Source organism: Bubalus bubalis, chromosome 11 (genome assembly GCF_019923935.1).
Source record: "Bubalus bubalis isolate 160015118507 breed Murrah chromosome 11, NDDB_SH_1, whole genome shotgun sequence".
In the NCBI taxonomy this organism is placed as follows: domain Eukaryota; kingdom Metazoa; phylum Chordata; class Mammalia; order Artiodactyla; family Bovidae; genus Bubalus; species Bubalus bubalis.
In genome coordinates, this window is record NC_059167.1 from 37,572,346 (window position 1) to 37,716,524 (window position 144,179).

The following is a 144,179-nucleotide window of genomic DNA, read 5'->3' on the forward strand; positions in this document are numbered from 1 at the left end:
TGGTCTGGTATTCCCATCTCTTTCAAAATTTTCCACAGTTGATTGTGATCCACACAGTCAAAGGCTTTGGCATAGTCAATAAAGCAGAAATCGATGTTTTTCTGGAACTCTCTTGCTTTTTTGATGATCCACCGATATTGGCAACTTGATCTCTGGTTCCTCTACCTTTTCTAAAATCAGCTTGAACATCTGGAAGTTCACAGTTCACGTATTGCTGAAGCCTGGCTTGGAAAATTTTGAGCATTACTTTGTTAGAGAGTGAGATGAATGCAATTGTGCAGTAGTTTCAGCGTTCTTTGGCATTGCTTTTCTTGCAGCTCTCAGAGTTTAGCCTGTAGCAGAATACCCTGGAGAGCTTGTTAAAAAATAGATTGCTAGGCTCCACCCCAGAGTCTCTGATTCAGCAGGTCCCAGTAGGGTCCGAAATTTTACATTTCTAGCTTGTTCCCAAGCAACATGGACTCTAGGTTATTAGTTCAGAAACAAACTTTGAGAACCATGGAAGAAAAATTCTCAAAGAGGCAATGTTTGGAGTCAGATGTTTTTGCCCCTGAGAGGTTGTCAATTTGGGGAATTGTTGTAACAGACATTTCAGAGCCTCCATGTTGGTTTTCACTTGACCTTCATCTTTCCTGTTTTTAGCTTTCCTTGTGGCTCAGCTGGTAAAGAATCTGCCCCCAGTGTGGGAGACCTGGGTTCGATCCTTGGGTTGGGAAGATCCCCTGGAGAAGGTAAAGGCTAACCACTCCAGTATTCTGTCCTAGAGAATTCCATGGACTATACAGTTGCAAAGAATCAGATACAACTGAGCAACTTTCACTTCACTTCATCTTCCCTATTTTTAGCTTTCCTAGAGAGATAGGGAGCTTCTCTTAAGAGCTTTCTAAAGCATTAGGTATATCTCCTGTCAAAGTCCCATGACATGACATTCCTGAAGCATCTGCCTGATTGATATGTAATGTGAGAATAGTTCCTTAATGAAACTGGTACATTCAAGCCTTACATGAATATTTTATGCTGTATCCTTTATCAAGGGTGACTTATCTTAGAGATGCAATTTTCTGGTACTCGATGAGTGCCTAATATGCACAAAGTACCAGATTAAGGGCTATGAATGCATGCCTACATGTACTGGCCACAATGTACTTATCATGGCTCTGTAGAACTCAGGGTACAAAGTAGAAGATGGCCTGTGGCATTAAGAGGGCCTGGGCAAAATTCTATCAAGCTCTAGAAGTGATCTCAACTGGTTTTGGTTTGGTTTTTCTTAAGGTTGTGAGCTTCTGGAAATTTGTCACTCCGTCACTTTAGTGCTTTTATGTCTAGTGCTTTTGTGGTACTATGAGGGCTTCCCAGGTGGCTCAGTGGGTGATGAATCCACCTGCAATGTAGGAGGCATGAATTCAATCCCTGGGTTGGGACGATCCCCTAGAGGAGGGCATGGCAACCCACTCCAGTATTCTTGCCTGGAGAATCCCATGGACAGAGGAGCCTGGTGGTCTACAGTCATAAGGTCGCAAAGAGTTGGACCCAACTGAAGCAACTGAGCACACACGTACATGGTACTATGAATGATTACTCTAACATTAGTGGTATAACATTGTCTCTCTAAAAAATATAAAGAGAGAGAGCAGCATAGGACCAAAGAAAACAAAGGGCCACTTATGGAATAAGAACCAGGTGACTGGCCACCCTTAATGGTTCAGTGGAACTCCCTTCCCTAACTTTGTCTCTTCTTCTTCCATCTCTCTCTCACACACCTCCAACCACACTGTCCCTTTTCAGCCTACCCATGGGCTAACCAAGCTGGACAATTTGCAGTTTTAGAAAGGACAGAGAAAAAGAGCATGAAAATAGCTCGCTCACCTTATCATTTGCAGCTGTTGGAACAAACATCCTTGAAATTCCACTGGGATCTGCGTTTATTTTTAGTCTTAGAATCAGGTGGTCTGGTATTCCCATCTCTTTCAGAATTTTCCACAGTTTATTATGATCCACACAGTCAAAGGCTTTGGCATAGTCAATAAAGCAGAAATAGATGTTTTTCTGGAACTCTCTTGCTTTTTTGATGATCCAGCAGATGCTGGCAATTTGATCTCTGGTTCCTCTTCCTTTTCTAAATTCAGCTTGAATATCTGGGAGTTCACGGTTCACATATTGCTGAAGCCTGGCTTGGAGAATTTTGAGCATTACTTTACTAGCGTGTGAGAGGAGTGCAATTGTGTGGTAGTTTGAGCATTTTTGGCATTGCCTTTCTTTGGGATTGGAATGAAAACTGACCTTTTCCAGTCCTGTGGCCACTGCTGAGTTTTCCAAATTTGCTGACATATGTGGATCACAATAAACTGTGGAAAATTCTGAAAGAGATAGGAATACCAGACCACCTGACCTGCCTCTTGAGAAGCCTGTATGGAGGTCAGGAAGCAACAGTTAGAACTGGACATGGAACAACAGACTGGTTCCAAATAGGAAAAGGAGTACATCAAGGCTGTATATTGTCACCCTGCTTATTTAACTTATATGCAGAGTACATCATGAGAAATGCTGGGCTGGAAGAAGCACAAGCGGAAATCAAGATTGCCGGGAGAAATACCAATAACCTCAGATATGCAGATGACACCACCCTTATGGCAGAAAGTGAAGAAGAACTAAAGAGCCTCTTGATGAAAGTGAAAGAGGAGAGTGAAAAAGTTGGCTTAAAGCTCAACATTCAGAAAACGAAGATCATGGCATCTGCTCCCGTCATTTCATGGCAAATAGGTGGGGAAACAGGGGAAACAGTGGCTGACTTTATTTTTCTGGGCTCCAAAATCACTGCAGATGGTGACTGCAGCCATGAAATTAAAAGACGCTTAGTCCTTGGAAGGAAAGATATGACCAACCTAAACAGCATATTATATAGCAGAGACATCACTTTGTCAACAAAAGTCCATCTAATCAAGGCTATGGTTTTTCCAGTGGTCATGTATGGATGTGAGAGTTGGACTATAAAGAAAGCTGAGTACCAAAGAATTGATACTTTTAAACTGTGGTGTTGGAGAAGACTCTTGAGAGTCCCTTGGACTACAAGGAGATCCAACCAGTCTATCCTAAAGGAGATCAGTCCTGGGTGTTCCTTGGAAGGACTGATGTTGAAGCTGAAACTCCAATACTTTGGCCACCTGATGCGAAGAGCTGACTCATTTGAAAAGACCCTGATGCTGGGAAAGATTGAGGGCAGGAGGAGAAGGGGATGACAGAGGATGAGATGATTGGATGGCATCACCAACTCAATGGACATGGGTTTGGGTGGACCCCAGGAGTTGGTGATGGACAGGGAGGCCTGGCATGCTGCAGTTCATAGGGTTGCAAAGAGTCGGACACAACTGAGCGACTGAACTTAACTGAACTGAAATAACTTTATGCAAAGCAATCTCTAGAGTATTTCAAAACATATAAATGAGAATGTGTGTGAAATCCAAACTGTGACATAACTTTCTACTCAACATGTATTTAGTTAGGTTAGATACAAGTTTCTGCTCATACTTAAAATTGAGCTGGAAGATATCTTAAACTTTTAAAATTAAGATATAACTGACATAAAATTATCTTAGTTTCAGGTATACAAATAATGATTCAATGTAGGTATATATTGCAAAATGATCATGGCAGTAAGTCTAGTTAATACACATCACCACACATCTTTTTTCTTGTGTTGAGAACTTTAAAGACTTTCTTAGCTACTTTCAAATATACCATACAGCATTATTAACTATAGTCACCATGCTATACATTATGTCCCCAGCATTTACTTATTTTGTAACTGGAATTTTATACCTTTGACCCTCTTCACCTCTTTTGCCCATCCCCCACTCCTACCTCCAGAAACCAATCTGTCCTCTATAATCTAAGAGTTAGTTGGGTTTTTTTGTTTTTTCAGATTCCACATAAAAGTAAGATCATATGGAATTTGTCTTTCTTTTTCTGACTTACCTCATGAAAAGTATCTTAAATTTTTAGCAGTAAGTGGGGAACAAAATGTACCTATATCCAAATTATTATAATAATAAAGAAAAATTTAAATGTACTCTCAATACATGTGCATGCATGCTCAGTCATGTCCAACTCTTTGTGACCCCCTGAACTGTAGCCCACCAGGTTCCTCTGTCCATGGGAGTTTCCAGGTAAGAATGCTGGAGTGCGTTACCATTTCCTTCTCCACTCAATACACAAGGCTATGATTTTTTTTTCTAAAAAAGATCTATTCTAAGTATATTTCTTTTCAAAAGTCAGAGCAAAAGAGACTGTGGTAAATACTGTTAGTCTTTTTTTTCCAGCCATGCCTGCAGCTGGTGGGATCTTTGTTCCTAGATTAGGGATTGAACCCAGGTCCCAGAAGTGAAAGTGCCAAGTCCTAATGACTGGACTGTCAGAGAATTCTCTATTTTATTTTTTAAACCAAGTGAATGATCTTTCAGTTTCCTTTTAATTCTAAATCCTGAGAGACTGCACCAATGTACCCCTAACCTTTTATCTAAATGATTTTTTGAGGCATTTATGATCTTACCTCCTAACTGTTACTGTTGATTAGGCATACTGTTCCATTCAGAGCTAAGCTTCCCTCTTATACAAGATCTAAGAAAAAATATTTTGAAATTATTTATAGAGCTGTGTCAATGGATTTGAGGCTATAGTAACATTAGCTGAAATATGTGTGATATAATAGAAAGCACAATAGTAAGTTCTGGCATTAACTAGCTGTAAGACTTTGAATAGCTAGCTTACTTCAAATCTCTGGGTTTTAGTCTCTTCATCTATGAAATAGAGTGACTGAACTTGATAGCTCTGAAATAGAATCACCTAGGAGCTTCTCAAAAGTGTCCATGCCAACCCCCATGCCTAAGCTCTTATACTCCAGACCACCCCAGCCAAAGCCCAGCAGGTATGTTCTGAAAAAGCTTTCAAGGTCATTCGGGATGGTCTTCTGGATCCTCCCTCTTCTAAAGATTCTCCAAGGATATAAAATATATCTTTATTTTTTATCACTTTATCTCTAAGGGAAGCCAAGTAAGAGAAACACTTAAAGCCCCTCAATAAAAATTTGCATATTTATTAATATTTTTAAAAGATGACTTCCTGTCTTACTTTGATTGAAATCTTAGAATTTCAAGCTCCCAGAAACCATTATAAATGTAGCTACCCCCATAGCTTTAAAAATGAGACTGGATTCTATATTGTTCTAAAACTGCCCAAACTTTATTGGCCTCAACATTTGGCTTATTTTCATACTGGAAAGTCCTCTCTCCCTCTTTTTTTTCTTAACTTTATTAGGAAAAAGGGAAAAAAGAAGTATCCTTTCTAGCTTAGAATCATTTAATCATAATCAAAACATTTGTTAAGTACCTTTTATGTCTGATATAATGCTAGAATATACATGCTGCTGCTGCTGCTGCTAAGTCGCTTCAGTCATGTCTGACTCTGTGCGACCCCATAGATGGCAGCCCACCAGGCTCCCCCGTCCCTGGGTCTCCAGGCAAGAACACTGGAGTGGGTTGCCATTTCCTTCTCCAATGCATGAAGGTGAAAAGTGAAAGTAAAGTCGCTCAGTCGTGCCCGACTCTTGGCGACCCTATGACTGCAGCCTACCAGACTCCTCCATCCATGGGATTTTCCAGGCAAGAGTACTGGAGTGGGGTGCCATTGTATTCTCCGAGAAGATACATAAAGCAAGTTAAAAAGAAATCATTGCTGCTCTCTGAAAATACATTCCAAAATCAGTAGCATTAAAAGCAAACTGTTAAGGTTTATGGTTTCATGACTCGAGGTATAGAATATTCTCTTGATCCATCACGTACTTCTTATTTTCTAAAATACATGTGTCTTTTTTGCCACATACTCAGAATGCATTTTCATTCTGATTCAATAAATAAACTAAAAAACAGACTGGATCCCTTGTCTTCTGAAGCACCTTGAGTTCAGGAAATGTGGATAATCATTGTAGCTTCAGTGCCTAGTACCCTGCCAAGCACAAAGTAGGTGCCCAATAAATGCTGGACTACATGAATAAATGGATGTGTTACCTCCTTCCTTGGGCCAATTCTCCAAGGCAAAGGTAGAAAAAGCAACTGAGATGGCAGGTTGCCTCGACTACTCTGAATCTTCACACAGGGCACTGGGAGAGTGAGCGGCCGTCTTTCCTGGATCTAAGTTTCTCATTTCTGAAGTTTCCTTCCTAAGAGTCATGCGGTGCAAAGACCCTGTGAGACACTGTGGCTACACAACCACATGATTGATTATTTTCATTGACTTTGTCTTTTAATTCTTTAATTAATTGCCTCCTGATTTTTGAGGCTGCCTAAACCTTGTTTGTTTTGTTTTTTAAATATTGATGTTTATTTATTATTATGAGAATTAAAAAAAAAATAATTCTAGGGGTTACTTTACAATGTTGTGTTAGTTTCTGCTATCAGATCAGATCAGATCAGGTCAGTTGCTCAGTCATGTGCGACTCTTTGTGACCCCATGAATCGTAGCACGCCAGGCCTCCCTGTCCATCACCAACTCCCAGAGTTCACTCAGACTCAAGTCCATTGAGTCAGTGATGCCATCCAGCCATCTCATCCTCTGTCGTCCCCTTCTCCTCTTGCCCCCAATCCCTCCCAGCATCAGAGTCTTTTCCAATGAGTCAACTCTTCCCATGAGGTGGCCAAAGTACTGGAGTTTCGGCTTCAGCATCATTCCTTCCAAAGAAATCCCAGGGCTGATCTCCTTCAGAATGGACTGGTTGGATCTCCTTGCAGTCCAAGGGACTCTCAAGAGTCTTCTCCAACACCACAGTTCAAAAGCATCATTTCCTCGGCATTCAGCCTTCTTCACAGTCCAACTCTCACATCCATACATGACTACTAGAAAAACCATAGCCTTGACTAGACGAACCGTTGTTGGCAAAGTAATGTCTCTGCTTTTGAATATGCTATCTAGGTTGGACATAACTTTCCTTCCAAGGAGTAAGTGTCTTTTAATTTCATGGCTGCAGTCACCATCTGCAGTGATTTTGGAGCCCACAAAAATAAAGTCTGACACTGTTTCCACTGTTTCACCATCTATTTCCCATGAAGTGATGGGACCAGATGCCATGATATTCATTTTCTGAACGTTGAGCTTTAAGCCAACTTTTTCACTCTCCACTTTCACTTTCATCAAGAGGGTTTTGAGTTCCTCTTCACTTTCTGCCATAAGGGTGGTTTCATCTGCATATCTGAGGTTATTGATATTTCTCCCGGCATTCTTGATTCCAGCTTGTGCTTCTTCCAGCCCAGCATTTCTCATGATGTACTCTGCATAGAAGTTAAATAAACAGGGTGACAATATACAGCCTTGACGTACTCCATTTCCTATTTGGAACCAGTCTGTTGTTCCATGTCCAGTTCTAACTGTTGCTTCCTGATCTGCATACAGGTTTCTCAAGAGGCAGATCAGGTGGTCTGGTATTCCCAGCTCTTTCAGAATTTTCCACAGTTGATTGTGATCCACACAGTCAAAGGCTTTGGCATAGTCAATAAAGCAGAAATAGGTGTTTTTCTGGAACTCTCTTGCTTTTTCCATGATCCAGTGGATGTTGGCAATTTGATTACTCAGCCATAAAAAAGAATGAAAATTGAGTCATTTGTAGAGACATGGATAGACCTAGAATTCATCCTATGGAGTGAAGTAAATCAGAAAAACAATTAATCATATATTAATACATATGTGCTATATATATGAAATCTAGAAAAATGGTGTTGATGAATGTATTTTCAAGGCAGGAATAGAAACATGGACATAGAGACCAGAGTGTGGACACAAGGGTGGGGAAAGGGCAATGAATGGGGAGATTGGGATTGACATATATACACTACCATGTGTAAAATAGATAGCTAGTGGGAACTTGCTATATAGCACAGGGAGCTCAGCCTGGTGCTCTGTGGTAAACATGCTTAGTTTTATAGCAACTGCAGTGGTGACAGCTTCCAAACAGTTCATCGCTGCTAACTGCTGTTCACACTTACTCAGCTTTGTGTACCTGGCATCTCACAGAACACCTGGATTGAGGAACAGTAGGGTTCATTGCAGAGGCTGCTGTATCTAAAAAATACACATGCTTGGGTCCCAGCTAAATCAGGTTCTGATTTAATTGGTCTTGAGAGCCACCTCACATCAGAATGTCTAAAATTTTGACAGTTGATTGGAAGGTGCAGCCAAGCACCTATGGGACAGACTCCACACACTTATTCACTGCCCCTTATTAAGAGGGAGATGAGTTGTTCATCAGAAGCCATGAGGTGGCTAGAATTTTTCTTAGCTTCCTTCTAGGATCTTTCCCTTTGATGGAGTCAGAATTCAAAGTGTAGAAATAGGGGTTGCTACAGAGAGAAATGGGCTTTTCTTGTGGCCCAGATGGTAAAGAATCTGCCGGGATTGTGGGAGACCTGGGTTCGATCCTTGGGTCAGGAAGATCCCCTGGAGAAGGGAATGGCAACCCACTCCAGTATTCTTGCCTGGAGAATTCCATGGACAGAGGAGCCTGGCTGGCTACAGTCCATGGGGTCGCAAAGTGTCAGACACGACTGAGTGACTGACACAAAGAGAAATGGGCACCCTTGTCACCCCTTTATGCACACCACTCAATGGCTCACGTTGATCCTGAAGTAAGACTCAAAATTCTTATACTGTCATGCAAACCCCCTACCAGGACCCCACCCTGGCTTTCTCACCTCAACTGGTGCTCCCTCACCTTCTCTAGAGCAGCCTTCTTTCAGCTCTCAACTGCCATGCCTCTCCTCACTTCAGACCGTCCCAGCTGTTGTACCCTCTTCCTGGAATACTGCCCACTCCTCATCCTGACTCCCAGCCAACCCATTCACTCATCCATTTGCCTCAATAACTCATATGCAGTGTTGAGGCTCACGATTAAATGTTCCTTGGTCAGGGAGAATGTTTTCTTTGACCTTCAGATTAGGGGTTATTCTCAGCACATAGGGTGACACTCTTAAGGCTATCATCAATTATTTATTTGGTTAATTGTTCAATTTCTGTCTTCTCTCTGCAGGGATGGGATGGAATCTGGCTGGCTCACCCTTCAGGGGGCTCTGTGGTCAAATCATTCTGTAACCCTTGGCATATTATTTAACCTCGCCAAGCTTCAAGTTTCTAATTAGTGAAGTGTTTGTGTCAATAGCGCCCATGTCATAGGACTGTGTAGGAATTAAACGAGGTCATTCATGCAGAGGCTAGTGATCTGATGCCAATCACATAATAAATGATAAGAAAAATGTTAAGTATGTTTATTTTGTGGTGAAGATGTAGGGCTTCCCTGGTGACTCAGATGGTAAAGAATCTGCCTGCAATGAGAGAGACCCAGGTTCGATCCCTGGGTTGGGACGATCCCCTGGAAAGGGAATGGCTACCCACTTCAGTATTCTTGCCTGGAGAATTCCATGGAGAGAGGAGCCTGGCCGGCAGGAGCCTGACAGGCTGCAGTCTATGGGGTCGCAAAGAGTCAGACACAACTGAGTGACTTTCATACTTTTTAGCTTAGATATGGTTCCACGTGACCTCTTAGGGTTCTTTCCAAATCTCCTCTTACAATTGTGTGATATCACACAGTTTTGGAGTTTGTGCTGTGCTGTGCTAAGTTGATTCAGTCATGTCCAACTCTGTTGTACTCTTTGGACTGTAGCCCGCCAGGCTCCTCTATGGGATTCTCCAGGTAAGAATACTGGAGTGGGTTGCCATTCCCTACTCCAGGGGATCTTCCTGACCCAGGGATAGAACCCACATCTCTTATGTCTCCTGCATTGGCAGGCAGGTTCTTTACCACTAGTGCCACCTGGGAAGCCCCGTTGGCATTTAGGGACTAAATAAACAACAGCTCTTTTCCTCCTTTCCAAAATATGCAACCAAATAAGAAAGAAAACATGAGATAGAAAAATAAACACCTGTTAACTTTATAACAGGCAAAGCAGATGGGACAAGGTGATTTTAGCTGTAAAGCCAAAGGAGTTTATAAGACCCTTCCCAAAATCCATTCATGCCAACTCTGAAATAGCAGACCTCATCTTAGGTGCAGAGCTGCCTCAGTGAGCAGACCACAGAGAACAGCAGAAGATATGGGTGTCCCAGAGACAGACTGGCCCAGAAAGATAAAACCCCAAAGGGCCAGAGCCAAGCCCAGTCACCAATCAGGTTAAGTTATCCAGTCTCCCTGGGAGAGGGGAGGATGGGGGACAAAGATAAAAGGAGTCCTGACGTGCCTATTCCTCCTGACGAGGAAATGGACCAACCATCCCTGTTTGGAAACATGAGGCATGGGAAATAAATACTGTCTCTTTCACAACATAGAATTTTTTAAAGCTCGTTTTTTAAAATAATATTTATTTTTATTTACTTATTTATTTGGCTGCTCTAGGTCTTAGTTGTGGTGTGCAGAATCTTTTTTTTTTTTTTTTCGGTAACTTTAAATGTTTTCTTTTGTATTGGGTTATAGCCAATTAACAATGTCGTGGTAGTTTTAGGTGAACAGTGAATGGACTCAGCCATACATACACATGTATCCATTCCCCCAAACCCCTTCCCAAGGAATTTTTTTTTTCACTTCCAGTGTGAAAATTCTTAGTTGTAGCATGGAGGCTATAGTTCCTTGACCAGGGATAGAACCTAGGCCTCCTGCGTTAGCAGCACAAAGTATTAAACCACTGAACTACCAGGGAGGTCCTCAGTGCTAGTTGAATGACATTTTCCACAAAATAATTGGAAACTTTACTTTGAAAAAAGTCAGTTCCTAGTGCACTACAGGAGGCATGTAAAAAGAAGTTTGGTGAATAACTGGTTTTGGTTGTCTTTTAACTAAGTTGGTGTTTCTTTGTATCTATACATATAACATTATTTGAAGACAGCATCAAAACTCTAAAGTTGAGGCCTTTCATGAAGTTCAAGCTCAAGCAGATGCTGCACCCTTACTCTTGCCCCTTCTTTGAGAGAGAACCTGATTTTCAGATGAATGCAGGTCTGTGACAAGGTTTTCACCTGTTAATATCAAAATAAGAAAAATAAGTTACATAACTTTTTTTTTCACTAAAATTAAATGCTTGTGAGACCTTATCAAGACTTATCACACAGTTTTGAAAATCATGGACTGTAAAGAAATGAATTCAAACTGTACCCTTACTGTGTTACTTTGGATACATTACCTCTTTGTACCTCAATATCCTCATCCATAAAATGGGAATAATAATAGTATCTATCTAACAAGGTTGTATGAACAAAATAGTACATTCAAATGGCTTAAAACAGTACCTTGCACATAATATGTTCAATAGTTTCATTGACCGTTATTCACTTTGAAAGATCAGTCTTTATTCTGAAATTATATCCACTCTTTTATTTTGGTATTCAAATGTCTTTATTCATGAAATGATAGCAATAGTTTGTAGTCAATCTCTTTTTCAATTTCCTTACTTGACAAATTTGCAAAAAAGTTGGCAATCTTATATTAGTCCTTCCAATCTTGTTTTAAAATTTAACTGACTCATGAAAAAATATCTAGAAATCACTAAACTATAGTACCCTGACTCCACTTTCCTTTTTTGAAGTCCTTAGAAAGCATCACTACAAACAAAGCTAGTGGAGCTGATGGAATTCCAGTTGAGCTATTTCAAATCCTGGAAGATGATGCTGTGAAAGTGCTGCACTCAATATGCCAGCAAATTTGGAAAACTCAGCAGTGGCCACAGGACTGGAAAAGGTCAGTTTTCATTCCAATCCCAAAGAAAGGCAATGCCAAAGAATACTCAAACTACCGCACAATTGCACTCATCTCACATGCTAGTAAAGTAATGCTCAAAATTCTCCAAGCCAGGCTTCAGCAATACGTGAACCGTGTTGTTCAAGCTGGTTTTAGAAAAGGCAGAGGAACCAGAGATCAAATTGCTAACATCTGCTGGATCATGGAAAAAGCAAGAGAGTTCCAGAAAAACATCTATTTCTGCTTTATTGATTATGCCAAAGCCTTTGACTGTGTGGATCACAATCAACTGTGGGAAATTCTCAAAGAGCTGGGAATACCAGACCACCTGACCTGCCTCTTGAGAAACCTATATGCAGGTCAGGAAGCAACAGTTAGAACTGGACATGGAACAACAGACTGGTTCCAAATAGGAAAAGAAGTATGTCAAGGCTGTATATTGTCACCCTGCTTATTTAACTTATATGCAGAGTACATCATGAGAAATGCTGGGCTGGAAGAAGCACAAGCTGGAATCAAGATTGCCGGGAGAAATATCAATAACCCCAGATATGCAGATGACACCACCCTTATGGCAGAAAGTGAAGAGGAACTCAAAAGCCTCTTGATGAAAGTGAAAGAGGAGAGTGAAAAAGTTGGCTTAAAGCTCAACATTTAGAAAACGAAGATCATGGCATCCGGTCCCATCACTTCATGGGAAATAGATGGGGAAACAGTGGAAATAGTGTCAGACTTTATTTTTGTGGGCTCCAAAATCACTGCAGATGGTGACTGCAGCCATGAAATTAAAAGATGCTTACTCCTTGGAAGGAAAGTTATGTCCAACCTAGATAGCATATTCAAAAGCAGAGACATTACTTTGCCAACAAAGGTTCGTCTAGTCAAGGCTATGGTTTTTCCAGTGGTCATGTATGGATGTGAGAGTTGGACTATGAAGAAGGCTGAGCGCCGAAGAATTGATGCTTTTGAACTGTGGTGTTGGAGACGACTCTTGAGAGTCCCTTGGACTGCAAGGAGATCCAACCGGTCCATTCTGAAGGAGATCAGCCCCGGGTGTTCTTTGGAAGGAATGATGCTGAAGCTGAAACTCCAGTACTTTGGCCACCTCATGCAAAAAGTTGACTCATTGGAAAAGACTCTGATGCTGGGAGGGATTGGGGGCAAGAGGAGAAGGGGACGACAGAGGATGAGATGGCTGGATGGCATCACTGACTCAATGGACGTGAGTCTGGGTGAACTCTGGGAGTTGGTGATGGACAGGGAGGCCTGGAGTGCTGCGATTCATGGGGTTGCAAAGAGTCGGACACGAGTGAGCGACTGAACTGAAGGTAAAAGGATAGAGAAATATATTTTTAAATTAAATAACAGAATATTACCAACTCTCCTGCCCCTTTATCTACATAACTTATCTTTGTTGCAAATTACCAAAGACCCATTGGGTATTACCCAAAGGTCTGTGAAATTGTCTGTGTGTTTAACAGGCTTAACTCATGGACAATTATTTTGCCTATCTGTCTTGCTTGGCAACACGCAGAGGTGAATTTATGATAAATACTACTCAGTGTTGATGATGTCTGTGGAAACAGTGATTCTCAAGTTTTCTGTCACCCAATTTGAGGCAGTGGAGGCACTGAATGAACAAACTACTCATAAGCAAATTGACTGAAAGACAGCAGAAGATACCAAGTGAAAACAAACCTCATTTCTCTCCCGGCCTGACTTTATGAAACTGCCACCATCCTAATGCTCACTGCTGCTGCTAAGTCGCTTCAGTCGTGTCCGACTCTGTGCGACCCTAGTGGGAGGTAAACTCTTTTTTTGTTTGTTTTTCCTCCAGTATTATTGAGATATAATTGACATACAACACTGTATAAATTTAATAGGTACAGCATAATGATTTGATTTCCATACATCATGAAGTGATTATCCCAGTAAGGTTAATGAACATCTATCATCTCATGTCCCTAGCTCAGTTGGTAAAGAATCTGCCTGCAATGCAGGAGACCCGAGTTCGATTCCTGGGTTGGGAAGATCCCCAGGAGAAGGAAATGGCAACCCATTCCAGTATTCTTGCCTGGAGAATCCCATGGACAGAGGAGCCTGGGAGGCTATAGTCCATGGGGTCGCAAAGAGTCGGCCACAACTTAGTGACTAAACCACCAACCATCATCTCATATGGATAGCTTAGCCATCCTCTCTTAAATTTTGCCTCTGATGCATTCTTTTTCTCTTCTAAGGGATTGTTATTGTTCAATCACTAAGTTGTGTCTGATTACTTCCAACCCCATAGACTACAGCATGCCAGACTTCTCTGTCCTTCACTATCTCTTGCAGTTTGCTCAAACTCATGTCCATTGAGTTGGTAATGCCATCCAACCATCTCCACCTCTGTCCCCCTTCTCCTCCTGCCCTCAATCCGTCGCAGCATCAAGGTCTTTTCAAGTGAGTTGGCTCTTCACATCAGGTGGACAAAGTATTAGAGCTTCAGCATCAGTACATTCAATGAGTATTCAGCGTTGATTTCCTTTAGATTTGGCTGGCTTGCTCTCCTTGCTGTCCAAGTGACTCTCAAGAGTCTTCTCCAGCACCACAATTCAAAAGCATCAATTCTTTGGGACTCAGCCTTCTTTACGGTCCAACTGTCACATCATACATGACTACTGGAAAAACCATAGCTTTAGGGAAAACCCCATCAAAAATTTAGATCTTCTCACACAAAAACACAAATATTGTATGATTCCACAATGTGCATGCATGCACGCTAAGTTGCTTCAGTTGTGCCCAACTCTTTGCGACTCTATGGACTGTAGCCTGCCAGGCTCATCTGTCCATGGGATTCTCTGGGCAAGAATACTGGAGTGGGTTACCATGTCCTCCTCCAGGGGATCTTTCCAACCCTAGGATCGAACCCGTGTCTCTTACATCTCCTGCATTGGCAGGTGTGTTCTTTACCACTGCTGCCATCTGGAAGCCCATGATTCCACAATAGAGGTAGTCAAGTTCATAGAAACTAAACTCTTATTTTGAAATAAGTTGGTAATTAAATAAGGGAATGAGAACCTATTTAGTATGGAAGTGAGAATCCATGTCAGCAATAACACCCAGAAGTTCTATGAATTCTCTTGAGATAAATTTGCAAAGTTCAGGACACTTTCCCAAGACCCTCTATTTGCTTACACTGCAGCACTACAGCTTAAAACTGTGATTGATCCTAGCCATAACCACACTTAAGGGGTAATGTTTATTACAAACATAGAAGCCTTTCCTCAAAACCAATGTGTGAAAGTTTCCATTTGTATGAAAATAAGCTGGTTTCCTCCAGCGAACTCTGGGCATCTGGCACATCTTCACCAGTGGGCAGAGGATGATGCCAAAGCAGCAGCCTCTTGTCGGAACTCTTGATCTGCCTCCCCAGATGGCCTTCTTGGAGAGGAAAAGAGAGATAAGGGAGATGCCTGACTTCTGAGAATGTGACAAGTGACAGTTTCTATCAGTATTTATTGCTACTTGGCAAAATAAGGGAAGTCTAAATGCAGGCTTCTGTGAAACATGTTGGCAATCATAGACCATCCTGAGCTGTGCCTTTGAATCCAGGAAAGTAAACATTTCATCTCTCATAGCCAGATAACAAGCCTTATGAGCTACGGGAATTTGAACCTTCCTTCCCCGAAATAAGGGCTTCCCTGCTGGCTCAGTCAGTAAAGAATTTGCCTGCAATGTGGGAGACCCGGGTTTGATCCCTGGGTGGGGAAGATCCCCTGGAGAAGGGAATGGCAACCCACTCCAGTATTCTTGCCTGGAGAATTCCACGGACAGAGGAGCCTGGTAGGCTACAGTCCATGGGGTCTCAAAGAGCTGGACATGACTGAGTGACTAACACTTCACTGAAATAAAAGCTATCATTTATTGACCAAAAGATTTATATGCATTGTCTTTAATTGTTACAATTACCTTTCAGATGAGTATTGCTACCCCTGTTTTCTGTCTGAAGGAAACCAAAGCTGAGGAAGATTTGGTCGTCTTGCATAAGAGCACACAGCTGGTAAACCAAGGGCTCAAAACTTCAACTCAGGCGTGTCTGGCTCCAAGGCTCAGGCTCTGGCCGCTGAGCTAATGGACTGCTTGCTCTCTTAGCAAGTCTGGGTAAAGTAAGGTTGCTCTCTTCAAGACTGGACATGGACCATGTTTGTAAACCTTTCTAATTAACCTCTGTTCTGAAATGTTTCTCAGAAAGGACAACACCATTCTTAAGCATTTGGCCAGCTTGTTTCATCCTGTCATTTTCCCCAAATCTAAAGCTTGGAATGATGTGTTTTTATTTCCATTTCCTCTTTGGTCTGAAGTTGATTCATCTTCAGTTCAGTTCAGTTCAGTTCAGTCACTCAGTCATGTCCGACTCTTTGCAACCCCATGAATCGCAGCACGCCAGACCTCCCTGTCCATCACCAACTCCCAGAGTTCACCCAGACTCATGTCCATCGAGTCAGTGATGCCACCCAACCATCTCATCCTCTGTCATCCGCTTTTCCTCCTGCCCCCAATCCCTCCCAGCATCAGAGTCTTTTCCAATGAGTCAATTCTTCGCATGAGGTGGCCAAAGTACTGGAGTTTCAGCTTTAGCATCATTCCTTCCAAAGAACACCCAGGGATGATCTCCTTTAGAATGGACTGGTTGGGTCTCCTTGCAGTCCAAGGGACTCTCAAGAGTCTTCTCCAACACCACAGTTCAAAAGCATCATTTCTTCAGTGCTCAGCTTTCTTCACAGTCCAACTCTCACATCCATACATGACTACTAGAAAAACCATAGCCTTGACTAGACGGACCTTTGTTGGCAAAGTAATGTCTCTGCTTTTGAATATGCTATCTAGGTTGGACATAACTTTCCTTCCAAGGAGTAAGCGTCTTTTAATTTCATGGCTGCAGTCACCATCTGCAGTGATTTTGGAGCCCACAAAAATAAAGTCTGACACTATTTCCACTGTTTCCCCATCTATTTCCCATGAAGTGATGGGACCAGATGCCATGATCTTCGTTTTCTGAATGTTGAGCTTTAAGCCAACTTTTTCACTCTCCTCTTTCACTTTCATCAAGGGGGTTTTTAGTTCCACTTCACTTTCTCTCACTAAAGTGAGTGATAGAGTGACTTACTTGGGAGAGCCTTCCAAGCAAGTTTTGTCAGTTTTCAGTCAATAATCATTTTTGCTAATAATTCTTAAGAAGCACCTGATTCTAAATGTGTGTTCTTCTGACAATCACCTGGAAAAATGGAGATGAAAAAAATTGTTTTATTTCAATGAACTAACCATCTGTGATGGTGTGTTCTCAGTCATGTCCTAATCTTTGCGACCCCGTGGACTGGAGCCTGCCAGGCTCCTCTGTCCATGAGACTTCCCAGGCAAGAATAACTGGAGTGGGTTGCCATTTTCTACTCCAAGGGATCTTCCTGGCCCAGGAATTTAATGTGTGTCTCCTGCATTTCCTGCATTGGCAGGCAGATTCTTTACCACAGCACCACCTGGGAAGCCCAACCATCACTGATGACATGACTACAAATAAACTATTGAAAAGAGGTTTTTATAGAATTACAATTAGTACCCCAAATATAGCATCTTTTTCAATATATAAAGACAAGTAGAGGAAATTCAATTAGCTTAAATGTCTTTATTTGGTTTCTGCTCTCAATCCTGACCTCCATCACTGTAACAAACTCAGTCAAGGTCCTTGTGTCTGGACAACAATATATCAAAGGGAGGTCCTAGGGAACAGCACATGCATCCAGAATCTGACCAAGGGTAAATACCTGAGATCAGGAAAGCTAGAGATTAGTGCCAAAGTTCAGAATAATAGCCAATCAGCTGAGGGTTGACTAAGCCAATGCAGAGGCGTTGGGACAAGCTAAGTCACATAAGGAGACACTAATCAGGTGTAGGCAGATCAGGCAAAACAGTGGGAGCCTGAGAACATTCTAGGTGTGTACTGAGAACATTCCCTGTGTACTGACCCTGACCCAAGAAACTGGGCCAAAGGTTGAAGGGAAGGATCCAACTACGATGGAAGATCTTAGAGGTAAGACTGTGTTCTGGACTGAATGTTTATGTCCCCCTAAAATTCATATGTTGAGATTCTGACCCCTAAAGTGATCATATTAGGAGATGGTGGTGCGTGATTAGGTCATGAAGGTAGAGCCCTAGTGAACAGGATTAGTGCCCTTATAAAAGAGGCCCAAGAGGGACTTCCCTGGTGGTCCAATGCAATGCACAAGATGCAGGTTCAATCCTTGATTAGGGAACTAAGACTCCACAGGCCTCAGAGCAACTAAGCCCATGAGCTGCAGCTAGAGAGTCTGTGCACCACAATGAAAGCTCCCACATGATGCAAGAGTTCCCTCATGTCTCAACTAAGACTTGACACAGCCAAATGAATTAATTAATTACTTCTTAAAAAAAGAAACAAGAAAATAGGGCAAAAGTTTCAGAAGGATAGAAGCAAAAATTGAGAGCCTCTGTCTCATGACACATAAGTCACATGGGCTTGGATGCCATGTAGAAGAACCGTCTTTCGGGACCCCAGTACCCGGAACTCCTGCTGGGGCAGTGCCCCCTACCCTTATCCTCCAGAGGCTTTGCCAATGTGAACTGATGCATGAAGTTGGCCAGGATTGTATTTCATTTAGCAAAAGCTACAATATGACATTTCTTTCAGACTCTTAAATTCTGAAAATTCCTTTTCAAGAACACTAAAGCCTGAACACCGGAAAGGAAAGAGTCAGAGCAGCTGGAAGTGTAATATAAAACACAGTAAGATAAGAGAAGAATGAAAAAATGAGAGAAGCATAGAGATAATAATTAAGATCATGTAAGCAGTCACTAAGCCATATCCAAATATCTCCCTAACCCTCAGGACACTCTCACTGTTTCAATAGCTTTAGTTCCCTCTGGGTTAACATAACAGATCAGTTTAATTGCTTACATCGTGGTTAGTGCTAACAATGGCTGGCCAGATGCCCTCCATTTGGCAAAAGAGTCAAAAATCTTACATAGTCACAGATATCAAATTTGGGAATAGGTAAATTAATCACAGAGGATCATAGCTAGACACCACCTTAGCTCATTTTCCTCCTATTGCAGATGAGAAAAGTCAGACCCTGTGAGGCTGAAAGGGTTGCCAGAGGTCACAGGTCTAGTTAGTGGCAGATCTGAGTCTAAAATCCCAGTTTTCTAATTTCTTGTCCCATACTTATTCCACTCTTTCATTCCCACAAGCTACCATTCACTCCACATCTTGGAATACACATGCTTTCCCTGATCTCTGTCAGTAGTACCAACTTTTATCCTTCCATTTCTGTGAAGGACCCTCCTAAGGACTGCTGGGATCCACAAGGCCGACCGCACCCACCTACAAAAAGAAAGAGGAAGTTGCTATAGCCCAAATACTACTTTGCACACCTAGTGCTCTGCCTGGAAAAGTTCTGAAAAATACTTCCATGTAATAGTAATAAACAATAATAATAAAACAGTCAATTAGCTCTCCAGTCATTTGAGTACAGCTGACGGGCCAGATGACAGCAGGGTAAAGGGTAAGCCATCATTGCATAACCACGTCCATGGTAAGCTATAGAGAACATGGTTAAAGCATAGGAAGTAAACAGAAGAAATCTGAGCAGGAAAATGGGCTTTGCTCAATATTATTGCCAATCAAATTGAATTGCTTTTCAGTTATTTCTGTGAAAGAAGGAATAATATTTATGTTCATTTGGGGAAAGTCATCTAAGAGGTTGCAATATCTTTTAAAATATGTATCTGAAAACTCTTTATTCTTGGAGTAAAGCCAAACTTCAGGAACGCTCATTAAGGTAGGCTATCTTTGCAATGAAGCAGGACCATTAAAAATGGATAGCATTGACATTTTCAGGAGGCTGAGAAAAATTGTTCCTCGTGGGTCATAAACATTGAGAAAAAAAAAATGCAAAGCACTTTCTGAAAATGGAAATGCCCTAATTCTTGATGCTGGTGCCTCCTAGCTTTTGTGGAAAGACAACATTTCTTTAGAAGGACACCTCTGCTCAATTTGAGAAATGTGTTTGGGGCTGGTCTCTTGTGATATCCACTTACACAGAGCCTCATGATACATTAGCATCACTGATCAAGCAACAAGGTCTACTGAGAGGCGGTATAATGAATGAAAGCAGTCGGTACATAATTCAGTCCTTCCTCATGGGTTTTTCCAAAGTTAGATTTCCAACAACATGCCTGCACACACCATCTTTGGAACTGTTCCCTTGTCTTTACAATTGTTGTAGACAATCTCATCTTCTTTAATCCATCCTTTTCCCCATTTTTATTTTTTTTTATGCAAAATCTAATTTTATTTTATTTTTAAACTTTACAGTACTGTATTGGTTTTGCCAAATATCAAAATGAATCCGCCACAGGTATACATGTGTTCCCCATCAAGGAGCGGGCTGAAATGATGTTACTCTTCTGCTGAAAAAAATATTCTATTAGCATGTTCCTAGTATTACAGAATAAATTCTAGCCACACAAGGACAGTACTTGAGAGCCTCTATGATCTAGCACAAACAAACTTTGCTTGGCACAAAGTGGAAAGTAGTTATTGTTTTACCTTATATTTGGTTTTGTTAATGTGCCAAATGAAACTTTTATCCAATTCTTTTAACCATTTTTAAGTTTTCATTCCCCCTTCAGCTAATTTTCTGTTCGTAGATTTTGCTCAGTTTTTTGATGGGAGCTTATTAGCTTTTCCAATCTACAAATAGGAACTCTTTATATGATTTATAATCTCATGTCAGTCATCTTTATGACAACTTTTCCAGTTTGTTGATGATATTAACTTATGGGTGAATTTAGAGAGTCAAAGCATTTACTGCTTAATTGATAGGGCCAGAGTTTGTCTTCCACACAACTCATGTCTAGAATCTCTTTTTGGAAACTTCCTCTCTCACCTTCTGTCCTTTCTGTTTTCTACCAGATTCATATGGAACTACTATGGAGTATTTTCTGGCTCCAGACCTTTCATACACTGACATTGATTGGTCTTATGAGTGTCAGCTCATTGTGCCTTTACCAATTTGATAAACTATTGTAAATTTATAGAGTTAATGGGGGAAAAGTTATCTTTTTTCCTTCTGGATGGTAGAGCTTCCTCTGTGCCCACAATGCCCTAGCTGGGCCTGGGTCCTACTATTTTTCAACCCTAGATTATTAGTGTGATATAGTAGAAAATATGGTCTCTGCCCACTCTCCCCCTTGCCCCCTGCCTCAGTTCCTGGCACTGAGCTCCTGAAACCCTTGTAATCTCCTGGGTGATAGAAGTGCCTTTTGCTTTAATAAAGAGATTGTGATTCAGCTCCTGGGTGTCTTATGGATAAGGCCTGGCTTCCCTAAAAACTGAGTCTTAATTAGAAGCTTAGTGTTTTCAGACCTGCCCCTACCCCTTCATTCTCTTGAGAAGGGAGAAGGAATGAAAATGGAGTTAGTGATTGATCTTGCCTCTGTGGTGATGTCTCCATAAAATCCCAAATGTACAGGATTAAGAGAGCTTCCCAGTTGGTGAACACATGGAGATGCAGGGAGAGGGCGGGGAGCTCCAGGCCCGTTGCCACATCCCTTGCCCTTTGTATCTCTTCATCTGACTGTTCGCTTGTATCCTTTGTCATATCCTTTAATAAACTGGTAAACTTTTCCTTGAGTTCTATGAGCCATTCGAGCAAATCAATCAAAATCAAGGGGGAACTTCCCTGGTGGTCCAGTAGTGAAGAATTCACCTTGCAGTGCAGAAGACTCAGGTTCATTCCTTGGTCAGGGAACTAAGATCTCACATGTTGCAGAGCAACTAAGCCCATGCACCGTGACAACTGAGTCTGCAAGCTCCAGATCCCATGCCACAACTAGAGAGTCTGTGCACCGCAAGGAAAAATCCTGCATAATGCAAGGAAGATCCTGTGTGCCGCAACTAAGACCCAACAAGACCAAAATAAAATAAATAAATATATCTTTAAAAAAAAAACAAACAAGGAGCAACTGTAAGAATCTCAGATTTGAAGCCAAATTAGACAGAAGTGGTGAATGCCCTGGAGACCTGCTTTTTGCAGTCTGCATCTGAAGTGTGGGGGGTGGGACATCTTGTGGGATGGAGCTCTTGCAGGATCTGACACCATCTCCAGGTAGAGAGTGTCAGAACTGAGTTAAAGTGTCACCCAACTGGTGTCATGGAGAATTTCTTGGTGTGGGGGAAAACCTCCATACGTTCAGGGGCCAGAAGTGCCTAAAGTGAAGTTTCTGTGTGAAGATAAAGGGGACACAGTGGGGAGAAAGGCAGTAGGGAAGAACTGGGTTTTTCCCTACATAAGAGGAAGGGGCAAGTTGAGGGCTTTCCTATGTGGTGAGAAAGTTGTCATTTAAGAGTTGCAGTTTCTTTTGTACCCAGAAGTGAGACTTCTTTCTTTGCCTTTGTAGGAGACTATTCCTTTGTTCTTGGGAGAAACCATTAAGATACTTGACCTTTTTAGTATATTAACTTGACCACAGATGCTAGATGTTCTGATCACATACTGTTCTGTGCTAGTGGATTTCAAGCTTTATCTTCCTCTTTTATGTTGGGAAGGGGAAAGACAGGGAGAAGAGGGGAGCTGACAGTTGTCCTTGGGGACTGGAAATTAAAAGGAGAGGATGAAGGGGAAGTTTTGTGACTCTAGGCAGAGTCTTTAAGTTGCAGGTGGAAGGTGTGGCTCAGAGCCCGGAAGAGGGCTGATATCTCCTCCCCCTAATTCAGCCCTGCGCTGTTCTCGGACCTGAATGGTGGAGGCTCTGGAAGAGTCCAAAGACAATGACTTGGTAAAGCTACCACCAATAATCAGGAAGGGACAGAACATTAGCAAGGCAACAATAAGGTCCCTTCAAGATTCCTGGAGGCCAGTAAGGGCATGTGGGTAGACAGTGTTACCAGAGCAGTTGAAATGGAACGTGGTGGGCGAGGATGATTATTGCAGTGGACAGAACAAATTGTAAGCAGATGTAAGCCATCCTTCTGGGGGTAACAGGAAACACTGGAGAAATGACTGACTAGCAGTTAAGTAAGTAGGAGCTCAAGTTATAATTTGGGCATTAAAAACTTAATATGACCTCATTTATGCTTTAGTCAAAAGCCTGGCCATACCAGTTGTATACATTTTAAGGATACATATACAAGAATAATACTCCTACCTTTATTATATAACTCAAGAAAGTGCTTCAAATTATGGGCATATATCAGACAAGATAGGAAAGGAGAACCCACCACAGCAGGCTATTGAAGAAATATTTTGAATTAGCTTGAGCTTTGCAATGTCCTTCCCATCAAAACTGAACAAAGAGGATAAGCCCCTGGTGGGACATTATGAGAAAGACGATAATATCTGTAGAGTATTTTTAAATTATGCAGGTAACATACAAATGTATGCTTATATAAAGTTCAATTAATATAGAACTTAAGGTCCAATTTCATTTTCTCTCCACCACAGAAGTAACAATATGGGTAATTTACAGCTTATCCTTTTAAACTTTACCGATTATTTACACATATGTAGGTGAATATATGGTTTCCCAGGTGGCCCAGTGGTAAAGAATCTGACTGCCAATGCAGGAGACAAGAGTTTGATCCCTGGGTTGGGAAGAACCCCTGGAGGAGGAAGTGGCAACCCACTCCGATATTCTTGCCTGGGAAATCCTATGGACAGAGAAGCTTGGTGGGCTACAATGCATGGGGTCGCAAAAGTGTCAGACACAACTTAGCAATAAAACAACAACAAAGGTGAATATACACAAACATGTATCTATACACATATATAGAGTGTGGGTTTATTTGTGTTTTTAATGTAAAAATGCAATCAAACCATAGGTCATTCTTCTGTAACTCATTATTTTCACTTAGTGATATGACTTAGAGATCTTTCTGTGCAGTACCTTCTTTGTAATTGCTCTTTGCATAGTATTCTATAGTTTCACAGGTGTAGAATAGATTATTTAACCATTCTTCTACTTTTATTTCAATACCAAAATACTTCCTATTCTTGGTTGCTTTTTTGTTTTGTTTGCTCTTACTGTGTTGTTTTCAAAACAGAGATAATATACTATGTCTTTGTTTGTAAGCATTTAGAAAAGATAATCTCTCTTCCATCTCTCCCACCCCCCCAAAAAAGTTCTGTAGAAAACCTGTGACTTCTCTGAGAAATTTCAGAAAAGACTATCCAAGTAAAGTATTACAAAAATATATTTATCATCTAAAATTCTAAAGATGAAAATAAGTAATTCCCTTTGCTAAATAATGTTCTATTTCCTTGTTTACATATAAAGAAACTTATCAATAACTGTTTCATTTTACCAAGACCACAGACCATGTAACTAATCTACTGGAAAGTTCAGAACCAAATTGTGGTCCATCTCTGTTTCACAAATATATCAGACTTAATCTACTTTTAGTGTCTGACTTCTTATTTTTCTAAACTCACTTTTCCCCTTTATCCAATTTTTTCACTTATACTCGTTGTTTTGAATGCACTTTTAGAAATCAGTTTAAATTCTTTTTGAATAGGTGAGAGGGTGAACAGATAATTGGAAGGGTAGAGAATGGAAACAGTTGAATGAGCTCACTTTTTTTAGCTGCATCTGCAGATATAATTTTTGTTTTCTAACAAATAACTGCCCTTACTGTAGTAAACATTTTGCAAAGTCTCCTTTGTACCATATGCTTTTCAGTCTTTGGAATGTTGAATTCCTGAATCTGTATTTATGATTTTACATTTACCATTTTCACTTACATATACAAGAGTTGTCCAAGTAAAAATTAATCTAGACATTGTTTATATATATATATGTTCAACAAAGTTGTTTAAACACTTGATTGCATACTCACTGTCTGTAGTGGGTTGAATAGTGTCTCCCCTAAAATTCTTGTCCACCTGGAACATTAGAATGTGACCTTTTTTGGAAATAGAGTCTTTGCAGATACAATGATTTAAGATGAGGTCATACTGGATTAGAGTGGGACCTAAATCCAAAGACTAGTGTCTTATAAAAAGAGGAGAGGACACACAGCAACAGACACACACAAGGGAGAAGCCCACATGAAGATGGAGTGATTGGATTGATGCAGCTATAAACCCAAAGACTGCCAGCAACGGGTGGGAGCTAGGAGAGGCATGGAACAGTTTCTCCCTTAGAGCTTCCAGAAGGAAGCTGCCCTGACGAGACCCTGTCTTTGAACTTCTAGCATTCAAAATTAGGAGAGAATAAGTTTCTACTGTTTCAAGCCACACAGTTTGTGAAATCAATTACAGCAGCCCTAGGAAATGAATTGGAGAAGGGAATGGCAACCCACTCCAGCATTCTTGCCTGGAGAATTCCATGGACAGAGGAGCAACTAACACAACACTTTAGGAAATGAACACACAATCCTTCTATACCTTCATTAAAATTATCTCAAGAGCACCTGTGGATTATAGTTTCTAACCTGGAACTACAGTAATATGAGTGCCAAGGTTTACAATTTCCAATTTGAGAAGTGTGGTGATACGAATAACCTGATGAAGAACTCTTTGTTCACCATCACTGCCAATTATTAGGTTGAATCCGAACTGCCAAACATAAGAAGCGAAGAAAGAAAGAACATAATGACAAGGCCACTGTCACGCATTTCTTTTTTTTTTTTTTTCTCTTTGCACTAGGTCTTTGTTGCTGTGCATGGGCTTTCTCTAGCTGCCTCAAGCGGGGGCTCCTCTTCCTTGTGGCATGTGGGCTTCTCTACTGAGCAGCACACAGGCTCAGTAGTTGAAGTTCCTGGGCTCTAGAACCCACAGGCTTCAGTAACTGCAGCAGACAGGCTCTGTAGTTGTGGCTTGAAGGCTCTACAGCACAGAGCTCAGACGCTATGGCACAGGAGCTTAGTTGCTCTGCAGCATATGGGATCTTCCTGGACCAGGGATTGAATCTGTGTCCCCTGCATTGGCAGACAGATTCTTATCCACTGCACCGTGAGAGAAGTTCTATACTCATTTCTTGTATTTAAAATAGAGGTTGTTAATCTTGAAGTTTATATTTCTGAAGAAATTTGCTTTCCTACCATCCTATTTTAATTTATTAATGACCTCACACTAGCAACTGTTTAGCGTGTTTCAAAAAGCCAATAGGAAAGCTGTGAAAGAGCTAGTGAATCTAGAATTACCTATTGTTCAAACTGAAACCTTATATGTTAAATGCTGATTTGTGATATAAGGATAAATATACTTTCTTAAGCAGCAGTTGCAAAAACAGTGAATTGATTCTGCCATTCAGTCCTTTAAAAACTCAGCAAATCACCCAGAGTTACTCTAATGGAAATCTCTATTGAAACATAGCTTCTTTCTTCTCTGCTTTTTCTCTTGTCCTATGAAAACCAGAATAAACTACACACATACAAGATTCTGCTTTAAGATTAGGCTGATTCTTTCTCAGCCTAATATTATGCCTATTAATTATTTTGCATTGAAGACCCATATGAGTTATATACTATATACTTTGTGAATAAATAAGTAAGTACTTTCACTTTATCCTCAGGGTGAGCTAGGAAAGAATCCTAAAGCACCAAAGTCATCAAATGCATCTCTAATGGATACATAATGTGGACCTCACAGCAGCCTATGGTTATAGCCCAACTCACTTTTATATAATGAAAGATCAGGGAGACAGCCAATCTCCTCTTTCTGATATAAGTAAGTTGATGATGATTTTGTGGCTGCCACTATTAAGTATGCAATACTGTATTGATCTACCTTTTCTTTCATTTGGATACATACCTTCAATATAAACTTTTTCATTTTAACATATACCTTCAATACTGTTGACCTTTATGTCCAGAAGAAATATTTTAAAAATTTATGAGGTTTTGGTAAGTGTAGTTTTGCGGGTAGATCTCTTACAAATCGTTAAGTAAATGGATTTATTAATTCTACATCTTAAGTGTGACTTCAATTAAACATAAAAACAACCATCAGTAAAATAGCTCTAGATAATAAATATTTGTTGAATGAATAAACAAAAGGATGAATGACTTTATTCATTATGTATTTTTGTTATTTCTGCTTGCCTAGCTGCCTTTTGATTGTAACTCAGCTTCCTGTATTGATTTGCCTTTAAGGAAATAGTGACTCTTGTGGTCATTCTGGAATTACAGTTATTTTTCTCACAGGAACTAAAGAGTTGGCATTCTGGGTTTATCTAAAGATACCTCTAGATGTTGCAATGTGGCTGCAGTCTGAATCTGCCTGCAATGTGGGAGACCCAGGTTCAGTCCCTGGATTGGGAAGATCCCCTGGAGAAGGGAATGGCAACCCACTCCAGTATCCTTGCCTGGAGAATCCCATGGACAGAGAAACCTGGCGGGATGAAGTCCATGGGGTCGTAGAGTCGGACACGACTGAGCGACTAACACTTTCTAGATGTTGACTTCTTCACTGTAGGGTCTAGCATAGTGCCTGAAACTCTATAGACATCTTACACAGGTTCAAATGAATATTTCCTGCTTCAGGCTAGTTATCGTTGCATTTAGTCTGTGACCAAAGACACTCTGTGCTATGGTCTGAATGTTTGTGTCTCTCCAAAATTCATGTGTTGAAATCCTAATCCCCAAGGTGATGATGTTAGGATGTGGGATCTTTGAAAGGTGACTAGGTCATGAAAACCCTTATAAAGAAGGCTCACAGAGCTCCTCAGCCTCTTCCAAAAGTGAAGACCCGGTGAAAAGATAACCATCTATGAACCAGGAAACTCTCACCAGACACAGAATCTGTCAGCATCATGATCTTGAACTTACCAGCCTCCTGATCTATAAGAAATAAATGTTATTTATAAGCCACTAGTTTATTATATTTTGTCATAGCACCCTGACTGGACCAAGACATGCACATTTTAAGAAATGAAATAAATTTTAATTCTAAAAATAAAAAAATAAAATATAAATTTTAATGTACCAGATGGCTTATCAAATAGGAAATGCAGAAGTTGAAGGGTACGGTTATATCACTTTCTTCACTCTAAATATTCTGTCATATACTTTGGACAAAGTTATTTCAAGTGGAAGTGTGGGTTGTTGACTCAATAAATTATATGGCATAAGTCTAACTCTAATAATTTTACACAGATGAAAATGAATTAAAATGGACAGTAGGGACAACCTTTAAGAGAGAAGAAAAGGAAACATGGCCACGAAATTGCACCATGTAACTTTTGAGAGGTGGAGAGGGGCAGATGGCTGTTATTGCGAGATAGCCCCTGCCCTGTGGCCCACAGTGAAGGGAGGGTGGCAGGATGTGCAGAGGAGATGCTACAGTCTCTTATACTACAAACCAGCTGGCTCTTCCTCTTTTTCTTTCCCCTACCAACAAGAACTTTCCAGACTTGGCTCCACATCTGCCCGGTTACTGTGGTACCAGAGATCCACAAATGCCAGAAGTCTGAATCGATCATACTTATTTGGCTTATGTGAAGAAGCTTTGGTCTTGGGTAATTATTAAAATAAAATAGAATGTTTTACATAGAACCATGGAAGTTCAGATACTGCTGTGCGAATCACATACACTAATAAGGTAGAATGGTAGGGAGTCACCTGACACCTGTTTCAACAGGTGGGGACTGGAATAGAGGAACACTTCCCCCTCAAGATTATATGATCTGAAAAGATGGTCTAGAAAGCAAAGGTAGGATAGTGGTAGCAGGTAGAATCAGATAAAAGATGACTTCTTAAAGCAGAAAACGTTGAATAGAGCAGCTTTGTGGCTTTGGCCTCAATATGGCTAAGGAATAACAATGAAATAAACACATACAGTTATGTGAAATTAGATATTACACTTTCAAATATCTTTTACTCACTGTCAGCCTGAAGTTGACTACATGTTCTTTCCTAGAACCAGCTCATTTCCAAAGGGCAGAGGCAATCTCAACTCCCACAAATACTGGTTGACATGTGCCTTCACCAAAGTCTAAATCAAAATAGAAAGGTCAGGAAATAACCTGAGGTTCCCTGTTCCTCCTGCCAACTGGATTGTGATTTTTTTCATCATCTCTGAGGATCAACATCTTTAAGAAATATCATGCAACCTAAAAGAGTGTGGCCTTATGCAATGATCCCCAACAAGATAATCTTCTCAATATAACCTAAAAAGCATAACACTGAAACAATAGAAACATTCATTCAATACAGAGGAGGGAACAATTTTCTCTCTTTTTTTCCCAGAGGATAATACTCACTAGTGGGAACTGTGCTGTCCTCAAGAGTTAGACTTTGATACTCTGATCAGAGTGCTGTACAGGTAGTCCATCAAGAAATCTAAAGATGGGGTGGGCTTCTGGTGGTCCATTGGTTAAGAATCCACCTGCCAATGCAGGGAACATAGGTTTGATCCCTGCTCTGGGAAGATCCCAATGCTGCATGTCAACTAAGCCTGTGTGCCACAGCTACTGAACCCCAAATGCCTAGAGTCCATGCTCCATAAAAGAATCCAAGAGAAACCTGTGCACAGTAGCTCTCACTCACTGCAACTAGAGAAAGCCCATGCACAGCAACAAAGAACCAGAGCAACCAACATTAAATAAATAAAAGCATAAATAAGTCCTTTTTTAAAAAAGAAAAGAAACCTAAGGGGATAGGGATATTTTAAATGTTGTGATATGCCTTATATTAAACGAGCTTTATAGTACTTTGCTCAAACAAACCTGTCCACACCAGGACCCAGAGACCATACAGAGACTGAGACAGAACTGTGTTTGAATGTCTCCTGCCGAGGTGCAGATCAGCAGCGGACTGCTGCAGGGGCAGGGGCTCTGGGTGCAGTAGACCTGGGTATGGCATAAGCCCTCATGGAGGAGGTTGCCATTAACCCCACCATAGAACCACCAGAATTTACACAGGACTGTGGAAACAGACTCCAGGAGGGCACAAACAAAATCTTGTGTGCACCAGGACCCAGGAGAAAGGAGCAGTGACCCCACAAGAGACTGACCCAGACTTGCTTGTGAGTGTACAGGAGTCTCCAGCAGAGGCATGGGTCGGCAGTGGCCTGCTGCAGGGTTGGGGCCACTGAGAACACAGCCCTGCCCAAGAACAGAAAGCTGGACTAAAGATTTACTGAGCATGCCCCCCGCCCGCATCAGAATAAGACCCAGTTTCCCCCTCAGTCTCTCCAATCAGGAAGCTTCCATAAGCCTCTTATCCTCCTCCATCAGAGGGCAGACAGAATGAAAACCACAATCACAGAAAACTAACCAATCTCACATGGACCACAGCCTTGTCTAACTCAATAAAACCATTAAAGCCATGAAGCCATGCCATGTAAGGCCATCCAAGACGGACAGGTCATGGTGGAAAGTTCTAACAAAACGTGGTCCACTGGAGAAGGGAATGGCAAACCACTTCAGTATCCTTGCCTTGAGAACCCCATAACAGTATGAAAGGCAAAAAGATATGACACTGAAAGATGAACTCCTCAGGTCGATAGGTGCCCAATATGCTATTGGAGATCAGTGGAGAAATAACTCCAGAAAGAATGAAGAGACAGAGCCAAAGCAGAAACAATACCCATGTGTGGACATGACTGGTGATGGAAGGAAAGTCCAATGCTGTAAAGAACAATATTGCATAGGAACCTGGAATGTTAGGTCCATGAATCAAGGCAAATTAGAAGTGGTCAAACAGGAGATGGCAAGAGTGAACATCAACATTTTAGGAATCAGGGAACTAAAATGGACTGGAATGGGTGAATTTAACTCAGATGACAACTATAGCTACTACTGTGGGCAAGAATCCCTTTGAAGAAATGGAGTAGCCATCATAGTCAACAAGAGTCAAAAATGCAGTACTTGGATGCAATCTCAAAAACCATAGAATGATCTCTGTTCATTTCCAAAGCAAACCATTCAGTATCACAGTAATGCAAGTCTATGCCCCAACCAATAATGCTGAAGAAGCTTAAGTTGAATGGTTCTATGAAGACCTCCAAGACCTTCTAGAACGAACACCCAAAAAAGATGTCCTTTTCATTATAGGGGACTGGAATGCAAAAGTAGGAAGTCAAGAAATTCTTGGAGTAACAGACAAATTTGGCTTTGGAGTACAGAATGAAGCAGGGCAAAGGCTAATAAGAGTTTTGCCAAGAGAAGGCACTGGTCATAGCAAACACCCTCTTCCAACAACACAAGAGAAGACTCTACACATGAACATGACCAGATGGTCAATACCGAAATCAGACTGATTATATTCTTTGCAGCCAAAGATGGAGAAGCTCTATACAATCAGCAAAAGCAAGACCGGGAGCTGACTGTGGCTCAGATCATGAACTACTTATTGCCAAATTCAGACTTGAAGAAAGTCGGGAAAACCATTAGATCATTCAGGTATGACCTAAATCAAATCCCTTACAATTATACAATTAGTAGAAGTGACAAATAGATTCAAGGAATTAGATCTAATAGAGTGCCTGAAGAACTATGGACGGAGGTTCATAACATTGTACAGAAGACAGGGATCAAGACCATCCCCAAGAAAAAGAAATGCAAAAAGGCAAAATGGTTGTCTGAGGAGGCCTTACAAATAGCTGAGAAAAGAAGAGAAGTGAAAGGCAAAGGAGAAAAGGAAAGATATACCCATTTGAATGCAGAGTTCCAAAGAATAGCAAGGAGAGATAAGAAAGCCTTCCTGCAAGATCAATGCAAAGAAATAGAAAAAAGCAATAGAATGGGAAACACTAGAGATCTCTTCAAGAAAATTAGAGATATCAAAGGAATATTTCATGCAAAGATGGGCTCAATAAAGGACAGAAATGGTATGGACCTAACAGAAGCAGAAGATATTAAGAAGAGGTGGCAAGAATACACAGAAGAATTATACAAAAAAGATCTTCATGACCCAGATAAACCACAATGATGTGATCACTCACCTAGAGCCAGACATCCTGGAAATCAAAGTCAAGTGGGCCTTAGGAAGCATCACTATGAACAAAGCTAATGGAGGTAATGGAATTCCACCTGAGCTATTTCAAATCCTAAAAGATGACATTGTGAAAGTGCTGCACTCAATATGCCAGAAACTTTGGAAAACTCAGCAGTGACCACAGTGCTGGAAAAGGTCAGTTTTCATTCCAATCCCTAAGAAAAGCAATGCCAAAGAATGCTCAAACTACTGCACAATTGCACTCATCTCACATGCTAGCAAAGTAATGCTCAAAATTCTCCAAGCCAGCCTTCAACAGTAAGTGAACCATAAACATCCAGATGTTCAAGCTGGATTTAGAAAAGGCAGAGGAACCAGAGATCAAATTGCAAACATCGCTGGATCATCGAAAAAGCAAGAGAGTTCCAGAAAAACATCTACTACTGCTTTATTGACTATGTCAAAGCCTTTGACTGTGTGGATCATAAAAAACTGTGGAAAATTCTGAAAGAGATGGAAATACCAGACCACCTGACCTGCCTCCTGAGAAATCTGTATGCAAGTCAGGAAGCAACAGTTAGAACTGGACATGGAACAGACTGGTTCCAAATAGGAAAAGGAGTGTATATTGTCACCCTGCTTATTTAACTTATACGCAGAGTACATCATGAGAAATGCTGGACTGGATTAAGTACAAGCTGGAATCAAGATTTCCGGGAGAAATATCAATAACCTCAGATATGCAGATGACACCACTCTTATGGCAGAAAGTGAGGAAGAACTAAAGAGCCTCTTGATGAAAGTGAAAGAGGAGAGTGAAAAAGTTGGCTTAAAACTCAACATCTAGAAAACTAAGATCAAAGCATCTGGTCCCATCACTTCATGGCAAATAGATGGGAAAACAATGGAAACAGTGAGAGACTTTATTTTGGGGGGCTCCAAAATCACTGCAGATGGTGACTGCAGCCATTAAATTAAAAGACACTTACTCCTTGGAAGAAAAGTTATGACCAACCTAGACAGCATATTAAAAAGCAGAGACATTACTTTGCCCACAAAGGTTCATCTAGTCAAAACTATGGTTTTTCCATTAGTCCTGTGTGGATGTGAGGGTTGGACTGTAAAGAAAGCTGAGCACAGAAGAATTGGTACTTTTGAACTGTGGTGTTGGAAAAGACTCTTGAGAGTCCCTTGGATTACAAGGAGATCAAACCAGTCCATCCTGAAGAAAATCAGTCCTGAATATTCATTGGAAGGACTGATGTTGAAGCTGAAACTCCAATACTTTGGCCACCTGATACAAAGAAGTGACTCACTAGAAAAGATCCTAATGCTGGGAAAGACTGAAGGCGGGAGGAGAATGGGACAACAGAGGATGAGATGGTTGGATGGCATCACTGACTCAAATCGACATGAGTTTGAGTAAGCTGTGGAAGTTGGTGATGGACAGGGAGGCCTGGTGTGCTTCAGTCCAATGGGTTACAAAGAGTTGGACACAACTGAGTGACTGAACTGAACTTATAGCACTTTGCTCAGGCTTCCCCAGGTGGCACAAGCAGTAAAGAGACCACCTGCCAGTGCAGGAGATGTAACAGACTTGTATTCAATCCCTGGATCAGGAAGATCCCCTGGAGGAGGGCATGGCAACCCACTCCAGTATTCTTGCCTGGAGAACCCCTTGGACAGAGGAGCTTGGTGGGCTGCAGTCCACTGGGTGGCAAAAAGTCAGACACAACTGAAGCGACTTAGCACACACACACATAGTACTTTGTACCCTGTACTATACCACATATGTTTCCTTGTATGTATCTCCTACTAGGCAGTAAGATCCTTGAAGGAACTGAGTCTCTCCCATTATCTTTGAATTAGAATCTAGCACATCTAGATTCTGGTGCATAGGTGACATCAAAATACTGTAGAATTAATGCTATAATGGATAACAAATAGATCAAAGCTCAGACCTTATTTCAGATTCTGAAAACTGTCCATAGAAAAGACTGGGGAAGAAATTGACACACAGGGGTACTCAGAAAGCAACAGAAACAGAAACAAATGCTCTGATCTTACATGCTCTGAGTCAGGGCTGCAATGTCCAGCTGGTTTTTCATTGTGCAAGATTATCCAGCCAAGGGCCCAAATTGGAGCAGATACCGTACCTATGTTCCATTTACCAAGCCATGAACCCCAACAGTACTTTGTATCTGCCCATGGGAAACAATGCCATTTTTTAAAGAGAATTTAAATTAACTTTTAAATAATTAAAATGTCCTTTAAATAATGACAGGTTAGATCTCAAGAGCAAGAAAAAATTCTCTATCAGTCTGATTCCACCACAGATGGAGGTGGGGGTGGGGGGAAGAAATTGAATATTGGGACTTCCCTGGCAATCCAGTGGTTAGGACTTCAACTTCCAATGCAGGGGGTGCAGGTTCAATTCCTGGTCAGGGAACTAAGACCCCACATGCCTCAAGGCCAAAAAAACCAAAACATAAAATAGGAGCAATGAGTAACAAATTCCATAAATGGTGCACACCAAAAAATCTTAAAACAAAAAGCTGAATATTTGAGTCTGATCTTGAGAATACTGATGTTGGAGATTGTTTTTCTCTGGATTCTCAACACAGGGTGATTGGCTTTATAAGCATTTTTTTTTTTTTTTGTAGTGTCAAAGAATCACATAGGGGAGCTTCAGCATTCAGCCTGTTCCAGAAAATGAGCCACAGAATCAGAGATGCATAGAGAACAGGAAGAAAACATGAAGGTTACAGAATCACATTGCTATGAGACTTTTTTCAAGAGATCACCTAGTCCAATAATTACTTAATCTTACAGATGAGGAAACCAGAAAAATGGAGGTTAAGTAACTAGCCGTAGCTAGTTATCAAAACTAATTCTAGAACCTGACTTTCTGGTTTTCGATTTAGTAATCTATCGTAACTGGCTGGACTTGACGTTTATTATAATCAACATTGACTGTGCATCCACTGTGGGAGAGATTGAGACATACAGACTCGGTCTCCAACAGGGGCCTCACGAGGTTGAGAAAACAGGAAATAAGTATTGAAAGACAAACAATAATACCAGACGGCATATGAAAGCAGATCTAGACCTGGGTTTGAGTGGGAGTGAAGACGCCACATTAGGAATCAGTGGGCAAGAAGTGGAGTGTCCTCGCGTGGGCCAATTCTGAAGGGACCAAAGCCAGGTGGCTGATAGGGTCCACCCAGGGCTGCAGGCAGGCCTAAGGTCACGGAAGCAGTGTCAGGAGAATCCAATTTCCCGGGGCCCTCTCAACCGGTAGCTTAAGCCTTGGCTCATGACCCAGATTGCAAGGATGAATCCGGTAAAGCTTCTCCACACCTGGGCTCTGACCCTCAGAAGGGCGGGGGCCGAGGCAGCAGCACCGCAGGGAAATGGGAGCGGAGGGGAGGAGAATTGAAAATTCCTGAGCTGACCGGTATCCCATGGCGGGAGAAGCAACGGGGGCCGCGCCTGCCCTGTGCGGGTTGAGAAGGGGTTTCCGGGACGGCGCGCGCGGCCGGCGGGGCGGGGCCCAGGGGCAAGCACCGCCTACGTCGGGCTGCGTGACAATGGGGCGGGCGGCGGCACGCGGCTGCGGAGGCTGGGGGACTCAGCGGGGGTGGAGCCGCCGCTGCCTCTACCGCCGCAGCCCCCCTCGGGATTTGAAAGATTAAAAACTCTGGGTGGAGAGGGCCGCGACGTTGAATGTGTGGCGGAAGCGCTGGGGACCACGGCTCGGCGCCGAGCCGGGCGGCCGGCGGCGTCTCCACAGCATGAATTACCCGGGCCATGGGTCTCCGCGGAGCTCCGAGCGTAACGGCGGCCGGGGCGGCGACGGCGCCGCCTGGGAGCTGGGCTCGGACACGGAACCCGCGTTCGGGGGCAGCGTCTGCCGCTTCGACCACCTGCCAGCCGGGGACCCTGGCGATGACGAGGTGCCCCTGGCCCTGCTGCGCGGGGAGCCCGGGCTGCACTTGGCGCCGGGCGCGGAGGACCACAACCATCACCTGGCGCTGGACCCCTGCCTCAGTGACGATAACTATGACTTCAGCTCGGCCGAGTCGGGCTCCTCGCTGCGCTACTACAGCGAGGGCGAGAGTGGAGGCGGCGGCAGCTCCTCGTCGCTGCACCCGCCTCAGCAGCCGCCGCTGGTCCCGTCGAACTCGGGGGGCGGCGGGGCGGCTGGAGCAGGCCCCGGGGAGAGGAAGCGCACCCGGCCCGGCGGCGCGGCCGCCCGGCACAGATACGAGGTGGTGACGGAGCTGGGCCCGGAGGAGGTGCGCTGGTTCTACAAAGAGGACAAGAAGACCTGGAAGCCCTTCATCGGCTACGACTCGCTCCGCATTGAGCTTGCCTTCCGAACGCTGCTGCAGGCCACGGGGGCCCGAGCCCGGGCCCAAGACCCTGACGGCGACCATGTGTGCGGCCCGGCCTCACCCGCGGGCCCGGCCTCCAGCTCCGTGGAGGACGAAGACGAGGACCGCGTCTGCGGCTTCTGCCCGCGCATTGCGGGGCACGGGCGCGAGATGGAGGAGCTGGTGAACATCGAGCGGGTGTGTGTGCGGGGCGGCCTCTACGAGGTGGATGTGACCCAAGGAGAATGCTACCCGGTATACTGGAACCGTGAGTAGCCGGCCGGGGGAGGGAGCGGGACGGGCTGCCTCTGCAGGGGCCGACACGCACCCGGGTGGGTTTGGAACTTAACTGCGGGGAGAGCGAGGCGCGTGAGGCCTGGCGATTGGTCCGAACAGGATGGACACCGTGCAGGCAAGCGCCGGCAGGTGAAGGGTAAAGCGAGCAGATGGCAAAAGCCCAGTCGCCTGGGGTCAGGAGGAGAGGATACTGCCGAGGTAGCGCCTCCTGGGTAAGCCGGGTGCTGCAGCCCTCCCCTGGAGGTGATCCAGGAATGGATGGCCAACCCGAAAGGTTTAATTTCGTGATTCCTACCTGAGCTTTGTCCATCCAGGGATCTGAATCGGTCTCGTTTACCCTGCACTGCTTATGATTTAAATACCGGTTTGGCTTCTGGACTGGAAATGTTTGAGAGAATCTGAATAACGGTTCCGTTATGGATTTGGAAAAGAGAATCAATCCCTGGCGGGAAGGGAAGGGATAGAGGTTGTTCTCACCGGTGCGTTCAGGAGAGGTGGAAAAGCACTGCTCGAAGCAGTTGTGACAAGTGGGTCCGCTCACACTCTTATGTGGAATACTCATATTTCTCTCCCAGGTCCTTGCTTACGTATTTTCATTTTTGCCTCTTAACCTTGAAAAGTTACAAGGCTTGGGCCTTGGTTTTTCAAATCTGTAAAATAGGGATAATTGTATCTATGTCGTAGGGTTGTTACGGAAATTAAATGAGGTAATATGCTTAAGGGCCTGGGAACTGTGTTTGGCACACATGTGAATAGTAAGTCCTTATTCCTTAGATAACAATGCAGTTAGGTTTGTAATTAGATTAAGGAGGAAGACGGTCAGAAATATCCGCCATTGCATGTAACAGATGTTTTATATGTAAAATAAATATTCGATGGTACATAAGCTATTGGCGCCCAGTAATTTGTAATATATAGCTGTAATTTTTATGGGCCCAGTGCCCTAGGTCAGATGTCTTCCTTCACTGTCACTAACCTTAGGTCTTCCGTACACCTTATAACATTCTGCCTTGTATTAATTACGTGTATTGATGACTTAGCTTCCTTTCTGTATGTTTAGCATCTAATGAGGAAAATCCATCATCTTTATCTTCATGTTCTCATTGAGCCTAGTGCAGAAAATTTTTTAAAAACAGATATTGAATTGTATATTGTGATTCTAATGTTAAAATATTCACATGTTAAGCATGAGTCACTAAGACAGCAATTACAACACGTATCAAATCACCAAATAAAACAAGCATAGCAGGAAATTCAGTTTCTTACTTCCCTTTGATGACATTGAAGGCATTTGTTACCACTTTCATAAAGCCAGATTCATCTAGGACCCACCATGTCACTCACTCACTTCTTTTGATTATAAGCTCACAAAGGACAAGATATGCTTGCATTCACTCATTCATTCATCTTTTTTCTTTTTACCAGTATTTGTGCATCACACAGTACTCTTGTGAAGGCAGTAGGAAAGGTGGAAGAAAGGACAGTCCTTACCTTTGAGGAGCTTCCCACTAAGTCTTTTTCTACAAATGACCTAGACATCATGATAGATTTTTATCTTTTGAAGACAGAAGGACAAGGACTTATTGGAGTCAGAAAGTGGGATAAAATGCAGGGCATTCTTGGAGAGGGGGCTGGAAACCAAGAGATGAATCTTACCCTTTTAGGTCAACTAAAGTATAGTTACCAAGAATACTGTGTGCTCTTTTGATTTATGATAAGATTGTTAATGCTTGCATAGTGCTTGACTGTCTACAAAGCGACTTTTCGCATTCGTTATTTCATAGTGATAGCAAATGAGTGCTAATGTTCTTTATATGAAGAAGCAGAGTTCAGCGAAGTTAATGAACTTGTCCAAGGTCACCCAGCTGGAACGTGGTAAAACAGAAAGGCATTCCAGCTAGGTGGGATAACATATACAGTGATACAGAAGCATGAAACTGCATGGCATTTTGAAGAAAGAAGGGCTGTACCTGCAGGGGTCAAAACACAGAGCCTAGCTTTGGAATTTGACCACCACAAAGATAGAGGTGTTTGATCAGAGACGAGAGTTTGTGAAGGAAGCCCCTGCCTTGTGAGTGCTACGTTTAGGAGAGTAGCTAGAAAAGGAGGAGGGCGGATATGCAGTGTTAGGGAATTTGGACTTTACCCTGTTGAGCGTCAGGGAACCAAACACTTGAAGGCTGTCTGTTACTTAAGTGACTAGGGACTACACAAAGGCTGAATTGGACAGGTAGAGAAGATCATTAGAATGCTAGTGTCATAAATCGAGCAACAGTAAGGGCCTACAAAAATTAACCTGAAAGGAAAAGTGGTCTTAGTCCTCTCAAATCATCTTTCCTAGATCAGATCACCAGTAGACTAGTTATAGCTTATAAATTAATTTTTGTTTGGCATAACAGCAACACTTATTTTGACTCCATTTTTGCATTTTCTAGATAGCTTTCTGCAAGATACAATCCAGTATGTGTCCCAAGGCTTAATATTATTTACGATGAAAATGCAATAGTGCTTTTTGTCCATGATTTACTACTTCTCACAAAATTTCATGTAACTTCCTTCTAATTGGTTTTTCAGGTCTCGGTGTATTATATAAGTTTTCACACTGTCTAAGGAGAGTTCAATCCCAGTATGATTTCTCCAGCCTTTTCAAATGGAAAAATTTATAAATTTTGCAGCTTTTGACCTTTCTCTTATTTTACTTTTTAAACCTTTCTGGAAATTTTCTGACTACTGATAAAAAGTTTTAAAAAGTCCAGTAAGTTCCTACATACCATGGTGATAGGATTCCAGTGACTTGTGTGACCTAATTGAGTCACTTTATCTGGGTATTGAAGCCAATAAGTTAGCTATAAAGAAAGCTGTTAATTTATTTTTACTCTTCCTTTCTAATAGATAAAATTTGAACCAATTTGGAGTACATGAATTGGAAGGGGAATAGAAGTTTTGTCTACCATAGCTTAGAAGCCCATATTATTACATATGAAAAGAAGTATTAATTATAGGAAGCTTATTTTTGTTTTATTGACTGTTTAGATGTTTTTCTGACTGCATGTGGACCTTTTAGATAAAAATTGATCATTGCTGAGTAATGGCTGAGTAAACTCCCTCACTCCCCATGTTTTAACTAAGCTCTTTGTAGCCTCTTTATAGGCTTGTTTTGAGAATTATTATAACATGCTTAGAACAGTGGTGGCACAAGCACTAGGTGTTAACTGTATCTGTGTGGATCTAAGAAAGCATTATTGGAGAAGGCAATGGCACCCCACTCCAGTACTCTTGCCTGGAAAATCCCATGGATGGAGGAGCCCAGTAGGCCGCAGTCCATGGGGTCGCTAAGAGTCAGACACGACTGAGCGACTTCACTTTCACTTTTCACTTTCATGCATTGGAGAAGGAAATGGCAACCCACTCCAGTGATCTTGCCTGGAGAATCCCAGGGACCGAGGAGCCTGGTGGGCTGCCGTCTATGGGGTCGCACAGAGTCGGACATGACTGAAGTGACTTAGCAAGAAAGCAATATACCTTACTTGTAGAAACTTTTGGTTAGTAAGACTGGGTATTCAAATTGTTAAGTTTGTTTTCACTGGTCTTTACCTCATCACAGGTGAAAATTTTTTTTAATTTAAAAATCATTTATTGTTAATCAGCTACCGCAATACAAAATAAAAAGTTTAAAGAAAAAAAAGGAAAAAAATCATTTGAATTCTAATCTTCAGATTATCTAGAAAAAGAAAGATGTAAGTTGCTATGAACCTGGCATCTCAATTAAATTGATTCTTTTTTAATTTTTATCGGAGTATACTTGCTTTAGCATGTTCTGTTAGTTTCTGCTGCACAGCAAAGTGAGTCAGCTGCACATATATGTAGATGTATATCCTATAAATGTTTGTCAGGAATAATAGCAAGAAAGTGGCCAAAGCATTTAGTAGTAGTTATGGGAAGGCATTTAGAACATCATAGAGATTTTTGATGAGTTAAGAATAGTTTTAAAGCAATTCTGGTAGCAGTGATGTGTGCAGCATGCACTAGGGAATATATATTACTAATTTCCATTCACTAACTAAAGTTATTTTAATTGACCAAATGTTTATATGAATGTGTAGTTTCCAGAAGCAGTTATTAATTATAAGCCACAGCTTCCCTTACCCCACCCTCCCCTCTTTTTCTGTACTTATAAGACCTACATGCATTATTATCCTAAACCATTTGTAGTTTCAGATACTTCAGAAATTAATCGGTCTTTATGATACATTGAAGAGAAAATATTATTATCCCAATAAAAAGGTAGAAAAATTAGGGCTTTTTCTGCAAGTACCCAGATTATATGGTGTTTATTAATTTGGCACAGCTGTAACTGTCTTTTAGGTCTTTTTTATTCAAGGGTTAATAACCTTGATAAGTAATAATCCTTTATGAAGCACATGACATCATGAGAAAGTAATAAGAGTCCAAGCTGTTAGAAGGTAATCTTTCTTGATCAGTTTCTGCCTCCAGTAAAGCAGAACTATAGGGACTAGAGACGCCTGACTCTGAAAAACTATCAGAGAATTGCATTATTTCCCACTCGTTCAGCCTGGAAAGCAGCCTTGGGTATCATTGGAATTCTATTTGTTCAGGTTTTTAGAACCCTGGCAAAAGTCTTCTGAGAGCTCCATTCCAGATTAAGCCTGCTTTAGACCATTTTTCAATGACCTACTGAAACAGCACAAAGATAATGAATGAATAGTGGGTGACTTGTACGGAGGGCAGGACTTGGCACCACCCGATGGAGGCATTCAGGACTTTTCTTTCCCTTTGCATTGTGCCATTAGTTTAAAAACTGATATCAGTTATTGATCCACCTTGTTTGTGTACAGCTCAAATGTGATATTGCATGTTGTGCAAGTTACTTTATATAAATGTTCGGAGTGCTTAGTATGTTTTTCTTTCTTCCATCTGTCATCACCGTCTTCTCTTCTTTCTTCCTTTACTATTTTGCCTTTGAAAAGACTTTTTGTACTCTTCGTTCTCCCAAATTATATCTTCCCTAGTGGCTCAAACAGCAAAGACTCTGCCTGTGATGCAGGAGATGCAGGTTCAATCCCTGGGTTAAGAAGATCCCCTGGAGAAGGACATGGCTGCCCTCTCCAGTATTCTTGCCTGGAGAATCCCATGGACAGAAGAGCCTGGTGGGCTACAATCCGTGGGGTCCCAAATCTCTTCCAAATTGTATTTCCTGGGTCTTTTATCCTCACATCACACCCTCTAATTTCTGTTTTGCTAAGATCTTTGATGTCTGAAACCCTAGGGCTGATTCTTTTCTGTAGACAATAAGGAAAAGCTGGATATGCTGTGGTGATCGTGAAATCCTCTGAGAATTACGGTCACTGGGTGAGAAGAGCAGGGGGATTAAAAGGAGAGAGGGAAATGCAGCCTGTGTTCACAGGAAGCCTAAGATGAAGATTACTGGCAGAAGAGATGCGGAGGGCAGGCAGTTCCAGAACCCCTGATTGTTGGGGAATCTGATCCAAGACCTTTATCTTTTCATGAGTCTGATGAAATTTAAACTGTGCCCTTTATCAAGAATAACTTCAACACTGACGAAAGGTATAGATACAGTCTCTTCTTTTTTTGCCACAATATATTCCTAAAAGCTCAGTTAAAAAGTAAATCAAAGAAAAACATTTTTATAGCCACTGTATATAACCTACAATTCTACTTTTTGAGTTTGCCTTGGTAAAGGGAGATTGTGCTTAAAAAAAGATGTTGAATCACTGACAGAAGAGTGGATTAATGGGATGAAAAGCATAATGCAGATACTTTTTGATATCCCTGATTTAGGGGACAGGTGAAATTCAAAGTGGTGAAAAGTAGAAATTGCTTGTGCCAGAGAACTAAGGGAAGTTGGTAGAAATATTGATAGAGGCATATAAAATTCTATATTGTTGTATTCTATATTCTGTATTGCTTTCTAATTTTGCCAGATTACCATACATAAGAATAAACTATACAATCATTAATATTTGTTCTAAGTGCTTGTTACATTTAGCTATATCTAGGTAATCTTTATATTTATTACACTTGTATAGTCAAATAAACTCTCTTGACTGACTATTGGAGGCAAGGCCAGCCTTTGGAAATTATAATGTTAGTAGTATTTCTGTACCCCAGGACCTCAGATATCTGGACTCTTTAAGAAATATAAATTCCATCTGAATAGATGGCTTTTCCAAATAGCCATCTATTGAGAGTTAAGCTTTTATTTGCGAAAGTATAATTTTAACTGTGTGAATGGAAAACTCTAATATTACTCTTCCCTCTTTGGCTACTTCTTAGAGAACCATCATTCTGAACATCAATGCAGATAGTCCTTGGGAAACATGATACAGAACAAAGAACTGGATGAACTGTGCTAAAACATAAGATTCTAAATCACATGTCATAGAAGGAGCTGCAAAAATAACTTTAGGTGAAGTACAAGGAACAGAGTTGAAATTACTTCTGAGCCTTGATATACATAGATAAATGCAATCTCGCATTGTATTTTACTACTTACTACAGATGATCAACTTTCAGTTAATATTTTAGACACGAGTACATTATTTTCTTCTTATTCTATAGAATTGCTAATAGGCAGGCCCCTCGGGTGTATCTCGTTTCTACCTGATTCACCTAGGATAGATCGTCAGGAAAGTTTGCATTTTAACAACCAACACATTTTAATGTTAAGTACCCTCTGGTGGCTCAGATGGTAAAGAATCTGCCTACAATGCGGGAGATCCCTGGTTCGATCCCTATGCTGGGAAGATCCCCTGGAGAAGAGAATGGCAACCCACTCCAGTATTCTTGCCTGGAGAATCCCATGGACAGAGGAGCCTGGTGGGCTACAGTCCGTAGGGTCAAAAAGAGTTGGACACGACTGAGCAACTAACACACACAAACCATTTATTCAACTGAACTCTGGGAGTTTTGATGGACCAGGAGGCCTGGCGTGCTGCAGTCCATGGGGTTGCAAAGAGTCAGACACGACTGAGCAACTGAACTATTCAACTTTACTGTTATACTAATTAAGACATAAGAAATATATTCTTTAAAACCCCTATGGCCTTGTTTCTTAAAAGAAGCAAATAGTATTTAAGGTATAATTATATTGTCCAGAGTTTCTTACCCTTGTGAAATGGATTTAAACTCAGTGAGTCATAAATATTAACAGTAGCTTTTGCCTAAATTAAATTAGTATTTTTAATGTAATTGTTACTTTCAGGTGGGATCCCCAATGTGTTTTGAGGTTATAGGTATTTCTTTCATAAGGTAGAATTTTTTATGATTGCTCGCAATGAATGAAATTTTGGAGTTGCAACATTTGTAGCCAAGCTAAATGATGATTAGGACAGTGACTGTTTAGTTACCTTTGTCCTACAGTATTCCTCTAGAACATAGTTCCTGTCTAGTGAATGAGCAAGTGTTCAAGTATTAGAATGGAAGGCAGCGTTTTATTTAGTTCTTAATTTACTACCTTTCATTCTGTTTACCAATTAAACATAATTAGTTTCATACATAATGTTTTTACTCTGTCATCCATGTTTTGAGAAAGTTTGTTAACTTTAATATTGATTTTAATGTGAATTATCTCATATATGTACAAAAGTCTAGATTACATAACCAACAATTAGTATTCTCCCTTGCTTAGCTTATTAAACATTACAGGTATAATCAAAATCTCCTCTGTGACATCTCCCATTCCCTTTTCTTCAGTCCAAAAATAATCCCTCTCCCAAATTTGTGGTTTATTCTCTATGAAACATCAGAAATAGCAGGTGCAGGTAGCAGCCACCATCCCTAGGACTGAGATAGAGCACCCAAGGAAAAGGCCATACCTCTCAGTGCTGAGATTCTGACCCAGAGAGTGTGGCAGCAGTCTCATGTGCTGCCCCTCTGGGACTGCTGGAGATCACCAGTGCTGGGGGAAGGCTTCCTTTGGAACTCGCCACAGGCTGCCTGCAGGGGTGTAGGAGAAGTAGTTCAAGGGAGGTGCCTGGCAGGTGATATTCCAGCGTGAAACTACCTGGAGAGTTGTGGTCCTGGCTGAAGCTGACCGTGGGAAGGGGCCACTGCTGTTAGCGCCTGGGCGCTGCTGAAAAATACAATCCACACACTGCAAGAATTCAAAAGGTGAGCACACTGGAACCAGAGAGAAAGCCCTTCCTCTTCTGTTACAAAGGACAGTTTGGTGGAAGTAGTTCATCAATATGTTAGCCACATAATGGTTTAAGTGGGCCTCTGTGGGGTTGATCTGGGACCCTAGCCATCATTTACAGCATTAATTCTATGAAAAGTATATTCAGAGTGTATAGTACTGGATAGTAGGTTTACAACAAGCCGTACTAAATGACAACATATTTTTCTTAATCTTCCACCTCTTCGTTTTCTAGCCTCATCTCTCATATCTCCTTCACTTTTCCTTGTGTCTTCTACTTTTCTTATATCTCTCGTCCTTGCTTATCTCTTCTTCCACTGAATAGCAGCACTCTGCCATTCCTGTTTTCCCTTACTCTGTGACCTCCTTCCTCTTCAAGTTCTGTGTGGTCAAATTTTCCCTGGAAGTTTCTAGAGTCATGAATTATAGGCATGCTTTGGACCCTAAGTGGGTAAAGCTGTAAGGGCATAGCTAAGCTGGAGGAAAAGTGCCAAGACTTTCTGTCTGTGCCTATCATACATTGCGGAGTACAATACGGGTTGAAATAGTTCTTGAAAATAGTCCTTTAGGAATCTTATAATTGTTCCGTCTGCCTTCTGGTATAAGTGTAGCTTTTTAATACATAAAATGTTTATTGCCAGAATTCCTCTACCCACACATAAGAGAGCCACTCAGGCTTGCTTAATGAAGTGTTCATAGTGGAAAATGCGCCTTGCAATTGTTTTCTTGTCAAGGAAGACCCACATTTTTTCTTTTGGGTCCAGTAAAGACCTGCCTTTTATCATGATTTACCTAAGAGTTATAATTACCTGGTTGTTTTCTTCCAGGCAAGTGGTCATGATAAGTACTAGTCTTTATATTAAGTTTAAATTGACTCTTGATAAGTGTTGTTATAAATGAAACATAATACCTTTGTTAATCTAGTTATAGCCTATTAATCCATTAGCCGTTTGAAAAATTTGTCTCTGGTCCCTGGCTATGTATCTAGGTCTTTCTATTCCATTAACTACAAAGTGAAGTGACATTTTAAGTATATATCTATGCAAGTCCCTATCAGCATGAGGTTCTACTGCTTACGATTTTTAAAAGCCAGAATAACAGTGGCTTTAAACACAAAAGGGTCTGTTTCTCTAAAACAGAGGCTATACCTAAAAGAAGTATAGATAACCTAGAGTTCGGAGCTATGCGGCAGCTCCACTGTAATCGGGAATGGAGGTCCCTTCTGCTATTCAGCTTTTCATTTGTGACTTGATCTAAGAGATCTTCAGAAGCTCAAGACATAGGAAGCAGAAAAGGTAAGAGGGGAAGGTCAAAGAGCTATGCCACCAGTAAACTCTGCTGTATCCTATCACCCAGATTCAATCACATGACCAAACCCAGTTGCCCAAGAAGACTAGAAATGGTCTTTTTATTGAGCATACTACTGCCCTGGATAAATTGGTGTTCTGCTACAAGAAAGAGAGAGAGAATAGGTATAGGATAGGCATCTAGCAGTTTCTTCCAAAATATGTGATCTTTTTTTTTTTTTTTTTTTTTGCTGAATATATAAAGATTCTCCTGAGAATAAAAGAGATTATAAGGAATCAGTTCATGTAATTAGGGAAGTTGGCAAGTCTAGAATCTGCAGAGATGTCCCAATTCAAATCGATAGGCCAACCGGCCACTGTTAAAACCAAGAAGAGCCAGTATCCCTGTTCAAAGATCACCAAAAAGAAGAACTTAATATTCCAGCTTGGTGGCTGTCAAATAGAATTCCTTCTTATTTGAGGGAGGGTGAGCCTTCTGTTCTAGTCAGGCCCTCAACTGACTGAATGAGGCTGCCTACCCGCATTATGAAGGTCAGTCTTCTTTCCTCAAGTCTATGGATTTAAATGTTAATCTCACCCAAAAACATCCTCATGTTGACATGTACACACTGCTGTATTTAAGATAGATAACCAGCAAGGACCTACTGAATAGCACACGGAAATCTCAATATTCTGTAATAACCTAAATGGGAAAGGAGTTTATAAAAGAATAGATAGATGTGTATGTATAACTGATTCACTTTGTTGTACACCTGAAACTATCACAACATTGCTAACAAACTGTACTCAAATATGAAATATAAATAAATAAAAACTAAAACACCTTCACAGAAACACCCAAAACATTTGACCAAATATCTGGGTAACTTTTGGCCCAGTCAAGTTGATACCTAAGATTAACCACACCAGGACTTTCCTAGTGGTCCAGTAGTTAAGAATCCTCCTGTCAATATGGGGGACAGGTTCAATCCCTGGTCCGGGGAGATTCCACATGATATGGGGCAACTATGCCCATATGCCACAACTACTGAACTCAAACTGTAGAGCTTGCGTATTTGCAACTACTGAGCCTAAGTGCCCTAGAGCCCATGCTCTGCAATAAGAAAAGCCACTGCAATGAGTAGCCTGAACACCACAACTAGGGGAGCTAGCCCCTGCTTGCTGCAACTAGAGAAAGCCCATACACAGCAACAAAGACCCAGCACAGCCAAAAATAAATATAAATAAGTAAATTTTTTTAAAAATTTAAAAAGATTAATCACACTGAATATAAAACTGTGCATGCTCAATCGTGTCCAACTCTGCAGCCCCATGAACTGTAGCCCGCCAGGCTCCTCTGTCCATGGAATTCCCAGGCAAGAATACTAAAGTGGGATTCCTGCTCCAGGGGATCTTCCCAACCCAGGGATCGAACCCACATCTTTGCATCTGCTGCATTGGCAAGTGTATTCTTTACCACTAGCACCATCTGGGAACCCCCGATATAAAACTAAAACCATGTATATATAGACATGCCAAACATTATCAGTTCATTTCAGTCACTCAGTTGTGTCCAACTCTTTGCGACCCCATGGACTGCAGCACACCAGGCTTCCCTGTCCATCACCAACTCCCGGAGCTTGCTCAAACTCATATCTATTGAGTCAATGATGGCATCCAACCATCTCATCCTCTGTCATCCCCTTCCCCTCCTATCTTCAATCTTTCCCAGCATCAGGGTCTTTTCCAGTGAGTCAGTTCTTTGTATCAGGTAGCCAAAGTGTTGGAGTTTCAGCTTAAGCATCAATCCTTCCAATGAATATTCAAGACTGATTTCCTTCAAGATTGACTGGTTTGATTTCCTTGCAGTCCAAGGGGCTCTCAAGAGTCTTCTCCAACACCACAGTTCAAAAGCATCAATTCTTCGGTGTTCAGCTCTCTTTATAGTCCAACTCTCAAACCCATACATGACTACTGGAAAAACCATAGCTTTGACTATACAGACCTTTGTTGGCAAAGTATTGCCTCTGCTTTATAAATGCTGTCTAGATTGGTCATAGCTTTTCTTCCAAGGAGCAAACATCTTTTAATTTCATGGCTGCAGTCAACATCTGCAGTGATTTTGGAGCCCAAATAAATAAAGTCTGTCACTGTTTCCATTGTTTCTTCATTTGTTTGCCATGAAGTGATGGGACCGGATGCCATGAAGTGATGGGACCGGATGCCATGATCTTTATTTTTTGAATGTTGAGTTCTAAGCCAGCTTTTTCACTCTCCTCTTTCACTTTCATCAAGAGGCTCTTTAGTTCTTCTTCGTGTTCTGCCATAAGGGTGGTGTCATCTGCGTATCTGACGCCAAACATTATAGACATTTATAATGTAGAAAGAGAAAGTTCCTTATAGTCCCACTTCCCCAAGATACCTGTTAATAATAGCTTAGGGTATTTTTCTCCACTTATTTTCAGTACGTATACCAATGTATACTTTTATAAAACAGGATTATACTATTTATAACTGTATACGCACATGCACAAATATATATGCATGTAGTATTATGATTTAATTTTTCATTTTAATTTTAGACATTATTCCATGTCTTCTGAATATTATTTCACTATGGATTATTATCCATTCATATTTTGACGTATTTAATGAATATTTTTAATACCTACTGAGCCAAGCATCATTTATATATTCAATATCTGTTGGTAGAATTATAGGTCATTTTGTTTGATTTTATTTGTTTTCTATTATAAAATGAGCTAAATGCCTTTGTAGTATATCTTTAGGCATTTTTGTAAGAGTTTCTATAAAGTGTATTTCTAGGATTGGTCTATAAAAGATACATGTGTTTTTAGGTTTTAAAAAGTACTGCTAGGCCAGAGTTTCTCAGTCTCAGCATTATTGACATTTTGGGCCAGATAACTCATTGTTGCACCTTGGGTTGGGGGTAGCTGTTCTCTTTACCAACATCCCCTGGCCTAGATACCAGTAGTACCACACCCCAAAACCTGATGAGTAAGGGGTGAATTTGAGGGTGACTTAGAAGATAAATAGTACTCATTGTGTGTCCAGTCATAGTTGTAAGGCACATATAAAGAGGAGACATCCTGGATGATCCCAGATTTCTGTCTTGCTGCTGCTGCTAAGTCGCTTCAGTCGTGTCCGACTCTGTGCAACCCCAGAGACAGCAGCTCACCAGGTGACCTGCTAAATACTGTCAGTACACCACTTGCATGATACGGAATACAGATGGAATAACAGATTTGTATTATGTTTCTTCCAGGAACTTTGTGTGTCCCATGGCTTTTTGTGATTCTAGTAGCTATTAATTGTTCTACTAGGAGTCGTTTGGAGAAGGCAGTGGCACCCCACTCCAGTACTCTTGCCTGGAAAATCCCATGGACGGAGGAGCCTGGAAGGCTGCAGTCCATGGGGTCGCTGAGGGTCGGGCATGACTGAGTGACTTCACTTTCACTTTTCACTTTCATGCATTGGAGAAGGCAATGGCAACCCACTCCAGTGTTCTTGCCTGGAGAATCCCAGGGATGGGGGAACCTGGTGGGCTGCCGTCTGTGGGGTCACACAGAGTTGGACACGACTGAAGCAACTTAGCAGCAGCAGGAGTCGTCTAATTGGCAGTTGAATGTTTGGGTTTAGAGTTTGAGACAGAGGCCTGAACCAAAAAGATGTAGTACTTGACCACATATTGGTGGAATTTAAAGCTTAGGTGTAAAGCTCCCAAAATATACATCCAAAAGAATAAATGCTTAGATTTATTAGGCTTAAGAGGAGAAAAGTTTTGGGAGTGTAGATGTGTGCTAAAATTTGTTTTACTCTTTTTGACTCTGCTTTTTAACTTCCATGTTTTTTATGGAAAAGCATGTTTGGCTCTGGTTTGTAAGTCTCATTATAGCCTAGCAGTGTAAAATTTCCCAAATTATTTCTTTTAAAATTACAGCTGAATAGACTGTATTTCTTAGGGAGAGAGCTAAAAAGGGACTTCTCCTGTTTAAGAATATAGGTTGCATTGTATGGTAGAGAGTTTGAATGAACTTTGGAGTCAAACTTTGGTTGGAATCTTGGTTCTCATAATACTTAACAGTGTACCTCTAAGCAAATTATTTAGGTTCACTGAGACTCATTTTACACATTTGTAAAACTGGGGACATCATTGCTATCTTTAAGATTAAATGAGATGAGCTTATGGATCTGGAGGATAATGGAAGCTATCCAAATGTTAATCTCCACACATTTTCCCCAAAAGCCACATACATTTAAACCATACATAGGTGACACATCCAACATTACTACAGGATGGACGATACCATAAATTTTAAGTTAGCTGTAATTAAAGAAACAGCAAGTTACAATAACTCTTGTTACTGCTATAAACCTCTGAATCTGGATAGTGCGGCAAGGAGAGGCTTAGTTCAGTTCAGTCTCTCTGTCATGACCATCTTTTGCGTTTGCTGCTTTGGCAAGTGTATTCTTTACCACTAGCGCCATATGGGAAGCCCCAATATAAAATTAAAACCATGTATATATATAGACATGCCAAACATTATCAGTTCAGTTCAGTCTCTCAGTTGTGTCTGACTCTTTCTGGCCCCATGGACTGCAACACGCCAGGCTTCCCTGTCCATCACCAGCTCCTGGAGCTTGCTCAAACTCATGTCGATCGAGTCAGTGATGCCATCCAACCATCTTATCCTCTGTAATCCCCTTCTCCTGTCTTCAGTCTTTCCCAGCATCAGGGTCTTCTCAAATGAGTCAGCTCTTCACATTAGGTGGCCAAAGTATTGGAGTTTCAGCTTCAACATCAGTCCTTCCAATGAACACCCAGGACTGATCGCCTTTAGGATAGACTGGTTGGATCTCTTTGCAGTCCAAGGGACTCGCAAGAGTCTTCTCCAACACCACAGTTCAAAAGCATCAATTCTTCTGCATTCAGCTTTCTTTATAGTTCAACTCTCATTTCCATACATGACTACTGGAAAACCCATAGCTTTGACTATACAGACCTTTGTTGGAAAAGTCTCTGCTTTTTAAGAGACAGTGAAAGAGAGATCAGAGGTTAAAATGAAGCAGAAAACCACTCACAGAAAGAAAATGTCCCCCACACATCAAGCAAAATATGGCCATAGACTTGAAGCTTGGTAATTAATAACACTAACTGTGAAGAAAGCTGAGCACCGCAGAATTGATGCTTTTGAACTGTGGTGTTGGAGAAGACTCTTGAGAGTCCCTTGGACTGCAAGGATATCCAGCCAGTCCATTCTAAAGGAGGTCAGTCCTGGGTGTTCTTTGGAAGGAATGATGCTGGAGCTGAAACTCCAATACTTTGGCCACCTCATACAAAGAGTTTACTCATTGGAAAAGACTGTGATGCTGGGAGGGATTGGGGGCAGGAGGAAAGGGGGACGACAGAGGATGAAATGGCTGAATGGCATCACCGACTTGATGGAAGTGAGTTTGAGTGAACTCCGGGAGTTGGTGATGGACAGGGAGGCCTGGTGTGCTGCAATTCATGGGGTCGCAAAGAGTCGGACACAACTGAGCGACTGAACTCAACTGAACTGTGAACTGAACTGTAGGGAGGGTGTGTGAAAGCGAGAGGGACAGAAATAGCAGCATCAAAGAAACATTGCTGGTGGGAGAGGAGAAAAGGATACTGCGCTTTGGAGCTGTGACAATAAGAGGAAAAAAGTAAGGAGAAAATGAAGGGTCCTGGAGAAATGAAAGGAAAACAAGAAACACCAGTCCAGTCTTCACTTAACCACTGCCACCCCTGCCACCACTATAGGAGCTACTCTTAATAATGTGCAGCAGCAGACACTCTGAAACTAAGAAGTCTGTCCCTAAAATACTCATGAACAGAAATAAATGCCATACAAAGCTACTGCAAGAGGAATGCAGGAAGTGTGAATCAGTACATTTCCACTGATTATAGTTCTTCCCCAAAAAGCAAACACAAAACAAGAGAAACTGTACATGTAACACTCCAACCAAATATTCTGAAATTTATGGGCATACTAGTAGGGACATTGATGAAGGTAACGCTGATGTAAGGGGCACTGATAAAAGAAAGGAAAACAACCAAAAGAATGAAAATGAGATGAAAGAAGTGAAAAGCTTCAGAGAGAAAGTCCTTAAAATACAATATAGGCAAAGGAAGCCCCAATGTATTTATAACTAGATTGACTGCAGAAGAAATCAGTGGAACAGAACTAAATATTAAACCATAGTCCAAGGAAACTTTTAAGAAATAAGAGGAAAACTGAAATCTACAAATTAAAAGGACCCACCTCGGCAGATAGATCCAAAACAATGAACTTTGAGACATAGACTGTTAGACTTTAGAGACTAGAAAAACTGTTTTAGATTTGAAGGTAAATTTTTTTCTGGACCCTAGGTGGGGGAAAAAAACTCATATTACTAATTTAAAAATTAGATTTGCATCTGACTTCTCTAGAAATGATATACAAAGGAAGGCTGCAGTGAAATAGCATTTTTTAAAACTAAAGGAAGCACAATTCAAGCTTGCCAACTGCCTTCAAGTATTGAGGCTATAGAAAAACAATGAGAATCTAATAGATTATAGATCCAATACTAAAACAGTGGTGGAGATATGGGTACAATTGTTATATGTAAGTGAGTCAGGAGACAAAGGAAAAATAGAATAAGATCATTCCCTATTGTAAATAGTAAGTGGGAATTTTGGATACCATTTAAAATGGACACACCGCATAGTAAAAGTTTGAGTAAACAAAAAAGGGATTTAGGACGCTCAAAAATGCATAAATACACACATGAATGTGTAAAAGTCACCACTAGAACCAAAAATGCAAATGTTCCTAAATACCAAAGGAAGACTTTTGAAAAGCAAAATCATCAACTGGAGAAAGAGTTGGAATAATAAAAATGGTGATTATAGACGAATATTTCAAACATACCAGTTATATCAATAAGCATAAGTGGGTTTAACTCACGTGTCAAAAGAAAAACACATCTAAAATAGTAAAAAAAAGGTTAAAAATAAAGAGATGTGCAAAAACATCACAGGAATATGGAAACAATAAGAAAGCAGTTGTAATCTTGATAGACAAAGCAGAATCTAGTTAAAATCATCAAACACAGCAGTGTGCTTTATGTTAAAACCCCATAATTCTCAATGAATTTCTATTTTTGAATATCCACCAAATACAGCAAACACCTGACTATTGCAGAATTGCTACAGGAGAATAAAGGATAATGCAAGAAAAAATAGAAACACATAATAGATTTTAAATACATCAGTACATGTATTTAGTACATGTACTAATGTACTGATGTACTTTTATACCAGTACATCAGTCTGGTATAAGTGATTCATGATCATCTAATAAATTTTCTGTTTCAAAGTAGGAATTGGCCATTGGTTTCTTTTAATGGGAATGGGAAATGATATTTAGAGATCACAATCTTTATATCAGGATTGCTCACTTAAACAGGGTTGGTCTTTCTTTCCTAAGTCTTTTCAGTACACAAAGCTTAGGATATATATGTATTTTTTTTTTAAGAGAAAATATACATTGTTTTATGCTGACATTTTTAGTTGAAATTTAAAATACAGGTTTATTTCTTTCACTTTTATATTTGTATCTCTTTACTTTTGCTAGAAAATCTTAGTTTCTAATGATATTAACAAGATTAATTATTCATCTTAATACCTGCACTTTGAAATTAACAATACCAATATTATTACAATCATTAGCAATTAGTATAGCTACTGCAAAAGGTTTAAGATGTATTTGGGGTTCCTTCTGTCCATAGGGTTATATCCAAATATATATATACAAATTACTGTCTTTTGAATCCACTTGAAGTAATTTTTCTATGTGTAGTTAAACCACCAACTCTCTTTATTTTTAGGCTTTTGTTGTTTTGCTTTGCTTTTGGGTTTTTTTTAATTAAAGAATTCAGGATAACTTAGATGACAGTCATGGTTTATAAATAACAACTAAAAGTATTAAGTTTTGGAGATAGTGTTTAATCAAAAAAACATTCAGTTTTTCAAAAAAATTTTTCTCAATTTTTTCCTGAAATGGGTGAGGAATTTACTGTAATTAACAGTTTCATTTGTTTCTGTATGCTCACTGGGAGCCCTTGATCTCTAAAGCAGCCCTAAAGAATGTACCACACTACTACAATATACTATTTCTAAACTATTTGTGGGTATTTATCTCAGTATTTTCTAAGACATTCGAATTATCCATAGAGTCTTGCATGAAGTTTGTCAACCACTTAGCCTACTGATTTGGTTACTTGGGGCCTCAGTTATATAGATAACTGCTCCTCTCCCTTTCTAACATCAGGTAACTTTTATGTTTAATATTTAATACTAGTAAAATTATATGTTGTAAAAAAAATTATATACTATGGCTTGAAATCTGAAATTTAGAACTTTAAATGATTCTGTTGGGTCACACAAGTCTGTTTTTGCCGCAGCAGTAGCAAAATATAAACTTGTAGTCAGTATGTCACTTCTTGGGAGGTTGGATCATAAAGCATAATTCTGTGGTTTCTCTTTTCAGAGTCCGATAAAATACCAGTAATGCGTGGACAGTGGTTTATTGATGGTACCTGGCAGCCACTAGAAGAAGAAGAAAGTAATTTAATTGAGCAAGAACATCTGAGCCGTTTTAGAGGTCAGCAGATGCAGGAAAGTTTTGATATTGAAGTGTCGAAACCCATAGATGGAAAAGATGGTAAGACCAATTAATACATTTAATATGTTTTATAAACAAGTAAGTTATTGACAAAACTTAAAGTGGCTCCTAAGTTTGAAATAGTAATTCAGAAATGTTAAAATTTATACGATTTCTGGTTATTTCAAACATTTGATTGTTATTTTAGAAGAAAAACTGCTATAAATTTCTCAACTATTTCCATTTTTATTTTACTTAACATGTACTTTCACTGATATGACACTAACATGATTTACCGTAAATGTACAAATTGTTGTAATATACTTTATGAATTAGTCCTTTTGAGTAGCTTTTTAGTTACGAAAGAAAATTGAACTTATAAAAAAATCCCTTGTTATTCTACTGAAAGAGTACTTTTGCTAATATTTTAATGTTGGTTCTCCTGAAGTTTAAAAAAGCTTTAATTTCCTTTGTGTAAGTCCTGTCTAGCTGTCTTGATATTGATAACCATATCAATTTTTAATTTGAAACAATCTATTCCTTATATTTCCTTATTCAGCATTTGGATTTTCTTTTTTTTGGCAACAGTTTAAAATACTTATATACTAGCCAAGATGATATGTTTCATTATGTGTCTGATCTTGAGTAAAATTCAAAATGTGTGGTCAAGTTAAAAATACTTCTATTGTTCATTTACTGCAGGCAGTGGGATCAACTATTCTGGTGAGTATAACAGTATAGGTAGATTAGAATTTGTAGATTTCTCTTTTTTTTCCTAAAAGTGTTTCTTCATCCATGTTTGCCTTTGTTTGGGAAGTTTCTTGGCAAGCCCTACTTAAGCGAGTGAATTAGACTATGAATTAGTGATTTTTCTCCCTCCCCTTGTAAAACATCTATAAAGCAGAAAAATTCAATTATTGATCAAGTAATTCACAGGATTCAGCTTGGAAGAAATGAATTATGTAGTTGGAAGTAATTGTTTATATAACATCAGTTCAGTTCAGTCACTCAGTCATGTCCAATTCTTTGCATCCCCGTGGACTGCAGCACGCCAGGCATCCCTGTCTTTCACCATCTCCCAGAGCTTGCTCAAACTCATGTCCATTAACAATAAGCTTAAAATTGGGTGTTTTTTATATCTTTAAAACTCTACGAGGAAAATGGTGGCTTCTAAGTAAATCAGTGATTAAATCTAAGAAATGTTTATTATATGCCAGATACCATACTCTAGGAATTTTAAGTATTTCATTTTCCTAATCCCTAGAGTCAAATATGTTCTTATTTCACTGTAAAATTCAAGCTCAAGGTTCTTAAATATCAGTATATAAGAACAGCTCAGTGTCTATAAGGCAGAGCATTCCTGAAGACTGCCATAAAGACAATACTTTGATTAAAGCACAGATACCAAATTTTGTATATGTCTGATCTTTTATTGGTGACTGACATGTTTTAGAACTTCTCATCACCATTCTAAATAATCACAAAAACCTACTTCATAGTATTTGAAAGGCTGAACTTTTTTCATAATTTCATATCTATTGGAAAAGACTGAATTCTAGATTTTTTCCTTTCTATTAATTCTCCTTAAGTCTTCTCTCAAAAATGGCAATTCACCTTAACAACCCAGTTTATACTCCCAGATTCTTTACTATTAATGCATGGGAAAAACCCAAGAGCTTCAAGGGGGAAAAGGATGAGTATGAAAAATAAAAATGAGTATTTTTTCCCCCTTTCTCATACTACATTCAAAGCATTTCTTTTCCACTTGCTAATTCGCCCTGTGAAAGTTAGTCATTAGCTCTGTTTCATCTCTAGATCCCATCTACTTGGAATCTGAAATGTTAAATGGAGCAGCATACTCAAATTTTCTTCAAAGTGCTCTAATTTTATGAGCCAGTCATTTAAGTCAGATAAAAGAACATGGTTTATTTGTATGAGAAAATTTTTCAGCATGTCTTTGAGCTTGTCAATCTAGGATATTACTGTATTTTTTGATAGCTTTAAAGATACAGATTGGGTGGTAAAATTCTAATTAGTAATAATAGAAAATTGTTAAAGTATAGAACACTTTGATACTGTAATCTTTCAAATTGATGATCTTTTGAGGTTCATTAGAAGAAAAATTGATTTTTTTAATATATTGTGACATAAAACATCAGGATGTTTTATTATCAACAAAGTTCAATTCATTGTATGTACTGTTGTCATGAATTTCCAGCCATTTTGTTATTCAGTATTACGCAGAACATACGTTTATGTATTAAAATGTGATTTTTGACTTTGAAGATTATGGGAAATTCTGTAGTACATTTGAAAATTATCACTAGTCTTGAGGAAAGAACATTTGCTGTCCAAAAAGCTAGGTTGTTGGAAAAATAACTCAAATTTGCAATACAAAAATAAAAAAGTATTATCTTTTGATTATTTTGCTTCTTACCTTTAAGTTTCTGAAATTTCCTATTTTATTAATTTTAGGGGGAAAATAGTTTTTCCACTTAAATTTTCTTATTGTACCTAAGTAAAGCCTTGACTCTTCATATTGCTAGAAGATTTTGAATATTCTTTGTGCAAATAGTTCTATGCTCATTACTTTTGTAAAAAAAAAAACACAGGGTTTTGTCCTTCACGGAGTTTTAAACCATTGGGGATGACAAAGCCTGCAGATGAACAGTTACAGAGAATACAGACAAGATAACAAAGTAGACAGTGCATATTATACATTCTTGAAAAAGAGATATAGAATTGGCAATCAGTGCAGTGGAGTTACTCAAATGAGGCTTTCTGAGAAAGTGTCATATTTAATAATTTAAAATTTTAAAAAAAAGCCTATTCAGGAACTCTTTTTAAGTTCTCTGGGGAATTCCTAAGAAGCTTAACAGAGTTCTTGCCTTGAAGTGAAAGTGAAAGTCGCTCAGTCGTGTCCAGCTCTTTTCGACCCCATGGACTATACAGTCGATGGAATTCTCCAGGCCAGAATACTGGAGTGGGTAGCCTTTCCCTTCTCCAGGGGATCTTTCCAACCCAGGGATCAAACCCAGGTCTCTCCGCATAAAGCAGATTCTTCACCAGCTGAGCCACAAGGAAAGTCCCTCTTTCCTTGAAGGACATTCAGATAAAATCCTAATTCCTTTTCCTTCTGACCTTATCTGTATCTTGGTTAGTGTAGTTATTGACACAAATACACTGAATGTATTTATTATCTTCTTATTAATTATTCTACTAATCTTAAACACTGAATTAAATTGATTGAAGTTTAGCATAACTTATTTATCTTTCAAAGAAAGATAAATCCCCCAAAGTATAATCGTATTTTGTGATTTAAATTTCATTTTCTCTGAGTTAAAAAATGATTCTCTTCCAACCCCACCTCCTAGGCTAGGATACATTTATCTGGCAGCCTAACAAATGAAAGGTAGAAGTTCACTGGGGATTAAAGTTATTGTAGAGTTAATGTTAGTTGCTCAGTTACGTCCAATTCTTTGCAACCCCATGGACTGTAGCCCACCAGGCTCCTCTGTCTGTGAAACTGCCAGGCAAGAATACTGGAATGGGATACCATTTCCTTCTGGGGATCTTCCCAACCCAGGGATTGAACCCTGGTCTCCTGCCTTACGGGCAGATTCTTTACCATCTGAGCCACCAGGGAAGTGCTTGAGTCATAAAATAAAGGCAGGGCTTCAAATAAGTTACTTTGTAAATATTTAAAAGTCCTAGAGTAGTATCTCACTTATTTTATAATTTATCTATCCAAGCAGTAATCAGTAAAAAATGGTTGAACTAAATGAATTAGTCCTACAACTGCTCTGGTCAAAAACTGTATAACCTCAATCCAATTACAAGAAAACATCAGACAAACTCAAATTGAGGGACATTTTACAAAGTAACTCACTAGTGTTCTTTGGAAATGTTAAGGTCATAATTAACCAGATGGAGTCAGGATCCTTTTAATAGTGTTTATCAAATCACCATAATGTAAACTTTAAATTTCTTATAATTTTGTCAGTTGTACCTCAGTAAAGCTGAAAAAAAAATTTTTTTTAAGTGTCAAAGCCATGAAAGACAAGGAAAGATTAAAGAATTCATCACAATTTAGAGGAAACTAAGGGAACATAGCATCAAAATGGAACATGGTACCTTGGATTGGATCCAAAGACAGAGAAGGACTTTAGTAGAAAAGCTGGAAAATTCTGAATAAAGTCAGTATTTTAGCTGATAGTATTATATCAACCTTAATTTCTTAGTTTTGATCATTGTACTGTATAGTTATGCTAACATTAGGAGAAGCTGGATGAAGGATATATATGGTAGTGATAACTCTCTGTACTATTTTTGCAGCATTTCTGTAGGTTGAAAATTATTCCATGATAAAAAGATGTTATTTTTTTTTCTTAAGGCCAGTAGAGAAATTAAAATAGTAAAAAAAAAAAAAAAAAAAATATATATATATATATATATATATATAAAACAAAAGAAACAACAAAAGGAGAAATAAATACAGATAAAACAAAGAAAATGAATGGGAAATGGTAGACCTAAATTCAACCATATCAAAAACTATAGTAAATGTAAGTGAAGTAACATTCCAATTGAAAGGCAGAGATTGACAGATTTGTTTGGAATGCACAATCCAATTTATGTGTCTACAAGAGTCATGAAGTGAAATAAAGTGAAAGTTGCTCAGTTGTGTCCTACTCTTTGGGACCCCATGAACTACAGAGTCCATGGACTTCTCCAAGCCAGAATACTGGAGTGGGTAGCCGTTCCCTCCCCCAGGGATCGAACCCAGGGGTCCTCTTTGCAGGCAGAGTCTTTACCAGCTGAGCCACAAGGGAAGCCCAAGAATACTGGAGTGGGTAGCCTATTCTTTTTCCAGCAGATCTTCTCAACCCAGGAATGGGAAATGGAACGGGGGTCTTCTGCATTGCAGGCAGATTCTTTACCAACTGAGCTATCAGGGACTCAATATAAAATCACAGATAGGCTAAAAGTTTTAAAAAAAAAAAAAAAGACTTTTTACTGTTCAAGCTAAGTTGGGATGCTATGACAGCACAAGTGTCGGTGGATCCCCAGGGATTTATAGCATTTAACAATTCGGCATGTAGTCTATATACCTATCCTATTGCGGGATAAGGATATCCCAAACTGAATATATCATTTCCAAAGTCTAAGGCCAGGAAGGGGAGATAAGGGGAGAATGCGGAAAAGGAAGGAAGGAGTAATAACCCTTTCTCACCAGCTTTTCTTTTCCTGTTTGGTGGCTAACAGGATTCCTATCTTCTAGCTTTTAATTATTAATCAATTTTTACAAATGTATGTATTTAGTTCTGTGAGATCCAAGAAGATTGACAGGAGTTTTCTCATTCTAGTTGGCAGATGTGAGATGTGCAAATCTCCTTTCCCTGAAGTTGAGATTATCCAGGTTGCCAGCTTTTGCAAAGGGAAAAGTTATAAAGTTATTCTATTTTAGGGAGTAGTATACTTCAGCAACCTCCTTTTTGATACCCTGCTTTCAAAATTATATAATGAAGGACATTTCTGTAAGACATGAATTATAGTAAGGAAATTTATTGAAAACACTGTCTTAGTACTTAAAATCTTTTTCCTTGCTGTGTAAGACTTTACTACAAAATGGAAAGTTTTATTAAATGTTAGCATTTAATTAGAATTTTCAGTTGTATTTTGAGTTTGTGCATACTTTTGCTAACAAACACAATGTAAGAATTCTTAACTAAAACTTTATTTTAGTGATCCTTGTTGGAAAGATCAAAGGACAAAAAGGATCACCTTTTTGTGTCTACTTGCGGTGGTACTTAATTCTTTGCGTTGGGTTGAAAAAAATTAAACTCTCCATGCGGATGTTGTAACAAAGCAAATGCTTTTCAAGTGAAAATAAGAATTAAATATGAGAAGAAGGTTAATGAGGGTGTTTGTAATTTTGTGAAAATGTTTTGAATATGTTTCTCTGATTTTAGTATATTGGGATATTTGTCTTGTTGTTAATCCTTACATTAGTATTCCTTTAGGTAAAAGCTTTCATTTTTATATATTGACTAGCTTTTAGAAAGTGTTTACATAATTTTAAAGTGTGATCGGGGGTCCATATGTTTCCCTCTAGTTATTTCTTAGTGAGGGCATTGTTAGTTTTGCTAGTAGACTTGTAAGTCTAGGCTTTGTTTGAGCAGTAATGTCTCAAGTGTATTTCAGATTTGATCTACTTGGATATGTTAGCTTTTTCCTAATGATTTTTTTTTCCTGCAAGTGGTATATCTACCCCTTAGTAAGTGACCAGAAAGCACATGAAAGAAGAAATATGTTCAGTGAAGAAAATTGTTTTGGTTGTCATTTTCCACCCTTCTGTGACAGCGAAAGATTTTTATAATCCTGATGTTACAACTCAGCTTGTAATTACTGTCTATACTTTTTTTATAATCACCTAATTACATATAAAGTTATGAAATGCCTTGTAAGCATTTCTCAATTACCTTTATCACATGTATCTTTAAATTTACTTTATATATAAAATTTTTTTAAATTTCTAATACTATACAGTTGGAATTAAGTATTTTTGTATTTGAGCATTATTTAATCTTTGAATGTCACGTTAATGTAGAAGAGAGTGAGGATGAAAATCAAATGTGTGAAGTATATAAATTGCTCAGTTGTGTTTGACTCTTTGCGACCCCATGGACTATACACAGTCCATGGAATTCTCCAGGCCAGAATATTGGAGTGAGTAGCCGTTCCCTTCTCCAGGGGATCTTCCCAACCCAGGGATCGAACCCAGATCTCCCACATTGCAGGCGGATTCTTAACCAGCTGAACCACCAGGGAAACCCAAGAATACTGGAGTGGTAGCCTATCCCTTCTCCAGCAGGTCTTCCCAACGCAGGAATCGAACCAGAGTCACCTGCATTGCAGGTGGATTCTTTACCAGCTGAGCTACCAGGGAATCAAATTTGAACTAAATCATAAAGATTCTGTGATTCATTAACTGGACTGTAGAGAAACTGATTGTAAGATTTAATTCTTAGTGGATTTTTTTTTAATAATTGCTTATTTTAAAATGTGAAGAAATTTGTTGATATATAACTAGCAATATTTGACAGGGAAAGTGTTGACTTTAAGGTTATTTACTGATTTGCCAAATATCAAGTCTGTCTGGCTTTACTCGGTTGTCTGTTTTGTACTTACAAGATGTCACAGCATACATTTTTAATAACTTTTTCTTGTAATTCTGTCACTAATAAATCTTTCATTATTTTATCACTAAAAATCAGTTCAAAGTAGAGCTTTCGGTTTAATTTTGTTGAAAAGTTTCATGTTTACATTTTTGAAAATATTTTAACAACTTTGTTGAATAGAATTGTGAAAAGAATATTTCTACAGGAAGGCTCTATTATGCTTCAGGGAGGGAAAGCATCTAGTAGAATGTGTACTATGGTATGTTCTCAGGAAAGCTGCATTAGATGTTTAATATTGTTTATTGCATTTTCAATTTGCATATCAGATGTTGGCTGTGTCATAATCACAAATTTGGTGAGAGTAAATAACCTTAGTATTGTAAAGATGGGGTTTTATTAATCTCTTATGCATAGAAAAATACCGTGTTTTGTTTTTTATTCTATCTATACAAAGATGTTAAAAATGGTGATCATGTAGGTGTCTTTAACTGATATATTTAGATATCATTTGCCTTTTTACTTTGAGTAAAAGTAAAAGCATATATTTGATAAACATTATTAAACTAATATTTTGCTTCACTGATTTTTAATTGGAATTTATATAAAGCATTTAGAATAATGTTTGTCAAATACAACTAATTTTTTAAAATTAATACAACAAAAAGGCAAAATGGTAAACCTCATTTAAAATTTACTTTGAAGCTCAGTGTTTTTGCTTTCTTAGTTGTCTACCACCTCCCTCCCTTCTCCCTCCCTTCTCTGTTCAAATGGAGAGGATATAAGGAGAGTACAGATGCAGCAGGTCTTAAACGAAAGCGTTCCCAAGGTACAGTAATTGTAGTTTTATTTCTCCTTGTAGATATATTCCTGGCTTGTAGCTTTCAGTTGCATCTATAGCATTCAGTTGTACTTAGAGCATAGAAATTATTAGTTTTATAGAAATGTATCCAGTGTGTTATTTTGGTTAGTATTAATTATAAGTGGTATAAACATTTGCAAACCATGTATATAGTTCAGCAATAGGATATTTGCCAATATTAACATGCTTTAAGACAATGTGAATGGTTTAGAGAGAAACAAAATTTTGTTGACTTAACACTGTTAATATCTTGGTCTTATAGTTTTAATGTTTTAAGAATATGTTGCTCAGAACTGTTTTAACAAAAATGCAGTTTTGAAACATCGGATTAAAAGGCTTAAAGTACTGACTTAAGAATCAGACATAGATTTAGGAAAGTAAATAACTTAAACTCTTGCAAAAGATTTTTTAATTTATGGAAAGTTCTTTTAGTTAAAAGACTGAGTTTTTATACTGGGTTTGTGTTTTGTTTTGTTTTGTTTGCAAGAGAAGGTATTATTCAGGTTTGTTATGTTAATTGCATCTTGGTCTTGTGTTCAGTGTTAGTAGTAATGTGTCCTGGTAGGTCAGGAAGGTATAAATTGGTTTTTCATAAATTTTTGAAATGGCATTTTTAACCATAACTCCAAAATACATTTTCTTGGCAAGGATTTGCTTTTCTTTGTATTCTAGTAAGAAATACCTTTTCACAAAAAGTGTCTTATGGTCTTAGATCTTCACCAGGACTCTATCCTCAACAGAAGAGTCAGACTCTGTCACTAGCTAGTTTTGTGGCAAGTCACTTAATCCCTTTCTTTATACCTCTATGTGTTTATATATAATGGGACATAATATTTTGCTTTAAGAGTATTTTAAAGACATAAATTAGGCACAATGATTTGAAGGTGACTGGTTTTATAAAGGTATGTGAATTTTTCTTACCTCTATATAAGAGATAAAAGTTTAAGTCCTTCAGACTATAAGAATTATCAAAAGATGAATTGGTGGACATGTTTTGAGAATTACCTTAATCTCTTGCTTCCACAAACATTACTAAATTTGTGATACATGTCAAACAGTATGCTAGGACTGTGTTTGGTGGTAGTGATACAAAGTGATTAAGGTATAGTCCCTGCCTCACAGAGTTTGTTATTCCCAGAGAATATAGGTTTGGCTTTTTTTTTTTTCTTTAGATCTCATTTCACCAAGCATACCTCATTACAGAAATGAAATAACCATACTAATTTGAACATAATAGTAGGAAAAAACTGATTTCTTTTTAAAAGCTCTTTCAACTTTGGGGTTCTGTTATGGTGAGCAGTATCCAGTGATAATTGGCTTTAATACCCATTCCCAAAATACCTTATATTCTAATAAATTAGGTTATTCTCTTCCCAGTTTAAAGATAATTTTTTTTTTCACCTGAGTCTTGCTTTATCTTATGCTGAGTAGTTTCCACAGAACAAAAAGTAAAGTCAACAGAAGAAAATGGAACTTAAGTTTCTATATCAAAGGTACTGAGGACTTTCATGAAGGTATATATCCCTTAGACCTAAGGAATGATCACATAACCTGGGAAAGCAGTTCTTTAATAATCAAAGCATATTTCCTAAAGAGGTTAAAATTATGGTAGTTAAGCCAGTTTTATTCCATGTTGTTCTAACAAGTTCCCTTTTCCTATAGCATGTTTAATAATTTATAAAGTCCCTGTCCATGACTTGTTTCACATCGATATATGTTTCAATAAAAGTTTTTTGTTGAACTGAGTTAAAATATTCATTCAAAAAAATCTGTGTATTTTCACTTAAATGAAGTTTGTCTTGGAGAACTTCAGATTTTTCCTTTTTGCAACAGCTATTCATAGTTTCAAATTGAGTCGAAACCACGTGGACTGGCACAGTGTGGATGAAGTATATCTTTATAGTGATGCAACAACATCCAAAATTGCAAGAACAGTTACTCAAAAACTGGGATTTTCTAAAGGTATTTGTCAAATATTATTAGAGTTTGTCAAAATGTTGGGACTCTGACTTTTTCTCTTATATTTAAAATAGACAATTCAGGTTTTATTTTCAGTATATTTTAAATATGTATTAAGTTTTATACAGTATCTACCATGTTAAACTAACTTTTATTAAAGTGACTGAGTTGACGTGTATTCATTAATAAATAATTATATATAAGAAATGATCTGGCAAGATTATTAAATATGTTTTTTTACTTCTCAAAGCACAAAAGCAGTCAGACCTGAGGCAGTGATGTGAAATAAAACATAGCGGTTGAAATTGTGTCAGTTGAAACGACAATTGACAAGCAATTGAAACAGTGTCAGGAAAAGTGAAGACTGGAAATTTTTCTTTGGATTTAGTGAAATGTAGATCATTGGTGACTTAGATGAATTTCTGGGACAGAGACAGATGGGCATGAGTTGAAGTTTAAGTAGAACCTGAAGAAATGGAGGCATTGAGAATAGACAAATCTTTAAACAAAACAAAATTGACTAAAAGGAAGAAAAGAGGGACTGATACCTGGAAAAGATGTGAGTGCATATCAAAAAATATTTTTTCAAAAATTTTTTCTGTCTGATAATTTTTTACTATCTTTTTAAATTCTTTGATAATAGATGTGCTTACACATTTATTTGTTCATTAGTTGTATTTGTTTTGTGGATTATCACACCTTTAGCCCATTTTGCTATTTGGATGATTCATTTCACTTTTTGATTAATAAGTTCTTTAATTAACTTACTCTGTGTCATGTTTTGCAAGATGTTTTCCCATTTGTTATTCTTCTTTTATCTTTGCTTCATAATATTTTCTTACAGAGATGTTCTTAATTTTTATATATGCAGTTCATCTTTTTTTCTTTTTGCCTTGTTTCTGGCTTCACTGTCATGTCTAGTTCAGTCCTTTTTATTAGAGCTAATCATTCTATATCTTACAAATTTTATCCCCCCTATTTTTTTCAATATAGTGAAAATGCTATCTCTGTAATAAGTAATAAGCTTAGAACCATAATTTTCCCACAGCATCAAGTAGTGGGACCAGACTTCATAGAGGTTATGTAGAAGAAGCGACATTAGAAGACAAGCCCTCTCAGACTACCCATATCGTATTTGTTGTGCATGGCATTGGACAGAAAATGGACCAAGGAAGAATTATCAAAAATACTGCCATGTGAGTGTTTTGATGACTACATTCTCCATCTAGTCAGAGTCCAAACTTTTGTCCAGGGTATAATATAGTTTAATCATTAGTCCACATGTTTCTCCGGTGCCAGCTATTCTGTTTCAGTTGTAGATGAAGCTTTTGGACCAAATTTTGAGAATGATCATATCTAGGTGATGATGATAATATTTATTTGATTTTTTTTCCCTCTTAACATGGAGAAGCGAAGGGATAAGAAAGCCTTTTTACTTAATGTATTATTAGTTTACATTAAAGTTTACATTAAAGTTGAAAGCAAGAAAAAAGTCTAGTTTTAAGTTTCTGTGTTAATCTCTGCATTGCAGAAACTGAGAATACTGTATAATTCTGAAAAAGCTAAGAATTGTGTAAGTTGCCAGTTAGCAGCTTAACTTGTCCAATTAATTATAACCAGAGGAAACTGAACCCTAAATTTTACAGAGAACAAACAGTGGGTGTTTTGCCAACATGCTAGGCAGGTTATTTACCTCAGTTATTTGTATTCAGCTTTATTCTAAAAGCTTGTTAAGATGTTGTTGGGAGAAGGAATGTTCATATATGAGTTTCAAAAATGTTTAGGACAGTGTGAAAAGGAAATTTTAGAGTTATGGGTTCTGCCACAAACTTGGCTCTCAACTTGCAGCCAGTATAAAGAAAAATCTGATCAGATTTATAATGTGATGAGAAAAAATCAAGTGTTGAGAACACAGTTTATCAGGTTCTGAAATTTCAAGTAAATGTGTTTCTTGAATCCTGATAAAGCAAATCCTGTATGATACCAGGAACTATGTCCTCAGCAATATCTCTATAATAATACAATGTTGAGTTCTATTTTACTTTTTATTGTAACACCTTTTAATGCCAGCTTATGGGTTAAATTAAAAGTACAGTTCAATTTGAAAAAAAACAAAAAATCTTTGTCAGACACTGCCAGGTCATTCTGATCCTTGTCATTCTCTGTAGCTTGTATTACAGAGATCTCTTCCCTCTGATTCTGATTTTCTTTTCTGATGATTTGTACTTCCCACAGTATTTACATTCTTGTGGCAAGATGCTAATCTTCTCCTTGGTTACCTAAGGAATCTGAGAAGTAGGTTTAATAACATGTTCTCTCTGGAGCTATTCATATTTGGAAAGGTACCAGCTTGATTTCTTTGGGTACAAGTGAGGGAAAACTTAACTCAGAAGGAGGATTTAGTAGTCCATAAAACTGAGAAGTCTAAGATTTGCCAAACAAGTTATCAGAATCCAGTTTCTATCTGTTCTACACGCCTTCATTTTTTAGCTATTTTCAGACATCTCCTGTGGTTCTAGATGTGGTTTATATCATCTTGTATTCGAGTTCAGGAAGAAGAAAATTAGTCTTTTTTTCCAGAAGTCCCTGCTAGTCTATGCATTTTAATGACTGGTAGTATCACCTACAACTGCCTGAATCTGTACACGACCATGATCTGATCTGCTGGACTTACCGTCTTTCCATGACATCACCCTTATGGCAGAAAGTGAAGAAGAACTAAAGAGCCTCTTGATGAAGGTGAAAGAGGAGAGTGAAAAAGTTGGCTTAAAGCTCAACATTCAGAAAACTAAGATCATGGCATCCAGTGCCATCACTTCATGGCAAATAGATGGGGAAACAGTGTCAGACTTTATTTTTCTGGGCTCCAAAATCACTGCAGATGGTGATTGCAGCCATGAAATTAAAAGACGCTTACTCCTTGGAAGGAAAAGTTATGACCAACCTAGACAGCATATTAAAAAGCAGAGACATTACTTTGCCAACAAAGATCCGTCTAGTCAAGGCTATGGTTTTTCCAGTGGTCGTGTATGGATGTGAGAGTTGGTCTGGGAAGAAAGCTGAGCGCCGAAGAATTGATGCTTTTGAACTGTGGTGTTGGAGAAGACTCTTGAGAGTCCCTTGGACTGCAAGGACATCCAACCAGTCCATTCTAAAGGAGATCAGTCATTAAGGAATTGCAATTCAAAACCACAGGGAGATACCACTTCCTATTGACTACAATAACTTATCAAAAAAATAGAAAATAGCAAATATTAGCAAGGATGTAAAAAAAAAAATAAGAACCCTCATATGTTGTTGATGGGATTGTAAAATAGTACAGCTGCTTTGGAAAACAGTTTGGCACTTTCCTCAGAAAAGTTAAATGTGGAGTTAACATGTGAGCCAGCAATTCTACTTCTAGGTGTATACCCAAGAGAATTGAAAGCATGTATCTGCAGAAAAACTTCTTAATATTCACTGCAGCATTATTTATAATAGCCCCCCCAAAAAAACTAAATGTCCATCTACTGGTGAATGGATAAACAGAAGTGATATATTTATACAATAGAATCATTCAGCCTTAAAAAGCAAAGAAAATCTGATTCATGATACAACATGGATGAACCTTGAAACATTATGCTAAGTGAAAGAAGCCAGACACAAAAGACCATATATTATAGATGTTATTTATCTGAAAAATCCAGAATAGGCAAGTTCATGGAGACAAAGTTGATTTATGGTGTCAGGGCCTAGAGGGAAGAATTACGGGATTTAACTACTCTGGGTAGAGTGTTTCTTATGGGAATAATGGAAGTGTTCTGAACTTAGATAGTGGTGTTGGTTATACAACTTAATGATACTAAAAGCCACTGAATTGTTTAAAAATAAATAAATAAGTAAAAGCTACCGAGGTCATGTCTAAAAGAATACAGAAGTAAATTTGAAGAGACTCACTGACCAGAAAGGAAACGATTTAAGCATCAGTAAGGATAATAACTACAATGGTTTAGAACAGTTCAAATATGTTTTAAATCTATGAGTTAGTAATAATGTCAAAAAATATAAAACCTCTTAACAACTCAGTATTTAATTGTTAATAAAAGAGAAGACTTAACCATTTATCCTGCTTTTTCTCAGTTCATACAGAAACTATTTGATTGTATCACAAAGCAGCAAGCAAGTATTTGATGTGGGGGAATTTCTCTTTCCTGAAGTGTAAGGAGTAGTGAGATTTAAAAAGCACTTTTTTGCAACCATAGTAAATTAGTGGAGCTAAGCAGTGATCACAGCATTTGCTAGTATCACCAGAAAAAGAGAAAACCAGATATGTGTGTGTGTATGTATATATATATATGGAGTGGTAGTCTAGCCAAAACAGTAGAATTTGAATCTGATAAGACCCCTGTATCTCACCACCAAATAGGCAACAAGAAGCACTAATTAAGGAACTCTATGGGGATGCAGTCATTAAAAATTAGATGAGAAACCCTGCAGGACATAAAAAGAATTACAAAGCCAAAAAAAGCAAGAGAGGGATCTATAGATTAAAAGACACTTAAGAGACATCTACCATTTGCAATGCATGGGCTGTATTTGGAGCTCAGTTCAAAAGTTTAAAAAAATATTTTGCTGTACCTTAATTTTCAAAGTAGAATTTAAAAACCTATATTGTGTGGAGAAATAGATGAAATAAGACAGGCCACAATGTGCTAATTATTTAGAGGTAAGGTATTTTATTAGGAGGGCATAGCAGTCCACTCCAGTATTCTTGCCAGGAGAATACCATGGACAGAGGAGCCTGGCCGGCTACAGTCCATAGGGTCACAGAATCGGACATGACTGAAGGGACTTAACACACACACACAGGGTATTTTATTATATATTATTCTCTCCACTAAAGACTTATAATTATTTAGAATATAGTATCAAATCTTGAAATATTTGCAGTCAGAGATGACAAATTTAAGAAAACAGTTTTGAAATGAAGGTGTCTAGTATTACAGACTATTGTATAATGTAGCAGTAATTTAAACATAATTGGACAGAGTTATAAGCAATTTGGAAGTGTTATGATTGAAGGCATTTTATACCATGTAAATGCATATGTGAAGTTGCTCTGATAGAGTTTTGTTTTGGCTTGGTTTTTTTAAGGATGAGAGAGGCTGCAAGAAAAATAGAAGAAAGGCATTTTTCCAACCATGCAACACATGTTGAATTTCTGCCTGTTGAGTGGCGGTCAAAACTTACTCTTGATGGAGGTACATTTTGTTTAAAAATTAAATGATTTAGTCAGTGGAAATGAAGTGTTTTTAATTTATTTGTCTTGATGTATACTCACTCTTTGTTCTAGATTATTTAGGAAAATAAAATCCATTTTTTAAAAAAATAAGTAATTATATTGACTTAACATCATTTTGGACCACTGTATAGATTTCTCTAATAGTACAGTTTTCATGAATGCCCTAAAGTTTTTGACAGAAAAATGACTTGTCAATACTTTTAAAGCATTTGTTGTACAATTTCATATGAGCTTACAGTTTCTTCCTGATGATTTTCCTCCCTTGTATTTGGAAGATAAAATCTTAGGTTTTTTGTTTTATTGTCATTCCTGCATTCCTTGGGCTGATGAATTTTACTCTAACACAGAGAAATTACATAAAATATGCATCTTTACAATAAGTTTTGCCCTTTGAATATTAAAACCATTAAAATAGAATGTTTAGGTTGATGCTTTTGAACTGTGGTGCTGGAGAAGATTCTTGAGAATCTCTTGGACAGCAAGGAGATCAAACCAGTCCATCCTAAAGGAAATCAGTCCTGAATATTCATTGAAAGGACTGATGCTGAAGCTGAAGCTCCAATACATCATAAAAAACAATGAAATTTTGCCATTTGCACTGACATGAATGCACTTGCAGAATATTATGCTAAATGAAATAAGACAAAGACAAATACTATATGATATCACTTATATATGGAATCTTTAAAAAAAGCAAACTTGTGAATATAACAAAAAGAAACAGAACAAACAGGTGGTTACCAGGAAGAGAGGGACAAGAAAGGGGATTGAGAAGTACAAACTACTGCATATAAAATAAATAAGCTGCAAGGGTACATTGTATAAAACAAGGATAATAGCCAATATTTTACAATAACTCTAAATGGAGTATAACCATTTAAAATTTTTGAATTACTATGTTCATCTAAAGCTTATTGTACATCAGCTGAACATCAATAAAATTTTTTTAATTTAAAAAGAAAGATCCTTAGCTTGTTCCTGATTTAAAGGAAATGTTTTCAATCTTTCAGCACCAATAAGTACATTGATGTTTGTGGTAGTTAAATACCCTTCATCATTTTTCAGTTAACAAATAGTAAAATTTCAAGAAGGTAAGTTTCATCAGATTCAAAGGTAGTCTTGAATATTTAAACTTTAATATAAAACACTGAGGGAATGTATTTTTTTCACTGTTTTTTTCCCTAAAATTATCTTCTCAGTTCATTTTTTTTTTTAACTTGTAGACACTGTTGATTCCATTACTCCAGACAAAGTGCGAGGTTTAAGGGATATGTTAAACAGCAGTGCAATGGACATAATGTATTATACTAGCCCACTGTATAGAGATGAAGTAAGTATCATGATTATCTTGTTGCTTATTGGTTATTTTTTAGAGTGATAGCATGTGTGTCCTGAATTTTAACATGCTCTCTTTTGTTTTACAAGCAAATGAGAAATTATAGCCTCTATTTCATAGTGCATTTGATAGTCTTAAGCTGCCCATTGGGACCCTTAATGTTGTAACATGGTAACAATATTGTAACATGATAATAATATTGTAACATGATAATCTTGGAAGTGAGAGTTTGGTTAGAAAATAGCTCTGTGAAAATATGTCAGTTTTCATAGATCTGATTAATATCTTTGAGTATTGTCCTCACAAAAGTTTTAGACACTTAGAGTTTTGTATATAATAGGCCTACTTTTATTGTATCATTTCTATAGTGGATTTGTATAGATCTCAAATGGTAATGGTGCTCATCCATCACAAAAGTAAACCCTAAAGGGGGTGAGGGAGTGAAAATTTAATCAGAGGGATGAGAGAATTTCTATGAATGCAATTCGTCACTTCATTGGTAAGAGAAAAAGAATTCGGTTTCATGGAAATAGCAGTATTAAGTACCTAACATGCATTAACTTGTTTAATTCTTACCTGTGAAGTCAGTATGATTAGTATCTTCATCTGAAGGATGAAGAAACTAGTATAAGGAGTAATTACCAGTAGAGCAGCTGTGCTGCTCCAAGCCAATCCATTGCGAATTTTGTTCATGCACATTCATTCCCTAACTTTATCCATGATATCTTTTGTATATCTATAGAAGCATGTTTGCTTAGTTGCCATAGGAGCTTCCTTCTCTTCCAACTACCATTCCCTTAGGATTTTTCTTTATTTCTCTTTCTATATCCCCAATTGCCATATTGGGGATATAGAATTTGCCAGTATTGGGCAAGGTTTGCCTTGATCTATTTGAAAACAGTAAAAGCAGCTTCGGGCTTCTCAGATGGTGCAGTGATAAAGAATCCACCTGTCAATGCAGGAGATGGAGGTTTGATCCCTGGATCAGGAAAATCCCCTGGAATAGGAAATGGCAACCAGCTCCAGTATTCTTTCCTGGAAAATTCCATGGTCAGAGGAGCCTGGCAGGCTACCATCCATGGGATTGCAAAGAATTGGACATTACTGAGCAACTGAGCACATACACACAAGACCTGTAAGCAGAACTGCTCTTCTGGACTTTGTTGTTCAGTCACTCAGTCATGCTGACTCTTTGCAACCTCACAGACTGCAACACTCCAGGCTTCTCTGTCCTTCACTGTCTCCCTGAGCTTGCTCAAACTCACGTCCTTTGAGTCGATGATGCCATCCAACCATCTTATCCTCTGGACTTAATTCTGATCAAAAAGGAAGGCCTAGTCGGTGAAGTAGAATTCTAATAATTTCCATGTTTATAGGCCTTTATAGTGTACAGTGGGTATTGAACTATAGTATTGCAAGTAAACCAGTGAGAGAAGGAAAAGGGAAAGAAAAGGGCTGAAAGCATATTACTGTACACACACATACACACACACACAGTTGGTAGTATCCCTAAGAAGGTATCCTGAGTCTTCAAGACTAACATGCTCTGAGTCATGTCCTCTAAAAGTAGCACGTGCTTTTTTAAAAGTTGGCATTAATATCCAGAAAAACTAAAAAGGGAAAACTGTCACATTCAAACCTCTGACCACTGGCGAATGATGACTGAGAAAGTGATCACCTTTTATTTTGCTCTTGTATCTTCAAAGATATTCTCCTCAGAATGGAATTGAGTAAAACAGATATTCAGTAGGAGAAGGGAACTGATAGCTAATGTAAGTGAAATGGAAGGAGAACACCCAAGGCTTTAAATTAGTTGGTTTTTTGATCCAGTTGAATTTAATGGAAAAGCACTGAGAACTTGTGTCTGAGATTCATCAGCAATCTTCAGCAGTGTTTCTGAAACATACCTTTTTAGAACAGTCAGTTGTGCCCGTTAAAAATACCCCCATGGGGGGCATTGGAGTTGAGGATATTAATGTGAATTTATGACTTTGAAAAGAAGTGGGTATATGTGGATAACATCTATATATTTAAGCATACATGTTTAAACATATATATATATATATGTTTATGCATGTATTATGCATGTTATGCATATATATATGCATGTATTTCCTACCTCTGTCCACTGAAAGGACTAAGAAGCAGACACCCCAACTTAATGAACACACCTAGCACCCAGATCTTTGCCTAGTACTGTTACTCCCCACTAAGAAAAAGTAGAGTTTCTTGGGAAAATGGCTTCCAGGACTAGGGCAGGATAGGTTCAAGTCAAAGCTGGAAGAACTTGTTTTGACAGAAGGTGGAAAACTGCTCAAAAGAACGATGAGGCAAGATGCATGGACATAGAATGACTTAAAGAAGCAAATCCCACTGACCAAATCTGGAAGAATTTGAACACCAAAATAATTTAGTATTATTACTTATTGTAGGCTTCCCAGGTGGTTCAGTGGTAAAGAATCCACCTGCAATGCAGGTGACTTGGGTTCAATCCCTGGTTTGGGAAGATTCCCTGGAGAAGGAAATGGCAACCCCTCCAGTCTTCTTGCCTGGGGAACCCCATGGACAGAGGAGCCTGGTGGGCTATACAGTCCATGGGGTCACAAAGAGTCAGACATGACTTAGCAACTAAACAGCTATTACTTATTGTAAGGAATTATTAGTATATTTTATAGAATTATAATAAGGTTAATGTACTTAAGAATTTTAAATCACTGAAAAGTTTGTAAGTCCTTATCGCTTATAAATAGATAAACAAATTGGGAAGAAGAGAGGTCCTTTGCTTACAGTAGAATGCCCAGAGCTTACTAGTAAGTGTGGAAGGAAAGCTGGAGTTGGAAAGGTCTCATTTTGCAGCCATCATGATAGGATCAAGCAGGAGAGGACTGGGCAAAAGTCATCAGTGAATGCTAAAATGAGGATAGTTGACATTTGAATCAGTTCTAATGAGGTGTATGAAACTGGAGCCTATTATACAGAGTGAAGTAAGCCAGAAAGAAAAACACCAATACCATATGCTGCTAAGTCACTTCAGTCGTGTCCGACTCTCTGCGACCCCAGAGATGGCAGCCCACCAGGCTCCCCCGTCCCTGGGATTCTCCAGGCAAGAACGCTGGAGTGGGTTGCCATTTCCTTCTCCGATGCATGAGAGTGAAAAGTGAAAGTGAAGTCGTCAGTCGTGTCTGACTCTTAGCAACCCCATGGACTGAAGCCTACCAGGCTCCTCCATCCATGGGATTTTCCAGGCAAGAGTACTGGAGTGGGGAGCCATTGCCTTCTCCGCAATACAGTATACTAATGCATATATATGGAATTTTAAAAGATGGTAACGATAACCATGTATGCAAGACAGCAAAGGAGACACAGATGTGTAGAACAGTCTTTTGGACTCTGTGGGAGAGGGCGAGGGTGGGATGATTTGGGAGAATGACATTGAAACATGTATAATATCATATGTGAAACAAATCGCCAGCCCAGGTTCGATGCATGATACAGGATGCTCGGGGCTGGTGCATTGGGATGACCCAGAGGGATGGTATGGGGAGGGAGGGATGGTATGGGTTCAGGATGGGGAACATGCGTGCACTTGTGGCAGATTCATGTTGATGTATGGCAAAACCAATACAATATTGTAAAGTAATTAGCCTCCAATTAAAATAAATAAATTTATGTTAAAAAAAATAAAATGAGGGTAGTTGTTTGATGCAGAACAGAGTTTTTGCATAAAGTGTATCCTCTTGACTGCTTTTAGTTTAAAAATAATGAAGGACTTGCCTGGCAGTTTTGTGGTTAAGACTCCATGTTTTCACTGCAAGGGACGTGGGTTTAATCCCTGGTTGGGGAACTTAAGATCTCACATGCTGCACAACCAAGGGAAAAAAAAACACCTTTAAACAACAGTAACTAAATCATGTCACTCCCTGGGTTAAAATCTTGGTTGACTCTCATTAGAATAAAACCATAATTAAAGAAAAAAACAGAATGGCTTTTAAAAAAATAAAGAAAGGTATACAGTGGAAAAATCCAGCAACACCTTTATGGGTTGTTTCTAAGGGACATCCAGAGGAGGACAGAGCATAATTTATGCAGCATTCCAATTAGAAGGGAACGTCAGATGAATGTAAAATGAGGAAGTTGTAATTTAAAAGTAGGAATTGAGACTGTATTATTTTAAAATGTTAATATAATAAGGAAAAGAATGGCTGTGGAAAATGTTTCAGATAGAGAAGATTAGAGAGACATGATAGTTAATTTTAATTTCTCATACTAAACTATATACTGTACTGGATCAGAGGAAACACTACAAAGGATATTATTAGATCAACTGACAAAATCTGAATGGGACTAGATTAGATGAAATATGTGAATGTGAATTATGAACTTGATAACAGCACTGTGCTTGTTATGAAATATACGCTGGAGTATTTAGGGGTAAAAGACCATGAAATACGTAACATGTCCTTAATGGGTCACAAAAAAGTTGTGTGTGTGTTAATAGAAACAGAACAAATGATAAGGCAAATAGAAAAATGTTCACATTAGGTGAATCTTGGATAAAGCCTGTGAAAGATCTTTGTGTAGTTTTTTATTTTGCAACGCTTTATAAATTTGAAATTACTCCCAAATGAAAAGTTACGAAAAAGAAACTAAAAAAATACTTTTGCAGGTTCCTTCTCTGGAGATCCTGACTCAGTGGGTCCGAGATAGACCCTGGGAATTTGTGTTGTTGACAGTTCCGCAGGTGATACCATCAGAAAAGTTTGACAAACATTTCTTAAGTTGTTGTGAAGAATTAAAGAAAATAAAAAAGACTTAGTGAGAAGTGGGCAAAAATTGTTCTTATTCTTTAAAAAGGAAAGCTGATTCTGCAAATCCAAGTTCATTTAGCACAAGGTTGGTGTTAGGCAGGGCTTCCCTGATAGCTCAGTTGGTAAAGAATCTGCCTGCAATGCGGGAGACCTGGGTTCAATCCCTGGTTTGGGAAGATCCCCTGGAAAAGGGAAAGGCTAACCACTCCAGTATTCTGGCCTGGAGAATTCCATGAACTTTTTGGTCCATGGGGTCGCAAAGAGTCAGGCACGACTGAGCGACTTTCACTCCTTGGTGTTAGGCAATATCTAGACTGAATTATTTTTCAATAGTGTATGTTTCCTGAGGAAAGTAATGACAAATAACAGCCAGCAAAGATTCTGTAGGATTAAGGCCTGTCTGGTGAATGAACCTTGTTAGGTTTATTTGATAGGCACAAGAGCCTTTTTCCTCTTCCTCAGCCTTTGTAGTCAAATAGATGCAGTTTTAAAATCTGCCACTTAACTAGCTTACATAAAATTTCTCAATTTCTCAGCTTCCTCACTTAAAATGGACATATACTACACAATTGATAAAGATTGTCATGGGGCTTCCCCCATGGCTCAGCAGTAAAGAATTCGCCTGCAATGCAGGAGACACGGGTTAGATCCCTGGGTCAGGAAGCTCCGCTGGAGGAGGGCATGGCAACCCACTCCAGTATTCTTGCCTGGAGCATCCCATGGACAGAGGAACCTGGTAGGCTACAGGGTCCATAGGGTCACAAAGAGTCTGACACAACTGAAGCGACTTAGTACACAAAATTGTCATGAGGATCAAAGATATTATGATCTAGTTTCCAGTACAGTTCTTTGAGCTTAGATTTTCAAGTTGTAATGAAGTATATATCTGTCTTTATGTATTTCAAGGGCTACCATTTAAAAAAAGGAATAGATTTACTCTGTTAATTCTAGAAAGTAAAATAAGGAAAATATGGAAAGGAACATGTTTGATTACTCAATGAAGAACTGTGTAATAACTGAAGTTGCCTTAAAAATACAGAAGTGTTAAAAGGAAAAAACTTCTAGATAATGTAAACTGATGGATTTTAACTAAACTTACTGTGTTAATCATTTCACAGTATATATCTGTATCAAATCATTACATTGTACACCTGAAACTTAAACAATGTATATCTCAATTATATCTTGGTAAAACTGAGGGAAAAAAATTTTTTTTAAATAGAAGTGACCACTTCTGGATAAAGGTACTCACTGAGGTAGATATTGAGCTCTTCATCCCTTTACATGGGTGTTACTGAAGGGACTTTTATCTTCACAGGAGTTTGAATTAAATCATCTCTGAGGCCACTTTTCACTCAGATTTCTTCAGTGCTCATGGGAGGACCCTAATTAGTGATTGTGCACTAAAAAGTTGTGCTTTGGGGAAAATTTTTATGTACTGAACAGTACTTTTTAGGTCACACTTTCTGAGGACCAATTTTTGTTTTTGTTTTTTTAAAGGAACTAACTCCAATCTATCAAGACATCATTAGAGAGCCTTTGGCTCTTTTCTTCAACCCTAAATAAAGTAACATGGAAACTCCAGAGAGAACTGTTACCTCTTTGGTGCAACAGAACTCTCTTTTCAACGGATTTTTAAAAATGAAGAGCTAAAAAGAGAATTGTCATGGTCCTATCTTGCCATTGCTGTTTGAAAATTGTTTAATTGCTATATATGACTACAACTCTAAATTACTTTTTCTCATTAAAATTTCCTGAAGGAGAGAGAAGGACAAATGACTAATTATGTTCTTCAGCCATATTTTAGGTGTTTAGAATCTCTCTTGAAACTGCTGGATTTTTTTTTTCCTTTTTGGTTGACTTCCTTGATAAATTTTAATTTTTGAGCAATGGTTATGAAAGTTAGAAACTTTTAAACTTTTGAAGAGCCATCTAATGCTTTCTCTGTGTGAGAGTTTAGCTAAATTGATTAGATAATATTATAAAGTTAATAAAATTAAGATAACAGGGTATATCATTAATCTTGGTTCAGATATCCCAAATGAATATAGTTGGTCACAAAGGGATGCTAGCTGGAGAAATATAAATGGATCAGAAAGGAGAAGGGGAAAAACAAACCCTAATTAGAGTAGACTTTTTGGACATAACATCAAGATGAATTTCTTCTTTTGCTGCTGAGTGGATGATTTATAAAGACATTTAAAGGTAGTGCAAGGCTGTTTTGCACGATAAGTTGTCTTTCAAAATTGTAATATATTGACCACAAATGTTCCTAAATGTGTAAGCTGCAGACAGAGATTTTAAGTTCTACTATATCTGGATATGTTCTAATAAGAAAACACAAAGATTGTTTCTAGTCACATAGAATATTATTAAAACAGATGAAAACATCAGCTCTTCAGAAACTATACATTCTCTGTTTCAGTCCGTGGTGAAATACTTTAGTGTTGAATAAGACTTTCTCTTTGTTGGATATTTACTTTTTATGACTGCTAGATTAAGGAAGTTATTGGTATAATGAGTGACGCTTTAAATTTTTAAAATATGAAATAGCTTAATCACTGGTAGAGGAACTGGTAGATCTTTTCCATTTTTTACTATTTAATTTTAATGTGGGTGGTATTTTAAAAAAAACAAAAAGATTGGGTTATCTTTTGCCAAAGTACCTAGGTATTTATCTTTTGGTGTTTCTAGTTCTCATGCCTGGAAAATCCTATGGACAGAGGGGCCTGGTGGGCTGCAGTCCATGGGGTCGCTAGGAGTACATGACTGAGCGACTTCACTTTATTTTTTCACTTTCATACATTGGAGAAGGAAGTGGCAACCCACTCCAGTGTTCTCGCCTGGAGAATCCCAGGGACGGGGGAGCCTGGTGGGCTGTAGTCTATGGGGTCGCACAGAGTCGGACATGACTGAAGCAACTTAGCAGCAGCAGCAGCAGACTTCATGGTAGGGGTTTTAAAATCAAGCCCTTCAAAAGTAAACACTATCAACAAATGTTGCTTTTAAAGAAATGTATTTTATTTAAAAATTAGCTTTTTCAGTACCTCCCTTCATGTAGATTATAAATTAAGAAAATTACAAAGTTGTAAGGGTTGGTTCATATTCTTATCAAAGCCAAGTCCAAAGCATTACATTATAGCTCCCTTTGAACAAAGCATGTAATTTCACATCATACTGCCTACTTTTTAAATTCTGTTGACTAGAATTACCTACAGCCTATGTCTTGGGATATTTTTATAGGCATTTACCACTAATGTGTGGTCCCCAGAACTGCTGAATCTGAAACTCTAGGATGGAACCTAGCAATCTATATTTAACAAGCCCTCCAGACCATGTGCATGGTTTCAGTAGCTTTAACAAGGACCTCAGTATTGTACAGTAGAGGTCTGTGAGGTTAGCAACCAGAACATTGCACCTTCATTCATGTCACTGCCAACCCAGCCAAGCATGAATGCTCAAATAATTTCCAGTTTGATTCTGCTAAAGAATGTTCAATGAACCAAATGGAGGCAACTTGTCTCTTGAAACAAAATAACAAGATATGGAAGCAATTAGTAATTAACGTTTGTATGTCTGAATAACAGCTGACATATTAAAAAGAACTGAAATGAGAAGTTGAGTATCAGGAAGTTTATAACCAAATAGTAGTAAGCAGTGATAGGAAGAGGAGAGGACTACCTTAAAAATCAGGTCAGGGCCCTGTATGAATGAACTTGAGTAACAAAAGAACGTTGTTCTTCTCACTTCATAGAATACTTCAGTAATATTTATTAAAGCTAAATTTCCAAAGAAAGCAGTTTTATAAAGAAAAATGGCTAAGATACTTCCTGCCGGGGTCCAGCCCCAGCTGATCCAGGGTATTCGAAGGAGAGACGGCATAGGCGAGGGTCAGGAAACAACTGCTTAATTAAACTTTAATTAAGGATATAAAGAGTAATAGAATAAGGATAGCTCAGTGAGGAAATTCAGTGGAGAAAAGAGGCTGAAATAAGAATAGCTCAGTGAGGAAATTCAGTGGAGAAAAGAGGCTGAGTAGCTTGTTGGTTTACGCGGGAGACCAATAAAACTTCAAGACAAGAAGTTTGCACCACTTACGTAGGCCGCAGGCGTCCTTCCGTTCTCCCGAAGGAGAGGAGACACTGAGGCCTCCCCGGTCGGATCTTAGAAGCCCAGGCATGAGGCAAGCATGGTGGGTTCCGCGCTCCAGATGGAGACTCAGCTAGAATTTGGGAGAGAGAGTGACATGGGGAGACCAAGTTTCAGTGAACAAGGCCCGCACTTTATTTTCCAAAGTAGTTTTTATACCTTAAGTTATGCATAGAGGATAATGGGGGAAAGGGTAGAGTCATGCAGCAAGCCAGACTTTCTTCCTGCAAACTTATCATATGCAAAAGCTTAGGTGATTTGCATCATCTTCTGGCCCGGAGGCTGTTAACATTTTAAGACCCTTTCTTCAGAAAGCTTATATTTCTCTAAAGGTGATTGGTCAGGAGCCACCCTCCAAAAGCATTAAAGTTGCATTCCTACAGAGCAAAGGTGTGGTGGGCTATAACAAGAAAAAGAATTAACTCAAGGGTCCCAGGTTACAAACATTAAAGCTACTACTTACACCAATTTTATTAATCAATACACTGCCAGGGACACAGCAGGTAAGGAGTATGGAGACTTAGCAGCAAACATTGGCCCAACAAGTGAAAAACCCTTCACCAATACAATTTCTAATCAATCTTTTAACTACTCAAAGGAATCTGTGTTTAGGCAGTTTAGAACATCTCCTGCCTCTCACAGTTGGGAGGCTCTGAACAATCACATGTGGCCGGAAAAACCCATTCAGGCAGGCTAGAGGATTTCCAAAGGAGTTTGTAGGTTGAAACACTGTCACACCCAGGAATTATTAACTGGAGCTGTAAGCTAACTCTTTTTTTCAGAGAGAGGTAGTGGGGGACAGCCCCCATAAAGTCAGAGGTGTAGGTGAAAGCAAAAAGCAGAAAGTAGGCAGACTCTGGTTTGGGAGGTAGATGCTCGAGAATTTCCAGGGGGACTCCTGAGGCTCGATCCCGCCTTTGCGTATGCTGAGCCTCCTTCCTCGTGACCTTTGTCATGGGTGGAGCTCCTCACGCTGGCTCCCAGCAGTGATAGAATTCCAGTTGAGCTATTCCAGATCCTGAAAGATGATGCTGTGGAAAGTGCTGCACTCAATATGCAATATGCACTCAATATGCAATATGCCGGCTCCCAGCAACTTCCCACATTATTAACTTCTAAACCTTAAAAAATTCCTACTTGTTTAAAATAGAACTTTTTTAAAGTATTTTAAAATACTTTATATTATGTGTGGGAATGTGATGGGAATTTTGGGATATCAGGTACATCAACATAACCATTTTCCTTAGTCATACAGTGACTTTTCATTACGTTACTCTTTCTAAATGCAGAAAGTAATAATGTATATAATATGTTACATATATAATGTTAGTAACCCTGTTATCATAAACTCAGATATTCTTTTCCTAAATTTACTGCAGCTTACAAAGTACAAGGTATAAGACTTTAGAATAGCATATAAGTCCATTACAATGAAGAAAAAATATCCAGAGGCTTTTTGGAAATCTTACTAGAATCTGCATGGAACTTTTTTTTTTAATGCATGAAACTGTTGGCTTAAGTAGTTGATTTAAGGACTGAAAGAATTTGTGTGGGTAACATCTGTCTTTGTTCTGTAGTGTTGCTATGGATTATAATATTATGTATATCTTTACATTGGGAAGATCCTCTGGAGAAGGGAAAGGCTACCCACTCCAGTATTCTGGCCTGGAGAATTCCATGGACTGTATAGTCCATGGGGTTGCAAAGAGTCAGACATGACTGAGTGACTCACTTTTACCTTATATCATTTCCTGTAGGGTTCTGAAGCAGCTGAGGTAATTTTAATAACCTAGATATATCTGGCTAGTAATAGATTTTTCTTTCTTAGTGTATTTGATTTTAGAAGTAACCTTTATAGAAGTGATTATTCTAATTTGATGTTTTCTGATTTCAAACAGCTAGTTAAAGGCCTTCAGCAAGAGCTCAATCGATTATATTCCCTTTTCTGTTCCCGGAATCCAAACTTTGAGGAAAAAGGGGGTAAAGTCTCAATAGTGTCACATTCCTTGGGATGTGTGATCACTTATGACATAATGACTGGCTGGAATCCAGTTCGACTCTATGAACAGTTGCTGCAGAAGGAAGAAGAGTTGCCTGATGAACGATGGATGAGCTACGAAGAACGTCATCTTCTTGATGAACTCTATATAACAAAACGACGGTAAAAAATCTCTTAAAAGAAATTAAAATGTCTTCATGGAATCACTGGACTTCTTAGTAGAAAACTTCAGATTTTTCATAATAAAGAAAAAATACATTGTTTAGGGTACAGAATAGAATATTCAAAGATTATTGAATAATATGCCTAATCAAGCAAGAGACTATTAATTTTGATACTAATTACATGTGTTTTCTGTAGCATAAAATTACCATCTTCCTCTTTTTGCTTCTCTTTTTTTCTTCACAGTTAATTAGAAATGAAATCTAAAACTTATTCCATGCTGAGTCACTGTGTAGAATCTGATGGGCCTCCACCTTATTAGTATTCTGAAAATAATTTTAAAGCCCTTTTTTCTTGGCAATATATTTTAGACAGATTTTATAATTATTTAATCATTTACATCCTTTCTGATACTATCTTTTTTAATTGGATGCATTATCTATTTTTTTCTTCTGATACAACTGGTAGATAAGTTAATTGAACAAAATATAAAACATAAATCAGGTAGAAAGAAGAGTATAAAAATCATGCATAATCTCATGTGAGAACTGTTAATGTGTTAGAATATTTTCTTTAAAAAATAGTAAATATATATACTATTGTATCAGACGCACTCAAGATTATAAGTATCCATTAAGTTAATAAGCCCCTGATTCTGTTAATCCTAGAATATGCCTGATACTGTCTTTTAATTCTTTGCTACATTCCTATCTACATCTCTAATTACATGCTCTTGTTCTTTTGATGGTCATTCAACTGACTCTAAGAGATCTGTGAAACATCACTCATTTTGATAGCATTATATAAAACAGCCAATTTAGTTAACTTAAACTTTTACTCAGGAAGAATTGAATTTACTTTCGTCATATAGAAATTGTCTAAGGATTTCATTAGAATTTTATTAATAAGTACCATAGGGAAAACACATAACTTTTATAGTATCAAAATAGCTAATAGTTTTGAAAGAAAATGTCATGTTGCAAACTTTAGCACTGTGTTTTTTGTTTGTTTTTTGTTTTTGTAACGCTGTATTTTAGACAAATTCAAGTAAAATGTTTTTTAAAGGTTTAGAAAATGAACTGAACCTTCTTAAATTTGTTCCACTGTTTATTAAATGTAAGTACATACAGAGCATTGTATTAGGAAAAAGTTGAAATAACCTGTGTTCATCAACAGAGAAAGGCTAAACTGGGTTTATCTATATGATATGGGCAATTAAACAGTTGTTATAAAGACTGAAGTAGGTTAGGAGGCAATGAAGTGAAAAGATTGCTAAGATTCATTATTAACTGTAGAAAAAGGAAAGCCATAGAAAAGGGTGTGGTATGAACATTTGGTGTGGTTTTTTTAAAGTGTGTATATGCTTGTATGTGCCTCACATTTTACTAAAGACTCCCCCCTCCAAAACCTATTAACAGCATGTATTGGAAGAATGGGGTACTTTTACTAATTATTTTGTAAACTTTTATAGACTTTCTGTACTACAGCAAGTTCATTTATTAAATACTGTCAAGGATTAATTTGAGGAATTGGATGATTTCTTTATGCTTAGTAGACTAGTGAGCATCTAATACTTACGAAATCATGAATGTGAATGTGTACGTAATCTCATACTCCTCCCTAGGCTACGAGAAATTGAAGAACGGCTACATGGATTGAAAGCATCATCTATGACACAAACACCTGCCTTAAAATTTAAGGTAAGGAAAGACAGATCAGATTTTCATTGTTCATCTCAATTTTTTGTCAAGCATCATTTGAAGCATGACGTTAGGGATCAAATGAAATCCTAATTATTCTTTGAAATGAATTTTTTTTTGAACCCTTACAGTGTGTTGGACCCTGCTGGTTTCTAGATTCTACCAAGAAAAGAATGGACAAGGCTCAAAATACATAACATGGCATTACTGGGGTTATTATATAGAATAATATATAGGCACAAGAAGGAGGTTTGATTTTGCCTATAAAGGTTTATAAATGAATGACATTTGTACTTAATCTCTGTAAATTGGATATTGCCAAGTAGAGGAAAGAAGAAATGCTCTGTTCTTAAAAAAAAACAGCATAAACCAAGGTGTGGAGGGGTATAACCCATAGTATGTCCAAAAATAGAGACAGATCTGGGAAATATCTAGTATTTAAAATTAAACATTTGTGACCAACTAGTTGTATATGGTAAGGAAAATAGCTGGAAGTATATCAGTGATGATTCCACGGATGGAAAGCTGGCGTGTCAGCTGAAGTGTGTGACAGAAGCACAAGATGTGCATGTAATGCAGTTAGTTTGGAGCAAGGTGATCAAGCCAGTTCAGCTAGAAGATACAAGATGCAGGGCATGGGGGCTGTGGGAAAGTAGGAAGAGAACCTAGATTTGATGGGATAGTGGAAAGCTTTTCAGGGTTTTTGAGCATCAGAATAGATCTGTCTTAACAGTGGTTTAAAGAATAAAAAGTAGCAGAGAGACATTGACATTGGCCTATTGGAAAGGACACAGCTTATAGCTGAATAACAGCTTATTTGCAGTGTTAAATGGAGCATGACATAAGTCTCCTAATACTCATTTCCAGTTGAATATATGCCCATGTCTAGTATACTGTGTTATCTCTTCTTGATACCTGTTTGTTTTATCATAGGAACTTAACATACGTGTTACATGCTAGAATGATGCAGACATACTTATTCAATCTATTTCTCTGACTTATAAAGTTTTTTTTTAACTTAAACATTTATAAGCCGTATAATAAAGTTATAAGATACATTCAAAACCCATAAGAGCATAGTCTTTGAAGTCACCCCCACCTGGAATTTGAGTTCCATATCTACCACCATTATTATATATGATCAATGTTAAATATGTAGAATTGCTCTGATAGGAAAAATAAACTCTTCTATTTCATGTCCTGGGTTTTGTTGAGTATGATCCACTAAGTATATTAGAATCTCAAAATTAAATTATCACCTTACTAGAATTTATGCCCTTGTCAGCCACAAATTGGGACTTGCCATCTACCTCCATAAGGGTTAAATCATGTGCTGCTGCAGCTGCTAACCTTCAGCAGCCCCCTGAAAGGAGTTCAGGGTGAAGAGCAGAAATGAGGCATTCTGTACTCAGGGCGGGGGGCGGGAGGGATTTGGGGGGTGGTTGGGAAGACTGGCAGGACAGGTCTTCAGATAGCTAGGTATTTTCCCGAGCCAATTTTATGAGCACAATTCTTGTATCTCCTCATGTCTTTAAAAGCACTAAAATCATTCATAGTGATGACTGTTGCTCGTGACTAGCAGAAACCTTCTGGAAAAATATGTGCTTGATTGCATGTATTCCTCCTTCACCAAAATCACATATATACTGACCTTCCCCCCTGCACCTTTGGAACAGTTTCTCAGAGCTGCCTAAGGTGCTGTCGCCCAGGATGCAGTCCTTATATTGCCCCAAATAAAACCTAACTCACAATTTCCTGTTGCGTGTTTTTTTAAGTTGACACCCTATAGTTGGTATATCTTTCTAATACATGGTCATGTAGTCTAATAATATGAATTTTTAATTATGTAATTACTTATAGAGAAAAATATACAGATAACTGAAATTTAAAATTCCCAGGTGGCACTAGCGGTAAAGAACCCGTCTGCCAATGCAGGAGACGTAAGAGATGCTGGTTTGATCTCTGGGTCGGGAAAATCCCCTGGAGAATGAAATGGTCACCCACTCCAGTATTCATGCCTGGAGAATCCCATGGACAGGAGAGCCTGGCAGGTTACAGTCCATGGGGTTGCAAAGAGTCGGACACAAATGACTTAGCATGCATGCTCAAAAAGGAATATGTAATACATTGGCAAATTTATTTAGAACTTCAGAGTTCTAAAAGAAACAGAAGTCTTATATGCCTGTTAACTGGCAGATGACTTTACTTTCAGAATAAAATATTAGATTTGTCACATGTGACCACTGAACTTTAAAAAGAGCAAAAAAAGTATCAACAAACATTAATCTGGAGAGTAGAAGACTTTGATTGTGATCATGAGGCTTTGCCACTAACTAGTAATGTAATATTAGCCAGATTACTTAATATCTCTGAATTCCTCTGTTCATTGATCTCTATACAGAGTACTTAGACTAAATGTCTAAAGTATTTTTTCTTCACCCACAAAATTCTTTTGACAGCTGTAGATAACACTAAAGCAGTCATTACTCTTACTGGAGAGATAAGTAATTCCTTTGTGTTTGTCAACCAAACTGCAAATCAATCATAAACGAAGAAAAGTTGTTTAATCCATGGGTTTAGCAAGTTAATAAACATTTATGAAGTGCCTGACCAATGTATAAACCATTTTGCTGGGGTGTACGTGTGCATGCACACATGCATGTGTGTATCAAGCAGAAAGGATTTACAGAGCTTTCTCTTCTATCTTAACTATTTTTGTATCTTTATCTTTTATTCTTTTCTCACTTTATAGAGAGTAATCCTTTCAGAATTGATGCTTTCATCCCTGTCACTGTTATTCCAGATGCTTTTTCTTATATTTTTTATTTTTCTTAATACAGTTCTTCAGCCTTCAAACATCTTTAAGTTACTCCATTCTTTAAAAACAAAAATTTCTTAAACTTTATTTAGCTTTAAGCTACCATTTCAAAATATATATTCATTCATATGTACTTTTTCACTTGGAAAAAAAATCTCCAAGGGCATGGGAAGAGATTAAAGATATGTAAGATTGGGGGCAGGGACACTGTTACAGTATAGTCCAGAGGAGAAGTGATGAAGCGAAATGTTAGAATCTGTTGGAATGACTTCTTAGATGTTGGAGATAAGAGGGAGGAATGAATTTGTGATACCTTGAATCAAGATATGGAACATAGAGAGGTAAAGTGGGTTTAGGAGGGAAAGCTATCATGTTCTGGATGTAATCCAGTACTCATGACTACCCTGTTTTTCTTGAAGCCCTCTCCTCCCTTGACTTCCATGCTGCTTCATTATCCTGGTTCTCTTTCTTCTTTAACCCTCTCTTCTGTAGTTTTACCTACTCATCAGATGCAGACGTTCCTTGTAGTTCTATTTAAAGCCACTTTATCCTAAGTGATTCCTAAGCAGTTTTATCCATTCTCTCAGTGTTATATATCACTTCTGTAATGGTGACACATAGACTTAGATGATGACATAGTCAATTCCATATCTCCTGTCCTAAATTCTCAGTTACCTGTTAGGTATGTTCAGATACCTCAAACTAATTATGAACAAAAATGTGGTTTACTTAATTTTCCAGTTCATTCACAAGCTACTACCAGATTTACTCCCCTCCTAAAATGTGGGCCAAATCCTGTTCTCTTTCACTACCTGTAAAATAAATTATGCCCTGTTTTCTTAGTCAAATAGTCAAGGTTCTGTACATTTCTCATTCCAGTTACATTTTCCCCATAGCCAGTCTTCAACCTTATCAGATTGTTTCTCTCCTCTAAATTAAGCCAGGTTCTTTTCCGCCTCAGCTTTAGGTCATGTGGTTCTATCAGTATGGAATATCTTTCCAGCCCCAGTGTATCCCAACCCCAACTTTGGAAATCCTCTTCATCTCTTATGGCCAGTGCACATCCTTTATCTATTCACCTGTAGCACACTTTCCCTCTCTTATGCACTATTTTACTCTGTCTCCTCTGCAGGATTATAAACTCTTGGGTGTAGAAGCTCAGCCTTATTGGTCTATTATGTTTCAGAATACCTAATATTACTTTACACAAAATAGTAGTTTAATAAGTCTTCCTTCTCCTTATTCTCATTCTTCATTTTCTATTACATTTAAAGGTACTGAAGCTGCTCCTGGATAGTTTAAAATAATTAATGGTGGTTATATATTTAACAAGTAATGCAAATACAATCTAGACACAACTCATTTAAAATGATATATATTTGGAGATAATTTTATTATTTGTATTTTACCATATATTACATTATGTCCAAATTCTTTGAAAAACAGTTCACCATTTTTTAAATTTAGGGTGACTTTATCATTGTAGGTTGAAAATTTCTTCTGTATGGGATCCCCACTAGCAGTTTTTTTGGCATTGCGTGGCATCCGCCCGGGAAACACTGGAAGTCAAGACCATATTTTGCCCAGAGAGATTTGTAACCGATTACTAAACATTTTCCATCCAACAGATCCAGTGGTGAGTTGTAAATATGGATATCTGTGTCTCAATATTAAATTTTTCCTAAGAGAATCTGTAAGAAATCTTGCAAGGTACTGCTGAATTGATGAGAAAGTATTCATTTACAGACATCTCTTATTTTATTGCACTTCACAGATAATGCAGTTTTGTTTTTTATTTTTTACAAAGAAGTTTTGTGGCAACCCTGCATTGAGTAAGTCTATTGATGCCATTTTTCCAACAGCATTATTTTTTAATTAAGGTATATATTTTGCTATTTATACATAATGTTGTGGCATATTTAATAGACTTTTAAGTATAGTGGAAACTTAACTTTTATATGCATTGGGAAACCAAAAAAATTGTGTGATTCACTTTATTGCGGTGATCTAGAAGCAAACATGCATTATCTCTGAGGTATGCTTTATCTATTACACTTGATAAGTTCATATTTTTTAAATATTTTTCTTTGGTTTAGGGATTAGGAAGTAAAATACCTTAAAGATGTTCTGTTTATGTTGTATTTGTAGAATGAAAGCATAATGTAAAAGTACTATCCAGTTAATCCAAAGGACAGGAGTATTCTGAACTTTCAAACCTTAACCAGTTGTAATTCCAGTAATGTAGTAGCCATAAAATTTAAAAATCCACTTTAAATACTTTGTTCTCTAAAGCATGTTGCAACATTGAAATGTGTGTGGTAGATCCTCTTAAAATTGAGAATATTTAAATACTGTGTATTAAACATGGAAAAGTGGAAGAATTTATTTTAGACTGGTAGAATTACAACATTTTGGATTTTTGCATTCTGTTATGTTTGTAAATTTTTCTAATGTAAATAAATTTAAATTTTTGTAAATAAAAATAAATTTTTCTAATGTAAATAAGGATCTTGCATCCAGGTGAACAGTTTAATGTGAAGTAAGATTTTTGGATGAGAAAAATTCTTCATTAAATCATATTGGGAACAAGTATTAAATATAACTAAATTTAAGACAAACTATTTTAAATAGCATTTATTTTCTGAAAAACAGCTTTACCAAATAAATATAACATTGACTAAACGCTAGAATTTTAGAAAATTTTCCATATGTTAAAAAAAATCAAAACTACTATATTTAAGAAATAAATTTCACTGAAATGGAATCTAGTATTAAATTCAAATACTGACTGTACAATCTTGGCCAGGTCACTTCTGAGACTATCTATTTTTTATCTATATGATGCAGATGATGATATTTACCTCAAGGTTGTTACGATTAAGTAAAACATGTGCAAAACACCTAATTAGACCTTAAGTGTATTGTTATATCCATTCATTTTACTGATTTTCCTATAACTTGAAAGTGAACTTAAGATTGTAGGTGAACTGTGAGCTATATTTTGTATAATCTTAAACTTTATTATACAGTTGATCCTTGAACAGCTCTGGGGTTGGGGTACCAACCTTGTGTTCAGTCAAGAATTGGTGTGTAATCTTATAGTCAGCTCTCCATATCTACAGTTGCGTATCCACAGATTCAACCAATTGCAGACCATGTAGTGCTTTAATATCTATTTATGGAAAAAAAACACACACATATAGGTGGACCCATGCAGTTCACTCCTGTGTTGTTTAAGGGTCAGCTGTATTATGGAGGATTACAAACTCATTATTACAAATTATTTGTTATTCATTTTACAGTTTTTCTGTGCTTTTTTTTTTTTAATAGTTATGTCAGAACTGTGCTAGGCAGTTTTTCCAAACTTATCTATTCTTCCCAACATCCTTCTGAGGTAGTAGAAATTAGGAAGTATTATTTCTTTTCTACAGCTTAAGAAACTGAGGCTCTGAGACTTTGTGACTTGGTGAGTGTCATATAGTTAATAAGTGACAGAGGCCAGAATATGAATGCAGGGAATTATATGCCAAGTCCATTGCCTTTTCTGCTATATCATCCCTATTTCACCTTAGACAAATGGTCTTATATCATCATCGCATGTACTACATTAATCTGCTTGAAAATAGGGTCAACTGAGAGCTTAGATGTTAAAAATTGAGCTTATTTACTGTGTTCCAAGTTACTGTTTACTGCTTCAGTTTTGTTCATGAGACTTAATATTAATCTAATTGCTAGATGTTATCAGAACATAATAAAAAGGAATATTCCTCTGAAAAACAAGGTCTTCCCTATAGTTCAAACTTCCCTGTAGCTACAAGGTCTTCCCTTGTAGCTCATGCCCGCAGGCAGGAGACCGGGGTTCAATCCCTGGGAAGATCCTCTGGAGAAAGGAGTGGCAACCCACTCCCAATATTCTTGCTTGGAGAATCCCATGGACAGAGGAGACTTGCAGGCTACAGCCCGTGGGGTCGCAAAGAGTCAGACATGACTGAGCAACTAATATTACTGAAAAACTAATTTAAAGGGCACTATTAGCCTAGACTAACTCTAATTTTTTTGTAGTCTCATCATTAAGGATATATAATTAGACAAACTGCATATTATTAACAGTGAAGAAATAGGAATACATGTTAGGAATGTCAGGTTTTTAATCATTTCCTAAGGTCCTCTCAGCACACAGTAGAATCAGAATGAACAGTTTACTAAAACCTAAGCATTGTGCCTTAATGTTTTGTTTCTTTGAATTTTTTTACATCAAGGCTTATAGATTAGAACCATTAATACTGAAACACTACAGCAACATTTCACCTGTGCAGATCCACTGGTATAATACATCCAATCCTCTACCTTATGAGTATATGAAGCCAAGCTTTCTTCACCCAGCAAAAGATCCTACCTCAATTTCAGAGAATGAAGGCATCTCAACAATACCAAGCCCTGTGACTTCGCCAGTCTTGTCTCGCCGACACTATGGGGAATCTATAACAAATATAGGCAAAGCAAGCATATTAGGTAATTTCTCTTCGGTATTCCTCATCAATGAACTTAAGCAATTTTATATAGTCATTAAATTTTAGGTACCTGGAAATACTCTATATATTACAAAACATCTGAGAGTTAATGTATAGAGTTAACTACTCTCACTTCTTACATTTGAAGGCAAAAGCCCTAAATTCTCTAGTTAGATCAGATCCTGTGGTTAGAGAATATAAGAAACCTTGATGCACACACACACAAAAAGGTGGAGGCATCAAGTTCCTCATTTTAACCTTGGCCCCATCACTTGCTGTGAAATCTGGAGAAGTCACGTAGTTTTTAATGCTCGTCTCCCTCATCTGTGAAATGAGGGTGTGCTTGAGTACTAAGGGTGCCCTTGCCAACCCATTCTCTGATCTGTGTCCTAAAAGTCTCTCAAATCGTGTCCTCCTTGAGAGCAACAAGAATATTGAATTTCTCTTTGCGTGGTCTCCAGTTCCACCCACAGTGTTTGGTGTGGTGCTGGAGCTCAGTTGTGTGCCACTTTGTCCTTTGCTTTTGGTTACAAGTTGCCTTAATATAAAATGCCACAAGATGGCACTATAAGCAGGCTCTATCTGCTGGATTCATTGATATTCATCATAGAGATTGTTTATTCACAGCTTTTTATAACAGATCCACTTCACTTCCGGAGTAGGCATACCAATAGTAAATATATGCCCATGTGAATGGCATGATTCTTTTTATTAACATTTTTAATCTTATAAAATACTTTAAAAAGCAAAGATCACTTGAATAAAATAGAATCTTTTTTTCTTTGGAAGCTATATTCCTACAGTTTGTACAACTCTCATTCTGTTCAACACCATTTTTATTTAGAAACCTACAATATAAATTGCAATTTTTTTGTGTTCCCACCCTGGAAAAACATGACTAGGGCTCAGTCTCTCTGCCAACTGACTGTAATTACGGGTGGTGCTCTTTAGCCTGGTATGTGGTGTAATTCAGCAGAATGACTGGCCTGTTTTGTGAAATGCAGGGGCTGCAAGCATTGGAAAGGGACTTGGAGGAATGTTGTTCTCAAGATTTGGACGTTCATCTGCATCACAGTCATCTGAGACATCAAGGGACTCCATAGAAGACGAGAAGAAGCCAGTTGCCTCACCGCCCATGACCACCGTGGCAACGCAGACCCTTCCACACAGCAGTTCTGGCTTTCTTGACTCTGCATGTTAGTTCATACTCTTCTTTCCAGGTTTATACTGTGTCCTTTTTAAAACTGGAGGAAGACAAAGAGCATTAAGATATTAACACTAGCAGTCCACTCTGTAATCTAAAGTCCGCCCTAGCTTTTAAAGAAAAAAGTGCTTTTCCTCTACTTACATTTTCAGGAATAATTCGCAGGTAAATGCAGTTTTACTCTCTGCATGGGTGAATTAAGTTAAGAACATTAATAAGTGCCTTGTTGCACAGAGATCTTACACATCAAGCATAAAACAAATCTCTTTGTGGTAAGCACTCCCATAAAAGTAGTTTTTTTGTTTTTATTTTTAAACATGGTCTTCTCAGCTTTAAAAATTCATTTAGTTGCTACAGATCTATGGTATATCTACTCTTGATACCGTTTTTAAAATGCCCTGCCAAAACCATCCTGGTACTAATCCCATAGCTCCCTTTATCAACCTAATTATAAAGCCTTCAAAACTTTAATTGTATTGGATCCACTCTGTGGCTTCCCATCCTGTCCCTACTACCTTGTGTAAAATACTCAAGAAATGAATGAAAGAATGGATAATTATACTGGACTTAGCAATAGAATGATGCTTTATTTAATTTTTTCCAGTGGATTTATAAGGTCTAAAATCTTAAATAGTTGTGAAACACTAAAACACTTAGTGTACATTTACTTCTGAGGGTCTAAACTTAAAGCTTATTTATCAATGTCCAATGAAGTAAAACTAGTGAGTCCTAGTTTCCATTGACTTACATAAGGAAATGTAGATTCTGAAACTAGTTACTTCCTTTCCGTAACTATAGCAAGAAGAAAATTTTATTTTCTTTCTCTAAAAATGTTTAAACAGTTCATTTCAGATGCTTGGCTTTGTTTTCTTACCGTGTCTGCTACTCTTAATTTTAAAATAACCAGCATTCATTGCCGTTCATAAAAAATTAAAAAGGAAGTTGAGATGTGACAGTCCTAGAGGCTGGATCTTTCTCCATAGTCAGCCCCACTCCACGATGAATTATCCTAGCCATTGCTGAGTTGGACATTCCTATTTGGGCCAATTCCATTTTTTAAACTTAATCCTATGCCTGACTCTGAATACTAGAAATTTTATAATTTCAAGCCTTTTGAACACTGCCTAAAAAATTCATTTTAGATTTTGATATTTGTACAAAATTCATATTTTTTATGAGTTACTCTATGATTTATTGCTTAATAACAGAAATGAGATTGTGAAAATATAAAATTTTGTTTTAACATGCAGATGTCAAAAGAAAACTCTAAACTTCTGAAGAAAAATAAAGAATTTTGTAAGATGGCGGGTAAAAAGCCACAATTACTTGTAATGTTAATGCACAGCAATGATGCTAGTAAACATTAGGGTGAATAAGGGAACAAGAAGAGCAGGGTCAAATTTGAGCCCCAGAGAAGAGGTAAAGAAGACACAGAATTCTATAGGATCTGAGGGAAAAAACTGTCTTTTAGCATTTTTGCTATTTAACATAGAAATTTCAAAGTGATAATGATAATAAAAAAGAAACTTATTTCTTCTTCCAGGACATGTGAAGGTAGAAATGCTTAGTTCTATTGCGTTATAATATTTTAACAAAATATGTTTTCTGTCATTCTTGCATATAAATTCTTTGTTGGTTCTAATGGTAAATTACTTACCAAGTATAGACTCAGCTAACTGAGCTAACATGATTTCTTAGTTTCGTGTTTTCATCTTTAGATATAGATTTTAAAAGTCCAACTTTTAACACTGGACAACTTCTGTAGAAGAATTATGCCTTTTAAATCAAATCCTCTAGATTTACCTCTGACTTGCTTCAGTAATATACTCTTCTCTGTAATCCTGATTTAGATAAATTTCTTAAATCATAATTGCTATTTTGGCTGTATCTTGCAAATCATAAAACCATTCTTCCTTAAATCTTCTTTCTGGAATTTGATCACTGTGATTAGGTGATTCTGGCTTCCTTCTTGCTCACATTGATTGCCTCAGTTCTTCTCGATAACCTTCATTCTAAGGCTACCGACTTTGATTCTCCTGCTTTTTTGAGGGTAAGATGAACACAGACTGAATTCGTGATCAATCAGGGTTTCTCTCTTTGAAGAGTTAGTGTTGTCAATTGAAACTACTTCGTTGACATCAAGTTGAAGCATCTTATATAGCTGCTCTTCATTTCTTTTGAAAAGTATAGGCTTATTTCTGGTGGTTTTACTGTTTCTTTTCTTGTACTCCCTTGTGTTTGTAACATATCATGAAAAGAATTTGTTTCTTTTAGCACTGTTTTGCCTCTAGGTTAGAACTTAAATGAACTATAAATTTGAGGGATGTTTGAGCGTTAACAGATTATGACATTGTATTTCAGAATTAATTATGCTTACATTTTCCATGACAGAGCTCTTTGCAGAAACCTAATTGTGTACTTCTTTTTGTTTGCTAGGATTAATCAGCTTATTTGGGAGTATTGTTCTAACTTTTGGCCACTGCATCACTGAAGGCCATTTATAACCATCAGCCAACACTTTACAGCATCTTGTGTTTTGTTTTTTTTTTTCCACAGATTTCAGACTTCAAGAATCGTTCTTTAATCTCCCACAACTTCTTTTTCCGGAAAATGTAATACAGAATAAAGATAATACCCTCGGTATGGTATATGTCAGGAATAGCATTCAGAACGCTGTAAAAACGGTCTACTTAGATTTCTTCTGCTCACTGAAAACTTGATCAGTTTTTCTATGAGAGCAGCTTGAATGTTACCATTAACAGACTATTTCAAATGTATTCTCTTCCTGTATTTCCTAATCTTAAATGGTAGTGGTCCTGAAACCAGAGTATTCATTAGTTACTTAGTGTGCTAAAGTATGTCATACTCCTATATGCTTCTCCAAAGAAGGAACTGTTTAGAGAGAGAAGAAAAGCATTAGGCCATTTTCTTTCTTCTCTGTTGCCTTCCAGCCTTCAGAGAGCTTCACTGTTCTTTTCATGTAATATATTTAAATATAGAAGGATTTCATAGTATAAAGAGTTTAATCATTCCTAGTTATTTCAGATATTAATAACACTATCCCTAGGGCTGTTATAATGCCATAGATGATACCTGGTTTCAACACAAATATTTAATGGTCTTTAGAGGTATAGGCTTGCTTTGAAAAAAATTATTGGCTACAAGAGATATTTTCAATCTCCTGATTTTCAGCAGATTCAAAATGTATTAGTAAAAATTAATCTTAGCAGTTTAAAATTTTTATCTTAACTTCTCATTCCTTTTTTTCTATATCTCCTTTCTCTTTCCTTTTTTAAAAATAATGGATTTTGTCTTTAACCAAAAAAGTAAGTTACAAGTTTCTCCTTGTATTTTCAAACCGTATCTAATTTTGCAATTTCCATGTTTATAATTGCTAATTTTCATGCATTTTTTCTTCTTTCAAAAAAAAAAATCTTGACTAGATATAGCTCCTAAAACAGGGTGTCAGCATAACAAGCTGATTTTGGTTTTTGGCTCTATGACAGCAGTTTGTGATGATCTAATTCAGTGAACTCCTCTCAAGAAATGATTTTTATAAGTGCTGTCTCTAGTCCCTTGCTCATGTAATAGTCACTTCTGTAAAGAAATAACTGACTTGTGCTTTTTGAATATTTAGAGAAAGGAAAATTAATCCATTAATCTATTTGTCCTACATTCAAGTAGTCCTTTTATCCACTCCCTTAAAGCCATCCCAGCTACCTAAGCAGTTAGACCACTTGTCATAACTACACCACATTGATTCAGATGGTAATATGTATATGGCTTCTATTTTCTCTTTTCGTGTTTTTATTCATTCAACAATTTTACCATGAGGCAAGTAGATAGTCACTAGAAGAGACACCAAGATGAACCAATTTCAGTGCTGCCCATAAAGATGTTAAATGCTTATGTGGAAACTTAAGTATATTTTAGAGGGCATATATTCTTGTAGGGAAGGTGGATATTATGGTAGAATGTGATGAACCTCATGACAGAGATTCTAAGGAGAGAGAAAATGTTTTCACTTGGAGAAATGAAAAAAAAAGGTTTTGTGGAAGTAGGACTTAAATAAGCAGAGATGAAAAGACATTGCAGAGAAAAGAAACAGCACAGCACAAGCGAAAACACAGAGATGGGAAGCACAGGTTATGCAGAGATCTAGAAGTTAGTTCTGAGAAGAACCAAGGATGAGTAGAAGGGAGTAGTTCTGAATATGCTGAGGAACGTTTCTCCAACCAGGTGGTAGAGGATCCAGCGGATCTGGCCATCCCCAGAAGTTCCTTTGTGTTCTTATGAGCCTGTGTTTCCCCAAATAGCCCATCTGTTGTCAAATGTTAGGTGTCTGAATGTCTTTCAGAGTAGATTAGTGTTGGGAAATTTGGAGATCAGAAAATGGCAACTAATTATAAAGTTCATTATGGAGTTTTTGCTATTTTTTTTAAAATAAAGGATGTTTAGAGAATGTTTTTAAATATATTTGGAGCTATGATAAGTCACAAAATGTAAATATTCCTTGACTATCAAACATCTAACTACATAAAATATATGGTTGCTCTGAGGCAAAGGAAAAATAAGAAATAATTTATCAAGAACTCTGAGCATATATTGCAAATGACTCTTTTGTCAGTCATTTGGAAACCCAGTTTCCTTTACTAGTACTTTCTACTTAGTACTAGATACTAAGGTTTTCTTAGTATCTACCTAAAGCCTAAAATCATTCAATTATAATCATAATTGCTATTTATAAATAAGATAATTTTTTAAGATTCATTAAGTTTTTGAAAATTTCTCTCCAGGATGTTAAGACACTCCCTTTAAATAGAAGAAACCTGTCCAGTTGGTAAAATGGTTACTTTCTATTCATGTATTTTACTTTTTAACACCATATTCCAGGTTGACAAGCCCTGTGCACAAAAGAACACTCTACTGAAGGCAGAGTGCTGAGGAAACTCTGCCTTCAGCCTGGGTAGATGGCAGACATTTGCTTGGAGAGTAAGGAAGGAAATGTGCCCATATGCATGACTCCCCCAAAAAGAAAATAAAAGGTGAAAGTGAAGTCGCTCAGTCATGTCCGACTCTTTGTGACCCCCATGGACTGTAGCCTACCAGGTTCCTCTGTCCATGGGATTTTCCAGGCAAGAATACTGGAGTGGGTTGCCATTTCCTTCAACCCATGTTTTAAAACAGTGAAAGCAAATTATTGATGATTGTTAAAAGCCAGCAAATTTTTTTTTCATTTTTACCTCTCCTCAACTTTCAGGAATCTTAAATTCTCTTTTTGTAGATACAGGAATATTAACTCATAGGCACTCCAGAGAAAAGGATTAAGTGATTTTATGTTCTCCGTTTTCTTGACCTAATTCAGTGAAAGAAACTAGGAAAATACTAACCTGTCTGATGCCACCCCTTCTTGATACAATAATGAGAAAGCAGGTCCAAGGCAACTCCGTGTAGATTTGGGCCGACTTTGGCCAAGAGCACATCTCACAGCATATGTAGCATAGTACTACCATGTAGTGATCTCACACCGTTGGGAATTCTGTGGTCTACTTAAAGAAAAAGATGAGACATTGGCACACCTACATCCATCCATCCACCCACCTGTAAAACCAACACGAATATGGTGTCAGCTGCAAACCAGACTGCCTGGGGTAAACCTTTTAAGGAAGATGAGAGACTGTAAAATAGGTTCATCGAGTACAAGCTGGTTACCTAAATTTCCATTTTGATGGGGACAACCTACAGATAAATAGAAAGGGAGGGGATGGGGTAAGCCAATCTAGTTAATGACACTTATTAAAAATCCTGTAGGTGATAAGAAGGACAGGGACACATAAGGAGACAATAAATTCATCATTTGGGTTTGTAGTATACGAAAGGCAGTGTTGCACAGTGATAGCACATTAAGAATACATTTCAGGGACATAAAATCAAAGTGGAGCCGAGTAACACTGGTTGTAACAAGAAAAATCTCCCTTTAACTTTAGAATAACAGTTGTTTAAGACTGTTGGACTAGGAAGGCATTCTACAGTGGCCTTTAAAAGGAATTCTTAGAAATAACATGGTATGGGCTTTACCAATTTTAATGTGTATTTCCCATCTCTTTGTTTTTCCTCTTATTTCTCCTTTTTTTCTTCATAACTGACTTCACCTTGACTCCTCTTCAAGGAGTCAAGTTGTGTTTAAGAATTCATTTCTTCTTTTCATCTTCTTGTCTGTTATGCCAGAATGTACCTACGAATTTTAACACAGATGTCCCATGGAATACGAAAAATAAAAGATTGACATTCCTATCCTGCAGTTCAACATGTGGATTTCAACTATTTCTGACTTCTTATGGACTAGCTTATAATTTAAATGAGAAAAATAGCAGTTTTGTAAAAAGTCTATGTCAATATAGTTCATAGTGCTTTATAACCTGATTGGGTATTTATACTGTTTGAGTGTAAATAAACCTTATCTAAAATTTTTTAGATAAGATCCATGGACATTCTTTGTCAGAAAAGCACAATTGAATAGAAAAATAACTATAAAGGCATTTTTAAATCACCAAATGGTATTGTTTAAAATAAACATTAGCTAAACGTTTATTTGAAATTGTGCACTAAATTGATGTGATTTCCTTTATGCGATTTCCAAACTTCCTGGGTAAAGCAAAACCCAGCTTTTTCTCCAACCTCCTTAATTTTTGCCAATTTTTACTTTTTATACCTACTAGCACACTGAACAAAAGAGCAGATTTTGAGTCTGAACGGTAGTGATTTTTATTTTTAAGACAGACCCTTCAAAATACTGTATGGCTTATTGACAGCTTTCGAGGGATTCCCGAAGATGAAATTATCATTTGTCTAAGTGTTTTATCTCTTAAGGATTTGTTAGATGAACCAATTGCAGTGGTATAGCCTTGGATTTGGTAAGGTGATTTTTCTCACGTGTTACAAGGACTTTCTGTGTGTTTTAGAAAAAACTTAATTGAATTTACTGAGCTATTTGAGGACAGCACTGTTGTAAATGAAGTCCTTAATTTCACTTTCCCAGCCAGTGGATTCTTGAGCACAGGTATGTCCCAGGTGCATGTTTGGCCCAGCTGACAGGATAGAGACTAGACTACGTCGTGGCCCTTTGAGGAATTCAGCATAGTGGGGAGAAAAGCATTGTAGGACTGCAGTGGATGTTACCTTCCAGCATGTTCCCCTGAGCCAGCTGATGTAAAGAGCCTCCTCTGTGAAGGAGCCTTTGAGTGCGCTGTTGCACTCCTGCCGACATTATTGCATCTAAGGCAGACCCGTCATTCTGCAAGAAGACTATTTGATGTATCTTTCAGGTTAGGCACAAATTATAAATAGCAAGGCCAGGATTTGAGGCCAGTTTCTTTATTCCAAATATACTGTATGGTACCAAGTGAGATTTTTGTTTTCTTACTTTATTATTCCATACTGACCTGAGCATACAAAGGAGAGGGTTCACCAGACAGAATCCTGAGCTACTGAGGCTCTTGAGTGTTTTCTTCCATAAGATGAGAGTGGAAAGTCACTTTTTAAAAAATAGTAATAATAATTAGGAGAGTCACTTCTGTTTGGTTAATTTTTATCCTCTAAATCTAGTAAGTCTGTGCAGAAACAATCTTACTGTGATACTTACTCATTTGTTTGACTTCTTTTTAGTGGAACTGGATCACAGAATTGACTTTGAACTCAGAGAAGGCCTTGTGGAGAGCCGCTATTGGTCAGCTGTCACGTCGCATACTGCCTATTGGTCATCCTTGGATGTTGCCCTCTTCCTGTTAACCTTCATGTACAAACACGAGCACGATAATAATGTGAAACCCAGTTTAGATCCAGTCTGAACCCTTGAAGGACATTAATGGCCCAAAACTGATTTTTTCTTGTTAAATATGTGTGTCAAGATATGAAAGTTTCAGGTTTAAGTATGTTTCAGTTTTGTTTAGGGCAAGAAATATTTGAATTTGAAAGCACTTTATTTTATTTAAAAAAGCAAAACAAATGTTCAGTTCAAAAGAAGTTATTTATAATTTTCATCATTTTAATTATGAGTCTGACAGAACCCCCTGCAGAGGATCAAGGAAGACCTAGAATTGAGGAAGATTTAGGAACCTGCAAGCTTATAAATCACAATCTAATTTCTCCCAAATATAAAGGCATATTAATGGGTTGAACCTAATGTATTAACCAAAGTATGTTATAAATCTAAAATGATCAAGATCCAGGATATTCTATGTAAAGATCACAAGGTGGTATCATTGTTTTAGATTTGTATGAAAACTTACATTTCCACAATTTCTTTGAAACATGAGTAGAACAAGTTTAAAATGTTTTGAATTTAACTTGTTTAACTCTCTAATGCTGAGAGAAACATTTGAACTACTGTATAGTTTATTACCTCTGACTAATTGCTTTGTGTCAATGTATGAAACATTACATTTTTTTAAAATTTCTTTGAACAATTTAAGAACCACATTTATTTTCTATAATGTTAAGACCCTTTTTTCTCAGAACTCCATCTTTGTACTCTTCAGATGAATATATAGACACTGTGGTATAATTTCAGTATTTTTTCCATTAAAAACTTGTAGTTTCACACAAATAACACTAGTTCAATTATTTTGAAAAAGAAAGTGAACTTTTTATTATGTCACATGCACCTCAAAGAAAACTGAAGGTTTCTACTTGACACAGAGTACTCCAGAATAGGTACATTTAGTAAACTTTATTGGAAAATTAGTCAACTTCTCTGGAGTAGGGAGTATAACTATTTTAATTAAGTATATAAGCATCTGTGTGCCAAACAATTAACATATAAAAAGGGGATAGAGGGCCCTAACAAATTTTTTAAGTGTTTTGAGGAATTGTAGTTGCAACATAGACAAAATGTTCAGGATTCTGAGGCATTGAAAGAGTTTCCTTGGCTGTCATTTTTTCCACAGTGCTTTTCATCTGAGGAGCTCAAAGTGCTTTGTGATTTAATAATCTATGTAGAAGCTCCTTGAGGTAAGTGAATGAGTGTTATTCTCATGTTACATGTTAACACACTAAGGCACCAAAATATATAAAGTGCCTTGAATTAGATGACAAAGCAAACCAGGAGAGCTCAGATTGAAGACAGGCCATATTCTTTTATGTGCTGTTCGTTGACTAATAATTCACACATGACCTCTTATTTTGCAAATAATAATAATAACAGAAGTTGCCATTCATAATTTGGAGAAATGACTGAAACCAGTCCTTCACCCTACTGGTCGTATACATTCTTGGGTTCTCACACACAAAGGAGGAGTTACTTAGAAGGAATCAGTAGCCATTTCTGCTACAGCCAACCCTCACTTATGAGAGGCTTCCACTGGGTTCTCCTTAAGGTGCTGTATTTGCTTATCTCAGCTTCACAGAAATCATTGTCAAACTAGGAGCAAAGTTGGTCAGTTATACATCTCACCTTCCTTCTTTAGAAGATATAAAATCTTTGGCTTACTTGTAGGCTTTACTTGGTTGGCCTTTCATTGAATTTGCACAACATAAAGCACTTCTTAGTGTTTAAAAAGATCCTAAGGCTTCATAGCCAAATATGTGACTCACTAAGAAACTCTTGCTATAAAAGGCTTTTAATGCTATCTTAGCAAAGCTGAAGCAATGTCTTTCAAATCTAGAGATTCCTGTGAACTCAGGTCATTCTCATACCCTGTTTATTTCATAGTTCTATTTAGTTTTCAGGAGAATTAAACTTCCATCTCATATACTGTTTCATTAAAGGTACACGAGCCTTTGGGTCTTAAGACATTCAAATGCCTCAGAGCTTTAAGGGATTATTCATTCTTAACCGCTAGAATGTCAAGAGCCCCTTTCACCTGAGGGGAGTGAAAACCTATCAAACCTTTTAATTTGATATTCAGTAAAAGGAAAAGTATACTCCCATAGCTATAGGAAAATATCAGCTTCCATTTTTTCATGTTAGGGAAAAAAATCCAATTTAGCCACATGGAAGTTATTTGAATTCTTGAAAAGAGCAATATTAAAACCACCTTTTCGAAATGAGATATTCTGGATTATTGGACAGGTGTTTTGTTTTCAATTCATTATTTCATAAACATGGCGTTTTTTATTTCACAGTACTCTTCTTATTTCCATGTCTCTGCATGTTATCATGGAATGTACTTGTATATACTCAAATAATATACAGAGTATGTGTAATTCTAGCTTGATTTAGAAGCTAAGTCAGTTACTGAGTAACATTTTGCAACTTTATTCCTGCAAGTACTAAATTGGCCAAAAAGTTCTGTTTTTGATACATTAAAATTTTATTCTCTGCTTTGTGTACCTGCTCTGATGATTCTTCTGAGTACTGGTCAGACCATTCAAACAATTTTAATCCAGTTAGGCCCCTAAGAATTATTTATACTTAGAATAAGGAGGATGTTTTGTTAGTTCATAACTTTATTTTTGACAGTAATTATACTTGTGTTATAATCCAGTGTTACAGATATTAGCACTTATTATAAAATATTCTCGGTTTCCTGGTAACTAATTTATACTCCAGAAGTAAGCCTTAGGAATCTTTTCTTTTACTTCTGATAGGTAGCATCTGTCAGCCTTTGGGAATTCTCACACTGAACATGTTCTTTAGAAGGTCTCAGATGGTGACATGTAAACATTCATCTCATTTTCTGTTTCCTCACTGGGGCTGCAGTATTCCGATCTTACTCTGGCATTGCCTCCCCTGAAGAGGAAACAGGAAAAGAAACCACCAGTGGAGTGTCACAGCCAATCCCATGACTCCTTCCAGTGATGACACTTTGAGCCCCTTAAGGTAGAACTAGACCGAACCTAGAGAGTTCGCTGTAAGGCCTACAGTAGAGGAAAAAGAAGTGAGTTGCTTTCTGATTAATTAGGTGGTTAATATTTTTGTCTTCTCAGCCACAATGAGTAGGGCATTCGGACAATTGAGAAAACTAATTTGAGTGCATGTCTTAGAACTGTTTGAATAATCTTTTGTTAGCTTGGAAATGAGGCTAAGGAAGATATGTGATATTAAAGAAGGATCAGGGCAGAGCTAAAAAGAGGATGTAGCAGTCCTTCACTGGAGAAAGAACTAGAACTTGACCGGACAAGTCTGAGTGTTGGATAGTTGACTTCTGTGGTTATTCTCAGGTCTTTTATCCGGATTCTGCTTGTCATCCTGCTTGAATACTTCTGCCTCAGGCCTCTGCCAGTAATCTGCTGGTCCTCTGACTGAATTTGAAACACATGCAGGGACTTCCCTGGCAGTCCAGTGGTTAAGGCTCCATGCTTCCAATGCAGGGGTGTGGGTTGGATTAAGATGGCCACCAAAAAATGCATTAAGTATTTTTATGGCTAGGTATGGGCAATACATACTGTTTCCTGACATTATATAATAACTTACCTACCTAGAAAAACTTTTGCTGTATATACAGCAGATTTGGCAGGAAGCATTCCCACTGAACTCATAACTCTGTTAATTCTAGGATGGGTCTAAGAACCTTGCAGCCCATGCTGTCTCCATTTGCATTAGTCAAGGGGAAAGGAAGTTGCCAAGGAAATATTTGTAGTATTGAGCTTGGAACAGTGTACAGAATGGCAGGATATAAAATTTCATCTCGAAGCTCTCATTTAGTAAATGTTAGGACTGGCATGATAACAGCCTGTATTATATGCATCCTGTTTCAGTCGTCATTGGATATTTGCAGTAATTTTCAGAGGATCTTAAAATTTCAGTGTTTATACAGATTTTAGAGGTCATCTCATCCAACCACGTTTTAGTTTGATGTGAGCATTTAAATAGCATAAAGGTCTTGAAAAATAAAGGTGAGGGACAGCATGTTAGGTTCAGCCCAAAGACCTTGAAAGACTAAATACTTGGCAGTAGAGGAGGGAGGTTATGGTCTCTCTACAGAAAAATGTCATTGACCATAGTGGAATTCTGAAGCCAGAAGGGGTGTAGAGACCATCATTTTCCAAAATACGTTATGCAAACTTTAATAGATGTTGGTTCAGAAAATAAGTTTGGGAAATGCCAGCTTTAGAAAACTTTTACAGCAGGACTTCAGAAGCCTTCAGTGTATTAAATGCAATGTGAATCTGGTGCTGAGGGGCGGAGAAGGGAAGTTTTTCCAAACTTAACTTAACCATAGTTAATGGCAACCCATTCCAGTATTCTTGCCTGGAGAATTCCATGGACAGAGGAGCCTGGCAGGCTACAGTCCATAGGGTCGCACAGAGTCAGACATGACTGAAGCGACTTAATATTCAGCACAGCATTTATATGAATATACTTAGGAAAATGCTGTCACACTTAATTCCTACAGCGATGTATCCTTTTGTTTGACAAGTGACACTCTAAGATCAGATGGCCAGCCAGTGATAAGAGTCAGTGCCTATTTCCTTCCCATAATACATCAGGAGCCCCTAAAGGGCAGAATCCTCACACCCACCCACCCCCCTGGGCCGGGGCGGGGTTGGGGGTGGGGGTGTGGAGGGGATGCCTCTTTCTCATCCCCTCCCCCAGCTCCAGCTGTAATCTGATGCTGATGCTTTAGGAGCTGCAAGCTCTCCATGGAGGACTATAGGCTTGAGTTCCCCAGTTGGTCGCCTTTGTTCCCAGGCTCTTGTGAAAGAGTGCCTTACCTGGGCTGGATATACTTCATTTCATGTGTCAGATTTAAAATACCCAGGAAAAAAAAAAGCAAAAGAATGAAAAAATTAAGGAAAAAAAACAAAATGCCCAGGAAACATAGTTTTTCATTGTGGTGATAAATGCAAACTTGGTAGGGAAACAAGTTGCACACTGTTAAATAATATTTAATATTGCTTTTATGTCTTTTTCAAACTGTGCATATATTGACCTTTTATCAAGTCATATCAAGTAGAGCCCTTCTAAAACTGTCCCATCATAGGTTAACTAATAGAAATTTTAAAATTCAAGTATTTTATTTTGGGGAGACTAGGAGATGAGTTTCTGGTATGTGTGTCTTTTCCCCCAAAATAGTCTTCTTGGCAGGTAGTTTAGCATGTACTTTTCCTTGGCCTTTGTGTTGGATTACAAGTGGAAGTGCACTTAGCATTGTCCATTGCCTTATGGTTTTTCATTTATGTGTCACAGGGGGCAACTTGCTTCCTTCCCATCCTACCGTGGTCAGGCTATGTTGGGAAGCTATTCTTTAGGGAGGTTACATCTGGTCTTCTGCTGGAGTAAGATAAAAAACAAGTATGTTAATACATGACCTTTAATCCTTTCTCCTAGAAGAACATCAAATATCTGTGCATCACTCATATCTTCCCTTGACAACACCCACACTCACTACTGTCTCTGCTTGATCTCCAAAAATATTTGATTCCTTGTGAGCTTTGTGATAAACAAAAATATAACCATTTTGGGGGTCTAAGGCTGTCATAATAAATCCAAACTCTGCCAACAAGAATCTGGGGTTTTTTTTTTACTTTTGCCACTAGGCATTCCCTGGTGGCTCAGCTGGTAAAGAATCTGCCTGCAATATGGGAGACCTGGGTTTGATCTCTGGATTGGGAAGATCTCCTAGAGAAGGGAATGGCTACCCACTCCAGTATCCTGGCCTGGAGAATTCAATGGAGTGTATGGTCCATGGGGTTACAAAGAGTCACAGGCGACTGAGCGACTCACATTTCTCAGCGGGAGGTAACACTATGACTCTTGGACTCAGGTTGTTGCCTTTCAGCTTCTGTGACCCTTCTGGTGTTCATCCTCCCTAAGTGCTGTCAGTGACTACAATAACAACTCCCAGAAGGTGGGCTTTTTCATTTTCTTTTCTTCATTGCCTCTCATTTTCAGCAGTCAAGGCAGGTTGGTTTTCTCAGTGTTCAGTTTTACTGAAGCATTTTTCTTGTTTGATCTGAGCAGTGGCCAGTTCGGATGGCAAAAAGTACATAACTTTAATTTTAGAATTTTTCCAGTCTTGATTTTTCTCATTTGGAACTTGTGCATTCATTCACCTTTAATAATTTCAAGGAAGTGAGAGGTAAGTAGTAGAACTCTCTCCTGGATTACACTTTTTCTCTAGATGAATTGATGCATTCATTATTTCATTCACCAAGCACAAGTCATTGTGCCCTCGATTGGACAACCTCAAAGAATAGGCTGTTCTAAGCATTCTTGGGAACATGGTCCTCCTCATCTTTGTTTATGGCAATCCAGAAAGTTCGTGAAGAGTGCAAATATTAAAATCTACCTACTCATGAAATGAATTATGACAGACAATGTCAGGGAATATATAGTAAAAAAATATATATATCTGTTGGTGAACAATGGCCACCACCCCACCTCTTACTAGGAGGGTTAATAGCCACTGTGGCACACTGGCTCCCTCAAACATGAGAGGGAAAAGTTGGTTTGTTTCGATCCTGTAAAATCTGTTCACCGCTTCTCAATCCAGGGTCAAAAAATGACCATAGTTCTCAAGCTTTTGGGCTAACCTGAATATGTGATAACTGATAGAAGATTAATGCCAAGAAGCCATGCAGATTGGGATCAACCACTACAACATTTCCAGTTAACTTCCCATTTCCTCACACTTTAGTTCATGCCAGACTGATTGAAAAATAGGGTTTGAGGTATAAGAATCTAGAAATTTCCATGCTAGACAGACGTAATTCCCTCGAGTGGTATTAACTTTAGATTGGGAAATAAAAGGGCCAAGATGAATGGACACATATATTAATAGAATTGAGATGGGACAGTGTTTGAACTGAAGAAAAAGCAAATGTGGGGAAAGAAAGCTACTTGATGCCTGGTCAAAATAGTCTTGACAGCTTAGACAGTTCATTTTCTGAGAAAGGTGGATGATACAGTGGCATGGATCTGATCACAGCATTTCTTGAACTGAAGACCTGTGCTGGCTCCATTTATCTTTGGAGGCTCCCTGCGACATAGCCCAAGCTGCATCTCCTTCCTGAGTTCTATCTTTAGCAGCATTTCTGTCACAGCAGACTATGTAGCATTCACCTAAGAATGCATGTGTTTTAGTTACTGTAGTGGTGACTTGCTGTTTTGATCTACCCAACATCCTATTTCTCCTCCTTTGGGGTGGGCACTTGCCATCTATCTCTACAAGGATTAAATCATGTGCTGCTACAGCTGCTGGTTTTCAGCACCCCCTGAAAGAGTTCAGGGTTGAGAACAGAAATGAAGCATTCTGTGCTCCAGGAGAAACTGGCAGGACAGATCTTTAGAAAAGATATTTTCAGGAGCTTATTTTATGAGCCCAATTCTCGTATCTTCTTAGATCTAGAAAAGCACTAAAATCCTTCATGGTGATACCTATTCCTCATGACTAGCAAACGCTTCACAAAACTAGCAGAAACCTGGAAAAATAACATGTTTGAGTGTATGTGTTCTCCCTTCACCAAAATCACATATATACTGGCCTTCTCCCCTCCCTCTTTGAAGCAGTTTCTTAGAGCTATCTCCTGGGCTGCAGTCCTCATTTTACCCCAAATAAAACGACTTGCAACTCTGACATTATACATTTTTTTAAGTCGACATGGTCCTCTCTTCCCCATCTCTCTATGAATTACTGCCCTAGGCCAGCCCACTCGGTGTGGTTCTAAGTGGCTAATCCTAGTGAAGTGTTGCAACCTTTCCCACCCTTGGTTAAAATTATTTTCTGTTTCGCCTGAAGCCCTATTATTAAAACAGCTTGATCAAAGCACTCACCGTAACCATGCCAGGTGATGGGTGTATGTCTCAGGTAAGACCGTACTTCCCATCTCATAAGCCATGTTGATTATCCCAGAGTTAGGCACATACCCTAAATGAGACTGAGAAGAGGCTTTCTATCATATTGGATTGCTGGCCTGTATGTGCAGGCCTTCTGTGGCAATTCAGTAGTCTGGTGGGCATGGCATGATGTGAACATGTAGCCACCTGTAGTCAGACTTCACGTCTTCCTCCTACAACATGGGTTATGTCCATCTGCTATGGGAGAGAAGCAAGTGGAGAACTGAGGCAAATGCTACCCCTAGTTTTCCTGATTCCATTTGAATTTACTTAAGCTATTTTTCTTGGGTTCACAAGAGTTCAAATTAATAATAATTAAACCAAAAATAAGCTCCACCTCCCTAATAGAAATTCTGTCTTTTGAAGACCTCCCTCAATCCTCCGAAATTAATAACTACTTGTGAGTCCCTGTCATAGTCCATTTGGGCTACATAGCAAAAAATACCATAAAGTGGGTGGCTTGTAAACAACACTCCTCTCCACTCTGGAGACTGGGCAATCCAAGATCATGGTACTGCAGACTCAATGTCTGGTGAGAGACCACTTCCTCATTGACTGCCATCTTACTGCAATCTTGCATGACAGAGGGACAAGGGATCTCTCTGGGTTCACTAATCCCATTCATAAAGTTTCTACCCACATGGCCTAATCACCTCTCAAAGACCCACCTCTAAACACTACCACACTGGGGATTAGGTCTCAACACATGACTCTAGGGAAGACATTCAGTCCTTAGCATCCCCTATTAACAGTGTGTTTGTTGCACTGGTTTCATTTTGCCTTGATTTGGGGTTTGATCACCTGTCTCTTTTTCACTTGTTGACAGGCTTTTTAAAGGTAGGGAGGGACTTCCCTGGTGTCCAGTTGTTAAGACTTCACCTTCCAATGCCATGGGTGTAGCTATGATCCTTGATCAGGGAGCTAAGACCCCACAAACCTCACAGATATAAAAACCAAGATATAAAGCAGAAGCATTATTGTAACATTCAATACAGACTTTTAAAATGGTCCACATTTTAGGGAGCATCAGTGGACTCTCCATAGGGCACTACATTGTAGGGTCTTAAATTTATTGAATTATATCTAAACTGGTAGTGTGTAGGTACTAGGAATAACCATGAATTTAAAAATATGAAAATCCATGCTTTCATGGAGTATATTGTCTAGTAGGAAAATTATTTGACCAAAATTCATGGGAATTGCTAAACCGGAAGAAGCCTTGAGAAGAGGCAAATCCTACCTGGAAACAAGAGGCTCGGGAAGAAGGGATCTTGCTTTTTCCACAACCAAAGAAAGCAAAATTAGTAGCTTCTGGGATGTAGCAAAAAAGGGGTAGGAAGTACATGTCAGGGTGAACTTGAAAATAGAACTTGGATTCTATTTTCTATTCTATTAAAAGACTGACCGTTGTACTTACCTGTGCAGAACAAAAATGTCTAACTAGGTGTTCACAGTTACTCCCCAACTTGTGCTCCATGGTAACTCAGTGGTGTTTCCTACAGAGACCAAAGAGATTTCTTGCTTGCTTACGCTGTTCCCTAAATGCAACAGTGCCTGTTGACGTCTCTCTACCTTTGCACTCACTGTCCCCTCACCCTAGAGTGTGTTCTGCTTCTTTCCCATGTACTGAAAACCTTTACTTATTTTGAAGCTGGTAATCACTGCATTCATGATTAGAAAAAAAAAAATTCCCAGTGCTTTCCCAGTTCCTTCCAGATGCAGACTAGTTTCTCTCTATGCTGCTGTTGCTGCTAAGTCGCTTCAGTCGTGTCCGACTCTGTGCGACCCCATAGACGGCAGCCCACCAGACTCCCCCGTCCCTGGGATTCTCCAGGCAAGAACACTGGAGTGGGCTCCAGACAGTAATTTATGATTAACCCTCTCTGCAACTGAAACATAAAGAAAGAGAAAACAAGCAAAGGAGGAAAAGGTGGGGTTTGTGGGAAATGGTAGTTAGTCAATTAATTTGCATTTGTGGAAGACATTATAATGTTCTGTTGTGATTTGTTTATAAACAAGGGAATGTATTCCAAGTTTCATGTGAACAGCTGTCAGCTTTAGGATCATGATATTTTTGGAGGGTAAGGACCCCAGTTTGTACATGGACATAATAAACGCACAAAGTTTTGTGTCAGTTCTTACACAAAACTTTTGCCTCTGCTGGTTGACTGACCATGTGCTGTACTAAAGATGACCTGTGTCAGCAAAGGATGCTGCAGCATGACGCAGGGGAAGGACTGCTCCCACAGTCAGTGACAGTGGAAAGTGGCCCAGCCAGTGGGAATAGCTGGGGCATCTTGTTTGAGGCTGTCTGACTGGCTCCTTGTCATAACCCCAAGTTGAAGGACTCTCCAGTTTGACTCATCAAAGCCTGGAAATTTTTCTCAACTAGATCTGTGGTTGTGAAGATTTCCTGCCACTACCTGTCTGAAAGATTCTCTCCTCGTTTTTCATATTCAAGGATATGTCTCTATGCATGGATGGGGAGGAGGAGCTTACTAGCTTGCCAGATATATTAAATCCTCAATCATGTGACTTCTATAAAAATCACTGTTAACATTTACTGGCACTGTTCCAGATGCTTTAGATGAATTCCCTCGTGTCATGTTCGCAATGCCCTCCTGAGGGGAACACTGTTGTCAGGCCTTATTTTTCTACCAGGAAACCAGGACATAGAAAGGTTGAGGTAACCAGACCATGGCCACACGGCTACAGCATGATGGTCGAGCTGCGGCGTGTGATGCTCAAGCCTGTGCCATGCTGCCTCTCCCAGTGCAAGTGAGGGAAACAGTCCACGTGGGGCTTCAGACCAGACTCCACCTCACTAACTGTAGGCAAAAGTCTGAGGATGGTAACTCACTCAAGACTCTTAGCTTACACCCCTGCTTGCATTCTCAATTGCTGGTAAAAGTAACCATGGTGCTCGCAAGCAGGATAGAAATAAGGCTATTTCATGAAAAGCACAAAACAAGGTGATCACATCCCACCTTGTCTCCTTCAGAGTTAGGAGCACAATGGCTGATGTCTTGACCAATGGATATAATCTTACCTGTACTCCTCTGGATGTGACTGGTGATAGAAGCAAGGTCCGATGCTGTAAAGAGCAATATTGCATAGGAACCTGGAATGCCAGGTCCATGAATCAAGGCAAATTGGAAGTGGTCAAACAAGAGATGGCAAGAGTGAATGTAGACATTCTAGAAATCAGTGAACTAAAATGGACTGGAATGGATGAATTTAACTCAGATGACCATTATATCTCTACTGCAGGCAGGAATCCCTCAGAAGAAATGGAGTAGCCATCATGGTCAACAAAAGAGTCCGAAATGCAATACTTGGATGCAATCTCAAAAACGACAGAATGATCTCTGTTCATTTCCAAGGCAAACCATTCAATATCACAGTAATCCAAGTCTCCAAGTCTATGCCCCAACCAGTAATGCTGAAGAAGCTGAATTTGAACGGTTCTGTGAAGACCTACAAAACCTTTTATAACTAACACCCAAAAAAGATGTCCTTTTCATTATAGGGGACTGGAATGCAAAAGTAGGAAGTCAAGAAACACCTGGAGTAACAGGCAAATTTGGCCTTGGAATACGGAATAAAGCAGAGAAAAGACTAATAGAGTTTTGCCAAGAAAATGCACTGGTCATAGCAAACACCCTCTTCCAACAACACAAGAGAAGACTCTACACATGGACATCACCAGATGGTCAATACCAAAATCAGATTGATTATATTCTTTGCAGCCAAAGATGGAGAAGCTCTATCAGTCAACAAAAACAAGACCAGGAGCTGACTGTGGCTCAGATCATGAACTCCTTATTGCCAAATTCAGACTGAAATTGAAGAAAGTAGGGAAAACCACTAGACCATTCAGGTATGACCTAAATCAAATCCCTTATGATTATACAGTGGAAGTGAGAAATAGATTTAAGGGCCTAGAGCTGATAGATAGAGTACCTGATGAACTATGGACTGAGGTTGATGACATTATACAGGAGACAAGGATCAAGACCATCCCCATGGAAAAGAAATGCAAAAAAGCAAAATGGCTGTGTGGGGAGGCCTTACAAATAGCTGTGAAAAGAAGAGAAGTGAAAAGCAAAGGAGAAAAGGAAAGATATAAGCATCTGAAGGCAGATTTCCAAAGAATAGCAAGGAGAGATAAGAAAGCCTTCCTCAGTGATCAATGCAAAGAAATAGAGGAAAACAACAGAATGAGAAAGACTAGAGATCTCGTCAAGAAAATTAGAGATACCAAGGGGACGTTTCATGCAAAGATGGGCTCGATAAAGGACAGAAATGGTATGGACCTAACAGAAGCAGAAGATATTAAGAAGAGGTGGCAAGAATAAACAGAAGAACTGTACAAAAAAGATCTTCATGACCCAGATAATCACGATGGTGTGATCACTGACCTAGAGCCAGACATCCTGAAATGTGAAGTCAAGTGGGCCTTAGAAAGCATCACTATGAACAAAGCTAGTGGAGGTGATGGAATTCCAGTGGAACTATTTCAAATCCTGGAAGATGATGCTGTGAAAGTGCTGCACTCAATATGCCAGCAAATTTGGAAAACTCAGCAGTGGCCACAGGACTGGAAAAGGTCAATTTTCATTCCAATCCCAAAGAAAGGCAATGCCAAAGAATGCTCAAACTACCGCACAATTGCTCTCATCTCACACGCTAGTGAAGTAATGCTCAAAATTCTCCAAGCCAGGCTTCAGCAATATGTGAACCGTGAACTTCCTAATGTTCAAGCTGATTTTAGAAAAGGTAGAGGAACCAGAGATCAAATTGCCAACATCCGCTGGATCATGGAAAAAGCAAGAGAGTTCCAGAAAAACATCTATTTCTGCTTTATTGACTATGCCAAAGCCTTTGACTGTGTGGATCACAATAAACTGTGGAAAATTCTGAAAGAGATAGGAATACCAGACCACCTGACCTGCCTATTGAGAAACCTGTATGCAGGTCAGGAAGCAACAGTTAGAACTGAGCATGGAACAACAGACTGGTTCCAAATAGGAAAAGGAGTACGTCGAGGCTGTATATTGTCACCCTGCTTATTTAACTTATATGCAGAGTACATCATGAGAAACGCTGGACTAGAAGAAACACAAGCTGGAATCAAGATTGCTGGGAGAAATATCAATAACCTCAGATATGCAGATGATACCACCCTTATGGCAGAAAGTGAAGAGGAATTAAAAAGCCTCTTGATGAAGGTGAAAGTGGAGAGTGAAAAAGTTGGCTTAAAGCTCAACATTCAGAAAACGAAGATCATGGCATCCGGTCCCATCACTTCATGGAAAATAGACGGGGAAACAGTGGAAACAGTGTCAGACTTTATTTTTGTGGGCTCCAAAATCACTGCAGATGGTGACTGCAGCCATGAAATTAAAAGATGCTTACTCCTTGGAAGGAAAGTTATGACCAACCTAGATAGCATATTCAAAAGCAGAGACATTACTTTGCCAACAAAGGTCCATCTAGTCAAGGCTATGGTTTTTCCAGTGGTCATGTATGGATGTGAGAGCTGGGCTGTGAAAAAGGCTGAGCGCCGAAGAATTGATGCTTTTGAACTGTGGTGTTGGAGAAGACTCTTGAGAGTCCCTTGGACTGCAAGGAGATCCAACCAGTCCATTCTGAAGGAGATCAGCCCTGGGATTTCTTTGGAGGGAATGATGCAGAAGCTGAAACTCCAGTACTTTGGCCACCTCATGCGAAGAGTTGACTCATTGGAAAAGATTCTGATGCTGGGAGGGATTGGGGGCAGGAGGAGAAGGGGACAACAGAGGATGAGATGGCAGGATGGCATCACTGACTCGATGGACATGAGTCTGAGTGAACTCCAGAAGTTGGTGATGGGCAGGGAGGCCTGGCGTGCTGCGATTCATGGGGTCGCGAAGAGTTGGACACGACTGAGCAACTGAACTGAACTGAACTGATACTCCTCTGAGTACATAAAGCACCTAAATATTATCAGCCAGGAATAAAATAATCTCGAGAATGTGTTAATTCACATTCCCCTAGGTTTTGAAAGGCTGAAAAATATTCCATATGTCATCTGTCATGATTATCCTGGAACCACATTTTTAATGGTGTGAAGTCTATTGCAGAATTCACACTCTGAAATCTTTCAGACAGTTCTCTAGCATGACACATCTATATAAAGGCAATCAGGTTCTCAGCTGTACAGAGGTCCCTCAGGAGTCCATAAATCCTAAATGAAAAAAATGTCATCAAAAGAAATTAGAATCCCTTTAGTTTAAATCACATTTTACATTTCTCCAAAAGGTTTGTCAGACCCAGATTTCCACTTGTATGAGATTTCTTTAGTCCTACCACCACAGAATTTAGGAATACTTAAGGCCAATTTCAAGCCTTGGAGCGCAGGCACGTCTGTAAAATGTTTTCCTCAAATGGCTTGTTTGACACAAGCTCTGTTAGTATAAGGAGAGTCATGAAATTTGTGTTATGCTGTTTTCTTAGATTTGAAAATGCTCTCCTAACTTTATATGGTCTTTACCTAATTTACTGTAACAATTTACTTTTGAAGCCCATTTTGCCTCACCTTTCATTAGTTTCTCATGTATAAATAGTTAATATTTATAATCTAAGGAGTTACCATTACAGTGAGAATAAAAGACAAGTGATATAAGCCACCATCTCACCATCACCATTCTCTGTTCAGAGTGGTCTAATTTCATAATTCTGGCAACACTCTTAATGCTCAGCAAACCATGAGATCACTGAATCAAGCAGCTATCCCATTCACAGCCCATCTTTATACTTTTATTTTAGCTAGATTTTACAACCTGGTCTCTGCGTTGATAATTAAACATTTCACCATCCATACGCCTTTAACGTCATTGCTGAAAACTTGCGCCACGTTTTTGCTTTAAGCCTTTGTCCTACTTTTTGGTATGTCACTAAACAGGCTGAGCATTCAGTAAACTGTACACTATTCAGATTCTTGCCTAACATTCTAGTTTAGAACACAGTAGCTTTTTGTTGCAGAGAGACCAGCTAAAGAATGTTCTTATTTATGCGGGTGGTGGTAAAAAGCCTCAGAGGTTACCTAGGTATGTGTATTACATTGCTGTACTTTTAAAAAATATTTTACCTGAGTCAGCTCTTAATTATACCTAACATTGAGGAGAAATGTGTTGACTAAAACAAAATTATGAAAACCATACTTATTTTGAAAATGTAATCCAGAAATATACTCAGCTATATGTCAACAAATATTTGTGCCCTAAGTAATTCAGTAACTAATGTAGGTGCTTTCTCAGCTCTTTCCATGTTACCTGAACTAGGGTAATGGTAGGCAGTGCCCAGGTTACCACAGATAAGCACCTGTTTATCAAGTCTTGGCTGACCTTTAGCGAGTGGCATTTGTCAAGGATAGCATTAAAGAGAGCTTTGAAATACATTAGATATTTATTTAAAAACTTGACGACCCTCCAGCTGGAACACCAGTGTGCTCAGTATGCAACTTAATACTCTTCACAGTACAATACTCTCTCACAAGATCTTTGCCTTCCATTAACAATTCACAAGTTGCCCTTCCTGTTCACACCCTCGTGCCAGGGTTTTCTGAGAACAAGTTCAGTAGAGAACTTACTTAACACCAGCGGTTTATCTAAAAATTTTACTCCAAACCCCCTTGGGCAAACACATGTCACTGATCCCAAGGTAGCATTCAGGAAGTCCCTGATCCAAGCACCAGATTCAGCAAATTCCCAGGCATGACCAAACTTGCTAGAAAACCAAAAAGGGAAAATCTGGGAAGTAAGCCAAGACCCTGGGTGTCATTTGTATAGCATTCAAGCCAACTCTGGTTTCAAAATTCTTTTGAGATTGTTACTCCATGATGGGAATGCATTCCACAGTGCTTGGCCACAGATCACCACACAAGAGACACCCTGCAGAATTGTGCTTTCATGATGTTCAGTTTTTGCAGTAGGAACATTTAATTGTGGGTACAAAAGTTTGTTTGGTTTTTGAATTTTCTTAAAATCTACTGGGAGGCATTACCAAAGAGTAGATATAAAACTGGGCTAAGATTTTCTATCAAATATCTTAGACTAATCCCATATCTTCTATCTTCCTGGCCTGTTTCCAAAGATGCTATGAAGAATGAACAAGAAAATATTTTATTTAAAACATTGTTATGAGCACAAGGAAGACGTTACTCAAAAGATATAGACAAGAAATAGTAAGCCTTCAATGTAAGCTTTAACAAGTGAGCAGTGATATCCCTAAGTAATCTATTGATTTGATTGCAACCTCAGTAAAAATGCAGCAGGATTTTATGTGACAAACTATTTTTCAAACTTATATTGGAAATATAAACAAGAAGAGCCAGTAATTTCTTAGAGGAAAGAAGAATAATTAGACCTACTGTAGAGTAAAACATAGTATAAAACTACTATGATGAGAACTCCATAGTGTATAAAAAGACAAGGGAGACCAACAGAATAAACTAAAAAGCCCAGAAAGGCATCAAATAGATAAATTTAGTCTGTGATAAAGTTGACATTTTAAATCACCCAGTGAGAAGAATCTAAATTAAAAGTATGAGATCCTAGTCGTTGCCTGTGAGGTTGACAAAGTTCAAAAAGCTTGATAGAGTGCTCTCTTGCTTAGGTCTGCTGCCGCTGCTGCTGCTGCTGCGTCACTTCAGTCGTGTCCGACTCTGTGTGACCCCATAGACGGCAGCCCACCAGGCTCCACCATCCCTGGGATTCTCCAGGCAAGAACACTGGAGTGGGTTGCCGTTTCCTTCTCCAGTGCATAAAAGTGAAAAGAAAGTGAAGTCGCTCAGTAGTGTCCGACTCCTAGCGACCCCATGGACTGCAGCCTACCAGGCTCCTCCGTCCTAGGAAACAGATATTCTCAAATGTTTGCCAATATTAACATGAATAAGGACAACCTCTTTGGTGGGCAATTTGGTGATAACTGCTTCCCAGGTGGCGCAGTGCTAAAGAATCCATCTGCCAAGCAAGAGATGTGGGTTTAATCCCTGCATTGGGAAGATCCCCTGGAGTAGGAAATGGCAACCCACTCCAATATCCTTAACCGGAACATTCCATGGATAGAGGAACCTGACAGCCTACAGATCATGGGGTCGCAAAGAGTTATACATGACTGAGCACTCACACATATCAAAATTAAAATGCCCATCCGCTTTTACTCAGCAATTCTGCTTCTACAAACGCATCCTTCAAATGTCCTCATATGTGCAAAATGAGCTACATATGAAGTAATTCACTGCAGAAATGCTAGTGACAGCAAAAGATTAGCATCAGTGTAAATGTTCATTGATTGGGATTAGTTAAATAAATGATGGTACCTCCATAAATTGGAATGGTGTGTAGCTTAAAGATTTAAAAAATGATAAGATAAGGCAGTCCTGGATGTATAGGTATAAAACAATCCTCAACCTACATGGTTAAGTGAAAACCAAAATGCAGAACTGTGCATATAGAACGTAGTCTATTGGGAAGGGGGTTTGGGAGTATGAAATACTTGGAAAGATAAGAAAGTAGTTCTAGTGGTTTCCTCTGCAAAAGAGTCTAAGAGTTTTTAATTGCATAATCAATCCTTTCCCTATTTAATTAAGATATTACTCTTGTCATCCCAAAAGTCTTAACATATAAGTCTACTTCTGTATTCTGGAATCTATTCCATTGACTTCATTCACAAAGCACACACTGTTTAAATTACTGCAGTTTTATAATGTTATACTATCTTGTTAGGCTGGTCTTCTTTCATTATTCTCCCTTTTTTAATGTAAGATCCTTGGCTTTGTTTTTTTTTCCAGTAAGAACTTTAAAATCAGTTTTTCTACTTAAAATTTTTTTTCTTTTGGTTTTTTCATTGAGATTGTGTTAATATTCTAAATCTAGATGAAGCAGACATCTTATTAACATTGAAGCCTCCTATCTTAGTAAAGGATGCGTTTTTCCACTCAAGTTTGATTTTGTGTTCTTTAAAGAAATTTTTAAGTTTTCTTTGTTTGGATTGTGAACAGTTCTTTATTTTACGCTGTACCAAAGTATTTTGTCTTTTTTGTGATCATTGTAAATGGCCTCTTATCCATTATGTTTTCTCAGTGGTTGTTATTTGTGCGTACTAGGTTAAGCCATGTGGTATTGTCATATCTGTGAGTCTAAAAAAGTTAAATATTGGCAATTTCATATAGCTTTCCTAATAGGAAGGCTAATGATATTGTGTTCATTCGCTAAGTCACATCTGATTTTGCAACCCCATGGACTTCAGCATCCCTGTCCATCACTATCTCCTGGAGATTGCTCAAATTCACATCTGTTACTTTGTTCCTAATTTCAGGTGATTTTCTTTCTTGAGTTTTTCAGATGCGTAATCATATTGTCTATTAATAAGGATTAATCTTAATTCTATCTTTGTGATTCAATTTTTGCTCCTCTTATTTATTTCTGTTGTCTAATTACGCAGGCTATTACCTCCAGATTGATGATAGTTATAATGGTGAGGGTAGACATTCTAGTATTTTCCCTATAGAGCATAGTCTTTCTGGTTGGGATATATATATGAATGATATAACATGATTATTCCTATTTTACTAAGTATTTTAATCAAGAGTTGTTGAAATTTTAAAAATGCTTTCTAAAATAATTATGAAGATGGTCATATGATTTTTCTCTTTTTTACACTAATAGGGTGAATTATGTAGATATGTATTTTTTCAGATGGAACCATCTTTGCATGTCTTATATGAATCATGCTTTACTAAGGTATGCTAGTCTTTTTATGTGTTGTTGAATCCGTTTGCTAATACACTCTTTGGAGTCTTAGAATTGATACTCATGAGTGCTTTTAGTTTGTGATTTTTAGTTTATGTTACCTTTGTCAGATTTTGTTATCAGTTTTAGTTTGGCTTCATCATGAGAATCTGGAAGACTTTTGTCTTTTCTACATACTCATGAATATTTGATGTCATCTGTTATTTAAAAGTTGGTAGAATTTACTAGTAAAATCACTTGTGAGTAGGGTATTATTTATTTGTTTATTTTGAGTAGGAAATTTGACAACTTTTCACATTTCTCTCATAGTAATTGCTATGTTTTGATTGTTATCTCATCTGAGGACAACTTGGCAATTAATATTTTACTAGGAAATAATCTATTTTCTTCATTTAAAAAATGTATTTTCATACAGCTGAACAAAATCAGCTTTTAGAAGGCTTTTCATCCCTTATGTCTGTGGGTTTTAATTAACTTCCAATTTCTATTTTTAGTATGTGTACTTTCTCCATTTAAAAAATATAGTTAAAAAGGGACTTCCCTAGTGGTCCAGTGACTAACTCTCAGGGCCAGGGTTTGATCCCTGGTCAGGGAATTAGATCCCTCATGCCACAACTAAGACCCAGCAACCCAGCACGGCCAAATAAATAAATAAATAAATAATTTTAGCTACTTAGTAATTAATTACTTACATTAATTATTAATTAATTAATGTAAGTAATTAATTATCAATTTTGTTGGGTTTTGGATTTATTTATTAGTACTGCCATTTTTCTGTTTTCTAATTCTTTAATATATACTTTTATCTTTATGCATTCCTTCCTTTTGCTATACTAGATGTAATAACTCCAGTTCATGTCTAACAGCATTTTGGAAATTGTTTAAACAAATAAAAAATAGTATGTCATTTCTATTGCCCTCCATATGGTAATTTTTTTAAAGAGAAAGAATTAAATTTTAGTAAGGAGAAATGGAATAAAGTCCTTAATTTTTTCCTTTGTTTCAAGTAAATATAAATTTAACTGTCCTGTGATTTTTTTTTATTTTGGAATTGTTGACAATTTCTCCTAAGCAACAAACCTAATATGACAATAGGAGTAAAAAATATGCCGTTCTTGTTGGCTTTCTTTAAAATGGCCTTTCTCTGTTCCCTTATGTCTTAATAAATTATTATACAATGGGTCAAACTATAATATGAAGATCAAGAAAAAATATATTCCCAGCTTCTCTCCCTGCCAAAACATTGCTTTATCTATTAATTTAATTGTTTGGCTACCTACGAAGTATCCCTTGTTTGTGTGTGGTTTTGATGTTATGGGTCAGTTAGTTTCACTTCTTTTAGTTCAATTCAGTCTAATTGTCCTTTACCACCTGCTCGCCACTGTCCTCAGGTGCAAGAGAGAGAAAACTAAGCCAAGCCGCCATCTCTCCACGCTTCCCCGTCCCCACCCCAAGGAACTCACAGTCTGTTCTGTTGGTACAGATTGTTCTTTAAGCCTCAATCAGACTTTGCCAAAATACCCGTCACAAGACAGGATAAGGAGAAGGGGAGATCGCTTAACCCAGATGGTTTCCCTAACTGTAAAAACAAGAAACAAAAGTTAAGCGGGTTAATATGCATGCTCAGTAGTCAGAAGGATCCTCACAGCAAATTGCTTGTAGCAGCCCTCACAAGCCTGAATGAAGCTCTTGTTTGACTCTCTAAATTCTGAGGCTATTGAATCCCTAGACTGTACTTTCCCTGGAAAAGCCTTGGTCCTCTATGCTCTGCCAAGGAGAGTGAAGGTGAGGAGGCCTTCGTTTCCCCACAGCTTTTCTCCATTCTTGGTCTCCTCAGGATCCTGAGAGTGGTAGAACCAGTTCATATACAAGCTAGCCAAAGAGTTTAATTACCTTCAGAGATTTTTATTTCTTGCAAATGCAAAATAACTTCAATTAACTCAATTCTTACATTTCACATAAAAGAAGAAATATGCAAGTAATACATGTATATCTAAGGTACATTTATCATTTCGTATTTAAAATAGTTAATTCAAAATAATCAACATTAGGTCTTCTCTGGCAGTCCAGTGTTTAAGACTCTGTGCTTCCATTGCAGGGGGTATGGTTCAGTTTCTAATCAGGGAACTAAGATCCCACATGCCTCGCAGTGGGGAAAAAAAATTAAAACAAATTTAGTGGCTTAGAGCAACACAAGTTTAAAAATAAGAACAATAATCAACATTATCCTCAGGGACACTCTGATGATGGACGTGGCCTTAGATTTATTATGAAGTTATAAGGAAAGAACAAGATTTGGGGCTTATTACTCACTTGAACATGCTAGAAACCAGAAGGCAACATGAGAATATGATAGTATATCATTGTATACCTTTTTCAGTATAATTTCAGGAATATTTCAGTAAATTAGATCTTGTATTTCTTTTATGATGGTAAAGGTGAATTATCCGGAGCCTCTGGACTCCAGCTATTTAGTTATTTAGGAACATTTCCTGGGAGGAAGATATTTGCATCCCATGAACAGGGGCCCCAAAAGAAAAGTGTTTGGAACCCAGGAAATGGTTCCTCCAGGCTCACTCTACTAGTGATAGAAGTTAGTTGTTCAAGCAACACACATTTCTCATGTTGTCTCATCTCATAGCCTCATCTGAGAAGTTTCATCTCCCATTTTCTCTCACATTTTATAATATCTCCACAGATCCATATCTGTGTGGAGGGAATGTTGTTTTATTTTTAAAGACATATTTCATCTGTCTTTGTACCATTACATTTTTATACAGTTATCTCAGTGGTAACATAATATAACAGAATCATAGACTGTCTTCCTTGTGGTTTTTCTAAGTTAAATTTCTCCATTTCTTCATATAAAGACTTATCACCTTTCTAATCACTCTCCTACTGGACATATTTTAATTTGTCCCTATCTGCATTAAAATAAAATGCTTAAAACAGGAAAATACACTCTAGTTGTAGCTAACAAGAGCAGAAGGATAAGGAAGCAAGCCTCTGACCTTCTTGTCCTTGTCCTGCCCACTGTAGCCTCTGGCAGGCACACTACTCTATTATTAAAACTCGTTATATCATGGTGCATGATAATTCCTAAGTTTTGGACATCCCTGGTGTTCCAGTTGTTAAGAATCCACCTGCCAATGCAGAGGACACAGGTTCAATGCATGGTCCAGGAAGATTCCACATGCTGCAGAGCAACTAATCCCGTATGCCACAACTACTGAGCCCGCCCCTAGAGCCCAAGAGCCACAAATACTGAAGCCTGTTTGCCTAGAGCCTGTGCTCTGCAACAAGAGAAGCCACCTCAATGAGAAACCTGCAAATTGCAACAAAGAGTAGACCTCGCTCACTATAGAAAGCCGGTGTGCAGCAATGAAGACCCAGCTCAGCCAAAAAACATAAAATTAAATATTTTTTAAGTCTTTAAAAAAAAATCCCTAGGTCTTTTTCACATGGATTGCCAAGTGCCCAGTTCTTCTCACTTGATTTTTGAATCCTGAACCCAAAATATTTTATACTTGTCAAGGTACTGATTATAAATAACAAAAACTGCCTACAGTTCCTTAAGTGGAAATGGAATTGACTGGGTATCTGATGACTCGTAGAAACAAACAAACAAAAAAAGCAGAAATGGACCAGATACTCGCCATAGCACCAGGCTGCTCAGGATGTGCCACTTAACCAACAGGGAATTTGGCGCCCCAAGACTGGCACCTGCACCACTAGATACCTACCATCCCTGTGCTGGGTTCCATTGTCACTGGACATGCACTTTGCCCTTCCAGACTCTCCTCCCTGCACAGCCACCAGGAGGCATTCCTAACTGACCGGACCTGTGTTGTCACCCCCTCAAGATACACAGTCCAGGTGGCAGCATTTGATTGACTGTGCTTGATCTTCTCCTTGTTCGTGGAGGGGATAATTGCCTTTTGGGCCTCCAGAGTGGAGGGGGCATTTTCCCTATTATGGTCTTAGTGTGTATATGTGTGTGTGTACTCTGTTGTGTCTGGCTCTGAAACCCCATGGACTGTAGCCCTCCAGGATCCTCTCTCCATGGGATTCTCCAGGCAAGAATACTGGAGTGGGTTGCCATTTCCTTCTCCAAGGGATCTTCCCGACCCAGAGGTTAAACCGTGTCTCGTGCATTGCGCACAAATTCTTTACCACTGCACCATGGGAATTGATCTTAGGGCTCCTCCCAAATAGGAAAAGCTTTTCAACACTGGGCAACCCAGATTATAAATACTATCTGTAAATTTTCATTTTGTGAATTTGGGTTCCAAACTTGGGACTAGTATCTTTCGAGTAATGATGCTGTCATTCAGTTAGCTTTCATTGCCAGGTTTATGCTACTACACACTTTGTACATACTTTCTTTGTGTTTCCAGACTCAGTCAAAGGATTGCACAGGAAAGCCTCAAAAGTAAGCATTGTGATCAGGCTTCCCTCTGACTTGAAGACCACATATTAATCTTCAGGAAATGTATTCCTCCTGCCACCCCCAAGAAAAGAATACAACCTCCAGCTGGATGAAAGAAAGTTAGTATAGGATCTCTAACAACATTTCGGAAAAGCAGAATTCAAGTATTCTAAGGCTGAGAATCGCTTCAGTTGATGTCTATCCTCTCTACCCACTACTATCAACTTCAAGTCGTAGACAGAAAAGTGTGAAGACACAAAATTTCCAGCCCTCAATCCATGATATGGAGAGGAAAACCAAATAGAACTAACTGGGTTCTGAAGTTTTTAGAGGAAAAAGAATCTTGATTCAAAGCAAATAGAATGTAGACAATCTAGATAAAATGTGAGCAGGATGAAAAAAAAAATTGTAAAGTGATTTAACAAACACTTTCTTTTCCAACATTCAAAGAAAGGAAAATAGCATAAACATGATAAAGGGCCTAATTTAGAAGAACCCTAGAAACAAGGGAATTGACTACAAATGCTTTTGACCTCAAGTCATTTTAAGAACATGAATTAAATAAATAAAACAAGAGCTCAAATACACTGTGATTAAAGAACAAAAGCAGAATGAGCTGAAAGGAGGACCAAACAACATAATTACAAAATTAATAAAAGTAAAAGCAGCAAGGAACAGAGTAGAGATTGCTAAATAATTTGAATTACAGGCAAAGATTTGAAGCATAATATAATCATAAATGATGTCCCAGAAATAGTAAACCCATCAAATTAAACAAAAAAATATTCAAGAGAATACCCCTGAAACAAAGGAAAGTGAATTTGTAGAATTAAAAAACACACTGTTTCAGAAAACCTCACCATGTAACATTCAGTACTGAGATATATCATGACTTAAACTTAACCTATTGAAATTCAAAAGTAAGACTTCTTCAAGGATTCAGGCAAACAATATCAAATTATCTGCAGGAGACAAAGTGACTCAGAATTCAATAGGAATTCTGACAGAAAATAGGAACAATGACTAAAGTAAAGCAACCAAAGAGTGGCTTATCCAAATAAATTGCCATTCCTGTACATAGGCAAAATGGACTTTTCTAAACATACAAAAAAAATCAGGAAACATAATGCCCATGAGCATCTCTCAAAAAAACTACTTGGTGATATCCTGGCATTTAAGGGACAAATTTAAGGGAAAAAAAGGAGCAAAGAAGCATATAGAGGACTTTCAGTGAACCCCAAATCCATATAAATGCAGATCAGTAAAAACTGCTGGACTGTCACTGAAAGAATGTTAATGTTCCTGAAGAGATTGTTAACAAATATAAAGAGTTCTATAAAAGTCAGGAAGAGAGGATGTGAGGTGGGAGACCATGTATGCAGTTTATCCCCATCTTTCACAGAAGGGGTCAATCCATGTATGAAATTGAAACGACTAAACACGCTTCAGTTCAGTTCAGTTCAGTTGCTCAGTCGTGTCCGACGCTTTGCGACCCCATGAATCGCAGCACGCCAGGCCTCTCTGTCTGTCACCAACTCCCGGAGTTCACCCAGACTCACGTCCATCGAGTCAGTGATGCCATCCAGCCATCTCATCCTCTGTCGTCCCCTTCTCCTCCTGACCCCAATCCCTCCCAGCATCAGAGTCTTTTCCAATGAGTCAACTCTTCGCATGAGGTGGCCAAAGTACTGGAGTTTCAGCTTTAGCATCATTCCTTCCAAAGAACACCCAGGCCTGATCTCCTTTAGAATGGATTGGTTGGATCTCCTTGCAGTCCAAGGGACTCTCAAGAGTCTTCTCCAACACCACAGTTCAAAAGCATCAATTCTTAGGCACTCAGCCTTCTTCACAGTCCAGCTCTCTCATCCATACATGACCACAGGAAAAACCATAGCCTTGACTAGATGAACACGCTTAGTGACTTCCAAAATCTCTTCTCGATCTTTTTTTTTTGTCTTTAACTTTTATTGGAGTATAGTGCCTTTACTATGTTATGTTAGTTTCTTGCTGTCCAGCAAAGTGAATCAGTCATATGTGTACATATATCCCCTCTTTCTTAGATTTCCTCCCCATTTAGGTCACCACATAGCACTGAGCAGAGTTCTTTGTGCTACACAGTAGGTTCTCATTAGTTACCTAGTTTATACATAGTAGTGTATATATGTCAGTCCCAATTCATTCCACCCTTTCTTCTCAATCTTAAAGAGATTGTTTAGGGACTAATATTTCTTGAAAGAAGAAAAAGTTATTGGAGTTTTAGCAATTCTTTCCACTTCAATTTTGTTTTCTATGAAATCCAAGTTATTTTCTTCCATGAAATTCAAGTGAAATTAAATCAAATGCTATTATTTTTGTTGATAGTAAAGGAGCCTTAATATGATGTTACATCCATGGGATTAGGGCAATACAGGAGAATATTAAATACTCTTGATTCCCCCCTTTAAAAAATGTACATTTTGGGCTTCCCTGATGGTTCAGTGGTTAAGAGTCCACCTGCCAGTTCAGGAAACATGGGTTGGACCCCTGATCCAGAAGGATACCACATGCAGAGGGACAATTAAGCCCATGCTTCACAACCACTGAGCCAGCGAGCCACAACTACTAAAGCCCGTGTACCTAGAGCCTGTGCTCCACAAGAGAAGCCCTAGAAATGAGAAGCCCGTGCACCGCAACAAAGATTAGCCCCTCACTCACTGCAACTAGAAAAAGCCCTCACATAGCAATGAAGACCCAGCACAGCCATAAATAAAAAATGAAATTAAAAAAATTTTAAAGATTACTCATAAAAATGTACATTTATTTCATTGTGGTCATATCAACTAAGTTAGTGATTTCAAATTATACCTTTCATGGGTATATACAATTTGCCAAAACTCTAAATTAAATTGTACACTTAAAATGGGTATATTTTATTGTGTATAAATTTAGTTAAGAAGGTGTATTTAAGTGATTTGTTTAGATTATGTCCCATTGGAGCCTATCTAGAGCATCAGGGGTGAAATGTCAGTGGACAGGGCTTTCTTCTCCTCCAATTCCCACCCATATCTGTTTAATTAACCTGGGCAGTTTGGCATTTATTTCTTTTACACATACTTCAACACAGGATTCCATAGCTTCAAGGAAGGGGGAAAAAAGACACTACTGTTTTAAAAGTATTAATAGATATCAGTTGACCTGAATTTAAAAATATTGTGTATGACTGTACATGGTGGGTAAGAGAAATGAGCTAACAAAGTAATTCTAGTGAATTAAAGGTAAACATATTTGAAGCAAACATTTCTGGATGAGACACACATTCCTGCTTTCCAGCGTGGCTTCAGCCCAGGTCCTTCCTGGACAGATGGAGATGGTCTCCAGATGGCCTGTAGGGCTTCTGGATACACGACTGGGCCTCACTGGGGCTTGGACAACCCCCTCCCATCCCACCCCGCTACTCAGCCTCCACTGCATCCCCCAGCCCTGCTCAAATTACCAGCAGGCCTACACCAGGGAGCGGCTGGCTGGGGTCCTGCCCGCACAAAACGTTTTCAGTTTCCCTAACAATTTTCCCCCTCATCCTTGCAATGTTTTGGCAGCTGCAGGGCCTCTTTTTCTCCTCTCTTTCAACTTGCCTTGTGCTTCGAGCCACAAGGGAGACCCAAAACCCTGCAGAACATCCCGGAATGCAAAGCATTTGCAATGAGTCACAGCTGCAGAGGTGCCAGAGAGGGCTGTTCCAGACTGAGAGAGGGAATGAGGGAGGAGGGGTCAGGGGCAGCAGCTGCAGAGCCTGTGTCAAAGGCTGGACCAGGAAAGAGGTGCAGCAACACTGGCTAAAAGGAGGAAAGAAAACCACCAGGAAAAATCTGTACAGGGACCACTCCTCTGAAGCATCTCCACCTGCTCCGCCTGAATGGAGCTGCCAGCTCTTCTAGCCTCATCCTCTAAGCCCCATACATTTTCCCAGGAAAAAACAACCTGGACTGTAGAGGGCTGCAAGTTAGCTGGAGGAAATGATCCTGACAGTCCTGTAACCAACAACCAGAAGGAGCTGAGCCCACTGAGCTTTGCAGTCAGTACACTATTTTAAGACACTCTTTAAAAATGCAGTGGGCGTTCTTTCCTTTTACACCAACAGAGGGGGCATTCACTGGTTCTTCCTGCCTGAAGACACTCCTCCCTTTTAAGTCCTGGAAAGAGTATTTGGTGTCAAAACATTACCCTCTTTTCAATGTTTTTATTCGTCACTATGAATAGAGAAAGTGTTCATAATATTCATCCAAAATATTTGAAAAACTATAAAATAAGAAGTAAGAGCCCCTTCTCACTTCTGCCCACCCCAGCCTCCTAGTTCCACACCCTGGAAGTTAATATTGTTATTTGTTCCTTGGGTATTTTTTTGAAGTGTTTTTTGCATGTACAAGCATGTCTGGTATATGTAAATTTTTGTACAAATAGCATACATCACACAATGTTCCGTTCTTTGTTTAGTTTTTTTTTTAACTTATTTATTTTAACTGGAGGCTAATTACTTTACAATATTGTAGTGGTTTTTGCCATACATTGACATGAATCAGCCATGGGTGTACATGTGTTCCCCATCCTGAACCCCTCTCCCACCTCCCTCCCCCGTTCTTTGTTTTTAATAACGTTAGAAAACTGTTTCATATCAGTTCAGATAGAACTCTCTCATTTATTGTTGATTTAACTAGATATTTAAACAGTAGCCTGTTAATACACATATTGGTTATTTTCAATCTTTCTGTATTTCAAACTCTGCTTCATTGAATATCTTTGAATATGTATCATGTATAGGTATATACATAGGTTGGATTTCTAGTGGTGGGATTTCTTGCAGTGGGATTGCTATGTCATATTTTAACATTTTCATAGATATTTTGTCCAATTCCCCTCCACAGAGATTATTCAAAAATATACTCATATCCCCTATTCCTCAGCACGATTGCCCAACTCATATCCCCTATTCCTCAGCACGATTGCCCAACTCTTTTTGCCTTTGCCAATTGATAGGTTAAAAAATAGCATCTCATAATTTTAATTTAGTTTCTTCTTATTGCAAATGAGGCTGAGAGCTGCTGGCATTTTCTGTTCTGTGAACTATGTTCTCTGCCCATTCTCTATGGCATTGTTTGTTCTGATTCATTGAGCTCGATATATTAAGGAAAATAGCTCTTTGTCAATGTACATACAGGACACTTTTTTCCCACTTGTTTTCTATCTTCTGTTTGTACTTACATTGCTTTTTTCACACTGAGCTCTCTTTAGTTTTATGTTGTTAAAGTTACCTTTTCATTCTTGTCATCCAGAAAGTTTAGCATTTAGATTGTATTTCCCCTAAAATGACAAAACTTCCCCTCATGTGTTTTCCTTGAAGATTTGTTATTTTGTGTTGAGTGTTTTAATCTGATCCAGCCAGGATTTATTGCAGTGGCAGGGTGGTAAGTAGTGCTCCTTCTATATCTTCCTCCAGGGGATTGGCCAGTTGTTCTAACACCGTTTATTGAACAACCAAGTCCTCACCCATTATGCTGGAATCCTCCCTCTATTAGAAAGTAAGTTTTCATAAAAATGTGTGTAGTAATATTTTTATTGCTACATAAAAAAAAAAATCACCTGAGATTTCGGAACAAAGTAACACACATTTATTTATTCCCTCTCAGTTTCTGTGGGTCAGGAATCCAAGCACAGCTTGGTTGTGTCCTGTGCTTCTCACTAGGCTACAAAGTGTCAGCCAGGGCTGGGGTCTCAGCTGGGGCCGACCTGAGGAAGGATTTGCTTCCAAGCTCAGGTGGCTGTTGGCAGGATTCAGTTCCTCCAGGGGATGTCAGATGGAGGCCTCAGCTTCTGTCACCCACGGCATAACCTATCGGTTAGAAGCAAGTCACAGGCACTACCCACACACAAGGGGAGAGGACTACACGAGGCATTGATTGGGTGCCATCCTAGACTCTTCCTCCGGGCTTCAGTGATTGCTGTTCCTTCCACATGCAAAACGCACCTGCCTCTCAAGTTCTCCAGGGGTCTCATCCCATTATAGCATCAATTTGAGCTCCAGAATCTCAACATCTACATCAGTCCCAGGTGTGATTGAGGTGCCTGGGATGTAGTTCATGAAGTCCAGCCCCTGGAACACAATTCTTCTCTGTCTGTGAACTTGCGAGACTAATGACACAAGTCATCAGCCCACACACCCGACATAAAAAGGTGGGACTGCAAAGCATGGCAGCTAGAGCCACTCCCAGTCAAAACAGGAGAAAATGTGGGGGGAAGGGTGTGCAATGGAGTCACTGTCCAAGTAGCAATGCACACGTTTGGGTTTGTTCAAAATGTCCAGAGCTTAATAGCAATGTTATTCTATTTTGTGCATTTGCTCTTTCCTGCTCTTTTCTTTATAAATACATAGTTTCCTTTTTATTACTCCTTTTTTAATCACCACCCCCATCATCATCAGGCTTCCCAAGTAGCTCAGTGGTAAAGAATCTGCCTGCCAATGCAGAAGACACAAGAGGCAGGGGTTCAATCCCTGGGTCAGGAGGATCCCCTGGAGAAGGAAATAGCAACCCACTCCAGTATTCTTGCCTGGAGAATCCCATGGAAAGAGAAGCCTGGCAGGCTACAGTCCATGCGGTTACAGAGCCAGACACGACTGAATGACTGAACATGCAGCACACCATCATCATCACTTACACTGTGCTTACTAATTCTGAGTACTTTTCTAAGTGCCTTACACATATTAACTTATTTAACCCTCACAGCAATCTGATGAGGGTAGATACTATCGTTGTCCTTATTTTACTTGAGAGCAAAATGAAGTGCAGAGAGGTTAAACAACTTCCAGTGACCTAGAGTGGTGAGATTGGGGGCAGAGGGGCGGGGAGGACATGGGAGGGAGGCTCAAGAGGGAGGGGATATATGTGTACTTGTGGCTGATTTACATCATTGTATGGCAGAAACAAAAACAACACTGCTAAGCAATTATCCTCCAAATAAAAATTTAAAAATAAAATATTTTTTAATAAAGAAATCTAAAAAACAACTTTCCAAGAAGGTACAGGTAGTAAGTGGCAGAATCAGACTTAAGATGGGTGTTCATGGAAGAACAATTTGTAGGAGGTTTGAGGGAAGGAGGGACTAAACAGGTGTTGTCAGCTGACAAAGCTTCTTCTCTGTTCCTTGTAACACAAAGTTGTGTGTGTGTGTGTGTGTGTGTGTGTGTGTGTGTGTGTGTGTGTGTGACGGTTTAACCCTTTCTGCTCCCCAGTCAGCAGCAATCAACAACTGTGGGACTGTTCACAATTCACAGGTATTTTTTTCCAACCCTATTTCACCAACAGGCTGCTTCAGCAAGTACAGCAAGGGCGTGCCTTTTTTCATTACCTATCCCTCCCCTGCCGCTCCTCAGGGCCACCTGGGAACTCCTGCAGCCCCCCTAAACCAGCCTGTTCACATCCCTTTCTGACTAGGGAGTGTGGAATTCTCCATCATGTGGAGGCATACCACATGTGGGAATCTGTCTGGGAGCCACACTGCAGGCCTCCTCCTGCTACCTTCACCACCCCTCACTGATCCTCACTGCATTGGGCCTCCATTTCCATTGTTGTAGATCAGGGTTTGTGGTTCTCACTTGTGGTTGCCCACTCAGTATCATTCCCCACTGCCCTCCTTCTAATAGAACATCAATTTTTTTCAGGCATCCCAAACACCCACAGCCCAGGAGTTTCCAGGGAAGATGGCTCCATCCCCTCTATTCTCAGTCAAGGAACAGGCTATGGTTGGCCTAAACGTATTTCAATAGGAGTGGCTTAAACTCCTTCCTTCACCTGTATTTAGTTAAGTAACCAAAGTTTGAGCCAAACAGCATGTGGCAATCTCTTTGGTGATGCTTACTGATCCAAAGGAAGGCATGTGAACTAACTTAGCATCAGGATTTTCATGGCTCTCTCAGCTAGAGGATGTGAACAGGGAATCAGGTAGCCAAAACTGCTGGGCAGCCACAGAGGGAACACAACAGGGAGCAGCATTTAGACGAATCCTTAGGACAACAGCAAAGAGAGGCAGAAAAAATAGCACTGATGATACTGTCCAGCCTGACATATCTTTGGAGTTCCTATTATATGACTTAATGCATTTCCTTATTTTTTAAGCCAGTCTGAGTCAGACTTTCTATTACTTGTAGTCAAAAGCTTCCTAATCAGTACAGAATTAAAGAAGTTGCCTAGGTTGGTCAAAGATGTACCTTGTGTTTTTTATTGTTTTAGCTTTTCCACTTATTTTTGAAGGTGTTCAAAAAACTAAAGAATCCGCCTGCCAATGCAGGTGATACAAGAGATGCAGGTCCAGTCCCTGGGTCGGGAAGATCCCCGGAGGAGGGCATGGCAACCCACTCCAGTATTCTTGCCTGGAGAATCCCATGGACAGAGGAGCCTGGTGGGACACAACTGAGTGACTGAGCAGCAGAGCAGAGCAGTTCAAATTACCTCCATGAACTCAACTAGTTCAATCAGAATTGTAAACCATCAAAAAATATGATTAGCTTCAAACACAGAGCAAAAGCATTGGCCAGGGAAAACTCAGCCTTGCAGTAGTCGTCATACTCAAGGAAGCAGGGGCATCCTACAGCATTACATATGGACAGGCCACCTTGGACTTTCTCGCTGCAGTTTCAGTCACCCACCACCAGGGGATGTGGGGCGCTAGAGGCAGGAACTGGGTTCTCCTTGTCCAGTGTCTTAGTATAGTACCTTCAGCTTGGGAATGAGTGCCAAGTATGAAGCACTCCACATGTCAGAGTAATTCTGAAGGCCCTTAAGATACCCCAGGTATAAAAACTGAAATCAGAATAGTAAAGAAGAGGTGCTGAGTAAAAACTTCTTTGAATTTTCAAAACCCATAGCCATGGTGGAGTGCAAGAAGAAATGTTAAATCTGCGTTTTTCTTCCTCAATTATTTGTTGTGTTGTGTGTGCTAAATTTGTTGTATATTGTTTCTGAGTGGTCCTTTCTACTCTTTTTTTCCTAAAGAAAAGTAAAGAGCTTTTTTACTTCAAGGCCAGCATGGAGGATTGATTTAAGTGAGTCCAGAGGAGGATGGGATAAGGCTGGGCTTGGAACTGGGCATTTCCCCAAACATGAGTGGCTGGGAACGGGCAGCTTTCACAGTCTCCCAGGAAGTGACAAGGGCAGGACTCCATTTACACAATGTCTCAAATAAGGAATTGAGGGGATGCCTGCGTCTCTGCAATAGGTTTACCCATCAGCAGAGTGGACCACTCTGAACAGCTACCAGGTTGGTGAGATAAAATTATCTGAGTGGATGACCCTGGAGGCCGAGCCCTTGACAGCTGGAGCAGGGAGCAGAAAGGACAACCTCAATAACGTCAAGTAAATTTTGTTTCCTCTCATGGTTTGTGCATTTTGCATTTTAAGAACTCCTTTTCCACACATAGGTCGCAAGGATCCATATATATATATATATATATATTTTTTTTTTTTTTCTCTTAGCTTCATGATAGCTTTGAAAATAAGTCTTTAGCCCATTGGGAGCCAATGCTCATTTATGTAATAGACAGGAATTCGGTTTAGTTTTTCTCAATACAGTGAGCAAATTTTCCCATCTGATAAACAGTCCATCCTTTCCCACACATATGTTCCAGTCTAAACACAGTTGTACCTCTGTGTTCTATCATTCTGTTCCAGTTATTCATTTTGTCTGTTCTTGTACCAGTACCATAATGTTTGAATCATCATGGCTTAGTATTAGTATTCCTAAATATTCCCTCTTTGCCTTTCTTTCTCAAAGTGGACTTCACTGAATCATGGACATGTATCTCCAAATTCATTTTAGGATAAATTTTCAGTGTTTCTCAGAAAACAAACAACATTTTGAAAGAGATTAAATTTATGGATTAACCTGGAGAAAATCTGCATTTTCTTATTATGCCATTCTACTCATGAGTATGGAATACCTTTTCATCTATTCAGATCTTCTTTTACATACTCTAATAGAGTTTAAAATTTTTTCTTATAGAGCTCTAGTATATTCTTTGTTAATTCCTAGATATTCTGAGAGTCTCAGTTGCTACTGTGAAATATGTTATTTTTTCTATTATATATTTTCTAGTTGCTTATTGTTAGTATAAAGAAATGCTATTGACTTTTATCTCATCAATTATTTATACCTTACTGGAAACAAGTTCCATAGATTTTTCCCTGGGAGAGATTTTAGTCGGTAAAAGAGGGGAGGAAAAAGAGCATGAAGATACATGTGAGGACAAGAGGCTCTGCAAGAAGCCCAAAGGACAGGGAAGAGGCTGCCAGGTGCTTTGGAAAGCAATTTTATTGCTTTGTCTTTTTCCCTGAATTTTCATAGAATTATCCTAATTCTCGAAAACAGACCAGCCTCTTCACAAATGTGCCACTCTTTCCTCAGTGACTAGTTCCTCCATCAGAATCTATCTGGAGTCCAGTTCCCTCTCAGCATCGTCACCACCACCTCTGTAACCCAAGTCCTCTCCTCTAACCCAAGCAGTCACCTATGACACTAACCTTCCAATGGGTCTCCCACATTTGACACGTTCCCTGTACAGTCTCTCTCATCAAGCCTGTCCTTTCATCATGTCACCCACCTGCTCATAACTCTGCACTCTGCATCCTCACCTCATTAGGTGCCCAATTAGAAACCTGAGTGTTACTGTTGCTCATGAGACTCCATTGAGCTGGCCTCCCCATCCGCTCTCTGACATCATCACCTACCATGCTCCCTCCTGCTCACTTTGTTCCAGCCATGTTCCAACTTGGCAAGCAAGCTGCAGCCTTGGGGCCTTAATGAATTATACTTTGCTGCATAACAAATTACCCCAACACTTAGCATCTTGAAATAACAAAGCTGTATTATTTCTCAGTTCTTGAGGGTCAGCTCAGCCCAGAGTGGCTGAGCTGGGGGGTTCTGACTCAAGATCTCTGATCAGATTGCTGTCAAGCTTTCATCTGTGGTTACAGTGTCAACTGAAGGTTCACCTGGGGAAGGATATATCAGTACTTCGAAGCTCACTCATGAGGCTGTTGGCAAGCCTCAGGTCCTCGTGGATTTGGGGACTAAGGACTTCCTTTCCTCCTTGACGGCTAGCCAGACACAGCACTCAGTGTCTTGCCACGTGAGCCTCTCTGTAGAGCAGAGAGCAACTCTCCTGGCAGCTCCCCAGGGAGAGTGATCTGAGAGAAATGAGCACCCAGAGTGGAAGCTGTAATCTTTTTAAAAGCTAATCTCAGAAGTAACACACCATCAGTTCTGCCATATTCTATTTATTTCAAATCCAGCACACACTCCAGGAGAGGGGAGTCGAGCTCCACTTCTTAAAGAGTGCCAAGCTTTGATGAAATAGTTTTTATAACCATCATGAACTTTGCACCCATTCCATCTGCTCTGGGGTCTCCCTGCAAGGCTGACTCCTCTTGTTCAGGTCTCTGCTCATCAGAGAGACTTCTCGTTACTTTCCTGTCTAAAACAGCATTATTCTCTGTTCCCTTTCTCTGTTTTTTTCATAGCCTTTATCATCTGACATATTACACTTTATTTGTTTATAATTTGTCTTCCCACTAGACTATTAGCTTGAGAAAGGTAGGAACTTTGCTTGGCTTGCTGTTGAATCCCAGTACCCTAGAACTTTGACTGGCATATAGTTAAGCACTCAATAAATACTTGTAGGGCGAGAAGGGAGAAGAAAATCCCAGAAAAGGGGCCCCTGTCTTTAGTGTCTTCCTGTTGGAGGCCTTGTTCAAGTCTGGAGCCAACTATCTATCCAACCCCTCAGGTCTGGAGGAATCCCAGGTGTTGGATGAAAGGTCAGAAATGTCCAAATCCATGGGACTTCCCTGGTGGTCCAGTGGTCCCTGCAATGCAGGGGATGTGGATTCAATCCCTTGTTGGGGAACTAAGACCCCACCTGCTGATTAGCAACTAAGCCCGTGCGCCACAACTGGAGAGTCTGTGGGACACAACAAAAGATCTCGCAGAATGCGCACCACAACTAGGACCCGACACAGCCAAATTATTTAATCAATTAACTTTAAAAAATATCTTCTGGGGTGAGTTTTAACAAAATAAGAAAAAGACACGTCCAAGTCCTAACCTCTGCTGCTGCTGCTAAGTCACTTCAGTGGTGTCCGACTCTGTGCGACCCCATAGTACCTATGAATGTGACCTTATTTGAAATTAAAGTCTCAATTAAGTTAAAGATCTCAAGATGAGATCATTGTGGAGTTAGGGTGGGCCCTAAATTCAACAGCTGGTGTCCTTATAAGAGGAAAAGGGAGATCTGTAATACAAAGACACAGAGAGAAGAAGGCCAAGTGAAGATGGAGGCAGAGATTGTATTTTTGCTGTGGTTAAACCAACGAATGCCTGAAGCCACCAGAAGCCAGAAGGAATAAGGCAGGATTTTCCCCTGAGCCTTCCAAGGGAGTGCAGCCCTGCCAACATCTTAATTGCAGACATCAAGCTTCCAGAACCAAGGAAGAATGCATTTCTATTGTTTAAAGCTACCCAGTGTATGGTAATTTGTTAAGGCAGCTCTAGGAAGCTAATACAGGATTTAAGCACTTCTCTGAGACCCTTTCCTTGGGCCTCTGATTATAAGTGATTAAAAGAATCATCTCCAAGACTCAGATAAAAATTAATGACTCAGATCAGTTTTCATAACTTACATGCCAGATAAAAACCCTTTAGAATCATATTGGAGAAGGAAATGGCAACCAACTTCAGTATTCTTGCCTGGAAAATCCCATGGACAGAGGAGCCTGATGAGCTACAGTCCATGGGGCCACAAAGAGTCAGACAGGGCTTAGCGACTGAGCAAAATTATATTGCTAACTACACATATAACTTTTTGAACACAACTTGCTTACCTGTTTACTTGTTTCAGTCATGTCCGACTCTGCAAACCTATGGACTGTAGCCTGCAAGGCTCCTCTGTCCATGGGATTCTCCAGGCAAGAATACTGAAGTGGGTTGCTGTGTCCTACTCCAGGGCATATTCCCAACCCAGGGACTGAACCTGTGTCTCCTGTGTCTCCTGCATTGGCAGGCAGATTCTTTACAACTATTGCCGTCTGGGAAGCCCCAACTTGCTTATACATGCTCAGAAAGAAAGTCAAAGTGAAAGTTGCTCGTTCGTGTTTGACTCTGCAACCCACGGACTATAGAGTCCATGGATTTGTCCAGGCCAGAATACTGGAGTGGGTAGCCTTTGCCTTCTCCAACCCAGTGATCGAACCTAGGTCTCCTGCATTGTAGGCAGATTCTTTACCAGCTGAACCACTAGGGAAGCCTAAGAATACTGGAATGGGTAGCTTATCCCTTCTTCAGTGGATCTTCCGGACCCAGGGATTCAACCGGGGTCTGCTGCATTGCAGGCAGATTCTTTAACAACTGAGCTATGAGGGAAGCATGCTCAGAATTCTCTCTAAATTCAGGATATACAAGAAATGGTATGATTTGATGTCTCTGCTGAAGGGGACAAGGATGGAGGAGCAAATGCAGGAGGCAGACATTCTGAAGTAAGTACCTTTTGTGCTACTTGAGGTTTTATCTTGCACCTTCCTTTTCTTAACCTGCAAACACACAATTAGGAAAAAAACAACAAAGCATTCCTATTGCTTCTATAAACTGGGATATAGTTTTCACAGAGTTATGTAAGAGTACCTTTTAGCCAACAATTGCTTAATCAAAAGCAAACATCAATCTGTTCACTTGTTTATTAAAAAAAAAAAAGAACTGTGATAGCAACAGAGAATAGAATGGTGGTTCCTAGGGACAGAGAGGAGGGGAAATTGGGAGATGTTGGTTGAAGGGTACATAGTTTCAGTTATGCAAGAAGAGTGATTTCTAGAGAATCCACTCTATAGTATAGTGCATATAGTTAATAATACTGTTCTGCATATTCCAGAACTTGTCAAGAAGGTAGATCTTGTATCAAATGTTCTTATCACAAAAACAGAGGCAAGGAGAAAGTGTTTAGAGTTGATGGTCATGTTTCTAGCAGTGTTGATTGTGGTAATGGTTTCACAGCTGTATCCTTACTTTCAAACTCATCAAGGAGTACACAGCAAATATGTACAGCTTTCTTTCGTATGTCAAGCATTCTTCAATTTAAAAATATTTTTAAAAGGGACTTCCCTGGTGGTCCAGTGGCTAAGACCCCGTTCTCTCAATGCAGGGGGCCCAAGTTCAATTCCCTGATCAGGGAACTAGATCCCACCTGCAGCGATGCAGGCAGATAAATTATTTTTTAAAAAATTTTAAAGGACTGTGATATTACTAATAACAGTTTGGCACACAGTAGTGAGAATGTAGCAAAGGCGTTGCTTTGTTACATTGCTACTGCCTGAAATCTGTTTACACATCAAATTTGTCTCCCTCCACTTACTTAACTTCTTTGTCATAGCTTAGGATTGTCAGGGTATGCTTGCACCTTCTACAGTGTGGTTAGATGAAAGTGAGGGCACGATGAATGATGGTTACCACTAGATTCTCTTTAAATAAAGAAAAGACAGGGACTTGCCGGCAGTCCAGCAGTTAAGACTCTGCACTTCCATCACAGGCACAGCACCCCCAAAAAGATGATGACCACAGAACACAAGGCCATTTTTTGGTGTTGGTTTATTTGTTTTCCAAATAGAAAGGTGAGATAGGCTTATGTGTGAATGTTAACGTAAAGATAATGATTTTTGTATCTGTCAATAAGTCAGTGTTTTGGGAGATCCAAGACAAAAATGCATTCACTGATACTTCTTCTTTCTTTAATTCAAGTGTAGTGCCTGTATATGCCTTGGAATGTGTCAGAGGCTAAGGATAAAAGCAATAAGGCAGGGAATCTTCTCTCAAGATGGGGACAGACTTCTAACTGAGTGTGCATGACTCACCGTGATGGGCTTAGTGAGCCCACAAGGAAGGGGTGAACTGCCATCCCAGGGACCTTCGTGGAGCTTCAAGGGGAGACTTAAGAGAGTAAAAGTCACTGCTGCTGCTACTGCTGCTAACTTGTGTCAGTCGTGTCTGACTCTGTGCGACCCCTTAGACGGCAGCCCACCAGGCTCCCCCATCCCTGGGATTCTCCAGGCAAGAACACTGGAGTGGGTTGCCATTTCCTTCTCCAATGCATGAGAGTGAAAAGTGAAAGTGAAGTCGTCAGTTGTGTCCGACTCTTAGCGACCCCATGGACTGCATCCTACCAGGCTCCTCCATCCATGGGATTTTCCAGGCAAGAGTACTGGAGTGGGGTGCCATTGCCTCACAGAGATGGTTGATTTTGTTAATGGCTCCGTGATGGGCGATATTTCTGTACAATAACTATAATTCCAGGCCATCTAAACAGAATTGTTTTTTCCTCTTACTTTAGGAATGTCTGTGATTCTTGGCAGTGTATATTCCTGATGCACTCTTGGCAAATATCAAAGACTTCACTGGGCTCAATCACATACGTCCATGGGAGAATGATGACCATCCAACAAGAGGTATAAATTGGAAGCAGAGAGAGATTCCTCTGTAAGGAAGTAAAACTTAGGAGCTACACATTTTGCCACTAAAATCTGACATTGTTGGCTAATTGAGAAATGTACTGCACTACACATTACAGTTCTCACTATTAAGAGCTACACAGAAACTTTATAGAACCATTTTGAATAGTGTCCTTCTAGCAAGAGTTTAGTCTTGGTTTTAGAATTTAAAAATTTTAAAGAATGTCTTAAATTAAAAATACTGTAGTACAGTGACTTCCAGGGGTTAAGACTCCAAGCTGCCAATGCAGGGGCACAGGTTCTATCCCTGGTTGAGGACCTAAGATCCCACAGGCCATGCAGCACAGCCAAAAGATTTTTTAAAATTAGTATATTGTAGTACGAACTTCAGTTCAATTCAGTTCAGTCGCTCAGTCGTGTCCGACTCTTTGCGACCCCATGAATCGCAGCACGCCAGGCCTCCCTGTCCATCACCATCTCCTGGAGTTCACTCAAACTCATGTCCATCGAGTCAGTGATGCCATCCAGCCATCTCATCCTCTGTCGTTGCAAAAGGACATCATTTCCATTTCATGGCTGAGAAGCTAGCCACTTTTCTTCTTGGCCATATGGTTGTACCACATGGCCCAGCTCCCCACTTACAAACAGGAGGAGCCCTGTGACTGTGCCCCAGCTAGTGGGAGGGGTAAAGGGGTGTGTGCCACGATCAGGCCTGGTCCATGAAACCCCATGCTCTTTGCCCCTTGCAGCTGGCTGGAATGCAGATGACCCCCCAGCAACATAGTGGAAGCCACCATTAAAGCCTGGCTGCCCAAATGATACACAATGAGGAGCCCTACTGACTCAGGCCGTTTACCCAGTCCTATTCTGAGAACAAGAAATCACTCCGTGGTATTTCAGTCATAATATATTTTAGGGTCAGTTTGTTGCAATAGGTAGCGTTTTCTAAGTCATATACTTGCCTAGCAAAATTCTTCCCTTTCGCTTTTTTGGGTGAGGGAGGAGACGCACAAGAAAGGACAAACAGGGAAATTTAATTATACTGCTTGTGCTGAGCCTCTGTCATTTGCCCCTTTAAACCCATGCTCCATCTTTCCATACCCTGCTTTCAGTCCCTGAAGACTGACCCACATCTCCGAGCCTCTGAGAGCCTGGGAGATGAGTGGGAGGGAGGGAAGGGAGGTCTCGCCCTGGTTTGCTCCCTGTGAGGTCCTGACCGAAGTTCTCTGCTGCTCCCAATCTGACTGTTTCCCATGACTATCTCACATTTTCGGATTCAAGCAGCGGCTCCCTGCCCTTGTCCACGTGGGCTTTGCGTTAGTCAGCTCAGCTTAGTCAGCTTCGGCTGCCATAAGGAAATACCATGGACTGAGTGGCTTCAAAAACAGACATTTGTTTCTCACAGTCTGGAAATTGGGAAGTCTGAGATCAGGGTGCCAGCATGGTCAACTTCTGGTGGAAGCCCACTTCCTGGCTTGCAGACAGCTGCCTTCTTGCCCTGTCCTCACATGGCAGTGGGGAGAGAGAGGGAGAGGGAGAGGGAGAGGGAGAGAGTGAGCTCTGGTCCCTTCTCATAAGGGTAGTAATCCCACCATGAGGACCCTACATGCATAACCTCACCTAAACCTAATTACCTCCCAAAGGCCCCACCTCTTGATGCCATCACATTGGGGGTTAGGGGCTGCCTGGGGGAGTGGGGGGTGGGGGGATCACAGCGTTTAGTCCATAACAGGCCTAAGCATGTGTTGTCAGCCAGGCTGCTATGACACCCAGGTCACTGTAGCATCCCTCGCACACACCTACCCTGTGCCCACACCTGCATGTTGCCCATCTGTAAACAAACCCTCCTAGAATCATCCTCCTTTGATCGTGCCATCTGTTTCCTGTTAGCTTTCCCACTGAAACAATATTGTTTTGTTTTAACTCTCAAAGATGACAGGAACAAATACTGTACATATCACCAGAACCTAGTAAGGCAATGGTGTGTTTTAGGACAATAACAATCACAAGCAGTAATTCACAGGCAAAGTATTCCATCTCCCTCTTCAGTATAGCAGAACTCTCTCCACAACCCAACCCAAACCTAGTATGTCAGTTCCCTTAGCCTTTCTGCCAGAATTGAAACCCTTAGCCCAGCCTTCAAGGCCCTTCATTAACTGATCTCTTCTCTCCAGTGTTATCAATGCCATTTCCTGCCCCCTTCCCCCTACTTTTTCATGCCCCGAGCCCTCTCTCTGAATCCCTCCTGTCTTCCTCTTCACTTTGTGCCAAGTAGTTCTTTAAAACTCAGCTCACCTCTCTCCTGCTGAGGGAATCCTAACACCTAAACCCCCACCCCTCCCCATCTTCACACACACATCCCTTCCTAGGCTGGAAGACACTCATGTCCCTCTAACCTACACCACTTTATTTTCCTATCCCCTGACTCCTGGATCATGATTCTTTTAAGGACTGGAGTTGACTGTTATTAATGTCTGTAAGCTCATAGTAGGTACTTTAAAAGTTTGTTGAATGCATGTCTCCAGTGGCTTTACACTTTTATTAAAAGCCTGCATGTGAACTGGACTTACCATAGGAGACCTAGATAAAGCTGGGACCAAGATAGTTACATGTTCCTCTTCTCTCCCCACTCACCTTCTGCAAGAGCTGGAGACTTGGGAGAAGAGTCTATTTCTCTTACAGCATTTCAGCACTTCCCTTCTCCTCGTGGAATGAAGACATAGCTCACCATCCTTGTCTTTAACATGTCTGACCCTTTGCAACCCCATGGACTGTAGCCCACCAAGCTTCTCTGTCCATGGAATTTTCCAGGCAACAATGCTAGAGCAGGTTGCCATTTCCTCCTCCAGAGGATCTTCCCAACCCAGGGCTCAACCCACCTCCCCTGCGTCTCCTGCATTGGCAGGCATTTTCTTTACCACCGCACCACCTGGGAAGCCCTTTAACTTGTTCAACTCACTGCAAATTCCCAATGAATAGGACCTGAGTTACTCAACGTTTAGCTCTTACACACTTCTAGGTATTTTTTTTTTTAATTTAGATTTCTGAATAGGTAATGCATTCTTACTGGTCAAAACCAAAACATATACAAAGTTATATATATAGTGAGATTTCTCCCCTCACCCACCCCATGTTTCCATGAACCCAGTTCATACCCTCCATATGTAACCACTCTTCTTAATTTCTTACATATACTTAGTTCCAGAGTTGTTTAGTGCACATACAAACAAATTTCAAATATACATTCTTATAATTCTCTCTTCTTTACCAAAGCATGACATACTTTTTTGAACTGTGGGGTTTTTTTAAACTTAGTATGTTTTAGAAAACTTTCCTTACCTGTTCATAACTAGCTTTCTTGTTCTTCTGTACAGCTGCACAGTATTCCAATGTGTGAATTTACTTAACTAAACCTTTATTGATAAACATTTGAATTGTTTCTAATCTTTCTTTGTAAGTAATGCCTATAGTGATGCACATTTTAAATTTTTAAATTTATTTTTTAATTGAAATAGAGTTGATTTACAATATTGTATTAGTTTCAGGTATACAGCAAAGGGATTCATTTATATCTATGTATATATTCACATCCTTTTAAATTTTTCTCCATTACAGTTTATTGCAATATATTGACTATAGTTCCCTGTGCTATATAGTAAATCTTTGTTTATGTATTTTATATATAGTAGTGTGAATCTGTTAATCCCATACTCCCAATTTATCCCCCCCCACCTCCCCTTTGGTAGCCATAAGTTTGTTTTCTATGATAATGATGCATATCCAATCTTGATATGATGCTATATGATTCGATGTATAATTCTTTTTAACATTTTGACTTTATTCTTTATTTCAGAAACTTTTAATCTGTTGATCAATCAATACGTGACATTTGCTAAAGGATAAATTAAGGCTAGACCACAAATCAATGACCTGAAAAAGTTATTTAACTTTATGAGTTCATTTCTGGGCATTTATCCATAGAATGTTGGATGATATAGCAGAGTATGAGTTCATTTCAATGGAGCAGGCGGATGGATGTGTAAACTTTGCAATTTCTGCCAAGGTCATTTGGACAAAGAAGCATTCTGGATTCCTCTTGGGAAAAAAAACTCAATTGTTTTAGTACTTTTGATAATCAGTAATATTTTAATATTTGTTGTTCAGTCACTCAGTCATGTCCGACTCTTTGAGAACCGGTGGATGCAGCAGCCAGGCTTCCCTGTCCTTCACCATCTCCTGGAGCTTGCTCAAACTCATGTCCTTTGAGTTGGTGAAGCCATCCAATCATCTTGTCCTCTCTCTTCCCTTTCTCCTCCTGCCTTCAATCTTTCCCAGCATCAGGGTCTTTCCTAATACGTCAGCTCCTCACATCAGGTGGCCAACGTATTGGAGCTTCACCATCAGTACTTCCAATGAATATTCAGGGTTGACTTCTTTTAGCATGGACTGGTTTGATCTTCTTGCTATCCAAGGGACTCTCAAGAGTCTTCTCCAGCACCACAGTTCAAAAGCATCAATTCTTTGGTGTTCAGCCTTCTTTATGGTCCAACTCTCACAACTATACATGACTACTGGAGAAACTATAGCTTTGACTATATGGACTTTTGTTGGCAAAGTATTGTTTCTGCTTTTTGATATGCTGTCCAGTTTTGTCATAGTTTTTCTTTCAAGATGCAAGCGTCTTTTAATTTCATGGCTGCACATCTGTAGTGATTTTGGAGCCTAAGAAAATAAAGTCTGTCACTCTTTCCATTGTTTCCCCATCTCTGCCATGAAGTGATGGGACTTGGAATATTAATGTGCTATATTCAGCAGAAGTTACAAGAAAGGGAAGGACTGAGCTTGTCCATCCACATCCAGGGCACCATGAGCCCTTGAAGGAAGGCACGCTGCTTCAGGAGTGCACTCTGCCCTCTGCTTCAAGACCATGCTCATTCCAGAGGCTGAGAGGTCAGTTGTGGGTTCCTTGTCTGCTCCCCAGGACAAGATGGGGATTCTGTGTTTGGGATTCTGTATGTTTATCCTGCTGCTATACAGATTGGTGTCCCACTTAGCCACAAGGAACTCTGTCCAGCTGCCCCCCTGGCAGGGTTGATTAGTGAGGCAAGCCTTTGGGCATGGTACATGCTACATCTGCTAGAGGGCAGTGATGGGTGG

General features: G+C 39.0%; 1 protein-coding gene across 6 annotated transcripts; it reads left to right on the forward strand.

Annotated features, from left to right (window-relative positions):
• Positions 1–35,295: 35,295 nt before the first annotated feature.
• On the forward strand, positions 35,296–102,826 carry DDHD1 (DDHD domain containing 1). Of its 6 annotated transcripts, XM_025295500.3 has the most exons (15): positions 35,296–36,359; positions 54,427–54,600; positions 55,243–55,263; positions 62,446–62,547; positions 64,414–64,542; positions 65,588–65,735; positions 69,673–69,779; positions 71,044–71,150; positions 82,012–82,274; positions 83,899–83,974; positions 88,279–88,428; positions 91,052–91,304; positions 92,308–92,499; positions 95,064–95,147; positions 100,173–102,826. In XM_025295500.3, exons 1-15 carry the CDS (start codon positions 35,510–35,512, stop codon positions 100,352–100,354), a joined length of 2,838 nt encoding a protein of 945 aa, XP_025151285.1. In that variant the 5' UTR covers positions 35,296–35,509; the 3' UTR covers positions 100,355–102,826. The 6 variants fall into 6 exon arrangements, with proteins under 6 accessions (XP_025151285.1, XP_025151286.1, XP_025151292.1 ...); XM_025295501.3 differs by lacking the exon at positions 55,243–55,263; XM_025295502.3 differs by lacking the exon at positions 95,064–95,147 and having other exon boundaries at positions 35,297–36,359.
• Positions 102,827–144,179: the final 41,353 nt, after the last annotated feature.

Excerpts from the sequence above, each read along its gene's own strand:
- DDHD1 (XM_025295500.3), top strand. The coding sequence starts at position 35,510 with ATGAATTACCCGGGCCATGGGTCTCCGCGGAGCTCCGAGCGTAACGGC. Across the intron at positions 55,264-62,445 it reads CAGTGGGATCAACTATTCTG|TTGTCTACCACCTCCCTCCC; the intron begins GTGAGTATAACA and ends TTGCTTTCTTAG. Across the intron at positions 88,429-91,051 it reads TCCATCCAACAGATCCAGTG|GCTTATAGATTAGAACCATT; the intron begins GTGAGTTGTAAA and ends TTTTACATCAAG.